The sequence below is a fragment of the Tubulanus polymorphus genome, chromosome 8 (genome assembly GCF_964204645.1).
Source record: "Tubulanus polymorphus chromosome 8, tnTubPoly1.2, whole genome shotgun sequence".
In the NCBI taxonomy this organism is placed as follows: Eukaryota; Metazoa; Nemertea; class Palaeonemertea; order Tubulaniformes; family Tubulanidae; genus Tubulanus; species Tubulanus polymorphus.
Window position 1 is genome coordinate 6,269,058 of NC_134032.1, and position 139,052 is coordinate 6,408,109.

A 139,052-nucleotide genomic window follows, 5' to 3' on the forward strand; every position below is an offset into this window, starting at 1 on the left:
TATTTAATGATTTTCTTATCTAGCATTCCATGCACAAGTAAGATTCCTTGAGTTCATTAATCGTGCTGAGTTCTACTATTTTTGGATCGCCAAAACATTCTTTAAAAATCAGAAGATTGGGGCCTGTTTTACTAACCCTTAGAGAAAATCCATCTCCTTAGTAGTCTTCATTCTTTTCTGGTCAAACTTCGCGGGAACGCTGGGTACCACCACGAACCACACCACCAATAATGATGTGATGTTGTGCACCGCGATTCATAAACTACTCATTGCATCAACGTATGGAATCATTATTGTAACGGTTTTTATGGCGTACGAAACATGACTATTCATCACGTTTTAGAAAATAATGTTGGCGTTTAGTGAGCAGTGGCAGCGTTACTTTGACCTGTGTGGAAATATTCATTAACGGTTTAAACGGCGTCAATTAAACCATCCATTGACTAATGATTATACGTTTCGAACGCATTTTTTATAGAACGGAAAACATCTGAATGTAACAGCCGATCGTCTGTACTTCGACGACCCGTACGGATGGGATATTTACGCCGCTAAAGTTTGGCTGGAATAAGACTTCCGTAGAACGGATGAAATTCACCCGATCGTCACCAAAGGAACGATCCACCACATAGGCGTTATCTAGGTCAGAGAATACCATCTGAAATACCAGAAACCGGGAAACGATGATAGATGGTATGATTTCACAGATGGGAACGGGAATCCCAAGGTAAAAGTGATCGAATCTTTATGGCTTTTCCGACCACATTTCCACCAATTTGTCTTCTTTCAGTGTATCCCATGCCGATTCTTGTTCGTCTGTCGGGGCCGCAATTTTGTGAATGCACATGATTTCTATCTTGGCGCTGATTAGCTGTTTTTGATTGGATTCGAAGCGATTCGTCGCTAGTAGCCACACACTACGCGATTTGCTGCCGATCCTCGGTGACCTTCGGCGATCTTGTCGCCGAATATCTAGCATGCCAGATACTGAGCGATCTTGTCGCCGGCGACGAATTGTCGGCTGACAATGGTTGCCAGTGACCGCACACTAGGCGACTTCTCGGCGATTTTGTCGCTTGCGACGAAAATTGCCGAGAAATCGCCTAGTGTGCGCCCGGCTTTTACAATGTCGGTTACAAACTTGGTTATCCAGACATCCGGTCGTCCGGCGGTCATCCAGTCGGCCGGCGGCCGTCCAATCATCCAGTCGGCCGGTTGTCCAGTCATCGAGTCCCTCAGTGATCCAGTCGGCCGGTCGTCCAGTCATCCAGCCGCCCAGTCATCAAGTCGGCCGGTCACCGATTCATCCAGTCACCTAGGGTTAAAACATTAAAAATGAACTAATTCTAACTTAAAACTTAATCGACAACAGTAGAACTGGGTCCAAGAGTTATAGCAGTTAGGGCAACCTCATCTAGTATTCAGACACGATCAACTCGGACTTTTGGCTTACCCTCCTATTAACCGTCTTCCAATCGTCTCTTTCTTAACCGCCCTAATTTTGACCATTAACTATGCCGACTGAGCGATCCGCCGGAGTTACTAAGATGTCATGATGATAACATAGCTTATTATTTACCTATGAACACTGAACTCTGCAAAATGATTATTTTGAGAGGAAAAAAGCCGAATCAACGATAGCGAAATTTTGGGAAAATGGCTTCTAAATTTTGCGCACCCGCCCACTATGGAATCGACTGCCCATAGTCAGTCATATTAGAACAAGCCTTACAGACAAACCTTTTAAAACTAATCTTAAAAGTTAAAAATCAACCTATTTGTCTTTATTGTTGTGCAAAGATTAGAGTTGATGTGTGATTATTTTTATCATTATGACAGCAGGAAATTCTGCCGAACGGAAAACCCTGACAATGCTTATATAGTGCGAAAATTCCAGCTATACGCTTTTAAGAAATAATACAAATCAATTCATATTTCACTTCAAATTTTCAGATATTCGCAGGTAACACCGGCACCGACGCACTTGGTGAAGTACGTCACAGAGTGCGTTTAACAGCGACGGCGCTACGGTTGGAAGCGACGAAGACAAAACGCTGCTGCTTCGTTCAGTTTACAAATCCGCCTCACGTCACCGGTACGAGACTCAAGGTCGAGGGCTGCTTCCAGAAATAGGAAATTGACGTTACATATACATGTCCCCGTTATGTATGGTGGCTGATTCGGGACATACTAAAAAAATTGTATGTACGGCTACAGCAACTACAGCAAGGAAATTTTCACATTGGCCCGTTTTTGGGTTTTCTCACGCGAGAAAACCAAAAGTCAAAAAACGGGCCACTGTGAAATGTTTTTAACGTCGCTCTACAAAAAACTTTTTTAGTATGGCCCGAATCAGCCACCATATGTTATGATATGATGTAATAAAGAATTGAAAAATATCAAATGAAACCGAAAAGTTGTGGCTAATTCTAGTAGATCTCTCACTTGCCAGGCGAGTGCTTTAACAATTTTAGCAATCGGGGCAACTGACAAATTCTAACTTTTCCTTTAATTCTTTAGTCCAGGCCAAGTCAGGTCCAGGGAATACGAAATGCAGACGAGGATTTAGCAGATAGTCCTCCACATTGTGTAGGCCTACTTACTCGAGAATGTTTCATAATTTTGGAAGGCTCTCAAATCTGCCCCCTGAACAGCCTCTGGAAAGCTATCCACAATGATCTCAAATTCACTGAACGATTTAAAACAATATTTACAATATCGCGTTTGGGTGCGAATAGTATTAGGTCACAGAAGGACATGTGGAAGGAAACCTGGCTTTAACTTCACTCAGTGGATCACTCGGCTCGTGCGTCGATGAAGAGCGCAGCTAGCTGCGTTAACTAATGTGAATTGCAGGACACATTGAACATCGACACCTTGAACGCACAGTCCTGGAAGTGGTTTTATCCACAGTGCTTTACCACGCCCTACCATCCTGGAGTACCTAACTGTGGGTAAAGGTTGCCACGACCGAATGCGTTTCGTCTAACTCGTTAGGGTAGTTTGTATCCTTCACTCTGATGTATTTCATATTCTTTCACCCGTTACAATAATGGGTATTACTTGTGACAAAGGTAGGAAAGAGGTAGAGACGGAGAAGGGAAAACTTCCGCCTATGTAGGTAGTTTTATCACAGTGCTCAACGGCGCTCTGCGATCCTTCTACCCATGTGCGGTACACTGATGACATTAAATGCTCTGCATACGCGCTCAATTTTCAGTTTTCATCAAATCTCTACCGGAAATCTACCAGTCTTGAATACTTAACTTGTCCTTTTCAATGTCCATGGATCCGTGGATCTGTTCCTAGATATGCCCTTCTATCATATTTGAAATATGAAATTGATTGATGGACAGGTCATTTATAAACGAAGCTGTCGTGTCAAGCCCCATGGGACTCTTATTAAGCGTTCCTAATAGATTCAAAATTAGGAGTAGAATAACGAAACCCTATCTTTTTCTCCTTAAGTGATATCTCTTCTGTGCATGTTTGCAGTCCCGACTTTACCATCGGAGTTACTAATAAGTAGCGCCACCTGGTGGATCCTCACTTTTTAGCCCACTTGGGACTTTAGTCCCAGCGGGCTATGCGTTCACTTTTCGTCCGTCCGTTCGTCCGTTTGGACGTCCGTCCGTCCGTCCGTAGACGGAATCCAGTTATTTTGGGAAGTTTTGAAGACGCTTCAATGTAATGTCTTGATATTTGAGTTACACATGTATCTACCCTAAACACATCTTTAGCCCAAAAACTGGCCTTCTCAGATTCAAGATGGCCGACTGGCAGCCATTGTTGTTTGCGCCAAAATCAGCACTTTTTATACGTTTTTGAACTTTTTGAGGGAAATTTTGAAGACGCTTTGATCAATTACCTTGATCTTTCGTATATATTTGAATCCCCCAGGGCCCATTAGCATAACAAAAAATTGGGTCGATCGGACTCAAGATGGCCGTCCTATGACCTTTTTAGTGCCCAAAATGTATCCATTTTGGCCCGAATTCTTTGGAAAGGGCTGTTTTATACCTGAGATAGGTATTTTTGATCAGCCAATTATGACGAAATTGGCAGCCATCTTGGTGTTATAGGTACTTATTCGTAGGTGGGAAAAAGTTTTTCGACATTATATTGATACCTAAGCATATTTTGTTACCGCAATGAATTAGAAAGTTGTAGATTATAAGGTGTTCTATGACTCCGAAGAGTTTCAAGGTCATTAGTGTTTGTATATGGCCACCAGGGGGCTTTGAATAATACGTTATCTTAGTATTTCTATATTATATTTGTACCAATGCATATTTTGTTACCACAATCAATTGGAAAGTTGTAGCTCATGACATCACCTATGATTGTGATCTGTTTTAAGGACATTAGTTATTCTATATGGTCACCAGGGGGCATTCAATAGTGGAATAACTTAGTATTTCCTTATTATATTGGTGCATAGGCATATTTTGTTAACAAGATCAATTGCAAAATTGTAGTTCATGGCATATTCTATGATTGTGGCGAGTTTCAAGGTCATTGGGTTTTGAATATGGTCACCAGGGGGCGTTGAATTGTAGAATAACTTAGTATTTCCATATTAAATTGGTAACGAGGCGTATTTTGTTATCACAATCAATTACAAAATCGTAGCATATGACATGTTCTATGATTGTGGTGAGTTTCAAGGTCATTGGTTTTTGTATACAGGGGGCGTTGAATATTGAAATTGTTAGATTGTTGAGCATTTGAAACCACTTCCCAAGTGGGCATGGTGTCCCTGGACCTCTAGTTTGAGTAATTAATAACTTCATTTACTGCGATTGTTTTTACATTATATATTCATACAATAGGTTATAATATGTACATGTAAATTCAAATCGTTACAATGACGTAGGTAAATATAAAATATAAGAACAAACCAGCGAGGACGATACAAAAAAGCTTGGTGCTTGTGTTTGCACCGCCCACCTGAGTTACAAAAGAAAAAAAAACAAAGAGAACATGATAAAGAAAAAGAAAAAACAAAGAGAATCTATGGGAAAAAAATATATCATGACAAAAAACTTAAAAATATCATTAACACATTGTGATTCTATAGCTTATAACAATGTTATCGAACAACATACATATACATACATATACATATACATACTTTCATACACATAAAGACATACATATACATGCACATACGCATATTACACACATATACATATACACACATATATACTTTTTGACGTGGAATCCGCAATTGCCACAGAAGTAGCAGTACACCATTGGGCGCGTACTAGGATAAAGCAAAAGGATTGTTTTACATAAAACACGTGTTCTTTAAAGCAGGGCTGGCGCGTTGTATTTGTTGAAGTGAAAATGTATATTCAATCGCACACAAGAGTCGTCGATCTCTATGCCGTAATCAAATAATAGTCATGAAGCTTCGAAGCTAATCGATAGCGAACATATGATCGTCGTATTGTTTCAATCAGCATCCATCTACAAAATACTTAAACCTAGCCTACCTCTGGCAGGTTTCGATTGGTTTCTACCGATTCTGGAATTCACTTTGAGCGCGTTTATTTCGACCAGTACGCTCTCCATTCCGCGATATCATCATCTGTAAACCTGAGGGCTGGTTTGTAATCTGGATAGTATTCCTCAACTGGGATAGGTCCAATCTTAACCTGCCTAAAAGCAAATGGATATCTAGGATTTTTCAGAAGATAATTTCGGCAATGAGGAAAAGACGCTTTTTGGTTATAACGGCTGTGTTGTTCTTGATGTCGTTTGGATTCTTTCGACTTACGACCAAGCGACCTATTTGGAATTTGGAGAAATTCCCAACAATAGCAAAAAGGTAAGTAAAATGGGGTCATCATTACTCCTAAGTCCCATTGCTCCGAAATCCCAATACTCCGAAGTCCCCATATTCCGAAAACCCAAAACAGATGAAATGTAGTTAAAGCTGATCCCATTACTCCGAAGTCGCATTATTCCGAGGTCCTAATACTCCGAACAATTAATTCGTTAGGGTCAATAAAGGACGACTGAACTTCGATAAATATGGATTTATTTCACAGTATATATAACAGAAATAGAGAGGAGAGAGCAGTAAAAAGCCGAGGCTTGTAAGAAACTGGCCCCTAAACCCATCCCGAAACCCAGTTTTCACAGCCATACAACAATCACACAACATATTCACACAACACAATCACATCGAAATCTCTCATACGTATAAATGCATGCAATATAAATTCGAATCCAAATAAAATTTAATCATACAGGTTCATTATTTCTAATAAGATGAAAGTAAGTAAAGTTTTGAATATTTTGACATATCAGATAATTTCAATATTTTCAGGGATTTAAACAGTAGAGATGTATGGTCAAAGTAGCCCTTTCTAGAAATAATTCTTACAATTTTCTTTTGTAGTAAAAACAAATTATTAAGATAGGTCTGGTAAGTGCTTGTCCAAATTAAGTTACAGTAATCAAGATATGGGCGAATCAAACTATAATATAGTTGTAACAATTGTTTTGAGGGAATAAAATATGAAATTCTTCGAATAATACCAAGGTTTTTTGAGATCTTGTTAGAAATGGTCATTATATGCTCCTTCCAGTTAAGATTTTCATCAATCTGAACACCTAAAAAATTTGTACTACAAACTCTTTCAATATAAATTCCACATATAGATATTTTCAATTCACTTTTCTTTTTTACTCGAATGAAAACCATATAATGAGTTTTTTTTCAAATTTAACGAAAGTCAATTAACTTTAAACCACATATCTAAATTTGATAATTCCCTGTTGACCAAAAATTCTAGAGATTTTAAATCTTTATGAGATATGAAGGCATAAGTATCATCTGCAAACATTATGAACTGAAATAATTTGAACTGTTGATACAGTCATTAATATATGAAAGAAAAAGTATGGGACCTAAAATCGAACCTTGCAGAACTCCACAGGTTAATTTTTGCGGAGGGGAAATATGAATCACAACTTGAAATCGTTTTTCAAGGTAGCTGGAAAAAAATTTTAGTACAACTCCGCGAAAGCCATAATCATTCAATTTAGCTAGGAGAATTTTATAATCTAAAGTATCAAATGCTCGTGAAAGGTCTAAGTAAATACCAATTGAGTGTTTGTTGTTATCCAAGTTATCGCTCATCTGGGTACCATCAGAAAAACAAATATTGAAAATATATGCGCTAGTGGACTAGAAATAGTATCAATTACGCTTTTCAATACTTTTTGGTTAATGTCATCAAAACCACAATTATTTTTCAATTTAAAGTTTCTGACTATTAATTCTATTTCGTGAGGTAGAATTGGATTTAGAAATAAATTATGATCAAGCTGAGGATTCATGAATTTTTCAAAACTTTCTGATTGATTGGGAAAACAATTAGGCTAGATTTGGTCCAACATTAACGAAATTGTCATTGAAAGATTTGGCAATTACATCGGGATCTGAAATAAGTTAATTATTGATTTTAAAATCATCTGGATATTTGTTCTTATCAGAATTTCTATTCAGTAATTCTTTTATAACTTTCCAAGTGTATAACTGTTATTACCGGCTCGATCAAATTTATGAATAAAATGATTTCTTTTTGCATGGATGATAAGCCTATCATAAAAATTTCTGAAGAAAGTGAAGCGTGCTTTTGATGATTGAGTTCGTTGAGTAACATAACGTTTATATAATTGTTCTTTGTTTCAGTGATTTCAACAATCCTCTAGTCATCCATGGATGCGAATCAGTTTTAAATTTAGAATATTTCTTTTTAACAATAGGTATACAGTCATCATATAGTTTCTTAAAAATACGAAAGAATTCTGAATATGCAACTGATGCATCAGTCAAGGACGTTATACAATGCCAGTCAGATATCAATAGTTTCCTTCTAAAATTATTACCATTTCTTGCACTTATTTCACGATAAGAAAAATATTTGGGGTTTACTTTATTATTAGCATTTCGTTCAAATTGAGCTAAGTTCAAACAAGTGAATATAGGAAAATGATCTTTTATGTTCCAAATAATAGCACCAGAACTTAGATTGTGGTTAAAGTAGGCATTTGTAAATATATTGTCAATAATAGTTGCTGAAGTATCAGTAACACGAGTAGGAACATCAATTAGGGGAATAAGAGAATATGACATCTTGGGAGTCAACAAATTTAGTAGTAGGTAAATGGGAAGATGAATGCGATAGATCAACATTAAAATCACCCATGATAAAATATCTCTTATTTCAAATGGGAAGAAGAATGCGATAGATCAATATTAAAATCACCCATGATAAAATATCTCTTATTTTTAGTGAGTTTTTAATAACAGTAAATCTAAATCTCTATTAAAATCGTTCAAACCACTACCTGTCCTATATACCACTCCAATACACATTATTAGATAGTTCAATAAAAAGATGTTCAAAACATCAAAAAGAAATATCATTCTTGATATATAGAGCCACCTCCTTTGTACTTTCTACTTAGGAATTTACTTGTAAAACCATCAATATCATACATGGATGAATTATCTTCTAAATCGGAGGTCCACGTTTCGGAAAAAACGATAATATCAAACTTACAAATGAAAGATTTGTAAGCGGTGTAAAAATGCTCAAAATTGTTGTTACAACTCCTCATATTTACATGGAGCAGAGAAAAATTATAACCAATTGGTATATTGTTCAATGAATTTACTTGATAATAATTACAATTATTATCAAACGCATTATTTTCCCCTAAATTCATTACCGACGAGATCAAATTAATCATATACGGTACTTATTTGAAATAATATTAACACTTTCTCGGTGTTGAAGTATAAAGCTATAGAAGCTGTAAACACAAAATATGAGAAGACTAATACATTTATAATATTTATGTATACCCATATATTCAAGGAAAAATTGATTAATTCTTACATTTACACTTATATGCTCATCCTTATGGGAAATTGTCCAAACATGCACAATAAAGGGAAAGTTTATAATGAAAAAAATATGCACAAGAATAAAACACCACAACATGGTGTTTGATAGATAATTGATATAATAATATAACTTATGTTAAGTATAGCCATATTACATCCTTACGAAATTATTCTAAATTGTAATAGTTAAATTAAATGTGCGGTAATAAGTTCACGAGGAATCTCATATACAAACATATATACAATTACATATATAATGAGAATTTGTGAATACAAAGTTTATATTGTTAATGGTTCGTAAAGTTGAAGGCGCTTTTTGTTACCATCCTTTGTCAACGCGATCACCTTACCATTCACTGTCCAGACATTTGTGTATAGGTCCGATTTAACCGCGCGATTTACGAGCATTACAATTTCACTGCATAAGTCCTCCTTGATCACTAACTTTGTTTTTTTTCCAATAATGTGCGCTTTTTGATAATAGAGTCCCTCACACCTCGGTTCACAAAACGAACTATTATGTCATCCGGGGTTTTTTCTCACCGTCAACAAATTTAGGGGCCCTACTACGCAGTCTATGGGACAGTTCAATATCATCATTAGAGATTTTATTTGGTGTTTCCAACGATGGTTTATTATTCAGTGTTTCGACAATTAAATTAGTACAATTCTCGCCCTGTTTCTCGGGTATTCCATAGACTACGTACTTAGTGATTCCTTCTCGAATATTGGTTATTTTCAATAACGTTTGAAGTCGTTCAAATGATTTTTGTTGCTCCATTTCACGTTTTAATTCAGCAACATCACGTGTGTGTTGGGACTTCAGATCTGTAATTTCTGTAAATTTGGCTTTATTCGATTGTTCCAGGTCATATAGTCTCTCTTCAGTACTATGCATCAAATAATGGATCATTTTAGTGTGACTATCGAGCCGTACATTTTAAGTATCCAATATGTCTTGTTTCATGTTAGCAAGGGAGTCAAAGTTTCCCGTCATGTCCCGCATCATATTGGACAGTTTAGAGGTACTCTCCGGTTCTAAATCTTCGAACGTTGAACTTCTTTCTTTTCGTTTTTAAGTTGAAGGAGCCCTCTTTGAGTGGCGAGAACCACTAGCACTCTCAATGTCGTGATTGAGATTATATGTTCCTTAAACGCGATTTTGGGATATGGGGACTTCGTAGTAATGAGTATGCCGTAAAATGCTATTATCTACAGTTGTATAGGTTTGATTTGGATCTGGATCCAGTTCCACAGTTGTGTGAGTTTTCATTTGACTGTGGATCCAGTTCGACATTTGACTCTGTATCCAGTTGGGATTTGACTAGGTAAACTCGTTTCAGTAAACGATGTTTTTCGTTGTTTTAGGTCTCATTGGATAAAACAATGCCGATATTCACCCACTCAAGAACAGACATTTTCAAAAGAGGTATAAGCTAAAGGATCCGGACCCATATCTCGCCCGTCAACAGATTAAGGGATCAATAAAGTATTTTGAATTTGAATATGTTGAATGTCGACAAAGGTATTGCATTGTATCGACTAGCAACCAGTACCAATATTTATGACGTAGTGCACATCCACTAAAAATTCATTAGTAAAATGACATGAAAATCATTAAATAAGAGACATGATACTTGATGTATATATCATAGAATAAACACCACAATTGTAATTCGTTACTTGGGAACGCCAAAATGCGTGGCTGCTTAACCCTAAAATGTCCTACATTCCTTTTTCAGACCCACGCCTTCCAATTTTCCTAGATCCCACCCATGTTCTACTATTCAAACATAATCATTTCTTACTCATAGGAAATCGAACGGTTGATCAGGAAACAGCAGGCGGAACGGAAAGCTAGATTGCTGGCCGCTTGCAGACGACAGGGCTTCCCGTTCCTGGAAAATAGATTGTTACACACGCGCGCCATGCTGGTCAACCGTAAATACAAATTCGTGTATTGCTACGCGCCGAAAGTAGCTAGCAGCACGCTTAGATTCGTAATGATGCAACTGAGACGACGCGAAGACCCTCATCAAAGCCACGTCGAAAGTATAGCTCATTTAAATCAAGGGGACGTCCGCAAAATTCTTACGGACTCGAGCTTCATTCGATTCATGTTCGTCAGGAATCCGTGGTCCAGACTTCTATCCGCTTTCAGAGACAAATTCTTGAACGTACACAACATGTCGAAGTTCCCGCAAATCTACTGGCCTATGTTGGACAAATATGTCGGTCTCAAAGTTTACGATTCGACCAAAAATGGTGGAGATACCCTCTACAGCGTGCCCGGTCGTAGGCATATCAATTTCGAGAATTTTCTGCGCTTCGTCACGGATGGAGTCTGGGACACGAATTTCAGCAACTTCTACAACGAGCATTGGGATTTATTCTATCGCTTGTGCCGCCCGTGCGACATGGGCTACGACTTCATCGGCAAATACGAAACGTTCGCACAAGATTATACGTATCTGATGCGCAAACTTGGCATACATAATTTAACGTACATGGCCCTGGCGAGGCCTCATACGTCGGAGGAGTATCTGAACAATTATTATCGCATGGTCGATCGTCAAGTAATCAACAAAGTTCGCGAATTTTATAAATGGGACTTCGAAATGTTCGGTTACGATGACTATGGAAATTGTACGGATTGACGCATCTTGAAGTGTCTAATCTTAGTCCCCAATTTGTATTTCTTATCTTATTGACTAAGTGTAAGTCATCATTCGGACGGAAGGCATCAACAATAACATGATGAACGTCACAGCATGAATGACTCAGTGGCTACAATTATGGGCGGCCATCCCCGCCAAACAGACGCTAAAGGATAAACCTATAACGTGAAGGATAAACCTATAACATGAAGTATAATGTAGTAACGTGAAGGATAAAATCATGACGTGAAGGATCAACTCATGTCATTAAGGATAAACCTGTTATGTCACCAGATGGCGTGCCAATCAATCAGAAATATGTTCAGTTGTGCGCACGCGTCATGACGTGTGAACTTTAATAAGTTTCAACGTACGGAATTAGGTTCGAATCCCGAAAATGATGAAGTGTCGCTGGTTTATTTTGTTTGCCGCATTATTTGTTTGCCGGTTTATTATCTCAAATAGGAAATAATAAACTTTGAAAGCCCCAGTATCTATAGTATGTGCTAATAGGTTCGAATCCTGAAATTGTGTATTTATTCATATATCGCGATATATTTCAAATTTTTAGCTTACTGCCGGCAAGATTTCAACCCGTTATCCCAAAAAATACAACAGATCATCTTAAGCAATTATTGACAAAAAAACGAAGAATGCCTGGTCCTGTTGCGTCCGCAGTTGTGAGCCAAATGAGCCAAATCAAAACTCGCATTTATGAATAATTTTTGTGATAAGAACCTAATAGCGCCAATGAAATAGACCAGCGACATTACGGTCATCAATTTGAAATAAGGATCAATATTGGGATTCGAACCTAATAAAAACTACAGTGACGCTCATGCTGGAGTCATTAAAGTTCACATGTCATGACGCCTGCGCACAACAAAATTTATTTCGACCGACCGGCACGCCATCTGGTGGCATTTTAGGTTTATCCTCGATGACGTGTGAGTTGATCCTTCACGTCATGACATTATCCTTCACGTAATGAGTTTATCCTTCACGTTATGAGTTCATCCTTCACGTTATGGGTTTATCCTTCACGTGATGACTTGAACGTCTGTTTGATGGGGATGGCCGCCCATATACGATGGCTAGTTTCACTGAACATCTACGATATGATGAAATTCGCCTCTTCTATCGACTGCTTTGATCAGCAGTTGAGCTCGATCGAGGACAAATTGGTTTTTCTTACCAACAAAACCAATAAAAAGACACGAGAAAAGATGAAAACTTCAGGAACGTCGCGTTTTCAAACGATCGTTTTTTATTTATAAATTATCTCATAATACATCAGTATACATATATACTTTATGTGCAGAATTTACAGAAAATAAGTGATTACCAGACTTTCGCGTTGACAGGTTTTTATACATTGCTCGTATAGGGCCTATGCAGTAAACTCCGCAGACTAAAATCAAGGCGAGGCCAACTCATCGGACCTTCGACTATTCCGTTAAATTCCGTTAAACTAAAGCTTGTTTTTGTCTCTTTTACCTAAAAAAAAATTCACTTGGTGCGAAAAATAAACGATCATGAACTGCCGCTCGAATTGTATTTCCTTTTGTGACGCGAATAAAAGAAGACAAAACGAACGTGAAAACATGCAAACATTCGATGATAGAAAAATCAATAAACTTGTTAACGGGCAACAGTCGGCTATTTAGGATCGCTAACCAAGCAGGAGATTGTGTACGTAAGCTCTCCATGAGCTATGTGTAGTCTACTAACGGTAGCCTACTGATCAAAGCACTAAACACATGCATGGTTACTATGTATTTGTGAAGAGATGTACATTGAGCAAACCTGGTGGTAGATGGGGGTGGTGGTAAATGGCAGGGCGGTATATGGGGGTTTACAGTACTTTCAACATATGCTAAGTTGAACGGATGAGAGGATTCGAGTAGTAAAGAGCATGGTTCCCATAGTTATATGAATTAAAAATTCCAAAGTTTTTCCCCAAGTATTACATGGATGATTTTTCAATTTTCCCAAATGGAAATAAACACATATTGTCATGCTACAGTCAACATTTTAGCGGTGACTAGTTGATAAATATGATTTTCAAGGGAAATTGCTGATGAAAGTTGCCCTTGGCAAATGCAATACGTGAAATGTAATGAATTTCCAAAATTTCCCGAATTGCTCTTTTTGAGGAACATTTTTCAAATTCCCAATATTTCCAAACTGGGAATTATTATTTTAAAATTCACAAGTTCATCCCAATTTCCCTGTTCTGTGGGAACTATGTGAGAGGAGACCTGTATAATTTTTGGCATGTACTCGGACTTTCGCGTAACTGTGGATACTTCCGAACCTATAGTTCCACTGTTCGAACTCCACAGTATATAAATAAAGGCACCAGTTTTGACTAACTCGAAATTATTTTCCGACTTCCAGATGTATTTTCCGATTATCAACTCGGACCAATTTTGCCACGGTCCCATTTTATCCTAGTTAGGCGAAGTTTACATGTATGCTTAAATGTAGGCCTTCTTAATGGTAAAAATTAGAACCCCAACAGCCACACGTAAATGACAAGTGCATGTATATGTGCGCACATGTACCGTACATGCAGGTAGGCCTAAATACATTGAAATTGCGTAATTGACAGGAAAGATGAAATTTTCATCATGAGTCGGGAGACACTAAGTACCTGGCAGGGGCAGATTTAAGGGGTGTGCGCATCCTCTTAATCCGCCCCTACATTCTTCCCCCTGAAGCTTATACACACTAGCTAAGTTGATAGGTCATTATCCTTCTTCGAACCTGATGGAATTTTGTGGCTAAGCTGTGCTCTATATTCGGGCAGAGTTTTCTTGCCGTGGTAGAGTCTCGTGATGCCCATGTCTTCAACACACCGATTAACTTAACATCACGCATGTTTGACATTATATTTACAAGTTCCATTACAATCATCACAATAATAATATTCTATTTACACAAATATTGCAGATCAAAAGAATCCAGTGACAGTCCAGTACCGTAGTAGGCTTAGACAGGTAGCAATCCGCTGCCTGTACAAACCCCTCTCAACCAGGAGCGGATCCATGGGGGCCAAAGCGGTCCACCCCCTATTTTTGCCAAGATATCACAACCTGGCTTGAAAAGTTACACATACACTGGCAACTCAGTGCCAGTCATTTTGTGCTAGTATCAATCTAGATATTTAGAAAATAATCCAATTTTCAAAATATTCTTGGGCCCCTAAATCCCCTTAAAGGAGCACAGAGCTCACATTCATGTAGCAAGACGTGCATGATGTGATGATTTTTAACCCCCATCCCCCTTTCAAAATTCTTGGATATGCCCCTGTGGACCCATCAGTTCCAGGATTAAGTTTGATCATTGACTCTAAAACGATTTTGTTTTAGAGTCTGTGGTCATCATTTGGATAGATCATGGAAACAAAGAGTCCATGGATAAATCAGCATTAAACATAATGATCACCCCAACTACGACTTTAGCCAGTTTCGCTGTATAGGCGTACATGCTCAAAATATGACCATATACCCCACTTAACCGAGAGTGTTAATAAGGTCTAAATTCATTGTTCCAAAGCAATGTCAACACAGTGACATTAAAACTACATTATTACTCCGTGACATATTGACTTAAAACATGGACCCCAAAATGATAAAACCATGTGAATGACGAATTGGAACTAACTGGATCCAATTCCACAAATGTGAGTTAGTCTACTCTGAAAATTTAGTCCATTTTCAGTGCGTCAAATATCAACTCACAACTGCGTAACCTGGATCCAGTTCCAGTCGTGAGTTAGAATAAACTCTGGACTCAGGATCTAGTTCAACAGTTGTTAAGAGTAACTCTAATCTAAAAACAATTCATAGTTCAAAATCCTGTTCAAAATTTGCCCACCACTTGTTTAGATGCAAGTGCAGCAACTTCAAGGTGGGCCTATGAACATATAGCACCCATATCACTCTTTTCTCTTCACTTCAGAAATAGTGCATAATTCAGAAGTTTAGACACACCCATCCACCATTATTCCTATTCTCGTAGTATTTGCTAACACTCCCACACACGTGAAAATCATATCTTATATGACACGAAAAAGTACATCTATTCAATAACATATCAATCTGTTAGCGTATATATTATAACTGTTATCATCATTATCAGTACAATAGCATACATGTACAAACTAGACATATTATCACATGAAATGAAAAGAAACTAGTATCATGAAGTCATACGTGCTGTCTTCTAATTAAATCTTATACAATCAAAAACCCAAAACAATCTACAGTCCTAATTTTGTCAGGTCATAATCTGATAAGTTGTTCTACCGAAGTTGTCATTGTTTTATGTCTTAATTTGCTGAAGTCGTTTCTATTTTTTGTGCCCTAACAGTTAATTTCTAATTCAATGTACTAAGAGTAAGTCTTTGGGAAAGTTATCACATAACAGAAGTCTCTTTTTTGAGTCCCAATTTGTATTTCCAATTAGATTTACTTAATGTAGGTCACTATTTGGAACAGCCGTCAACATAATGATTGAAATATATGTTTGACTGTTTTATTGCATTTGCATATACACTAGTGAATCAGCCCAAGAAGCAGATCGCGAGGGGCCAGAGCATGACCATTTTGAAAAAAGGCATTTACAAAGGGAAGATTGTCAATATTGATGATAATAATGTGGTGGAACCTCGTTACAGCAAATTCAGGAGACCAGAAAAACTTTTTCTTATAAATCTATCATAAGCTGAACCACATTACAACAATCTTCAGGAGACCAGAAAATTCTACGCCCTACGTTTGTATTGACAAGGTTTTTCTGACTTATCAAAACACAAACATTTTCACAAAATTTTGTTGTTGTCGCGGTAATTTTTAATGAGTCTAGCAGAAACGTAAAATTAAAATCATATTATTTGAAGAAAAATATCTTGAAAATTGAGATAAAATTGTATAATGCAAATTTAGATAACCATTCATTCAACCCTCACAATCACCTGACCTAAGTACAGCTCACATCCCCTGCATTTAATTCATGTATAATATGATACAACAATAAGTAATTGCAAACTATACAATCTTTGCCAGTCTCCATAGACAAGTGACTGTATAATTCAATCGAAGGATGAAACCCCACAATTATGAAGAGCAACCGAAAGTGTAGTGAAGTTTAGACTCAATTCTAGGAATCATTTCCAAAACTGGAAAATAGCTCACAGAATAAACATCAATGCCACTACTCTTAGTTTTTGAATATAGTTCATAGAATTGAGTAGAAACGTCACTAATTTCCAATTGAGTCGAAAAAGTCACAACTCCCTAAGTTTGGAAAATGGCTCTTAGAAATGGGTCTTAATGTCGCTAATCTCTTAGCTTCTCCTCATAATTGTTTGTTTTTTCTTCCATATCAAATCTTCGCACAGGCATAATTACCTGCCGCACACTTCAAACATTCAAAGTGTCCGTATTTGTCCACGCTCCAACGGTGAATGGATAATCATGAGTTGGTTTCATCCATGCACGCACGCACAAACACACACATGTAAGAAAACTACGTATAATTTACGAAGAATGCCGCAAACAAAAAGTCATCATTATTAGTGTTTCTTTATAGTAATGGTTGTTGCTGGGGCTGAGCCTGCTGGTGATAAAGTTGCTGGTGCTGATGTGGAGGCGGCAGCGAGTAGTTTAACACGCTATCCGACGTCGATCCAAGAGCCGATGGATACATGGCACCATTACTGGCCAGGCTGAAAAAACAAACAACGTCGAAATAAGATGCATCCTAGGTTCTTACATCACACATCCTCTCCATGAGAAGTCTTGATCCATGATTTCATCAATAATCAGTTTAATCAGTTTATTAAACATCAATTTGTTCGGTTAGAATTTTGCATTCAAAAAAAACGATTTTTCCTCAAGTTTTTTTTTCATTCATCAGCAATAGTGCTCTGAACATAATCTTCGTGTAATGTTGAAAAACCACTCAAATCAATATGAAATCACCTAAATCAATGACATTACTGCATACATCGTACCTATTACTATAATCCGACTGATTTACATTGAGACTAGACGTAGATGATACTTGCGGCATCTGACCTTGGTTTGGTGGTACCATTTGACCTTGAAACTGAGGCGGAGGCGCCATCTGTTCTTGGGGAATATGACCTTGAGGTGGTGGCACCGACCCCTGTTGAAAATGAATGATTTGTTTTTTGCGTAATGCATACATGTATATACAAACACAATATAAAGTACTACAACCTCCTTAATTTACTTGAAAAAAGGCTCCAATGTACAAGCATTTAATCCATTGTAGAACCTTTTTAATTCTTTCAGTGCTGACTTATTATTAATACCCGGAAATGCTGGAGATAGAAAATACCACCTCAGTGTGATGTTTAATGGGCACACTGCTTTATCGTGTCTACACCATGTTGCGGTGTATCGTTTGTTACGGGTACTAATGTTTCAAATGTTTGACAGGTGCTATATACTATCTTTCAATAGAGATAAAAATAGTTTCTAATAACGTCAATACACCACAATGTGAAATCTCAATCGACACGAAAATGAGAGCGTTAATCAATACAGGACCATGCAGTAGGATTAACTGAGTACATTTTACTTTGGAGCGCAAAAGTTCTGAGATTAGCAATAACGAATGTATTAACAGCTGATAAAGATGAAATCATGGTGCACTCAGTAGTAAGCATGTTCAACTTTGATGTAACATGGTAATGGGTTTCCTATGACTCACTCGCACATGGCAGAACAATGGTAAAGATAACAATTTTATTTGGATCTAGGGTCTAACTTCACCCGAATTTAAATCCCCCAAATCCCAGTAGATTCCAGATGTTGGCAGTAGATGGCGTGTACATGTGTGCGTGTACCGTGTTATCTGTTACTGCAGCGTTGCATGGAGTGTTTGACCCAATTTGCATTGCTTGATGAGATTTAATTAGAAAGGTCAATCAGGATTTATAAGGCTGACATTAAGGAGCTATGCATAATTTTCCAACCCATCTAGGATGGGTATTTTTGCTAGTTCTTGATGAAGTCACTGAGAAACCCCTTCTAAAAGGCTTTCCAAAAGATGCCCTTCAGAAGGGCTTTCCCTGTGATGCCATCATCAAGAAACAAGGTTAACCGTGGATTGGAAGAATGGGGAAAAATCCATTGTAATTTTTCTCCCAGTACTTCCAAACGGCTATTAAGAACTGATAAATGAAACTCTCCATCTAAATTCCCACACCCATCTCCCTTCTAATGAAAAAATCAAATAAGGAAACGCTGTTTATATAATTCATTCTGAAAATATTCTAGGCTATGTGAGTGTGAGTAGTTTCTTTAGAAGGGCTGATCACCACAGTGATATAGGTGCGCAATGTCAAGAGATATCAGGGGGGTTATAAGCGCACAGCGAGCGCCGAAGGCGCGAGCTGGAAGCTCCTTAAGTTAATCGTGCGTATGAGGCAAATTCAAATTTTCTATATTTCTCCATTTCTCCATACCGTCCTTCTCGAAAAGTGTAGTTTACATCCGGGACACATGGGCATTGGCTAAATCGCGGCGATGAAAATGACGGTCACGGACGGACTTCCGTCGAAACTTGCGGGCCGCGTCGCGCGGGTAGTTTAAATACGTGAATGAAGGATAACAAAACGATTTTGTGTAATTTTCAGAATATTTACAAAGAATATTCACGAAATATTGTCAAAGAAATGTCATTTTTAGTTCGTATTTCTCCGTAGAAACCGATTGGAAGACTGGATTCGAATCCCACAAAAAGCACAGTCCCTTAGCAACGGGTCGAATTTTTTTAGAATAACAAGAGCGCTGGTTTCACAGCATCACTAAGGGTCGAGTCCCGGAGAATAACGCGCGCGCGCGCGGTCCGTGGTTACAAAATGACCGTCCCGCTCCACACAAGTACTGAATAATTAACTCAGAATTTTGCCAATCCCTGGGAGTAAAATGCCGTGCGTTTTTTAACATATCGTATCTTTATGTGTTTTTTACTCCCGTTTTTCAAACGTTATTCCCCTTTTCCGTTTCGAGTAAAATTCGCTATAATCCGTACCGTATTTAAAATACCGTTGTTCCATTAATTCCGTACCCATGCAACCCGTTGTAATACTTAGGAACAAATCGTTAGTGTAAAACATATAAAACTATTGAAGCCATGAGATTTAATGTAGAAATCTGACGTTTTTAAACTACAGAAAAATTTATTTTCGTATAATCGATAAAACCATAGGCTCTCAATACGTAATCAACATTCCCAAACTCCCACGTTGTTTTTCGCAAAAAATGATTTCTTTCTTTTTTAATCTTCAAATTTCTTGTGTAAAACATATAAAACTGTTAAAGCCGTTCGTAGAACATATCTGACGATACAGGAAGATTTATTGTCGTAAAACAAACAAGGCTTTCAATTTGTAATCAACACTCCCAAAGCATGTTTTTTTTCGCAAAAATGAATTCCTTTTATACATGTATTTGATCACGGCGAATCTTCGCTCGCTTCGACATTTTGGGTGATTTTCTTTGGCCACGGCCCACGCCGAACACAGGTGCCCCCGCAAAACCTATTTTTTTACAATGCAGAATTCTATATAAGTTGCCGAAAGGGCACTCGCCTCTGTTTATTCATTAAAACTTAAGACTGGCTGTGCGCTTCACCAAGTTTCGACTTTGACATATTAATTATTATTTTAAGAATTCTCTAAATTTCTTCTTTGAGAAAAAAATCCATTTTTTCTTTCAATGAAATCACAAAAGAGCAACAAATTTTGGACAGACTGAGCAAGTAAGAAAGTTATCTTTTGTCACATTGCAAGCCGAACCACTGTAACCGACCATAAAAATGATGTGAATCAAGCATGCTTTACCATGGACAGATCCAAGTCCAGAGAGCTAAGATTTGCATTAACTGATTAAAAATTATTTGACCTCGGAGTTAACTCTAACTCATGGAACTGGATCCTGAGTCCAGAGAAAACTCTAATTCACAACTGGATTCTGAAGTATTCGAAATCCAGATTGAACTGATCCTGATCCATATTCGACTAAATCATAAACACAATTTTCATTTTGTTAAGCAACCCACAATTACCTGCATATGATGGTGGTGGTTCAATGACATCTGTCCGGGCATCGTCGGCTGTGGTTGACCTTGAACGTTTGGCATTTGATTTGCGGCAGATGTCATTGCCGCCGGGCCAGTTGCGATGTGATTCTGCGGTACGTACTGCAATGAATGGCTGCCATTCACGTAATTGTTGAAATCAGGCAAATACTGCTACGCGCGAAAAAAACAGCAAAGCGACGCAACGAAAGATGTAAAAAAAGAAAAGATAAATGGAAATGAGTTAGGATAAAAGCAGCAAAATAAGCAAAAAAGGAGAATGCAAAAAATAGATGAAACAAATAAGTAATAATGAATAACGATGAAGATAAATAACCAATAAGTAACTTGAAATACTTAATTGAAAGTCTTAGGTTCAACCGAAGTAACATACATATAACGTTTTCATTTATCTAATTGAACAGTGGAACTCCGTCCGTAGACAGCTTTTGCAATGGGCAATTCTATCATTGCCAAAAAGGGTACACTGATAGCTAACGTAGAGATTTATGCCATTTTAAACACTAATGAAACAAACTCATCACAGATAACTACATTGATCTTATTTCACTATAGCCATTGGCCGTTGGTTCTATACATGTACGACCTATGTAGTAGGGCGAAATGAAATTGAATACTGCACTGACGACAAAACTTTGTAAAGAGGCAGGACTCTGTTGCTGTATTTTAGAAAAAATCTGACTTTCAAAACTAGGGGTCCAGGGACACCATGCCCACTTGGGAAGTGGTTTCAAATGCTCAACAATCTAACAATTTCAACATTCAACGCCCCCTGGTGACCATTTACAAAAACCAATGACCTTGAAACTCACCACAATCATAGAACATGTCAGCAGCTACGATTTTGTAATTGATTGTGATAACAAAATATGCCTCGTTACCAATTTAATATGGAAATACTAAGTCATTCTACTATTCAACGCCCCCTGGTGACCATATTCAAAACCCAATGACCTCGAAACTCACCGCAATCATAGAACATGTCATGAACTACAACTTTGCAATTGAACATGGTAACAAAATATGCCTAGGTACCAATATAATAAGGAAATATTAAGTTATTCTACTATTCAACGCCCCCTGGTGACCATATAGAAAAACTTATGTCCTTAAAACTCGCAACAATCATAGATGATGTCATGAGCTACAACTTTCCAATTGATTGTGGTTATAAAATATGCATAGGTACGAATATAATAAAGAAATGCTAAGATATTGTATTATTCAACGCCCCCTGGTGGCCATATACGAAATCCAATTACCTTGAAACTCACCACAATCATAGAACACATTATGAGCTACAACTTTCTAATTGATTGTGGTAGCAAAATATGCTTAGGTATCAATATAATGTGGAAAAACTTTTTCCCACTTACGAATGAGTACTGGTGACACCAAGATGGCCGCCAATTGCGTCATAATTGGCTGATGAAAAATACATGTCTCAGGTATAAAACATCCCTTTCCAAAGAATACCCATCACAATTTGTAATGAGAAATGGCAAACCAGTAGGAATCTACAGGACTCAGAATTCGGGCCAAAATTAACATTTTTGGGCACTAAATAGGTCATAGGACGGCCATCTTGAGTCCGACCGACCCAATTTTTGTTATGTTGATGGGCCCTGGGGGGATTCACATATATCCGAAAGATCAAGGTAATTGATCGAAGCGTCTTCAAAATTTCCCTCAAAAAGTTAAAAAATGTGTAAAAAGTACTGATTTTGGCGAACAACAATGGCTGCCAGTCGGCCATCTTGATTCTGACAAGGCCAGTTTTTGGGCTGAAGATGTGCCTAGGGTAGATACATGTGTAACCCAAATATCAAGACGTTACCTTGAAGCGTCTTCAAAACTTCCCAAAATAACTGGATTCCGTCTACGGACGGACGGACGAACGGACGGACGACGGACGAAAAGTGAACGCAATAGCCCGCTGGGACTAAAGTCCCAAGTGGGCTAAAAAGGGCATTGCTAAAAAAAGCCTTTTGTTCGTACTCATCGGAAACTCATCGGAAATGAACTAATTCTAACACTTCAACTCACTCACATCCATGAAACTGAATCAAGATCCACAGTTATGAAGTTATGAGTTGTCTAAACTCTAAAGTTCATTTTCAGTGACTTAACTCTGAATCAAATCTAAACTAGGAACTGTAGAAGCAGATCCAAAATAAAGGATTTATAATACGGCACAGAGTGAAACAACAAAATTTTCTAGACAGCATTTATACGTACAGGAACTTGTTGCGGTAAAGATGGCGGCTGATGTTGTTGTACAGTGGTCGTAGGCGGCACCATTGATGACGGCGGATATTTCGATACCGGGGGCAATGATGCGTATCCGGGAAATTGTGGCAGTTCACGCATCAAACTGTGATACATCTGTAGTGCTTCGATCACTTTACCGTTAAGCTCCATCAGACTGTTGTGTTTGCGGTCGACATCCATCAGCTTCTGATCGATCAATGGCGCCATGCCTTTACATTGTTCTATTTCAGAAATAGGAAATAACCGCATTTAAGAAAATGATGTAATTATCATTCATTGGTTATCATTAAGTAACTATCAATATTATCATATTATCATTATTATCATCAAGATAATGCATAAAGAAAACATAATACATATATGATTCATTTGTTATTCAATTGTTATTATTGATTACCTCTATTCACTATTATGATTTGTCATTATTGTCATTATTACTATTATTATCAGGGACGTAATGATGACTCTACAATTGACTGCCGAAATAGTGAATTTGGTTTCTAGTAAGTGAGGATCCACCAGATGTCGGTACACCAGGTGCTAGTGTGCAGTAGGACATCAACTACTGCGGCAATAGAGGATTCTGCACATGACAAGCAAGAATAAACTAGGTGTCGCTAGTGTGCATGAGGAATATGATGCCAGATTTCTCAAATTCTACGAATGACAAATAAAAATCGCACCATATTTGAACCATCAAGATCGATCTGAGTTCATCACAGGCCCGTTGGGGGCAATTTTTGAATGCTGCGGCTAAATGCCGATTTTGGACATGTTCTAAATATTGGTGCCGCAAATTTACTTAATTTCTTCAAAAACGTGATATCCAAAGAAAAAAAGACATTCAGTAAATTATTGCTGCTTCCATTGCCGCTGCAGTCGATGCAGTTCCAACACCCTTACATCAAGAGATGTGATTCATCTAGTTTCTAATGTGGGAGGCTAAAAATCTCGATGAAATTTGATTGAAAATGAACTTAACCATCAGATTGTTCTATTGACATGCACACCATCTGGCAGCAGGATAGCTGGTACAGTACGCCATCAAGCGCAATAGCTGGGGCTGCATTGGGTTATCATTAAGCACAGATATCTATAGTATTCCTACCTTCTAGCGACAGCATTTCAGTTGTGTCCGGTCGATTTTCACCTGTAGGATCTGCATTTTGAATCAGTTCTAGGCATTGATCGATCTTCTCCTGAAAAATATATATAACCATTCATGAAACATTATTTTATTAAATTTCAACATTTTATCAACTATTGCACATGACCGGCAGAGCCGGGCAGCTTTAGGCAGGCCAATACTTTGGCTGATAATGACTTTTTTCTGAAGGTTATTCAAAAACAACATTATGATCCGCAAGATTCATAGACAAGAGCCTCAAGGGGCACTATGGCCAGCCTCTCATATTCATACTCACTTTTTCATAAATGATGCAATCTCTGGGTGGGTTATATTTGTCAAAATACACTCCCCATTCAATATAATTTACAAAGTACAATCGTGCTCATGGAAGTAACACAGACCGGAGGAACGAATACCTCAGATCAATCTTTTCCCCTTGTCTTCTTGAATTGTGTGCCAAATAAAATTAAATTTAATTTCATTTTGTTCAATAAATAATATTGGATTGGATTTGATATTTCATGTTTGGATAAAATTTGATTGAACTTGCAATTCGAGCACATGGCTAATAAGCATATCAAGGTCATCCATCTGATATGAGAAAAAGATATTTTTCCAGGCCCTTGAGGATGAATTTTTTTAAGTTCAAACTAGGGGTCCAGGGAGCGATATTTTTTTCACAAGATAGTTTCTTGTTTGCAGTGCGCATGCTCCCCATTCTGTTTGTAAACACAATCCACACGTGTGCACGCTATCAACCTACAATGCGTCAAATATACCCCCCAATCCGGGCACCTTTTCTACGATTTTTACATGATGAAAAATTTTGAAATTGACTTTCTGCCACCGCCTTTCATTCATATTTCAACTCTTTAAACTTTTGGAGGATATAATTAAAGAAATAGTCGTTAAGCTTTCAAATGATTGCACATGCGTGCTTGAAATTAAGCTTTCAAATGATTGCACATGCGTGCTTGAACTGGAAATTAGTATGATTGAAAATAAAGATCGGCGAAATCTAAATGATTCGACTTTCTTTCAAATAGGCCGCTGCATTGGATAGTGGTTTGGGAATAAACAGAATTTTTATGCATTAGTCCCCCTCAAAAATTGATCTCTAATTTCTAATTGGTTACACTCATCAACAAGTCTTTTCTGTGTAAGTTTAAAACATTGATTGAGTAGGAAAACGCTACACGTCCGGGTTCATAATAAGCAGGTTTTCCATCCCATAAGTAGTAGACTGTACATGCTCGTATGTCAGTGTGTTAACAGAGGTAAGTGTGTACACTTCTTTACATACGCGGGCACCGGACTACACTACAGTGACACAGTTCTCAGCGGTGTTCAATCAGCGATTCCACGTTTATTTGTCTACAAATACAGCAGAGCATGCGCACTGTGAACAAAATGGTGGAAACTCTTGTGAAAAAAAAAATCGCGTCCAGGGACACCATGCCCACTTGAGTGGTTTCAAATGCTCAGCAATAAATATTCAATATTCAACGCTCCCTGATGACCATATACAAAAACAAATGACCTTGAAACTCACCACAATCATAGAACATGTCAGCAGCTACGATTTTGAAATTGATTGTGATAACAAAATATACCTGGTACCAATATAATAAGAAAATACTAAGTTATTCAACCAATAGGGAGGAAAGTCACCAGAGAAGAAAAATCCAGAAAATGAAAAGTTACACACCTAAGCTACATCGCGAGCTTGGAAGGTGCGAAGCAGCCCCGGCGGGTTTGGTGTCCTCCCCCAAGAAAATTTTTTGAAATCAAAAGCAATTTCCGAGCACTTACAGCGATCTTGAACGATCACCATATATTGAAAAGTGGTACCGGAATACTATAGTCTCAAATAACCCCAGAGCCTTCAAAATGCAACTATAAAAAAAAAATCTCCCGAACTCCGTGAAAAAAAAACTAGGCACAAATCTTTCGCGCAGTTAATGCCTGCCACCATCGGATATGAGCAGGCCCAATGTCAACATGCTTCCCCCCGCCTTGTTGCATAATATAAGTACCCCCTAACATAAGTACTGTACATGTGTATGTACGTGAAACGTTGACATACATACCTCATCAATTTCAAGCACTTCAGGAGTTTCAATCGCTTTGACTTCGACTTGATCGTTAAATTGCACGGATTTCTTTTCAGTTTTAACTAGGAAAACAAACATTACCATTATTCATACTACAAAATCTTTTATCAAAATGCATTTCAAAAAACAAACATTATGATTATTCATCCTACAAAATCTTTTATCAAAATGCATTTCAAAATGATGGAGATGATAATATCCCACGACACAAAAGAAATAACTTGCCACTGGCAAAGTCGTTTACCATTCTAACCGGGAGTGCATAAAGTATGCATCTCTTAGCTCCTTAGTTAGGAACCAGTCTTTTGGTAAAAAGACTATTGATTATCAGTGCATTTCAACAGCTGTTAGTTCTAAATATTTCCCTCCTACTGCAAAATATTCTGCAAAACTGTCTATCTACTGTCTATCTAGGTTTTTGAGGCATACCAATTCTATCATAGAGAATTCCATTTTGGGCTACTGATTTTTTTACCAACATTTATTTAGTATCACAATGATCTATGTTGGGCGAAAATCTTTAAGCTGGCTATTAATTCAAAAAGTAGCACATTTCAACCCACATTTCTGTGAAAACTTAGCACAAGTCAGGGTCTTGATAAATTTTTCACGAAAAGCACTCCTAGGTTTACTACAAAAACCATGTTGGGGTCAAAATCTGAGGCTAGAAAATCAGCTTATTAGCATGGAATTACAGTATATTAGTTGGACTTACCTTCTGGTTCAACGGTGAGATCCGCTGTCACAAAATTAGCCGGGAACAAACCCTCACCGCGATGATTACTTCCTTTCCACCAGTTCGGATCACTAGAAAAATCAATGGCAAAACTTTTAAATCTGAGCACTCTTTATATTCCTAATATTCAATTAAATAAGTGTAAGCGGTCATTTAAAAGTCATCACATTACTGAAAAGTCTTCTCCCTTTTTAAGTCCCAATTCATAATTCCAATTCAATTTACTAAGCGCTTAGGCGTCATTCGGATAATTCATCTCATTGTTGAAGTTGTCTCCTTTTCTTAGACTCAATTTGTATTTACAATTCTTCATTTTCATCGATATGAAAATCCTCCCAGCTCCAACGACGTAAGCCATTTTCACTGAACTACAAGCTACTTTAGTCAATAACTTACCTGTCGTCTAAGATAAAGACGATTTCACCGGCTTTGAATGTTAATTCATTATCCTCAGCTGCCTCGAAATCATACAGAGCGCGAACCTGCAACACAAGTTTTATGATTAGATAAGTACCACCAGTCACCTGACAAGCACCCAAATATATCTGCAATTCCCTGACTGTTGAATATATCCATAAGCACCCTGGAAATATAGATTAGCCTCACAGCTCATTTCAAGTATTGAGATGGACTTAAATTCATGCCCTGCACCCAGTTCCACAGTTGTGAGTTAGAGTTAACTCTTCAGTTAAAACTAGTTCATTTTCAATTAGTTTACTCTGAGTTAAATCTTAACTCAGAAGTGTGGAACTGGCTCCTGATGATTTCAAAATGATGAAAACAGCCAGGAGTGGCTCTGAGGTAGGCGGGCTATGAAAACTACACTGTTGATTTCAATAGCCAAGTAACTGCAAATTCAATTCAAGAAAAAACCCACAATATGAAGAAAAACTAAGTAGACTTCATTCTACAAGCCATTTTCAAAATTAAAAGAGTAGTGACATTTAAACTGTAGTGATGTTAAGAGTTCTATGAGCCATTTTCTATGAGCCATTTTCTAAGAAAGTAGTAACGTAAGACTAATTCTATGAACCGTTTCCAAAACAAAGAGAGTAGTGATGTTAAGACTCAATTCTATGATACATTTTCAACAAGCAGCCTATCGGCTGAGATAGCTACACTGTGTTTTGTTTACGTCATCATTCTTCATTTATCTAAATGCCCTAGTCACAGCGGAGCTAAGAGTAGTGACATTTAGACTAATTCTATGTGCCATTTTCAATACTAAGAGACTAGTGACATTTTGACTCAATTCTATGAGCCGTTTTCAAAGCTGAGAGAGTAGCAACATTCAGACTCAATTGAAAACACCAACCTTTCGGAGTTCCTTATTAATGCTCGGTGATGGCGCCCTAGCGGTAGGGTACAAACTGCCGCCGGATGTTTTCGATTTTGTTTTTTCGGCTTCCTCCAATGACAGTGCAATTGCTGAAATTTAACACATGAAACAGCATAAATTAAAGCCTATGCAGGCGCGGATCCAGAGGGGGGTTTCAGGGGTCGTGACCCTCCCACCCCTGCTCAGCTACCAAAAAATTCTTAAATGGTTTTCTTGAAGGAATGTACGCAAGACAAAGTGGGCGGACAGTACCGCATAATCGGTACTATATCATCTTATGTTTTGCCAAACAATATGGCGTATTGGCCCTCTATCATTAGAGATTTCAGTCGGCAGATTAACATTAACATTTTTATGAACCCCCTCCTGAAAAAAATCCTGCATCCACACCTGCTATGTATACAGTAAAACTTGTGCCTAAGTGACCAGGACCATTCATTCAATGACTTTCAAGGACTTTTTTGACTCCGTTTCCAGAGCTAGTTTAACTAGATAATCATCAGACTAGTTTACTTGAGTAGATCTATCAATACCATGATCAGATAGGGCCTATACCATAGATTAAGTGACCAAAATAGTTTGCATGGACAAGCAATGTCATCCAAGGATCATGGCAAGGATTTCAGTATTTTAGAGCCCATTCCATGATAAGGCATCTCAAGGCCTTGAATAGACCTATTCCTATTTCAAAACTTTTGAGGACCTTTAATGAGTGCTATGGACCCTGCCAGTGAACACTCCTAGTTTTGAGCAAAATGTTGCCGTTAGTTTTTGCTTCACATCATTCGGATCTTGTTTTCCCAAAACTAAACCCGATTGGATTATTCATTTGACCCCAAGATGGGACCATGGCTTTTGAAGTGTTGCCCGCATACAGTAAGCAGCCCGCAGGACTCGAATCCCCTTGTCAACCAGCACTGAAAGTGAATGTTAAGCTACTGAAAGCTACTGAGGCCACATTCAACAATTGGCATATCAATTGGCAAATTTATTCACTAAATTCTCAATACCAGTACATGTACATGTTAATGTACCGATCAAAATGAGTTAATTGTCTCTACGTTCTACTCAGGCTTACTTCACTTAAACAATTCAGATTATATGATTTACCAGGGTCCCTATCAGATTGGTCAATCCTGGATATAAGGAATTTTAAAGGATAAAATTTCATATTTCAAGGAAGCGCCTGCACTATTTTCATATTCCAATTACAGTGGACTCCTCCTAAATTGGTACAGCTTATCTTGGTAAACTGTTAATTTGGTGGTTTTGTAAGCACAATTTTATCCTTTTCACTTCAAAACTTGGTTTCTAATTCTGTAACTGCATGATAGGGCAAAAATCCTGGTCCCAACTGTAGTCGTTATAGCCTGTACAACTGCAAACTAGACAATATTTCCAAATTGCCTATTTCTCAAAATTGAAGCAGTTTTAGAGGAGTTTTGCTCAAATTAAAGGAGTTTCAAGCACAAAAGCATCATGGAGTCATTACCACTCTGTTCACTCGTGTGTAGGCTAATTAATAATTACGTTATTTTTGCTTCGCATATGACTCAATAAATTTTACCTTTAACCAGATCTTCCTCTTCCTTATGATTGGCCTCGAGTTTGCGAGCAGTTGTAGCCGCTTTGATTGGATCGGGCGGTGGAAACGTGACGCCTTCTTTCAACAAACTCTGATACAAAGTCGGGATCAAACTGCAGAGAAGGAAGGCAGAAAAATAATCTTATTAATCGCCGCGGCAGCAAGAAAATTCTCGAGCAGTCTGAGCGATGATAGTTTGTGATAACATGAATTGGGGTTAAGGAAAAGTTTTAACATTGTGTTCACACGGGACAAAAGATAACCTTGACGGGATCAATTCTGCGCCAAGCACTCTCCAAGGCACGTGATTATTAAGAGGCAATCAGCTCCTTGACAAGCAGAGTTCAGGACCCATGTTAATGGGAGGTAATTGACTCCGTGGCAAGCAGGGACTGGGGCATGTGATATTCAGAGGTAATCAGCTCTGTGTCATACAACATCGACTGTAGGCATGTAATTTCAGCTCAATTTCCTATCGCTGGTTCTACCCCGCAGTACGACGTATAATTGAACCAACCCATACTGCATCTATCTTCTACCTGACAGCACAGTGTGTCCTTATAATTGTTAATTAGTCTAGTCAAGCGGACATTTTTATGTAAGAACTCAATTTGTCTCGAAAGGTGATTCAGGGCCGCAGCACGATACCCATTTGGTTCAGGTATCTCTTGACTAACCTCAACGCCGAGTCGTCTTTGAATTCATTTTCTGCCCATTTTTTCACCAAAGCTTTTAATTTATCAACAACTTTCGAATGTGCCTGAAGAATTAATATGTGTAAACATTAGATGTCATATCAATGTTGTGTAGGCCGATTTTTCAACTTTCAGGATTCAAAGGGCTGATTTAATTAACATGATAGCATATATTCATAAATAATTCAAATTACAATAAATTGTTATAAAATTCATTGATTATCATACAAATCATAATTTCAAATATAGCTGCAAGCAGCGATAACGGGTTCCTGCCTTTCTGGATAGAATGTCGTTCAGGGATGCGAGCAAAGATTTCACCCGAAATCAGTTCGTTACATTCCGTTTTTTGAAAGAGTGCCACCTAGGGGTCAACTCACAACATGGATATGTTGACCCACATGTGCTACTATGCGCATGTACTACTACGCGCAAAGTACTAATGTGCCAGGTTTTGGGGGAAATAACATCGAGAAGAACGAAGCTACGGTGTTTTTACCATTCCCTAGTGATAGTTTAAGCGCATATTCGGTTATTATTAGTTTCGAAAAAAGTCGACTAGATAAGAAAACCGAATTTGGCCCAAAGCACAAATTTGGCCTATAGGGTAAACTATGCAGGAGGGAAGGCCTTATAGTGTTACTATTAGTAGAGGAGTGACAAGTCAGTCTGACAAGTCAAGCGATCAGATGGGGACTACAATTCACATATGAAATTGACGTCCAATAACCATTATAAAAACATAATCAGGAACGGTACCATCACTCCCCATTACTGACTGTCACTGGTCTCTGGCTAGCAATCATTCTTTATCGGTGCAGTGGGTAGGTATTTTCAACTCACTTTGTTTGTTCTTCTATGACATTACCATCGCCGCTGCGTCACGATGTGATGTACATGTACAAGGGACCTCCAATTTGCAATGTATGTCATGTCTACGAGCAATTATCTGAACTTTTCTGATGTATAAACTGACTTTAGACCGTTTAATATCGACGATAACAAGGTATCACCGACGCTGACATTTTCTGACGCTAACTAGTATGACCCGCCTTTTGGACCGGACCAATTCAATTCAATTAAGAAAACGCGTACCGGCACAATAAGTAAATTAACCGCTGGTGATTTTTCGAAGTATTGATATCCACGAAGAAAACTATACTATTATAGAATGTTTAAAAGGAACTGCTTTTAATAACAGTATGAATAAACTTATAATCACAAAATATAGCTGCATAGCAGCAATAACGGGTTTTCTGTACAGTCTTGAATCCTGTTCAACGGTGGATTTCGACAAAGCATTTGATAAGGTTCAACATCAGCCATTACTAAACAGGCTATTAGAAAACGGTTTCAATGATAGGTCACTCAAATGGCTCAGCAGTTATCTCTGAACGAAAACTTGTAGCCGAAATCAACGGAATCTTGGAATAAGTCAGTCCAACTAGTGGAGTCACGCAAAGTAGTATCCTAAGTCGTCTTCTATTTAATGTCCTGACATACACAGTAATCCAAAATATACCAGACCGAGTAAATTTCCAAAACGACCTTAACACGCCGTTCGAACAAAAAACTTAATATTCCGACAAGAAAATCTTGTTCGAATGAAAACAATTCTATTTGATCGAACAATAAGCTTTTTGTTTGAACCAAAACTTTTCTTCATTCTGACAAAAATGTGTTCGAATAAAAAGCTATATTATTGTTGAAATGAAGAACTTTTTGTCCCGGCAAAGAAATTTGGTTGAGCGAAAACAACTTTTTTGGAACAAATGTTTGAATGAAAACAATTATGTTCGATTGAACGAAATACTTAATACTTTTGGTTCGGAGAAAAAACTTTTTACAATATACTTGTTCGAACGAAAAACTTAATGTTTTTGACGAGAAAATTCTGTTCAAATTAAAACGATTCTGTTCGATCGAATGATTGTTCGAACGAAAAACCTTTCGTTTGGACAAAAAAAAGTTTGTTCAACTTTGTTCTAACGATTTTTTCAAATTGGTTCAATCGAACAGAATATTATTGATTCGAACGAAATATATTTTGTTCCGACGAAAGGATTTTCAAGCGAAAGGTCTTATGAACGAAAAAAAGATATTTCTAGGGCTCTGCAGTAACTTAAAGCTGGACGTAGGTCGGCCTTGCGACGCGATGCGATCCTCGCGTTGCATCGCAAGTTTCACTGCAAGTCGGTTGCGATACGATTGTCAGCGACTGTGTGCGACTAGTTTCTGCCAGTCGCAAGAGCGCGTAGGTCGGTTGTGACAGCCGTGTCGCGTCGCAGAAAGTAGAACACGTGCGACTCCTTGTGACTGGCGTTGCTGACAGTCGCAACCCGTCGCAAGGGAGCGTAGGTCGATGATTAGTTGCGACACAATCGTCACTGGCGGTCGCAGTGAATGGCGTCGCAGTGAGTCACAAGCCATCGCAAAGCCGACCTACGTCCGGCTTAAGTCATTAGCAATTAATGAAATACCTGTTTCATTCATGAAGAAAAAACTCAAATGAAAAGTCTGGCTTATAAAGCTGTCTGCTCAGACGAAATTTTCAAAAAAACTCTTCATTTTTGCCAATGAAATTGATAATTGTGATTGATCGTTGCAAGTCAGAACCAGTTAATCACTAATTAACATGCATTTTAATAAATCTGATTCCTCCTTTACAGTGAACTTAGCTTTAACCTAGTAGAGGCTACTAGCCTATGTAGGCCTATATATATGCGTAGGCCTAACATCCGGACAGATTGGTCGTAGGCCTATTGAATAACAACCCTCCTAAATATCGTAAATTTTGTTTTGAAGTTCAATCCAATGAGTCCGTTAATAAACGCAACAATTATACTGTGTTTGTTTGAGACAGTAAAGGTCAGTTCCGGTAGGCCTAAGCCTTAAGGTCGCGTAAAACTCGATAAAATCTTCAAGCGACACAGCGAACGATCTTTCCCCCACAGCGATCGCTTACTCCTAATTTCAAGTGTGAGTCCAGCATACGGATAGGAGTATGTTATATACTTGTATTTAGTAAATACCTTGTTCATTTGACAATGATCGGTATGTACTGTAGGAAATATAGAGTATTGATGGTATTGATATAGAGGTTGAAGCCCGCGGCTGAATAAAGTAATATATTCTTTTATTTTGATACCTCGTCGACATAACAGCTTTTCTCCGCTATATCTCTTCGGCGTGTTTAGTTTAGGCCTACGATTCCCCGGTACACTAAAGATTTATCTTAGTAAATACACGGTTAATTCGGTAAAGAAAAAAAGGTATTGTTAAACTAACTCCTTGAAACCCGCAGCCAAATCACTGGTAGTAATAAATTAATTTGTACTCGATTTGATTCTCATGATGAGGAGAAACTTGCAGCTGTTCCCCGGAACGACGATGTAGTAACACACGTCGATTCGTCGACGTTTACGGCTCGACAGTGCTTTTAAAATCTAAAGTAGTAAATTTCCAGTGTATCGGTAATATGATTTGAGGAAAATGGGCTATTGTTAAAATCACTGTTTGAAGACCGCAGCTGAATGTGAAGTCTGCAGCAATAAATTAGTTCATTTATACTTGAATTGATAATCGAAGTGACAATCGGCCTGCGGGTTGATTTCGGAATGACGACTCGAAAAACATGTCGCCCCATTGAATGGGGCTAAATTTTCGATGTTTACGGCCTGACAGTGCTTTTGTAACGATGAAAAAAACACGCAGAGTATTTGTAGATCTCAGTGAGCTGAACGATATCATACGGATTGTATCGACAACAGCGGCAAGGTAACAAAGCCTTAGTTCTTTTAGTGAAAATAGTGTGACATAAAATAATAATAAGAAGAAACACGCGAATCTCAATAGGGTTTTCTGTGATGTAACAGAAAACCCTAAGTAAGTACATTTTTAACTTGTGAATGGTCGAACCCCAGTTATTCACAGTAACCTGTGGTTTGGATATTCTCGGAGCCTTCCTTCTTTATTTATTTATGAAATGACGTCACAAACTTACAGATTCGCGCCCGTATGCGCGCCATGATTGATGATTGCTATTTCCACCGGTGCTATCTTTAAGTAACTTCAAGTTTGAAATAGGAAGCACAGTACATCCATAGAAACCACGCGCAAAAAGAGACTGTTATGTTATTATCAGAGTTTACCATTTCGTTTCAAAGTTGTTAGTAGTCAAATCTAATAGAAGATGATTTTTATGTGACGAAATTCAGTGGAAAATATGTTAAAATAATAAGCAGCAGGAATCCAATAGGGTTTCTGCTGAGGCAGCAGAAACCCTAATAATTGATGGCATGTAAAACTCATGGTTCCCACAGTTAAATGAATTCAAAGTTCCCAAGTTTTTCCCAAGTATTTCATGGGTGATTCTTCAATTTTCACAAATGGAAATGAACACATATCATCAGCATCATGCAACAGTCAACATTTTAGTGGTGACAGGTTGATAAAGGTGATTTTCAAGGGAAATCGCCAAAGATAGTTGCCCTTGGCAAATGCAATACGTGAATGTAATGAATTTCCCAAATATTTCCCTGATTTGAGGAACATTTTTCAAATTCCCAAATATTTCCAAACCGGGAATTATTATTTCAAAATTCCCAGGTTTTTCCCAATTTCCCTGTTCTGTGGGAACCATGAAAACTACTACAACCGAAAGTGAGATATAACTTAACTAGTGACACTATCTGTATAATTTGTAACTTGAAAGTCATCCACTTTTCCCTGATTTCCACGGTAGTAGCCACCCTGTTATACCTCTGATCTTGAAATAGGGTAGATGAGATTATGCAATATGGAGATTAAAAGATTCGGCCAGGAACCAAAAATTAAGGAGTTCTAATGAGTTATCTAAGAGCAGTTAAAGGGGAAATGCAGTCAAAAAACTTTAATCGGCCACTCATTTCTACTCATGTTGTTGTTTAGCATAATACTAGTTGAAATTTCCAATTCTACCCAATTAACTCGTATACAATGATTTTCACACTGTTATCTATGGAACGCGATAAATGAAAAGAATATGAGCCCTGCACCAACATATGTTTTTTGCAACGTGATAGCGTCCCGACATAAGAATTTATATTTTTACAACGACGTAATACTTTAATGCATTTGCGACGACGTAAGTTTTTGTGACGACATAAGTTTTTTCGACAACGTTAGTTTTTGTGACGAAGTAAGTTTTAATTTAAATTCCAAAGAGGCTGTGAGGCATGTAAACATTGATGACTTAGTCCCGGCCAATCGCACACTCGAGGTTGTACACAAATAGAAGATACACTCATCGAAGATCTCAGTTGAAAATTGCAATTTAAATATTCCTGCTGGGCTGCCAGTGGGGTCTCTACTTTATCAACCCACGGTGAGACATATCCAAATAATTGCTGATGTGGCATTATGCTGCAGTTGTTACTGTTATTGGACTTCAAGTGATTAAAACACGATGAATAGTAAGACGTGGACCGCATTATTAAGTCACAGCCAAGAGAAAAACATCTGCTACGTGAAGAAAATGGCGTTAAAAAAGATTTTTCACTGCATTCCCCTTTAAGAAAAGTTTTCAAGGAGCAGCATTAGGGTTAATGCCAGAACGTACCTTGTGAAGCTGTGTTCGAACTTCGGATACGAAATCCCTCGAAGCGACTTCTAAGTAGAATGCGTGGCCACAATTATTCACACAAGCGTCCAAAAGCTGAAAACCAAAATAATTCAAATAAGTCACAACTTCATTAAAATTTGTAATGTGCCTCGGTACCTATTTAGTATGGTAGTACCCCGGTTAATGCTGATCAATTTAGAACCAATTAAATTAATCCTGTTAAACATCATATTACGCATACAATACATCTACCATCACCAACCAGTACTACCTATATCAGTTGATAGCCAAAACGTGCATTTTTAGAAACCAAGATAGCCACCGGTTAGCTTGATTGGAAGACATCATGAACTAGTTTGGTCATATGAGACCATTTTATTTCAAATTAGCATATAAACTAGGGGTCCAGGGACACCATGCCCACTTGGGAAGTGGTTTCAAATGCTCAACAATCTAACAATTTCAACATTCAACGCCCCCTGGTGACCATTTACAAAAACCAACGACCTTGAAACTCACCAAAATCATAGAACATGTCAGCAGCTACGATTTTGTAATTGATTGTGATAACAAAATATGCCTCGTTACCAATTTAATATGGAAATACTAAGTCATTCTACAATTCAACGCCCCCTGGTGACCATATTCAAAACCCAACGACCTCGAAACTCACCACAATCATAGAACATGTCATGAACTGCAACTTTGCAATTGATCATGGTAACAAAATATGCCTAGGTACCAATATAATAAGGAAATACTAAGTTATTCTACTATTCAACGCCCCCTGGTGACTATATAGAAAAACTTATGTCCTTAAAACTCACAACAATCATAGATGATGTCATGAGCTACAACTTTCCAATTGATTGTGGTTACAAAATATGCATAGGTACGAATATAATAAAGAAATGCTAAGATATTGTATTATTCAACGCCCCCTGGTGGCCATATACGAAATCCAATTACCTTGAAACTCACCACAATCATAGAACACGTTATGAGCTACATCTTTCTAATTGATTGTGGTAGCAAAAAACGCTTAGGTATCAATATAATGTGGAAAAACTTTTTCCCACTTACGAATGAGTACTGGTGACACCAAGATGGCCGCCAGTTGCGTCATAATTGGCTGATGAAAAATACCTGTCTGAGGTATAAAACATCCCTTTCCAAAGAATACCCATCACAAATTGCAATGAGAAATGGTAAACCAGTAGGAAGCTACAGGACTCAGAATTTGGGCAAAAATTAACATTTTTGGGCACTAAAAAGGTCATAGGACGGCCATCTTGAGTCCGACCAACCCAATTTTTGTTTCGTTGATGGGCCCTGGGGGGATTCACATATATCCGAAAGATCAAGGTAATTGATCGAAGCGTCTTCAAAAAATGCTGATTTTGGCGAACAACAATGGCTGCCAGTCAGCCATCTTGATTCTGACAGGGCCTGTTTTTGGGCTGAAGATGTGTCTAGGGTAGATACACGTGTAACCCAAATATCAAGACGTTACCTTGAAGCGTCTTCAAAACTTCCCAAAATAACTGGATTCCGTCTACGGACGGACGGACGGACGGACGACGGACGAAAAGTGAACGCAATAGCCCGCTGGGACTAAAGTCCCAAGTGGGCTAAAAATGAATTCTACATATTATATCAATTGATAGCCAAAATTTGCATTTTCAGAAATCAAGATGGCCACCAGGTGGCCACATAAGATGACATCATGACTTATTTTGGTCATACGATATTCATTTCACATTCTCATATGAAAGCTTTACATAGACTATTATACCGTTGGATAGCCAAATTGTGCACATGGCCACCAATCAGTCATAATGCATCCGATTACCACAAATATCAAAATCGTCCAATATTTTTTAGTCATACATAATATATCTGAATTTGAAGACGACTGGTCAAAAATTGTGGTCTGTAGAGTGTACACTAGAAATCTGATGCACACACGCCAGACCACCACTAAGACCCAGGAATACAACACAAGCCGAAGGGCCTTCGGCCAAGCTGGCTAAAAATGATAGTAATAAATTTGACATCAAACTTGGTAGATTAATTGAAAATGAGTTGGAAATTATTCTAATTTTGAGGGAATTCTGATACCTTTAGATGTAGTTGTGCTCTTAGAAAGAAGAAACTACCCTAAGTAGTCAGGTCTGCAAAAATGAGAGTTATTTATCAAAGATAGTACGTTTGTCCAAAACCTAGGCGTTATTCAGATGAAGAGAGAATATTGATATTTTTTATGGTTAGTTTGCTCTTAAGAGTCTAATCTACTCTCAAATCGTAGTCCGAATCAGGAGGCAATTCCTTCTAAAGCACTTAAAACATTTTCAAAAACCAACAGCTATGAAAAGGCAGATACTGATTTAACTTACGGTTAACGATTGCATGGCTACGTGAGGAACCTTGTGATTCATTCGCTTGATGATTGATTGCAAACAATCCTTTGGCCTGAAATAATATGCATAGTAAATAAAGCAACAAAGCAGCGACATTGGGCTTTTTCTTAAGTACAGCCGATTCAAGTTAACCAATGGACAACCGACTCGGTGATAATTAAAGCTTAATTGTCACTGTGTGATGAACCCACACTTCAGTATCCCTATAGTCCACAACCTTTTTTTAATTCTATTGAGGCTGTATGGAACAAGGGGGTTGAATAGTCATGGATTAGAATTAAACTAGTCTCAGACTAAATTAGTTATACTGCTAATCTAACAACTTTGCCACCACAAATATATAGTATTCATTGCCCGTGGAGCTAGCCAGCTTTTGTTCGAAATTGACCAATGAGCTATGAATAGGAATATTCGTAATACCTTTGGTGACAAAACAGGAAGTACGACTTTAGTAGCCAGCAGCGAAGGCCAGTCTAATGCAGCTGTCAACACACTGTCGGTACAAACCCCTCAGACATTCACCTTTTCCCAAAACATGTTCATCCAGGCTTTGCCACCGCCTGTGACAGTACCCCAGGGCCCAGTTTTATAGACTGGTATAAACGCGGGGGTTAACTCAATTGAATATGAATTAAGTTAATCCCTGGGTTAAAGTTAATACCAGTCTAAAAAACCGGCCCCAGACATTTTTCTTTAAAAATGAATTAGTGTGTCGTCATGTCTGAACCATCAATTCAAGACAGACATTCACCATTTGTGGAAACTGTGTTCGTCCAGACTTCGCCATTTAAAAAGTGACCGTGGGGGGTGGGTACACACAGCAGATTGACAGCTGCATAAGCTCGTTTTGGTTCCATAACCAATCACAAAACTTTAGACCAGTCTTAAGCTGTTCTTTGTTTTATAGGCCATCTAACAAGTTAAGACCAGTCCTAAGCTCATTTGGTTCTATATTTGGTTGTGTAACCAATCTGAAAACTTAAAACCAGTTTAAGCTCATTTTGCTTCCATAGCCAATTTAACAACTCAAAATCAGTTTTAAAGATTTAAACTTATTTTGATTCTACGTATAACCCATCTCACAACTTCAGACCACTCTGGCTCCTTTGAGGCAGGAATTTTGATACATACCCGTTGGGTGTCGATTGAATGCGGTCACATATATCCATTATCAGACCCCAATCTTCACTTGTGTTCATTTCGCTCGTTGCTTTTTCTTTAGGAAAACAAAAAGAAAAATCAGTATCATGAAGAGAATTTATTGAAAAATTGGGATTTGAACACAACACCTAGGCCAACTGCAAGCTAATGCTGCATTCTACCACAAAACCATTATGATCTGAAGTAAAACTAGGGGTCCAGGGACACCATGCCCAATTGGGAAGTGGTTTCAAATACTCAGCAATCTAACAATTTCAATATTCAACGCCCCCTGGTGACCATATACAAAACCAATGACCTTGAAACTAACCACAATTAAAGAACATGTCAGCAGCTATGATTTTGTAATTGAATGTGATAACAAAATATGCCTCGTTACCAATTTAATATAGAAATACTAAGTTATTCTACTATTCAACGCCCCCTGGTGACCATATTCAAAACCCAATGACCTTGAAACTCACCACAATCATTGAACATGTCATGAGCTACAACTTTGCAATTTGTCATGGTAACAAAATATGCCTAGGTACCAATATAATAAGGAAATACTAAGTTATTCTATTAATCAACGCCCCCTAGTGGCCATATAGAATAACTAATGTCCTTGAAACTCACCACAATCATAGACGATGTCATGTGCTACAACTTTGCAATTGATTGTGCTAACAAAATATGCATTGGTACAAATATAATATAGAAATACTAAGACATTGTATTATTCAACGCCCCCTGGTGGCAATATACAATAACCAATCACCTCGAAACTCACCACAATCATAGAACACGTTATAAGCTACAACTTTCTTATTCATCGTTGTAACAAAATATGCTTAGATATCAATATAATGTCGAAAAACTTTTTCCCACATACGAATGAGTACTGATGACACCAAGATGGCCACCAATTGCGTCATAATTGGCTGATCAAAAATACCTATCCCAGGTATAAAACATCCCTTTCCAAAGAATACCCATCAGCAATTGCAATGAGAAATGGCAGACCAGTAGGAAGCTACAGGACTCAGAATTCGGGCCAAAATTGACATTTTTGGGCACTTAAAAGGTCATAGGACGGCCATCTTGAGTCCGATCGACCCAATTTTTGTTATGCTGATAGGCCCTGGGGGAATTCAAGCATATACAAAAGATCAAGGTAATTGATTGAAGCGTCTTCAAAATTTCCCTCAAAAAGTTCAAAAACGTGTAAAAAGTGCTGACTGGCGATCAACATTGGCTGCCAGTCGGCCATCTTGATTCTGACTGGGCCAGTTTTTGGGCTGAAGATGTATGTAGGGTAGATACATGTGTAACCCGAATATCAAGACATTACATTGAAGCGTCTTCAAAGCTTCCCAAAATAACTGGATTCCGTCTATGGACGGACGGACGCTACGACGGACAAAAGGTGAACGCAATAGCCCACTGGGACTAAAGTCCCAAGTGGGCTGAAAACGTTTCGCTAAAAATCCTTGATCCAGTTCCCCAGTTGTGAGTTAGAGTTAATCCTGAGTTGAAATTAGTTCATTTTCAATGAGTTAACTATGAGTCGAATCTTAACTCAGAAATGTGGAACTGGCTCACTTAAATCTAACCATATGAATGCAGCTTTACCCTAAACAGGATTCCAGACTTATAGTAAGCTAAGACAAAATTTATTGGCAGGTGATATTTACTCCATGCAGAATTATTTCCTGCTAACGCTAGTAGAAATTGCAAATGCAACGTTCTACTTGGGCAATTTACATTGCGTATGCGCACTTAGAAAATTCAAGGAAAGTGTGGAGAACAAGAGAAAGATAAGAGGTTAGAGCACTATTCGAACCCGGGGCAGCACTTTTGCCGAAATGGGGGTCTTAGGCCTACCGTGCACTAGACCACCAAAAGGCTTGTGGCCTTGGTGGCCCACTGAATGATTTTCCAATACGGGATATCGACAAATTCAAGTTCTTGAATTACTCATTTGATGGCGCTAGTCAGAACAGGAAATTGGAACCTAAATCCGCCATGCTCTAGTTCATTTGCAATGAAAATCTCTCGCTTCAAGTTTTTAACGAGCGATATTTTACTTACTTTATATCGTCATGCATACTCCTTTAAATATGATATCCTACCGCTATTGGATATGATAAAACCTCACTGCAAAGGCTAGAAATCACTATAAGTGTCCTAAAATTATCAAAAAACATTTTGAAACGGCTGACGATGTAAAGACTGGTTGCCAGGTATCACATGGTGGCAGCACTTGAGGGCCCAATTTTGATTGTTGGTTCGAGTCCTGGGCTCGGTTTCACAAAAAAGTTAAACTCAAATTTTTGGTGTAATTGCCAATGGCTACTTCATGTTTTCAATGAGGACAACAATTCAAACTTAACCGTTTTAGGCTTAAACTTTTTCGTGAAACTGGGCCCTGGTACTTTTCATATTTTTATTATGAATCTACGAGTTTAGTCCTTCTAAAATCAATTTTATTTCATAATATTATTTCATATTTATCAGTGTAGCCTGCAAGAAATTTACCTTAAGAGTCTTAAACTCAACAACAAAGTGATGACACCCGGCACCAGTCATTACTTCCGTTAGCTGCTTCAAGCGTCATCGCTAAATTTGTGATTTTTGGTAGTTTTTTTACATTTCAGAAATTTTCTAGTGATCTTTAGCGTTCGAAGTGAGGTTTTATCGAATTCAACACATTGTCAGAGTATCATACTCAAAGGATTACGCGTGCCGTTGTATAGTAAATAAAATATCGCTAACCGAAAACTTGAAGCGAGAGATTTTTATTGCAAATGAACTAGAACATGGTGGATTTAGGTTCCAAGTTCCGGTTCTGACTAGCGCCATCAAACGAGTAATTCAAGAACTTGAATTTGTCGATATCCCGTATTATCACTCTCAACCCTACCGTAACTAGGGCTGTAAAACAGACCCTAACTCTAATCCTAACGCCTGGACCATCTAGACCCTAACCCTATAAAAACCCTAACGCGGAACCTAATACAATAATTTCACTGTTATCCAGAAGTTTATCTTATAATATACAGATGTCTGCAAAATAGTGTTAATTCAAACCATGCCGCTTTGGCTAAATTTCCACTTCCAAAATTTATTTCGAGCAAATTGGTCAATCAATGGGTTATGAAATCCTGAGTGATTGAAATGGGATTTTCAATGTGGTTATTTTGCCGGATCCGGTCACCGACTTCTGACCGATATTTTACCAGTTATCATCTCTAATTGGATGATTTACTCGGCGCAGAAAATTCAAGGAAAGTGCACGGAGAACAGAGTTTGAGAAAATAGAGCGGATAGAGCGAGACTCGAACCCCGGCCAGTAAATTCAGAGATGAGAATTCCCCGCGGATTTCAGTATTGAAAAATATCATCTTTCCAAATACTCCAAAAATGATGTAAAAGTATAGTTGATGATGATCTCACTCAACTGGTCCGGCGTGTTTGGTAATCGAGTGAACTATAAAAGCGTTCAGCGCCTTTTGTACTTATCGTCGCGTATTGCATTGCAACACTGATTTTGTATCTACTACGATGTGTATCCATTTATTCTATCGACCTTTTTTTAGTGAGCATTCATCGGTGCATTTTAAGGCTCGACCCGTAATACATGAGATGCTGATTGTTATAGAATGAGGATGTGCCACAATGGAAATAGCCATTACCTTCCAAAATATAGGCCTAATAGTCGTTCATGGGTTCAAGATCGCTCTAAGTGGACGGAAAACGCTTTAAATTTCTAAAATTTTCTTGGGGGAGGGCCCCCATACCCCCACAATTGAATATGAACTGCAAATTAATTCAAAACATCACAAAAATACCTGTGTTTATATAGTTTATTTAGCCGTTATAAAGTTCCGATAAACAATTGGCTGTTAAGCCATGGATCAGTATCAGGATCAGTATCGGTCGCGACGCTTTTCTGTAAAAAACAGGGGATGAAATGCCAGGCCTCGGCTGTACTAAAATTTTCAACCAGAAAGTTGGGACGATCACATGACATTCTGATGACGTCATCGTGTTTAAAACTTTAACATGAAAAGTTAACATATTCACAGACCGATATTCATTGTCAGATTTGAATCATATAAAATTAATAAATAACTTAAATAGAATAAATTATTATCAAATATATAATTCCTTGACAAAAATGCATTTGAATGTAAGTTATTCTCATATATTTTTCGTATTATAGTTTTCACCTTAGATGCTTCAGGTTCGCGTTCAGTCAGAGAAGCGTCAAGACAAGTGACTTGACTGTCCCAACTTTCTGGCTGGCATGACTTGAAAGGCATTTCATCCCTTGTAGTTTTATATAGTAAAGCGTCGCGACTGCCTGATACTGATCCTTAACAGCCAATTGTTTATAAGAGCTATATAGCAGATAAATAAACAATAAACACAACAAGGTATTTCTGACTCAGTGATATTTTGCAGTTTCTTTGCAGTTCATATTTAGCACCATTCTCGCGAGATTATCAACCACTCTGAAAAAAAATCCAAGCCCATGGCCAAACCCCTGTGGCAGTCATCGTTTATTTCGGGATCAGTGACAAAATGACTCGTCACGTCAAGTGACCAAAATAGGTCTCGCATACGATTTCATAACTAACAATCGCCGTCGCTTTAAAGTGAAATTCTGATGGAATGAACCAACCTAGAACCCTCAGATTTCACTGAGATACGCAGAGAACAGTTTATAAGAGGATAAGCTTACCGACATCGGCGTCGAACGGGGTCGTCGCGTTGAAAAGTGGCATTTTAAAACCTATTTGCTTAGTATTTTCACCGATTCATTAATGAAACCAGGAAGTAACTGTGTATTGCGCATGTACGGAAGTAAATTACGTCAAGTAATGTTTATAGGCGGCAGCACGTACCGGTACGGAAGAAACGGGTCGCTCCGACTATTGAACGACCTGCGGGTCGCTGTGTTTTGATTTTTTTGTTTATTGCGTCATTTAAATCTGTCACTAAACCCAATTGGATCGTTCATTTAACAGCAGTATTATGTACCGTGGAATGGATTTACTTAATCAAAAACTGAAAGAAAATTGCCCCCATCTACAAAGGGGCTCTTTGGTTTTGACCGTGTAGGCCTACTAAAATCATTAGCTTCGAATTTAGATATACGCCAGGCGGCATCGATCCAGCATTCAGTGACTACAGCACAGTGAAAAAAGGGCACCAACTTTGAAAAGGGCCTGTATTAATGGCCAGCGAGCGAGTTTGAGATTGAGTGCCAATCAATTTATTGGGTATCATGCCACTGAGTTTGACTTTGAGTGCCAATTAATTTATTGGTATCATGCCACTAAATTTGCCTCCACATTCAATTTGCTTGTGCCTTTTTAGGTTTTTGGCGAAGTTTGCCCTTTTTCGATTAGATTCATAGAGCCGGTACCGTATTATAGTTACCGGGGGTATATACAGGCGCGCGGATCCAGACTATCGCACGCAGCACGTGCGGTTTAAGTCGCAGTTTTCAAATGCCCTTGAAAAATTTTTGTTTCGGTTAAAAAGTAAATAAAAGGGCACATAATTTGTGCGCCATAAAGAATAATTGCCTTTCTGTACTAGGACTAAAGCAAAATGTGAATGAAAATGAATTGCCCAAAATCAAAAAAGGCAACCTAAGGCATTTTCCTTCACTCAAAAGGGCAATATTATAAAAGAGACATTATTGTAAATGAAAGTGCCGTGGAAAGTGTGCCGATGTTAAGAAGTGCCCTTTTTGTCTCAGTTTATATCATAAAAAGTTCTAAAGTCTGCCAATCTTTGCTCTTAATTCGCTGAGGGTCGCATCCCGTCTATGAAGGGTGGAACAAACTTCTTTCGAGGCCTGCCGTTTAAGGGTCTGTGTCTCCTCGTGGAGGCCAGATAACTGGATAACTCGATACAGTCCATACTAGAAATGATAAATAGTTCAAAACATGAGTTGGCTGCAACGACAAGACTAAATGGCGGGAATTTTATACATTCAGATACCACCCGAATCATGCATGGTGGGTGGTCCCAAGCATACCATCATGAGATGCAAGGGAGTCTGAAATCCTAGTCACCACCAGTTTCGAATGATGACATACCGTCTACTAAGAGTAAGAAAATATATACACGTTATATACAAGGGTATATCTATATATAGGATTTAACCCTTTAATTCAAGGTACAAGCCCATTTCCAACCAGTAGCCCTTCTTCACGTTAACCCGGGACCGAACTTCGCGACATTTCTGGTAATTTTGGATCAGTTGTACATCAAAAATTTTGCTCTGCTCTATCTTGTCCGAGGCGACTGGGGGTCCTATAGCTGTGTTTGGACCCACCAACGGGTCTGAGCCCATATTTTGGTTGGCTAGCGAATCATCATTGTTGACTGTACATGAATTTATGAACTGACTAGGGCGCCTGATCCCTACTCTGGGCCTGAGTCGTCTGTGCCCATCAGTGTTTAGCCTGCCTGTAATGTTCAAAGGCCCAGGCTCGGGGCGGTTTTGAGTAGGAGGCTCGCGATGGTTTTGGGTAAGGCTGTTACAAAAGGTTCTTGAATAACCGCCGTTGTTTCGGGCTTTGCCCGTGTACAGACACAGTCTTCATCTTCCTCCCCCTCGTCGTTGTTGAGAGTTGGTCGCTCCTCGGGTTCGGTCATTTTAACCGGTTCCTGTCTAGGTTTTTTATGACCTATGGTCACGGTCTCACTAGACAGGAAGCACGGTTTCATATCATTGAAGTGCACAACCTGCTTTCTCTTCACCGCCCTCGGATTGGCGCCTGGTTCCAAGACAACCCTGTAATTCACCTCCGATAGTCTGTCGGTCACGACGTAAGGCCCTTTTCATTTCCGGTGGAACTTAGATGCCTCGTCCTTTTTCAAAAAGCGGCTCATCAGTCACACGCGATCTCCGACCTTGTAACCCCTGCGCTTTGCGAAACGGTCATAGTCAATTTTCTGACGCCTTTGTGCCATCACTAGTCGATCAAGAAGGCAATACCATACTTAGTCAGTCCTTAGTTGGTGGTCCTCGGACAAGCATACGCTGATGTCGATTGGTAGTGACATTTGCTCGGCGTGCATCAAGTAATACGGCGTTTCAAGAGTGGAGTGCAGGACGCTTGAACGAAATGCCATCAAACACGCAGGGAGTTCTTCGTCCCAGTTCGTTCCACATTCATTGACGGCCGTGGTCAGCTTGGCTTTCAGGGACTTATTGAAATGTTCCATCTGCCCATTTCCCATAGGATGGTAGGCAGTGGTTCTGGTCTTTTCAATAGCCAAGATCCTACACATCTCCATGAAGACTTTCGACTCAAAGTTAGCACCTTTGTCCGAGTGGATGGATTCAGGGCAGCCATAACGGATGACCCACTCGTTCACAAGGACACGTGCCACCACGGAGGCCTTTTCCGTGCGAATTGGTCATGCTTCGGGTCACTTAGTGAATGCATCTTGAGCGACTAGAATGTAGACGTTGCCGCGGCGGGTTCTCGGTAGTGGGCCCACGATGTCTACATGTACACGCTGGAAGCGTCGCCCTACATCATTGGGGCTTTTGGTAGTTTGGACGGGGGGCAAGTTTTGCAGCCCTGGACAAAATCCCTGACCCTAGCTAAGAGGCCCAATACCCAGAATCTTTCCCTAATTTTACACTCTGTCCTTTGGTACCAAAATGTTTCCTCGCAAATCCCTGCTGTGTGACTATGGTTCCATCAGTCAGTGAAATGGGTAGTACCACTCTGTCTCGTTGAGGTAGCCGCCGGAAGTGGTTTAAGCACACCGCTGTAGCTGTTTCCTGTCCTTGATCCCATCTCCGGCCAAAAACTCCCTAATTTCTAATATTTAGGGGTAATTTACTTGTGCCTCGATTATATTGTCCCTGGACATATAACGGGGTACGCAGTCAAATCGCCTTGATGTTTCGCAGTCACCTGGTGTATAGTTGGACCAGTGTCACCACAAGTTGAGCAGTCCCCATGTTTCCTCTGTCTCTTAGGGATGCGAGACAGGGCGTCTGCATTCAAATGCTTGCTTCCAGCTCGATGTTCGATCACGAAATCATATTCCGACAGACGTTCAAGCCACTTGACCCTCAGGGTTTTGAAGGCTTGTAGCCACTTGAGTGCTGCGTGGTCTGTGCGAACTTTGAACATCCTGCCTATTAAAAATGGTGGCAGAAGTGATCGATCATGTCAACCAAGACCAACATTCCGCGCCTGGTGGCGCCTGGTGGCGCAGTAGTTCTCCTCTCCACCTTTCAGTGTGCGGCTACTGTACTCGATCACTCTCTCAGAACCATCCCGTTGTAACTGTGACAGCACCCCTCCGAAATCCGGGAATGCCAGGATAGGGGAGCTGGTCAGTTTTTCTTTCAGTTCGTCAAACGCTAGTTGTTGTTTGGGCGTCCGGACGAATGGTTCGTTTATCCTTGTAAGACGGTGTAGCGGGGCTGTCATTTCGGCGGAATCCTTGATGAATTGCGAGTTATATGTCACGAGACCAAGGAAGAGCTACGCAATTCGGTAACTGACGTTGGGGTCGGCCAATCTCTGACTCTATCGCATTTGGCACGGGCGGTATCGACACCGGCCTCGCTTACTACATGCCCCATAAACTTGAGGCGCCGTTGGAAAAGCGAGCATTTCCTCGGTTTGAGCTTGAGACCGGCTTTCTGGAATCAACGAAATACCTCTTCAGGTAACCGCGTCAGATGGGTTGGTAAATCATGACTAAACACCACCACATCATCCAGGTAGATAAGGTATGTTTTCCACGCAACATCGTCCAGTACCATCACCATCAGTCTGCTGAATGATGCCGGGCATTACAGACCCCAAACGGCATGACATTCCATTCAAACAGATGGTTTTCAGTCGTGAACGCAGTCTTATGCTTATCTGATTCCTTTATCGGGCCCTGCCAGTATCCGCTGGTCAAATCAAGGGACGAGAACCAGGTCGCGCCTAATAAGGCCTCAAGGGTCTATCCTACCTAACGGGTGAGCGTCTTTGACTGTTGCGTCATTGAGTCGGCAGTAATCGCGGCATAAGCTAACGGAACCATCGGCATTTTTCGCTAGAACTATTGGGCTTGACCACGGGCAGGTGGGTGGCCGGATCAATAGTCTGATTTTTTGAACACCCTGCAAGCATTCACGCGTTTGGAACAACAGAAAAAAATTAACAGCCTAGATGCCGCAATTGTTGACCGATTCATCAGGGGAAAACAGCTTAGAGACTGCTACAGTTGATCAATTTTCTACACTTTGTAAACATTGTCTCTTATATCATTCTTATAGATATGATTGTGGCCTCGATATTTCTAACGCATTTACCAAAAACCCTGTAACTGGCGGTGAATTTCAGGGTGGCGGCATTTGAGGCTTTGCCTCATTCTAGTTGATTTTTATGTAACTAAAGGAGATACGATTTGGTACTATTAGTATGATTAGTCAGTATAACATAGTCGAAAAATAAAGACACTTATTTACAAGGTACACATTTTATATATCGCTCTCCATATAATTTCTAAATAATTTATTCTAATTGCCAAGGGAACGATAGTTGAATTCAACGTCCCTATAAAACCAGGTCCAATAAGCCTACTGGCGCGCACGATGCGATTTTAAGTCGCTGGTTGCGGCGACCGGTTCTGCAAGCAACCGTTGAGCAATCGATCGGCGTCTCTCGTGTGCTATCACTGGAGATGGAGAGGCGATTATCTTTCTTTAAACGAATTGACACCAACCACATCATCTTTAGCTCAAATTATTACGACCTCCACCAAGAGGATTATAATTTGTGAGGGTTATTAATGAGAGTTGACTTTTTATGTAGGCCTTAGCTAAATTTTGTCCAAAATAACAATAGTTATGAACGGGTTGTTTTCAAATTTTCTCTATCAGCAAGTGCCCAGGATACATTGAGGGTGGCAATCAGAGTGATGGTTATTCATATGGTCATCTTATCTTCTTCCTCGCTGTACAACCTCACCGTAACCCTCACAAATAACGTTTTCGGTGTTGGTACTTCGGAGTATGAGGACTTGGAAGTATTGAGACTAAATTTAACAACAATTGCGGAGTAACGGGACTTCGGAGTAATGAGACGACCCCGTTTAACCAACCATATTTCACCAGTATCGAGCTATTTCTTCTTGACTAACATAACAGCTGTCTTCACAGCAATAGATAAAATATAGAGTAAACTTATGAATATAATGTACGCACACATAGAGGCAGTTTCAACTAGTTTTTAATTATCTTGGCAAATGCACAATAAGATGGCGCGAAAGATTGTGAGGCATCGATGAACCAAATAAAGTAAATTTAACACGCATAAAACGCCTTTACAATAAAATTGAGCCAAAACTATGAAACTGAATTATGTATTTCGAAATAAGCATACGTAACTTGACATAGCTTATCATTTAACCTCTAAAACATTTCCAGTAACTGGTTAATCACATTGGTTACCAAATTCGAGCGGTACAGTTTTCCATATGTGGCGAAATACACCCGGAAGTGTCGTGACAAAAACATTCCAAAACACACGAAGTGCCGTTTTGAACGTAACTGTGCCATTTTTGAAATCACTGCTCGACATAAATCGACGACGAAAGTCCACAGTACTGCTTTAAAGCAGTGTATACAATAAAAATTACTTTAAAAGATGTTCAAACTTTACTCATATCCGCGCATCATCGTAGAATCCTCACTTGCCATAGTAAAAGAAGTTAGTAAAAGTGGTGCCGGTATCCAATAACGTCACTGTTATTTTTGACAGGTAAATAGGCTACGTCGCGAATGATAAGAAAACGAGTTACGTGGTTCGAGCTTGTTATCAGACTTTATAAGTTCAATCGATCGATAAGGAAATCAAAATGGCAGTAGCTGGTCACAATATCTAAGTATACACGTCTATATATTGAAAACGAAATAAGAATCGAAAGCAGATATTCTGAAGTTTCTCTGATGGATTTACAAATAGTGTTTGGTCATTTTTAGAAAATGAAAATTTGCTTTAAACTCGTGTTTTCGTTGTATTTCATGTTGGGCTCGTCACACGGTAAGAATGCGCGCAGATTGCGACGAAGTACACATGACGCTACACTCTTTTCGCAGTGGTTGTCATGATAATCCAGTACTACAATATTCAATCCTTCATTCAGTAATGTAGAACTGGTATTCTATATTATCATTATCATGGCTGTAATAAGATCGGCGTGTGTGTACATGCCGCTGGCGACAACTTTGAATAAAGAAACTCATTATATGGAAAATCGTACTATAAACGTGTTTATGTAGGCTAGTTTAGAAATGAGTCGGAGATCGTAAATTTTTACATCGTATAATTGTGAGTTTCGTGTTATCGTGATTGTACTAAGCAAACATTTTTATAGGAAAATTCTATAAGAAAAGCTGGGATTCTTAAACTCATCGTATTACTGAGGTTTTCGTTGTAAGCCGAATCGTACTAACGAGGTTCGACTGTATAGATACATTTTAATCCTCAATTTAAGTAACCCCAATCCCTATTCATTCAGTTGCCCCTACATGAACCCAGCAAACCTGGCGGGAACGATGCAGGGAATAAAACTTCTTAGTTTAGTGCGCCTCTTATTAACACAGCACACCCACCGGCAGTGATACAGTGGTTAAAGATTTGAAATCGGAGACCAAAATATTTCCAAAATATTTCAGATAAATGGCACGAATTTAGAAAGCTTTTTGTGTTAGTTGAGGCAGATAATTGAAAATTTCGTAATACATGTAAGTCATTTTTGCAGCGTCGATACCCAAAGATAATCACATCTATTGGCAATGTGATTTTGAAAATATGATAGGCTGGCCTCTCACCACCGGTTGCAATATTGAAAGGATGATTGGGGCTAAAGTGGTAGAGGCGGGTTCTTTTGACGACTACCCCATAATTGATTCGAGCAATAGCCGTAAGTAGATTTTAGTACTTTATCAACGTATTTTTTCAATATACGAGTTTTTAAAAGACAATTGATAATAATCGAATATCATCATTCCTTGGAACCTCGGTATAACGACCGATACCGATTAATCAGTTAGGCCTATTATTTCAAACCTTGAAATTCGTCTAGAATTTTTGATTCATACTGGATATAATGAACTATCGTTTAGGTTACACCAAAAGAAAAGCCCAGTTTCTAGTGCCCGACCGACCCGATATTTCGTCATTTCAACTAGCCTAGCTATTGCAACATTTTGGATGAAATAACTTTTTTTCAGAAATATATACATGTACATGTATATGTGGCCGACTGCAAAGCTCTTCATTCTCGAAATATCATTTTCTTTCTACCTAACCAAAGCGCGATGTCAACACTGAGATCGACATCATAGATACCGGTATATTCTACCAATTGGATTCAACAATATGACGATGGAAATGGTACGGCTGTGCTTGATGGCGACCTTCGATTGAACAATTCCTTGACCGCCGTGCTAATTAACACTAAACTGGAAATTTGGTCCTGTAGAAAATTATTTACGGAGACCTACTCACCGTCATAAAAATATTCGAATTTTTTTTTCTATAAGAAGAAAAACTGCCAACCTACCTACTTTATTATTTATATGACTGAATTAATTAAAGCCCACATGGACTGTTACAAAAAATGCTTTGCACAATTACGACAAAAACGGTTATTTACACTGTGGAATCTTATATAAGCGGACTATGTTAAGAAATTATGTTCAAGTGTCAGAAAAGTGGGGGAGGGGGATTATTTTGTCCAATAATCTAGATTTTATTTATCACTTAAGAAAACTAGGGTCGGTCGGTGGGACAAAGGCCTGTGAATTTTTTGTGCTAAAAAGTCGAAATTATGGCTGGATTTTTTGTCTCTTACATCTGACAGGATTTTCGTTTATTTTTACGCAAGCATATTTCGAGTCATCGATCTATGTTAAGGATGAACAGTGTATCTTTTTAAGAAAGCATCAATTTATTTTGACCTAAAACCTTTATAATTGTTGGAAATGTCATAGAACACACCACACGCGAAACGCGAAACACGGTTTACCCACTGTTTTTGGTCTCCCCTCAGAAGTTTGATATTGAATTATACAATTTTTTGACCCATAATGTAACATATTCTGTTGTAATGAGTTGCGAAATATCTATCATGACATGCTCTTGAATAGGTTCCGATGATTATTGAGAGTGTCTAATTGTCATGCATTCCAACAAGTGGGGATAGTGTCCCTGGACCCGGTTTACGTATAACGGTTACATCTTAATCAGGTATTTTTCAGCCAGCGGTTCGTTCCTGGTGTTCAATTACCCGTACAGCAGTGTTCACTTCAGCGGACTCGCGATGACGTACGCACCCACCTGTCTTGTCTTTTCGTACAACATCTACGGATTGCAGGTTTACAATGCGCCGCAGATGAAGGTCACTGCCGCTGGACAGAATTCGCTTGGTCCGACTACAATGTTGACTTCTGTAGGCGGCGCTGGTGATATCACTTCTGGTATGTGGGTGCAGAGAAGAGTAGAACTACCATTCAGCAACATTCGCGATGACTTTACGGTAATCATGCTATACAAAACCTTGGCCAGTCAATTTATTCACTACCTTCAAAACTACCGTGGCAATGAAGGGATTCCAATTGTGGCAAGCGAAAATTTGGCAGGGGTCACTATAGTGTCATATTCAACACTGGTCGGTGTTCACAGCTCTGCGGTTCAATGGTGAATGGAGAGCAACAGAAAACAAACTTGGTCCTCGCCACCAAACCATAGCTTACATCACCAGCTCGTACCACAGCATACCAGTGGGAATAGTAGTAAACAGGTCTAACCGCGTTCACACTGAATCATAATTTCTCTCAAATCAATTTTTTGTTGAGGAAAGCTTTTACCAATAAGTCGAATAATGATTATGGTGTATTGCGGTGGTTCCTGATACGTATTTATATATATGATGGATTAGCTGATTTCATCGTCACCTCGTATGCAAATTCTACCTTCAGTTGGGGTTTGAAGTGCAGTGGCTGCAGCACCAATCGAACCGAGGGAGTGGTGTGGTGGCCATAGATGATGTATACCTTAAACTTGGATACTGCAATAGCCGACGACCAGGTAAGTTAGTTCAAATGACCTGAATTTGTCAAACCCGTCACACATGCTCATCATAGCAGATACCAACGTTTTTATGATTTATTTAAATCTGAATTCAAATTATCATATCATCTTTGCGTCTCAAATAACTTTTAGATGAGATCTGCTCTAGTCAAATTAAGAACTAGTACATCTCATTATCTACCGTACTACGTAGCCGAAAAAGGCTGTCACCGCTCTATAAAACCAGAAAACCGCCTCAGTACGTTATGTAATTTAATGGGGTACCCGCAGTGCTACTTTGGCAATCGATAATTCCACCTATGGCAGGCGAGGCTCCACTAGGTTTGCTAGTGGATAGTTGGTCACTCAGCGTTCGATTTCCACTACATATCAATTAAATCTAAATGAAATAAAAACCGTTCTCTTTAGAGACCGAATCTACAGGACGGTTTGACGGGTAGACAACATACACTCCAGTTAAATGATGACTGCACAGGACGTTGTCAGGTAGACACCCTACAAACCAGTTACCCGATGTAGATGATGACTGCATAGGGCGGTCGACAGGTAGACACCCTACACACCGGTTAGGTGATGACTTAACTGGGCGGTTGACATAGACATATAGGCAGAAATATGCACCTGTAAAGTGAACTGTACATGACGGTTCACTGTTGACGGTAGGCCCTGCACGCCAGTTAGGTTCCGCGTGACCGCATATACTAATAATCTTTTCTTCTGTTTCGAGGAAGTCTTTTACCTAATCAATTATTCCCAGGAATCAATTAATATTATATTCTATTATACTAACTAGCAGGAAACTCGTCCTCGACAGGTTCGTTAATATTTTAACGATAGTTCATGTTCCACAGAGGGACAATCTCCCAACTGCCAATGGTATAAATCACTAATTCCCACACATCTTCTACACACATCTTCCAAATGGTAGCAATGGACGATGATGTTTTTATTATGGACTTTCGCTTTAGCGAAGTCCATTTTGCTATTGCACATGAAACTTTCTTCCTTCAGCTCAAAATAACCTCCGAACAAGGCTTAGTTTCTTTTTGGAACTCTCCAAACATTCAATGCAGTAATTAAAATCTCGAACCATATTGAATGAATGCGTTAACTAATTATCAATTTAGTTTTATATTGGAACAGGGCCGGCGGAAGGATAAACACATTGGTCAGGCCACTTCTGCCAGAGTGTGGAGGTACTTGCGAGCGCGAAGCACTGATGGGGAGTGGGAGTCCTCTTTTTTTCAAAAGTTTTCGAAATGGGATGGCATGAGATTGAAATAAATCCCCTTCATCGGGACAAAATTCACGGCAAGATGATATTAGTTTTTATGCAAACTTTTGTATGATTATTGGCATTATTACGTCAAGAAGTGAAACATGATCGGCAAAGTTTTAGTCCGGCCAAGGCTGCCGCCCCGGTTCCGCCGGCCATGTGGAACTACATTTCGTTTCGGAAGAATACGTCATGCGCCGTCACGTATATGCGTGCTCCACACATGTGCGCATCACAGACTCGCAGTGTGGTGTATTGATTTGTGCATGTATATGAAAAGTGCGCTCGCGTGATGTCCTAGTTAAAGTTTTCTTGGAAACTGCAAATGATTCGCTCCACTGCCAGGGTTCGTCGCATGCTGTGAAAGCAGTGAATTGAAGACTCCTGCCGTGAAAAGCAGCAGTGAATTTTATAGGACAGTGAATTTGGGAAAGGGGGCAGTGAATCTTGCTAGAAACCTTCCCAAGGATATTGAGAACCAAAGATTTGTCATCAACATTAAACAATCCATTTATCACCGTGATGTGTCCTAAAAATCTTCCAACCAATTTATATATTTATCTAGATATACTTAGATCATAATTGAATGTAATATATACATGAGTGCCTTTTTTGTGTTTCGAAATGTCAATATCATTCAAATCATCCACAACTTAATAATACGCAATGGATTTATGAAAAACATTGATAGCATTAAAAGGGGTGGAATAGCTGTCATACTCAGTTCTGGGTAACAGATTGACATGCTGCCTCCTCTACTCATAGTTAACTCTAGCTGTAGTCGACCCTCAGCCAGACATTGGTCGAATAACGCAATGTAACTCTACACACGCACTAATGCCGCATACTGGAGTAGCGCCACTGGTGGCTGATTGGGGCCGAAATATGAAACTCGTTCTCTAGCAATTTCTTTTTTAGATGTACGCTTTTCGTTTCAATTCAACGTTAATACGTACTGCCATTAAAATCAGTCTACTGGTATTAACGTAGCGTAAAAATGAAAAGCGTAAAACGCAAAAGAATTGGAGATCGAGTCTCATTTCTATAGTGTCCGAGCTATTCTACTTTTAGCTACAAACAGTACTTTTAGTCATAAAGTACTCAAAATTTATTCTATCATAATTAGTTTTGTCTATTTCGCAGGAGCGGGTGATGACGGATTTTCAAGTGGCGAGGGTTCGTTCATGTTTTCAGCAGCGATTATCAGCGTTTGTGTTGTAGTTATAACTATAATCTGCATAGTGGGAATTATATATCGGCGCTGTCACCGCCTACGAGGCCAATGTCGGCGTGCACCACGCGGCCTCGAGCGCAGAAACGCTCTTTACGAAACCGGCGGACTTGAAACGGTCAGCGGGTATTTGAATAGCGAATATAGCTATGACGACGATGACGTCGCAGATCCGGTCACCAATAGCCGCCAATCGCGATCGCCGTCTGGTAGTCTGCCGCCCAGTTATGATACTGCTATGGAACAGACGACAGCTGAATGCGGTCATAGCCCTCCGCCTAGATACAGCTTCATCATGGACGGCCATATATAGAGGTCTTACAGGCATATTCGTGCTTTCACAACGCGACTACCCATTTGGTGGTCAGATGCAATATAAGTGATTCAGACATTTGAACCTTGAATTGTACGTAAATCCCCTGATTATCTTGTGTTGTTACGTGCGGCAAGTCCCAAACACTGACAGGAAACAATAAGCTATAATGTCACGAGCCACACCCTCTGTGAAGTGTTCAAACATAAGATTTTGACTGGCTTAGTTATAACTTAAAATATATTAAGAAAAAAGAAGAAAACAATCGTTAGAATATTTAAAGCTTGTCAAATTTATACAATTTCAAAAAGCTATATTTGTAAAAATGCAACCTGCACAAGCGCGTCTATATGGTGGCTGATAAGGGCCAAATGCATGAATCTTTACACGACCTCGATTATAGAAAAACGCAAAACGAAACCTGCAAACTACCGCGCAAAAACAAACTTTTGGTTTTTGCTAGGGCGCAAAAACGAAATATTATAGCGCAAAAACGAAAATATTAGTTTATGCTCTATGATTTTTCGTTTTTGCCCCATATATCCGTTTTTGCACCCTAGCAAAAAAGAACTTTCGTTTTTGCTCTATTGAATTATTTACATATGACCTCGATTATCGAAAAATGCAAAACGAAAATCCATAGAGCAAAAAACAAAAGTTCGTTTTTGCTATGGCACAAAAACGAATTTTACCGCGCAAAAACGAAAAATCATGGAGCAAAAACGAAAAGTAATGGAGCAAAAACGAATATTTTCGTTTTTGCGCTATAATATTTCGTTTTTGCACGTTAAGATTCGTTTTTGCGGGGTAGCAAAAACGAAAGTTTGTTTTTGCTAGGGCATTTTTATTAACGAATTTAATTAAACGAATTTTATGGCGCAAAAACGAAAAATAATAGAGTAAAAACAAGGGACGACGTCTTCAGTGGACACCGGATTAATTAAGATTAAGATAACGACGCCGCTTAAGAAATACAGTGGTGCGGAATGACATCAATATTAACTTGTATAATCAATATTAACTCATAAATGAAATTCTGCGTAATTCTATCACCATTATACTCGAAATATGACGGAGAAACCGACGCACGATGACATCAATAACCAAATTGGCCGGAATTACTTCAAAATGGCGCTGACACCTTAAACCGCTCCAACCATGATTACTTTATTATTACATATATACTTAACGTTTACGTTACGTTTGTTTTATTCATTTTTGCTTTAGTCGTTCGGATCTTTGGTTTTCCAAAAAAGAGTTAACCGAACATATTAGATCATTCATTTATCCTAGTGCACGACAGTACCACGGCCTTTGAAGCGTTTCCCGCACACAGTAAGCAGCCAACAGGATTCGAACCCGCATCACTCGGTAGGTTTATTCTGAGAAATATTGAACAAACGCACAATTTTTTGGTGGTTCTTTTGTCCGGGACTTTGTCGGCCTGGTGCCAGTGTTGCTTGTGCTGATAACTTGGTCAACGTTAGGACAGTTCAGTCATAGTCGTAGGCTGTATAGTATGGTTTTTCTCAAGAAAGGGGCGTGCGAGTTCATGACCAAAAATATTCATGACTATCTATGCCTAAAGGGCAGAATTATTTTTCCAAAAATTCCAATCTATATTACCAAAAATGTTCTAAGAAGGGCCAGGCACGACAAAATGATTGTCAAATATTCAAGAATGGGTACGTTCACATTGCCAAAAACCAAAAATAGTCAGAATTAATTTCCAAAAACTCCAAAGAGGTAAGGGTCCTGCTATAAAGAACGAAACGACGAAATAGGTAACGAAACGAAACGAAACAAAATGCGCAAAAGTTCAAGCTCGTTATAACACCAACCACGGGAAGTTTGGCGGTACATGTAGATATTCTTTTGAAAGTATTCAAGTCTATTCTCTTAAACTTTGGAGGGTTTTAAAAGTACCCCACAATTCAAGTCTATTCTCTTAAACTTTGGAGGGTTTTAAAAGTACCCCACAATTAGTGGAAACAATTGCAGAATGTTCTCAAAACCAAATGAATACGCTGCACCATTCCCACGAACTCAGACGCGGTGAAGCATGGTGAAACGATACTCATCCTACACGTCGATCATTTTACCGCTAAGCAACGTAGTGACAAGCAATTTGAAAAAAAAACATTCGTGGTTGCGAATCCCTTGCATATGACGTATCGATTATTAACATAACAGATGGGAAACGTCAATGGCAGTACGGCGAGAGTTTTATTCTAAGAGATAGGAATGGTGGTTTAATTGGCGTTCTGGCCGAGGGTGAGAGGTGTATAGCTATTCACATACACGACTGATACCAAATGAACAATGCCCAAGGATCAAATTATTTACCAAAAGATCTTTTGGTCAAGAGACGGTCGCAAAGTATACATAATAAAAAATCTATCGGAATCTGTAGCGTGTGATCCTTTCCTCCATCGTGGATCAAACAACACGATTCGCTCAGCAACGTGAAAGTGGCCCGAACAGCGTATTTTCTAAAATGAGGATTTCCAGGAAACGAATAAAGAATATTTCGAATAAAGAAGCCAAAACACTCAAGCATACTTTAATTCTCTAATCCGTAATTCATTTATCCGTCACTTCAAGTAATATCTGAGCATGCGCAGATCATTCTCCCCGAGCAGGGATTCGAGCCCGAGTATCACTAGACTCGACCACGACACTAAGACCATGATGGACAGCACTAGCGCCAGGCTCTTGTACAACATCACCAAGTGCTGTTCATCCGCCTTCCTTCCAGCTGTAGCCTTCAATGAGTTTACTCTCTTGGTAGCTCTGAGGATTATTTGGTTGACGTGCTACGTATGTGATATTCAGCTGGTGATCAAAGAATACACTCAAATCCCGGAGGGAGTCTTGATAATGGGATTGCAGTGTGAGCATATGTAGGCGACATGACTTCATTGGGCGGCCTCAAACATGTCTCACCATTGTAGCTCATGCCCTTCTCAATACAGTAGTAGAACACAATTTCCTTGGGGTGTATTCTCCAGAAGGACGTGGGTTGACATGGCTCTTTCATTAAACCGGCAGGCAGCTCGGGTTAACGGGAGTGTGTATATTTCGACCAGCACTGGTGATCGGGGATCCTTGAGAGAAGCCAGTGTTGAGGTCTACCCAATCAGATCTCCACGTTTTCATCATACATCTCCTACTACTCAGGACTACCATTCCCCAAGAGCGATTATCATGGTAATGATCTAGAAATAGTGGTTTTTGATTTCGTAAATTGAGTTCCTTATTCATTTGATCAGTTGTTTTGATTTTATGCATATTTGTAGCGCCCTTTACAAACCCACCAGTCACATCTGCCGGAAACAAAAGGGGGTTTGATTTTGAAATCGAAATTCCAAGTACAGATGTATATAGTTGGATGATCACTTGAATGTAAGTTTTAATTCAAGTACCTAGTTGATAATTGAACATGATTTTACAACGAATATGCCATGATTTTCGAATCGCCGGGTCGTGTGATGTTATCAGGATTAAATCCCTGCCAAGACACTGTTTTGAAAACTGTTAAGACAAATATTACTTCATAGGTTAAGAAGTATGATATGAGCTTTCTCTACTAATGCATAGTAGCTTCATCAGGTAAATGAGTTAAAAGGTAGTACTGTGTAGGTTAACTAGATTTCAAAAGAAATCATGAGCTTTTGCTACTAGTTACGTAGCTTCATTGGGTAAGGAGTAGCTTCATCAGGTAAATGAGGAGGAGAAACAATAGTATTTATTAAGAGTGACTATGCACTACAGTGTTCCCCACAATAGGATTTAGAGGGGAGATCACTCCTTTCATTTTTACATCCACCTCTCTGAAAATCAACCACCCCTTATAATATCCGCTACCACTAGTATATAGCAACCAAAATTAAGCTAAAGTTTCTGTATGTTAAGGAGATTGGAAGCCTTGCTACTTCAGCAGCCACAATGCCATACACTTAACGCCAGGTTTACATGACTCGTCTACAACTATCAACTGCATTCAACTATGCATAGAGATGAACTCGGGTAAAGCGCGCATATATATGCATTGTACACATTTATTTCATTACATAATTATTTACACAATATCATATATGTATATACATTTAATGATTAAAATTTTTATCCATTATTTTGTGTGAAGAGGTCAACTTGAGTTGATAAAATGATGTGCGTTTATATCGTATGAAGTAAATCACAGAATTAACAGCGTTTATCTAACACTTAACGAATTTGGAAATAATTATCAGGAAAAGAAGACTAAAGTCTTATTTGGTTCTATACTCACTGGAACTTCATTAAAAACATCATCATATCATCAAACTAAAATTTATGCTTACAAAGCTCAGTAAGAACATATCGGACAAATTGTTTTCTCGATAATTAAAGAAAACATTTTTATCCTGGGTGGCTATAAAACCCAAAGCACCCGATGCAGGGAAACACTGACCAGCCTAAGCTCATTTTGGTTACATACCCAATCTAACAACTAAAGCCCAGTCCAAGACCATTTTAGTTGATGCCGATGGGCCCTTGGGGGATTCAAATATATACGAAAGATCAAGGTAATTGATCAAATCGTCTTAAAATTTCCCTCAAAAAGAAGAGCTTGTCACGTCCCAAAAGGGCAATTTAATACCTAACAAAGGGCCATGGGTCTAGTAGGATCTACTCTGCTCATTAAGAATCGATTTGTTCTTAGATTGTGAAGATAAAGATGATGGTATACTGTAAAGATCTTGGTGCACTGGGTAGTATCAAAGCATGTTCAACTTTGAAGATATACATGGCAATGGGTTTTGCGCATGACTCACTAGCACATAACAGAACAATCAATAATATTTTCTTATGTGTGTCCTTAATGATGGTGTCACTGGGAAAAACCTTTGGTGTCCAACATTGAACTTGGATACTAAAGGGCTTTGCCAGTGATGTCATTATCAAGAAACAAGGTCAAGCACCCATAAGTAGAATGGAGAAAAATTCATTGAAATTTTGCACATTTTCTTCCAGTACTTCCAAACGGCTTAGAGCTGATGAACCAAACAAAACTTATGTTGACAAAATAAATAGGGGCGCTCAAAAATGTTGTTGCACTTTTGCAAGTCTCACAAGTCCCCCTGATTTAGTTGATAAGATGAAGAAAAAGAGCAACGATTGATTTATAGTAATCAGTACAAGTCGCGATTACACAACACAATTATGATTATCTATGCGTCTACATGCAGAGTATTTCTACGGTATTGGCAATCATGAAATGATGTATCTATCAACAAGGTACCGGCAGCACACAACAGGTGACAATACACTCTGGGCGAAGTTTCATTTATAGTGGACTCTTAGCGAACAAAGTGAAACCGAATGTCTGTAAGTCCGAACAATCATTCGTAAATATTGAGCCGGTCACTGTAGTTTGGACCTTGTTTCAAGATGGCCCATGGTGTGAAATGCGTTAAGACTGAACTACAATGGGTTGATTATCAGCTCCAACCTCTAGTCGACTAACTGTGAAAACAGAAGTATGCAAGGGTGTTGTAGCCCGGCAGTTAAATGGTCGCCATGTAGGCAAGGGGTCGGTAGTTTGAATCTCGGATCTTAAAGGAAGTGAATACTGAATGAAATTTGAACTGGATTTTTAGCCCCCCAAATCAAAGTCATTGAATATAAGATGTAAGATGACTCTCACTCAATGTATGGTATAGATTTCACTGAAAATTGATTTATATGAACTTACTTATCAGAAAATTCTAATTGATACCCAAAAGTGCAAGAGATAATTTAAAAATTCGAAACGGGCATACCCCCATAGTATTTCACTAATGTTTGACAGCTAATGCCATTTTTCAAAAGGGATACAAACTATTTATTAATAACATCAATATAATGCGATGCCTTTTACTACAGTAAAGTCTGGTGCGGAGTAGATGCACAGAAAGGGTTAATTGAAATAGAGACGAAATTGAAGCGCAGTAACCGAGTAACTAGCAAAACCTCACCTCCCACAGGAACAGTGCCGGTACCTCATTTAAACAAGTTCACTGTACAATTCTACATTGCAGTACCATGAGACAGCTTGTAGCCTAGTTTAAAATTTACACATACAAAAAAGACAACAAAATACAATTTCTTGATCAATTATTGCATATACTGGATAAAAGCGGGGTCAGATTGACGAAAGCAAAAATCTTTTGCATTTTTTTCACATCCTTACAATAAGCTTTTCACCAGGATTTTTCACAATCTTTTTTTTATACAAACATTTTCCAATTGCTCGCATATTTTCATATCTCGATACAATAACATAAGGGGTTACTGATCACAATCTGAACAGATAATCTTTAACACAACTTGTGCATAAATTCTGAGCTCTGTTGGATATGCAATAATGAGACAGGGATAGAAATATTCTGACGAGACACTTTTCTCAAAATATTTCTTACATTTCTTCTTACATTTCAAGATTTTTCAAATCACTTTTCAAAATTTGTCATGAATTTTCGCATTTTTCGCGGCAATCTGACCCCTACACATTTAATTACATGGTTTATTCATGACTCTAAAATCATGACTCTAAAACCACAAGTTTTCGAGTCCATGGATTTAAGATTTAAAATGATTTTGATGATCACTTTTCAACGGTAAAAATGCCTCCTCCTCGAGGAGGTCTATTTCTTCGTCGGTGTCTTGAGGCGCGTCATTTTTGTCGTTGCTCCAGATCTTGACAATGTTCTGTTGTTCTTCGATAGAAATACCGAAGCCTCCACTTGCGTATCCGGAGCCGATGACAGCACCACCAGACGACGGCGACTCGTCGATGATAACGTCACTGCCAGCAGATGGCGTTGATGTTCGTTTGTCCGTTGTCATTGTTTTCTTATCCGGCCGATGATTAAATCTGCTTTGGTCGATTTTTCCATTTTTCCGTTCGTAAAGTTTCCCTACAGAAATACAACAAAAACATGCTACATTTCATTCTTCATTTAACGATTTGAAAAAGCTAGATCATTATTTCATTGACTACAAGCCACAAACAAATTAGGGTTAGTCCAATTTCCTAGAGGTGGGCCCAATGTTGCCCCAAGGTGCATGCGCCGATCTGCTAGACTTCTGAGTAAATCACCACCAAAAAATGAGTGATTCGAATAGGAGAGCTTTGCAGGTACTCTAACCACCTAAGGCCACAATTCAACTTTGCTACTATACATAGCCTAACAAATCATAACGCATAATCATACCCTAACTCTTACTCTTTGGACCCTAAATCCGGTTGAAAAAGCCACCATTTTGATTTGTTAAATGAGCCCTGACTTCTCAGACCCACATCTAGGAAATAGGAATATAGCCATAAATTATCTGAAAACCAGATTATGTTTGGCTACCGATACTTCTGTTTGGGAACAACAACTTCTGGTCGACACTAGACTACTAAAATAGATTAGACAAAAAAAATATTGGGATAAAAACATTTGCAATTCAAAAGCCAAGGGGCGTTATCTTAGAGGTGATTTCATTGCTCCAGACCACTGCTCAGAAAGCAGGCTTTAGTGTGACTTTTTTACACGCAGTCACAAGTGATTGACATTCTGACTATCAATAACACACAGAAGAAAACAACAACAAACTAGGGGACACCATGCCCACTTGGGAAGTGGTTCCAAATGCTCAACAATCTAACAATTTCAATATTCAACACCCCCTGGTGACCATATACAGAATCCAATGACCTTGAAACTCACCACAATCATAGAACATGTCAGCAGCTACGATTTTGTAATTGATTGTGATAACAAAATATGCCTCGTTACCACTTTAATATGGAAATACTAACTTATTCTACTATTCAACGCACCGTGGTGACCATATAGAATAACTAATGGCCTTAAAACTTGCCACAATCATAGATGATGTCATGAGCTACAACTTTGCAATTGATTGAACTTTGCAAAATATGCATTCATACGAATATAATATAGAAATACTAAGATATTGCATTATTCAACGCCCCCTGGTGGCCATATACAAAAACCAATGAACTTGAAACTCACTACAATCATAGAACACGTTATGTGCTACAACTTTCTAAATGATTGTGGTAACAAAGTACGCTTAGGTATCAATATAATGTGGAAAAACTTTTTCCCACTTACGAATGAGTACTGCTGACACCAAGATGGCCGCCAATTGCGTCATAATTGGCAGATGAAAAATTACAATTTATGGAACTAAAATTTGTATTTCCAAGTAGTACTTACCCTTTCCTATGGTTTTTGCCAATATTTTCTAAATTTGGATTGATCGCCAATGGTTTTTCTATACGACCCGGCCCTGCGGTATTGCATTTAGCCACCGGTGAAATCCGCTATCTTTTTACGTCATAGCAGACCAAAAAAAAAACAGCTATGCGGGGCAGGTGGGCGGGATTCCCACCATAGGAAAGGGTAAGTACTACTCGGAAATACAAATTTTAGTTCCAAAAATTGTAATATTTCCGTCGAGTACTGTACCCTTTCCTATGGTTTTTGCTAGACTAGCCTAGCACAAGGATGGTGGGAAAGGTAGATAGAAAAACCACCGCTCAAACGCAAGGTAAGAGAGCACTTACCCAAGCACGGAATGGAGCACTGTAGCACAGGGAAGACCGGTTGGCCACAGTGAGTCCATCCAGCTCAGGGGCCCCCCCAGAATTTTGCGAAATTAATACTTGCAGATATGAGCCCAAACTATGTACAAGGATACACCCCCGTGATCCTGATAATGCAACATAAATATTCTACACTAAAGGGTCCGATCGGAAAGAACGGACACCTTGAGCCATGACAACAGGGCCAAGTGAAGCTAATGAGCCTAACTGGCCTGAAACATCCCGTAAATAAAATGACGTGAATGTCGATGGAGAATTCCAAAAGGCGGCCCGACAGACTTCCTCCAACGGAGCACCCGAAAAGGCTGCGCAGGAAGTAGCCATAGACCTCGCTTGATGAGAAACCACTCCCTCCGAGGAAAGATTCTCCTTCAATAAAATGTCCTTGATCAGTGAAGAGACCCATCGGGCCACTGTGTCCCCCGAAATATCACCCTTTAGGTGATCCAGCAGCGGAATAAATAACCGCTCCCGTGAACCCCTCCGTGAAGCAGAGCGATCTAAATAGAAACACAATGCCCGCACAGGACATAAAGTCCTGTCCGGGATGCCCGGTTCCACTCAATGTTTTAGGGCTTCAATTCGCCATTGACGCCCAACCGAGCCTGGTCGTTGGTTCTTTGCCAAAAATTCCAAAGCAGGCCGCAGCGAAACAAATTCCTTCGCTGGCCCAAAGACAATATGACCTTGTCGGACTGAAAGCGCATGAATCTCAGAGCGACGGGCCGAGCAAGCCAAGAATAGCAAAAATACAGTCTTTTTTGACAAGTTTGCAAATGACGCTGCCGAAAGAGGTTCAAATGGAGCCTCCATTAACTTCTTCAAAATTACAGACAGATCCCATGGTGGAACTGTCCTTGGTACCCGATGCCGGGAAATAGAAAACCCTGCAACCAGCTGGGATATCCGATGATCCCCTGCTACATTTGGCCATCCAGAAGCACGCAATGTATGAGAAATCGCGGAGCGGTAACCTTTAATAGTTATGACCTGCAAACCTTTTACTACAAATAGGTGCAGTAAAAAATCTGCCAATTGAGCTACAGAGGGTGAGCATGGATCAATTTCCCCTGCAGCACACCAATCCGCAAAATGACTCCATTTGGCATCGTAAATGGTACTTGTTGATGGCCGCTTAGATCCTGCGATAAAGGAGGCAGCCTGTTCTGAAAAGCCTGAAGCTGACAAGGATCGCTGGACAATGGCCAGGCGAGCAGATTTAACCACTAGCTGTTTGGATGATGCCGAAAGTTCCCCTGAGACAGAAGCGATGGGAAATTCGGAAGAATCCTGGGGTTGTCGCACAGTAGGTTGAGAAGTGGTAGGAACCATTTCTGAGCCGGCCAACATGGTGCTACCAGAACTATGTTGCAATTGACTGATCTCTCTATTTGATCCAGTAAGCGCGGCAGGACTGGTGTGGGCGGGAACGCATACGCATGCATCCCCGACCAGTCCAGAGAGAAGGCATCGACCCCCCACGCTTCCGCGTCTGGAAACAGGGACACTAACAGAGGACACCTCCGATTGAACCGGGTGGCAAACAGATCCAGCAGCGGATTGCCAAACATGCCCCGAACCCGATCGGCTACTTCTTGTTGGAGAACCCATTCTGTCGCAATAGCCTGACCTCGACGAGACAGAGCATCGGCCATCACGTTCCTTTTCCCTGCTAAATGTGCCACAGTCAGGGACACGCCCTTTGTCTGGCACCAGAATTTTGGCCGACAGACCTGTGAGGGTTTCTGAGTGAGTGCCCCCTTGGTTCTGAAGGTAAGCCCTCACTGTTGAATTGTCTGTGGCTAACCAAACGTGGTGGCCCTCCACTCTCCTGTGAAAGAACTTCAGGGCCTTTCACATGGCCAGCATTTCTAGGAAATTTATGTGGTTGGTGGCCTCGTAGCGAGACCATCTCCCGGCTTTGACTCGGTTCTCCAGATGTGCCCCCCATCCTTGGTGACTGGCATCCGTGAATACACGAACTGGAGCCTCTAACGGGGCTAGTGACACCCCGAGCCGAAGATTCGTAGTTGCCGCCCACAACTGAAGATCCGGACTTAGATCGGTTGGAGGTACGGGAATCTAGGTCTCCCAGTTGCCCTTCAACTGAGACCAGAAGACCTTCCAATATTGTTGCAAGCGCCTGCTTCTGAGGCAGCCTAAGGGCACCACCAGACCCATGGAGCTGATGGAGCCTAGAAGCCGTGACCAGTAACGAGCTGTTTTGGGGTTGTTGACACTCCCGCTACAGCTTCTTGAAGTTTGGCTACTCGAACCATAGACGGAAAGACTTTGCCGATTCGGAGATCGAAGTCCATTCCGAGATAAGTGAACTGTTGGGCCGGCGTCAACTGAGATTTTTCCCTGTTTACGCGGAACCCGCGACTATTAACCAGTCGTCGAGGTAAACAGTCGAACACCCCTTGACTGAAGTACCTTCTGAACTGACTTGACCAACTTGGTGAAAACCCACGGGGCCGTACTGAGGCCAAATGGAAGAGACCTGAATTGGAACTGGCGGCCTTTCCACTTTATCCTGAGAAATCGCCGAGATTTTGGGTGAATTGGAACCTGAAAGTAAGCATCTTTCAGGTCCAATGAAGCCGCCCATTGACCCGGACGGAGCCCTTGAATCACGTCCTTGGGCTTGGTCATCTGGAACCTTGGAATGTCTAGGTGCCGATTGAGGGATGACAGATCTATCACTGTCCGTTGACCCCCTGTGGCCTTTGGTACCATGAATATTCGAGAAAACCAGCCGGGAGAAGTTTCGTTGCAAACTGGTTCTATCGCTCCCTTCTCGGCCAATTCCTTGAGAGCCGGAGAGATTAAGGCCTCCTGACCTGGTTTTGGCCGCATGTCGGGAGGTGACCTCATCAGGCGCGGTCGCCTTAGGAAACGGAGACGGAAGCCACGAGAGACGACCCGGGAGGGCCAACCGTCTCCAAAAAGGTCGGACCAGTGGGTCGCTGCCTGCTGCAGACAACCTCCCACTGGTCCCAAGAATTCATTTCGAGTTTTTCCGAACGGAAGAGCCCCTTTTTGGAGCCTTCCCCTTGCCTCGATACGAACCAGAACTGTTACGACCGGACGAGGCTTGACACGATTGTTGAAGTTGCGCGCTAGTTCTCCAACCGGCATCCGAAGCCGCCTGAGAAAGCGCTGAAGTTTGAGATGGTCCTGTTTGCGTCCGTGCCGAACCTTGCGCCGCCGGCGTCGGACCAGAACGCTTTTTCCACGGAGTTCGGGGGTTGGACTTGGCCTGAACCTCCCGAATCTTCCTCAGCTCTGCGGAAACCGGAGCGCACCAACCGGAGAAGAGACGTGAAGACGTCCCCAATGGGGCTCTCAGCAAAGCATTGTACACCATATCCGGTAGACGAGCTTTGGAACTGGAGTCCATCACTGACTGACGGGAGGCTAACACAAGATTAGCCCGACCCCGAACCGACAACGGAATTACATGCGAAACAGACGAAGCCAAAGATTGGATAATCCGGTCCATTCCCTCCAGTTTTAGGGCAACTGACTCTGGGTCGGAGCCCACATGAACAGGGGCGTGAGTTTCGCGAAGCTCACCCGTCAACACCTTAAGTGCCATATCTTGAAACGAACCAACCCTGGTAAGATTGTCCAGGATTGACGTCATGGCCACCAAACCGGACTTAGGCAAACGCATACCCGACTGTGCTGTAACAGTATCTGGGCTGATCAAAGTATAATCAGCATCCAGGCAGTTATGACTGTGATCAATTTCCCAGATTTCATACCCCGTTCTGGAGGGGGAAATGAAAATGTTCCAGGCCGACATTCACCCCATAATTGCGTATCCAATCGAGCCCATTCTCTCGAAACCGCTGACGATTCCCGTAAAACGTTAAGATCGGAGTCCGGAGGGCGATAAGCTTCCATTGACTCACCGACCAGAGGAGCTGCTGTGGGCTTAGCGCGAGTTGCCCTGTGCTTGACAAAGAACTCACTTATCATCGCTCTAAATGGCATGTCCCCCGCTGGTTGGATAAAACTGAACGGGACGGAGATATATTGCGAGCCAGGGAAGCCCCCATCGTCTGGGGCAACCCACAATTGCTCGCGACAGGAACGACCCCAGAAGGAATTGCCGCTTCTGGGACCGGATCCTCATTGAAATCGGACCCTACCGCAGCATCCAGGAATTCAGAGTCAGAATTCCGAAGAACTGAGTGGGCTGGCGAACTTCTAACCGGACAATCAGGAATAGGCTTACCTGTTGTAGAGGTTGCAGCGACTTGTTGCGACGAAGATAACAAGTTTAAAATTTTCTCTTCAAACACATGGAAATCCTTCAGGTATTTTCAGGTATTTTCCAGTATCCCGACGATCATGCCGACTTCGGTGACGGTCCCTCGAACGGGATCGAGACCTACTAGAAGAATCGCCTTCATCGCTAACCGACGTCAACGAACGATGAGAAGTCCGACGGCGAAACTTCCGACAATAACGATCGTAGTCCCTCTCGCGATCAAACCTTGATCTGCGAGGAGATCTTGCTCGTTTATTACGCTCACGGCGTCTAAATCTAGTGAAGAGCAAGCTCTATCCCCGGAGCGACCATCAGAATCAGACGATGATGAACGTACCGGATGTTTTGAACCGGACGTCTAGACCGGACCGGTGCCCGAACCGGACCGATGCCCGACCCGGACCGGACTGGTACCGACCGAACCGGTGCGGGCCGTTCGCGACTACCGCGGCGTGCGCTCGATTCCGAACATGTAGTCTGAACCGGCCGAACCGGTGAACGACCAGAGACCGGTGAATGACCGGAGACCGGTGCCGGTGAACCAGCGTTCCTCCCCAGTGAACGGAGTTGGGAAGCCGATCGTACCTGAACGACCGGCGACCGCTCCGCTTTACGATGAGAAACAGTATTAGAAACGTCCGTTGGCACGTCGGCCGAAACCGACGAATCCCTGCTAACTCGACGACGATCTCTTAGTTTAAGAGCCTTATCGGCCCGAAGCCAAAGGTCCTCGGACCACACCTCGCAAATCTTGCAAGGATTGCTCCTTGCACATATTTGACCGGATTTGCGCCTGCACGACGCACACGAATCGTGGTTGTCCCAGGCGCCAAACAAATGCCCGCATCCCTCCCCGCCACGATGTTGACCCTTAGGCAGGAGGGGGTGGCATAATTATCCTGTTACAAATCAAAACAATTCAATTCAATCAAATTATATTTGTAAATAAAATTCTTACAGAAAAATAGAAACCAGGGATAACCCCCAAACCGAACGGACTCACCGTTATGAGAGTGAAAACTCCCTAATATCCTAATTCCCAGATTTTTACGGCGAAAAAATCCAACGCGTTCTACTGTGAGAACGCCGAGAAAAAAGATGGCGGATTTCGCCGGTGGCTAAATGCAATACCGCAGGGCCGGGTCGTATAGAAAAACCATTGGCGATCAATCCAAATTTAGAAAATATTGGCAAAAACCATAGGAAAGGGTACAGCACTCGACGGAAATATACCTGTCTCAGGTATAAAACATCCCTTTCCAAAGAATACCCATCACAAATTGCAGTGAGAAATGATAAACCAGTAGGAAGCTACAGGAATCAGAATTTGGGCCAAAATTAACATTTTTGGGCACTAAAAAGGTCATAGGACGGCCATCTTGAGTCCGATCGATCCAATTTTTGTTATGCTGATGGGCCCTGGGGGAATTCACATATATCCGAAAGATCAAGGTAATTGATCAAAGCGTCTTCAAAATTTCCCTCAAAAAGTTCAAAAATGTGTAAAAAGTGCTGATTTTGGCGAACAACAATGGCTGCCAGTCGGCCATCTTGAATCTGACAGGGCCAGTTTTTGGGCTGAAGATGTGTCTAGGGTAGATACATGTGTAACCCAAATATCAAGACATTACCTTGAAGCGTCTTCAAAACTTCCCAAAATAACTGGATTCCGTCTACGTACGGACGAACGGACGGACGGACGACGAAGGACGAAAAGTGAACGTAATAGCCCGCTGGGACTTAAGTCCCAAGTGGGCTAAAAACAGGTAAAAATGTAATTCTAGTCTAGAAAACTGGCACTCGAACTAAAACAACCACGCATTGTTTTGTTTCTACGTAAGTCGACTAACTGAGTAGGCATTTACTATTTCAAACCAATACTGAAAGCCTAGTGCAAAAAGCAATATTGTCCTGAAACATGAAACAGATATCATGTTTAAGCGTTTTTATGATTCGGTTCGCATAGCCAAACAAGAACCACGGATAAAAACCTGTGAAGAGAAAAACCCAGTGAAGAGAACTGAAGTAATTATATCGCACAATCTCAAAATGGTAGTGATTTTTATCAGTCATATGATCGGTTAGTTTAGCTGTCACTTACTGATTGCGGGATGTTGGCGTTTGTTGTTTAGCTACTCTTGCACATTGTATTCAAACCAATAGTTTCATGTCCCACAAAACAGAACCGACTGTTTTCTTGTAACAAAGCAATGCAGTCATGAAACATATCAGAAAAACACTTCTATTTTATGTTTTTGTCTTGATGTGGCAGTTTAAGTAAAGCGTGTTTCATGTTTCATAGCACACGGTATTGAAACAAGCCAAAAGAGCATTTCTGTTTCATTTTTTTTGTGTTCATGTCTAGCTTCATTCGCGCAAGGCTTATAATGATGATAAGCGTGAATACATTATTTTCATGGAACAATGAGACTTTTCAACACTAATAGGAATTCAGATTTAGATATTGACTTTTTCGTGAAACAAAACAAACCGGAAAAGTAAAATTAAAAGGCACAACAAATGACAACAGAAAACACACATCAAAAAAAGATGAGGCAAAATAGACCTCCGCAGAAAATATGGCTGTCTCTGTATCTTCCAGTGACATCATTGCCTGCATAGGCTTCAATTAGTGTCTACTGCAGCGGCTAGTGTCTAAATCAAATGATGTCTTAAGAGGAATCAACAGCCGCGATCACACGGAGGCGATTTGGCCCGGGTTTGCCCTGGATCTGACCAAAGTTATATCAAATTTGGCCTGTGCCTAATTACAGGGGTGGATTAAGGGGTGGTCTCAGGTGCCTTGCCTTCTTAAAGAAGTTTCCATGAAAATTAACACTTATCTATAAAATTGCATATTTTCGTATGTATATCTTTTAGATACTGTTAAAATCAATCCCGGCATATTTTGCCCTGGCCAAAATGCTTGTGTGATTGCGGCCTAACACGCTTGCTGCCAGCTACAAATGTATACTTCCGGTTGTATCACTAGTGCCACAACAAATATATTTGCAGCTGATTCTTCACTGATACATATTTGCACACTCGCACACGGGAATGATACAGTTCCTGATTGGCTGGCAAAGTGAACAACATCAGCTTTGTTCTCAATGCTCATTGGTCAATTTCGAGCAAAGACTGACGTCGAACAGCTCCAGTGCCAACTTACGAGTATATTTTTGCGGCAATTGGCGGTGGCTCCATATTATCAAGCTGGCAGCGAATGTGTTAGAACTATGTACAGAGACTAAACATTGGTTCTCGACTGGGTCTACAGCAAAGCGTTGATGATCAGCGTACTTTGATTTGATAAATATAGCGCTACAGCTTGCTGTTAGTTTATTCAAGAGAAGAAAGAGATTTTGGCGTGAGTTTGGACGCTACCTCCTCCCGTAGGTGACTTTATATCCGATTCCTCGTTTTCGATACCATTTATGACCTAGATAAGAACGTAAATATATTCATCAACAATTAAGATAATGTCAAACAGAATGGATTCAGCGAAAAGAACTTAAGCTTTTCCGTTCTGACCAAATTATACCAACCGTAAAGTGTTGGAGATATTTTTAAAATTCTATAAAAATTTTACCAGGGTTTCCGTGATGGTAAAGGAAAAATGTTTGTTAGTCATCATCGGGGAAAACATTATACAAGCCTGTATCTACGTATTGCCAAGACGAACACCGTAGAAGTGAAGCCCAAAGTTTTGAGGATTTATAAAGTCACTGGATTCACTGTCTATTAGCTCTAAATCAACGTCTCCTAACTCATCAATAGCAAAGATTTATAATAAAACTTGATCTGTGTTCATGATTTTATCTTATTTATTTCGAAAAAATGACGAATTTTGACTCAAAATTGCTCAAAAACAATGAATTGCAACTATCAAAGTTTTTTCGGCGCATAATCGACAGAAACGCCATCTACCGACTAGTGAAGTGCTATGATGAAAACATTTAGCTGAAACGATGATAATCTACAAATTTCGCAGCGCACGCAAGGGCTCGACCAACGGTCGAGCCTGAACGTAAAGCCAATGTTTTTCCGTCTTGACCTACGGTCGAGCATGAACTTAAAAGGGTTAATGTCAGAGGAATAAGGAAATATTGATTATTGAAATTTCTTTTATCAAATTTTTGTATCGCACATTATTGATGTCATACCACACATTATAAAGAAATGTACGTAAGTGATCTCACTCCTGGGAATAGATTGATATCACTTTATTCAATGCCGTTATGTTGAAGATACTGCCTATTAATTGAGAACACTGGAGCATTTAATTCTTCCAATACTTCCAGATTTTAGATCGCATTTACAACAAAATATACAAGCTCGGCCAAGCCGGAAAGAAAAATAAACGATTTAAAACACCTACCATCGCGGCCTCTAGTGCGCACTGTACATTCACGGGCCCCTTTACACCGCTGCAGTTTATGTAACATTTCTGCCATCTGATGGATGATTCCGTAATCAAGATCTAGTATGGCATTTCGCAACTGAAAAATTAATGGCTAATTAATCACGTGTAGATTAAACAAGAAAAATTAATTAATTCAGGCTTTTCAGGGCACAAAGAATCTCTGTAATTAAACGTGCACCAAATCTGATGCAGCCCTGTAAATCATATCTAATTTTCTCTCAGCACCGCCAGATAATTTTCTAGTTGAATTGGAAAAAAAAAATGTAATCATAGGTGGCGATGATAAAAAAATGAATATAGCTAGAATATACGAAGCAGCAATAACAGATTTTCTGCAATAATTACTCCATTACTTGGAAGCAATAAATCGTTATTGAATTGATTAGTCCAAATCGTAGCCTGGTCCTATTGTGGAATGACATTGGTGCTGTCATAACTGCAAGACAGTGCTTTTATAAAGTTGATGCGTCGAAATACAGAATTACAGAGTATTTTTTAGCTGATCTTGCGGATAAGCTTTTTGATATTAGGGTTCTCTGTCAAATGGTTGGAAAACAAGAATAATGGTCGAAATACCATTGCCCAACGGGAGACTAAGAACATAGCATTGTCTGTTCTAGTGCAGACTAATTAGAAACCGAAAGTGCTGGAGATAATTTGAACATTCAATGAGTTTCCACCCCGTTGAATAAAGGACATACCGACTTAGTGCATCTGCACCGCTGCACGGTGTATCATAAGTTATAAAAATTTCACTACCCGGTTTGTTTGACAGGTGCGACCATCTTTCAATAGAGATCAATACTAGTTACTTATACAGACGGACGCAGGGCGCCAAAGTCGCCCGGAGGACGTCCTTTGGTAAACACGTATATGTGGTTACTATGAAGTGTCTTTTTAACCGAATCTGACTTACTGACAAAGTCAGAAAACAAGGTGCCCATGGGCACTTTTAGATTCAGCGCAGAAGTTAGTGAATTGAAGGAGTTACTCATATTCACCATACTAGACCATACATTGAGTAAATACTGCAAACTACGCCGCGCATCGACATGCAATTTTCAGCACAGTAAATGAAAAATCATAGTCAATTTTATTTCTTCTTTTGTAGTTTTCTCATTGAAGAATTTTATATGTTGTATCATTGATGTATAAAAAGCCTACTTGTAAATTCGACAATGTTGTACAATTCCGCTCGTGTTGTTTACGTAAGTAGATCATGATGACGTCACACTACATCGCTAAAAATCCCCAAAAACGGCATAAAATTGTCAATATACCCAATTTAGGCTTCATCAATATCCTTCAAAAGCAGTTGCCACTTAGCTGCCATTATAACAGCCAACTCAATGCAGACCTTAGCCCGTGAATCATTTCACACTCGGAGGAGATAGCGGTCAACACGAATTCAATACTCCGTTTTATACTAATAGATTCAGCTGCGCTGAATCTAAAGATGACGTCACTTGATGTCCGGTGTGAAGTTCAAGGGGAAATCGGAAGTAGAATTACGTCACGCTAAAATCCGGCTGCCCATATACTAAATTACGGCAACTTCTGGATCGGGTGATTTCAGAAATTATTCATTTTGTGAAATTTCGACCAAGATTGGGTTGTTGAATAGTTTAACAATGAACCCCATTGATCGAACGAGTTGAAAATAGCTGAAATTCCCTCAGCAACGGGGCGTATTCATAATAACAAACGCGCCAGGCCCGGCCGGTTCAGCATCACGCAGGTTCGAATCCCGAAGAATAACGCCTTTGCGCGCGCAGTCAATCCCAGCCGCAGCACTGAAATACGTTTATTTTATAACATTTAATGAAACTGCGGTGAAAGACGCGTTAAAGTCGACGGATTTGCTTAAAATTTCATGGCATCGTGTCGGATCGGCACAGTCTCGAGTGCGAGCACTGAACAGCAACATCGCATTCAGTAAAACCTTAGTCTTCGCCCCTTCTTTTGCCAAATAAGGATTTCGGTACCGCTGGCCACATGTGCACTGCTTATTTTGAACCATAGATTCTCGTACTCAATATTCCGGAGGATAAGAAACAAATGAATATTTATTGCAAGAGAAATCAATTTTTGTACAGACATTTGTATTTCATTTCCTTCCGGCAGAAAATAATTTTCCGATTGATACGTTTCAACGCGTATTCCATTTTTTTCTCTTAGAGAAGGTATAATTAAGAAATGCGTTGTAATTATTGCTCTCCACCCAGCCCTTAACCCTGGCATTAGTTTTCAATTTTCCAAGTTTTAACTTAGAACAGATTAAATTAAATGCTTTGGGCCCTCCACAGTACAATTGCAATATTGGAGTTGATTTTCTTTCCAGTTTCATTGACAACATTTAATGCGTTCGTTACTAAGTTGAGTGTTTTCGTTACACTCTCCGTACATGAATGAAATGAGGTGGTTTTTGAATCGCTGATTTCTTTGACCATATTACATATTACTAGTACACTGCGACGCGAAAAGTTCATCACGCATTTATGCACCACACTGCGGTGTAGACGCACTGAAAGGATTAAATCATATGACACTTGTCCCTAGTACGTACCTGGAACGGGTCATTGTTCAGATCATAAAAACTGAGGAATCCAGAAATGTATTCGCAGTAGAGGAAATTATGCGTTTCATTGATCGTACGTAGACACCAGTACGTGTTGTTGTTCGAATTCGGACAGAAACAAAATGGACCCACTGAAATTCAAATAACAAACATTTTGACAATTGTTATGAAGTAACATTGAATATAGCTACAAAGCAGCGATCTAAGGTATTTGAAGAACCAGGACTGAACAGCTAAATGGAAGCTTAGAATTATCTTCTTTTGAATGAATGTTTCATTTCATTCAAGGGCTAATCTATCGATCAATCAAGAAAGAATTTCAATTTAAAAAAATTTCGGAGCAATTAAAAAAATATCACGTTCATCCCCGTAAAGCACCTCCTAGGACACAAATCAGAAAACGACTCTAAATTTTTGAAGGCCCAGATCGAGAAGCTAGATCAACAATTAGTGATAGAAAATTGTCGACAAATAACAGAGTTACTTGAGATTTTACTGGGGGTGAATTCAAATTCAACTGATGTATTTTTGGGACACTAGTACAATATGCATACGCACATAAATCATTAATTAACAATAAGCTTCTACTAAGCTTCATACATGTATAAAAATTCCCAGGAAAATATCCCCAAGTCACTCTTACATTTATCTGGTACATCACTAGATAAGTCTTCAAGAAAGAGAAGAAATATTACTGAAGATTGATTCAGGATGAGCAACTGAGGTCAAAGAATGCCTTATACATGTGCATAGCTGCATTGTTACGATGTCACAGAAGAAAGTCAGTTGGATTACTGAAGTATAAAGGGACTGACAAGACAGGGTGCTTGACATGGCATAAGCGATGTAGAACCAGCATTATACATCGGTCATCGAAATGGTACCACCCTAGAGACAGGATCCCCGTGACAATGCAACCTTGCACTGGTTCGACTCATATAAGCATACTTATAGCCTAACCGCTATAGGCGTGCTCAATAACTTTATTTTCCCTCAAATGACAACACAATTTTACCAACAAAAGTATATAGAAAAATAGAATACAAAGATACTGTCATAGTGGAATATTTTGGGAATCAACTGAATAATAAAGATGCACTTACAAGTCCAATGCGGAGCCGTTTTCCAATGACTATTGTCCATACGTTGACACTGTAGACCGGGACGGTAACACATCGGATCTTTACGAGGTGTAGCTATATGAAACAAGTGCAACCAATTGATACAATCAGGAAAAAGAAATTTTTAAGATGTTCAAATTTCCAAATGTTAATGAAAATGTCTGGGGCCAAAACTTCCGTGATGCACAAACTTCTATCATAAACTCCACAGGGTTCTTACAGATCAGGAAATCCTAAATTCCCTGAGTCTTGACCAAAAAAATCCCCGATCAAATTATGCATTAAGATAACCGCAGTAGGGGTTGTTATCCGCTGTTTCTTATCAAGAGGTACTTCGTGCCACTCACTAAGAACCCTGAATGCAAACTTACGTTGTCCGGTATGCGGATTTCTTTTGTGGCACTTCTCGATCAGAGGGTTGCATGTTTTTCCTTTGTGTCGACGCCTCTGTCGTTTTTTCTCGTTTTTCCACTGGCGCCGCTGTTTCCGGCGCTGGTGCCGTTCTTCGAGTCGGGCCAGACGCTGTTTTGTTCTAAAAAAATAAATCATATAATAAAGTTGCATTATGACAGTATCTAGAATGGTACAAATTGAATAGTCCGTTCCAATTGAGAACGGACCAGGCCTTCACACTAGCGGAAAGTCTGTTCACAGTGACCAAAAAGAAATTTGATGTATGAATAGAAGAAACTTTGCTTTAAATGCATGTCAATGAGTGTTGCTTGCAGCTAGCTGGACCAGTGATTACTGCTGATTTAACAAAAACTAAATTTCTTAAAATGGGCTTGCTGACAATCTTGAAATTTGCGACTTTAATAGATTTTTTTATTGGTCCAATATCTTAATAGTCACAATCTATAATTCCTGGAAGTTTCATGTTTGTAGCCAAAATAGTCAAGGCTCTAGTAGGACAGAAAACACAAGGTTCAGAGGAATTCATGAAACTAGAGGCCCAAGGGACACTACGGCCAGCCTCTCGGCTTTTAATAGATTATGGCAAATGATGCAATCTATGGGTTAGATTTGTCAAAATACACTCCTGCTCTACGGAAACGTCCTGTGAGGTCAAGGGTAACAGCTTTAGCTTAGTGGGTTCATTTGTCACTTAGTAAGCGTAAATCTATTCAAATGTTAAAAATGCGATTTACACACGGGCAGTTTGGTGGGGGCGTTTACCATGGAGTTTCCTTCATCTCCAAAGAACAGGTGGGGGCGTAAACAGTAGGGGGGGGGGGGCGCTTGCCCGGGAGAAGACGGTACATTATGAAATGATCATATCGGTACTTTATATATTTGTTTCTACCTATAGTTCTGTTATCTTGGGCCTCCGTGGGAAGAAGAAATGTTCAGTACGTGATTAAGGACCCCAGTATCCTCGGGCACAGGTCAAGTCGGTCCCGAGATCCCATATGGTCTCAATGGGCACAGGTGATCACACCACATAATAGGCCATTTAAAAATGCACCTTCTCAATTCACGTACAATGAACTAATAAGTCAGAAGTTCTATGTTTAAAAATCACCCATGGTTTCCACGGGCTATCCACTGGAATTTATGAATATATATGTCAATGTATGCAGCAGACTGCCATTTATACCAGAGTTGATTGCCTCAGATAATCGTGTGCCCTGGACTCTGTTTACGTGAAGACGATTGCCTCAGATAATTACGTGCCCCGTCTGGCGATATATGACACATTTTTTTACTCCTATTCATCGTGATGATAACCCATCTCCGCACCGTCTGCCCCGGAATTCGTGTACCTCGGATTGAGAATCCATTAGACATCAAGTGGAAGCATTAGAAGCATAAGAGGCAAGTAGAGTGTATTGCATATATGCTATATACGTGAATTCAAAGTTTACAATGGTTAGCGTCGCGTAGATTATTCAGCTCAATCATGAGAAAAGAAAAATTCAAAAGTGCATGCCATAAAATTACAATATTGATATATCAATGACTAAGGTCAAATTGGGTGCAGCTTTCATATTGGAATCCATGACATGCCGTTTTGAATTTGAGAATACTCACAAAATTTGTGACCTAAACTATTGTGAACTAAGCCGGGGCTGAGTTTCATCTGTTTTGAGGTACCGGCACCACTACTGTGGCAAGCAAGGATCCACCAGGTGTCGCTAGTGGCTATTCGATTGCTCGCTTCAATTTCTTCTACATTTCAATTAGATGTGAATCAACTGTTCTGATTAGTAAATCAATTCACAGTGAAATCATTACCAAACACTGGGCAAGAAAGTCAATCTTACATCTTTTCGATGACTTCAATAATATTCATATTCAGGAGCCTAAAAATCCAATTGTTTCGACAGTGACATGAATTTGAAGTTCCCAAGTATTTCACGGGGCGATTTTTCAATTTTTCTAAATGGAAATAAACATATACTAATGTACCATCATACTACAGGCGGCAACATTTTAGCGCTGACTGGTTGATAAAGGCGATTTCAAATTTGATGAAACATTGATGAAGAAAGTTTCCTTCAGGCAAGCAACTGACATCTCAGAAGCTCCATAGTGTAAAATGAATTTCTCAAATATTTCCCATATTACAGCAAAATCTCCCGAATGTCCAAATATTTCCAAACAGGGAAATATGATTTTGGAAATTACCAAATTTTTTTGCGATTTCTTAGCAGGAACTTGGTTTAAAATTCATAAAAAATGAACATATTTTTGCTACATATAACCAAGTGCATTGTCACGCCATCTAGTGTGTACATCCAGTACCTCATTGAAAAGTTAACCCATTAGCACTCAGGAATTTCACTGTGCAGTCTATTACTCCTCAGAAAATTCAAGGTAAAGTCCACATTCATCATGATACAGAATAGCTAATTTCCAGTTGATATTGATTAACAAGTTTGTGTTATTTCGTTGCAATAAGTCAAGGCTTCAGGGATGAAAACAGAGGCGTTTAAAAAACGCGGAAAAATTTGAAACAAAGTATTAGAGGCTAACTAACAGCCGTGAGCACCGAAGGTGCAAGCCACTAGAAGGGGGTTTGGGGAACCTCCCCCAGGAAAATTTTGAAATTTCAAGGAGTTTTTGGCGCATCTGAGGCCCATTTTCCAATGACAAAATAAGACTGCTGCCACGCGTTTGATCTTTCGTTGTTTATGTCTTGAGTACATGAAACGGATGGCTCCGACGATATCCAAATCACTAGAACATGTTCATATCTAAATGAACTTGTCAATAAATAAGAGTCGCAAGAGGAGCCCCTATCTACAACTTTCCAATCTATATCTCAAGTCAAGCGTATTGCACCTGAATTAAAACAATGACTACTTTTATTGAGCACGTAGGCTATGCTTTGTTGGATGAATTGAAGCGCGCAACCGCAGATTCTAAATATAGATTTCCCGCGCAGCGCTATTGCATGTATATTATTGATCTGCACAGTGGTTCTAGACAACAGCAGTGTTTCGCGACGATGTTGTAAAAAAAGATTTCAGAGATCGTAGCACCGGTTTTATGAGACGCTTTTACGGTCTGTTCTTTAAGTACGCTACGATCTAACATCAACTTTTCCCAAAGACCCTACCCCCCCTATCATTTTCTCAACGGATCTACATCGATCTCAAGAATGATAAAAATGGACCTCCAACCGTCGAAATCCGCGGAAGATTTTCATCCCTGAGTCTTTCATGCGATACAAGATTTGATTAGGTGGACCACCAAAATCATGACCTTTTGCTGCTGGGACTAAAGTCCTATGCGGCCTTAAAAGAGTTAGGTGGAATTGGGCGGCTTGAGTGCTAATGGGTTAAGGCAAAGCGATGAAAAGCAGTTGGATTTTGCTGCTGCTGCTACGTATGAAGTGATCAAGACAAACCTAAGAAACGGCGTAATCTGATTCCGTTCTAACAATTTGTTCATTCGCATCGTTAACTTGTGGTGTCGTCGCAGCCAACTGTACAAAAACATGCGTTTTATTATGGCAATCAAACACCAGGGGTTGCTGTCACTCAAAAATTGGATGTAGTTAACTGGCAAACAAATACCATAGTTACGTATAATGCATTTTCGATAATCACTTGGGCATCTATCCATTAGATAACTTGTTAGCAAGTGCAGTTCCTTTACTGCTCAGAAAACCCAATTTTGCTGCTTTATCAGTGTTAATTCATGGTCAGTTGGTCAAAAGGGGATTAAGTTAACTGATGGATAAAAGTCACAATTGAAATTGCATTCTTACCATGATGTTTGTCCAACTTGTAACTCTAACCAAAGTTTGAGTGACCCAGACCAGACTACCTGATATCTCTATATAAATTGTAGTAGTTTCACCAAAAAATGAGAGTAATTCGACATTGAAAAAGTGGTTTCATCATAAAAATGAACTAGAAATAATTCTGATTTTGAGTATTTTGATAATTTTGGGAGTAGTTGAGCTCTTAAATAGAGTAGAAGCTAGCAGTCAAATAAAACGTCCCAATTCCTGTAAAACTGAAGATGAACCAAGAAGTCCCGCAATAACATATTATACGATAAAACTTATCATAACGATACCACAACGCTTCAGCTGTGTCTCCAGTACACCTTGTTGTTTTTATTGCTAGTTCTGTTTATTTCAACGCATCATACACACGATTGGAACGCGTTCTAAAACCATAACAATGATGTACGGTAGCGTTAAATTTCATTCCAAAAAATTTTCCGTTTTAAACGTAAACGAAACAGAAAATAATTCTAAGCTGTACCCGTAGATTCTGTTAAATGTCCTGTAAGTTTACATTTTTTACTTCTGTTTTTGGACAATCCACCTGATGATGGCTGTTACATGGATGAAAACGGCCCATATTGAAAAAGTCGGAAAATATTTTCAAAAGAAAAGAATTTTTTTGGGAACAAAAATCAGTAACTTTTAGCCAAACTAGGGGTCCAGGGATACCATGCCCACTTGGGAAGTGGTTTCAAATGCGCAACAATCTAACAATTTCAATATTCAATGCCCCCTGGTGACCATTTACAAAAAGCAATGACCTTGAAACTCACCACAATCATAGTACATGTCAGCAGCTACGATTTTGTAATTTATTGTGATAACAAAATATGCCTCGTTACCAATTTAATATGGAAATACTAAGTCATTCTACTATTCAACGCCCCCTGGTGACCTTATTCAAAACCCAATGACCTCGAAACTCACCACAATCATAGAAAATGTCATGAACTACAACTTTGCAATTGATCATGGTAACAAAATATGCCTAGGTACCAATAAAATAAGGAAATACTTCATAAGTTATTCTACTATTCAACGCCCTGTCATGAGCTACAACTTTCCAATTGATTGTGGTTACAAAGTATGCATAGGTACGAATATAATAAAGAAATGCTAAGATATTGTATTATTCAACGCCCCCTGGTGGCCATATACGAAATCCAATTACCTTGAAACTCACCACAATCATAGAACAGGTTATGAGCTACAACTTTCTATTCGATTGTGGTAGCAAAATACGCTTAGGTATCAATATAATGTGGAAAAAACTTTTTCCCACTTACGAATGAGTACTGGTGACACCAAGATGGCCGCCAATTGCGTCATAATTGGCTGATGAAAAATACCTGTCTCAGGTATAAAACATCCCTTTCCAAAGAATACCCATCACAAATTGTAATGAGAAATGGCAAACCAGTAGGAAGCTACAGGACTCAGAATTGGGGCCAAAATTAACATTTTTGGGCACTAAAAAGGTCATAGGACGGCCATCTTGAGTCCGACCGACCCAATTTTTGTTATGTTGATGGGCCCTGGGGGGATTCACATATATCCGAAAGATCAAGGTAATTGATCGAAGCGTCTTCAAAATTTCCCTCAAAAAGTTCAAAAATGTGTAAAAAGTGCTGATTTTGGCGAACAACAATGGCTGCCAGTCGGCCATCTTGATTCTGACAGGGCCAGTTTTTGGGCTGAAGATGTGTCTTGGGTAGATACATGTGTAACCCAAATATCAAGACGTTACCTTGAAGCGTCTTCAAAACTTCCCAAAATAACTGGATTCCGTCTACGGACGGACGGACGGACGGACGACAAGTGAACGCAATAGCCCGCTGGGACTAAAGTCCCAAGTGGGCTAAAAACTTACTCACTTTTGGTCAAAATGTTAATAGTTTGGGCCTAAATTAGAGCCGCTTCTTGAATGAGACGCCATATTGGTTTCTCCGACTCCACAGTTGTGCTAACAACTGCCAAAAACCGTCTTAAAGAGCACTCCTAACTACGGAGCGCTCCGATGCGACGCCCGCGATTGAGGTGATTAAAGCGATTGAGGTGATTTACACTGTTCTCAGGAATAAAGAAAATGTTAGAAAAGGTCGGAAATCTGTTTATGGTCGGAAGATTTTCATCCCTGCTGTTAGTCAACAGCTGAAACGTGGTTTCTTTCGTATGAAATTCCATTGTAAGATATCTTAATTCATCTAGAGTAGAAGATACTTCCAAGTATTTTGATGTTTTTGGGAGTAGATGACCTCTTAAAAAGAGTAGCAAAAATAATCTCTCAAATATTGGTCTTAGAGGTCTGGAGCTGCAGCCCCTGAGAGGAGGATATAACATATAGCTCTACAGAACCTCTCTCCAATATCACAGAAAAACATACGGAACACTAAATGGAACATACACAAACACATACGTAACACTAAACATTAATAATACCTACCGACGGTTATCTTCCGTAATACGATTATCGATAACGTCGCAATTACAGTTTTCATCTTCGCTAGCCTCTAACAACTTATCCTCATCATCATCATCATCATTATCCGTGCCGCCACCACCACCGGTGACCTCTGGTGGCAACAATTCCAACCCGGTCACCTCAGCTACAATCGTGTTCTTCTGCATGATTTCCGTGTCGGTGATCGCAGTCTCTGCAGAGTTTGCCTCTTCAAATTCCTCGTTACTTTTCTCCTCGCTAAATGGACCATCAGGTATTATTTCAACCGTTGTGTCAGCATCTAAATTAAATAGACGATAAGCATATTGCAATTTGAAACTTGGGGTCCACGGACACTTTTTTGCTTCAGATGTGTTTATGGTAGATACATGTATAAACGAAATATTAAGACAATATATAAAAGCAAGGCAAACACTTCCTAAAATAACAGGATTCTGTCTACATACGAATGACAGATGAAAAGTGAATGCAATAGCCAGCTGGGATGAAACTGTCAAGAGAACAAATCTTTTGATCATCGTTTTTCCTTAACAAAACATCTATACAATCTATGAATCTTCATGTCTTTAAGTATCCCAAGAGTTTTTTCATTCATATTGACTCACTTGAATAATAGCAAGGATGGTGAATACCTCCTACCTTCTTCATCTGTGTTAATCACTGATTCTAGTGGGTTTTTCCGTACTGATGACGGTGGTTCGAGGTGTTGCTTGGGTGAAGCATCACTGGTTGGCATCGCAGTAGGTACTGCAGTAGTAGTAGATTCTCTTATAAACGGACGTTGTCTTTTCAGATGTCGCCGTATGTCCTGATTATGGTAGAAAAATTAAGGGTTGAAAGTGTGCACACAATTGCGTAATGTAAGGTCAAAGATGTGTGCACAATTGTATACTGAAAGTGTGCACATAGTTCCATACTGAAAGTTTGCATACAACTGCATACAAAAAGGTTTGGAAATCTGCACATACCAGGCCTATAGCGTGTGGGGCGAGCGAGTTACAACAAACCATCCAAAATCCCAAAAGGGTCAGCATTTAAAAAATGAATTTTAAGACACTGAATAAAATCCTCTGTACTCCCAGTCCAATAAGTCTATATGTACTTGTGACACTCTGTAGGAAGCCTTGAATTGTGAGTGAATTTGTCGTCACAACGCAACATTTTTACCTTTGAGCGCCGTTTAAAAATGGTCCAACCAAAATGTGTTTTTAAGGAAAATGGACTGCCCATAAAATCAATCATGCTACGGGGCCAGCATAACCACTTTCAGAAAGTGGAAGTCCTCGCTAGATACTTCAATGTTGCTAAACATGTTTCTTACACTTACCTTCAAACTATCGAGACGTTTTTTATATTGTTCGATGATCGCGCTGAGCTCTTGTTTATGAGATTTCCACGAGTCAATGTCGTTATATACGTCCTCTTGACAGACAACTGAATTGTTTGCTGTTACCTGACATTTTTTCAATATATGAGCATCATCTGCAAAAATGCCAAAGCAAAAATGATTTTATCAGCTTTTAGTGATATATCAAAATTTCAGGATGAAAAGAACACACTTTGTACGGTTTTAATTGACAGGAACAGGCTTATTTTCAACCCTTAGGCCTAACTTGCGACTGTAGTCAACACATTGGGGAACTACCGTAGGCGACTGTTGTCGACAGCCCGACCTATCTCGCATTTAAAGTTTGTTTTTAAGTCACAAGCGCCTCGAAGCGCGTTGAGCCCTAGTTCTTAACGCACCCAAACTGCTGATACTCGAGAATCCAAACCCGGAAGTAATTTCACATTCTGATACATGTATTTTAAAGAATTTTGACCTAAAAAATGCCCCGTAAATTTGATATTTTGATGAAGATTAAAACATTTAGACTGTAATAAGAAGCATAATAAAGGTTTTAACGATGGATAAAGTAATTTACGGTGTCTTTATTTATGAATATCGACAATGTAACACGAAATTGTGAGTATTCTGACTTTCTAGGGTCTTTTTGCGCTGGACACCCAAAAATGACCCCACCCAGTGGACCCCCCTCTTTCAAAAATCGGAACTTCAATCTTTCAGCACCATTCCATGGCTGTGACAATAAACCACCGCTTCGTGAAGTATCAATGCCCTTTATATAATAGTTTGGAAGTTTTGAGGATTAAATGAGGTTATTTCATTCAGATGCAAATCATCTGGCACATACAGAACATTTAAGCTGCCAGCAGTTAAGGTTAAAGTATGTATGGCTTACACCTTTAAAGCATCATCCTCCCCACTCCTCCCTCTCTTAGCTCATTATAGCCAAGCTTTGTTCTCCTTTTTTGGAAATTGTTGTTGCCAATTAACCCACTGAGATGCAAGAAAATCCACTCAGAAGATGTAGGTTGCACCAACAGCTCCAGTGATCATTGCTAGGCTTTAATACCATTCTGAATTCATTTTGGTTCAAAAGCCTATCTGTCCCAACATCTTCCGGAGTTGAGAGATAATCTTTCAGGAAATTAATTGATGAAAACTTACCTCTGGAATAAAGAGCGCGATCAGCATCGTGAAGTGTGACTCCCCACGACCCTGTGTTCACCGTCCATGGTAGCGACCTCTTCTGACGCATTGTTCGGCTGCTATCTGTATCAAGACTTGTTGTCGAGTCGAAACGTTTTCCCTTAACACTACTGGAACCTGATCGAAATTCAGTAATGTCTTATTTAGATTTGGACTTTGTTTTCAATGCTTAAACTATTAACTATCATGTCAGTTCCAAAGTAGCAACACAGTTTGAATTGTCACTTATCAGTATTCAGTTAATGACTGGTTTTTAGTTTATACTTTTAATACATGTAATCATTCTAAGATAATACAGGTTTAATACAGATCTAGCAGGCCTAAATTTCCCATATATTTCTTCAATATTTCTAGGATATCTTTATGATAATTTTGGGATATTTCTTTTATATTTCTTTGATGTTTTCAGGTTATGCCTATGATATTTCTATCATATTTATGAGATATTTTAAGAATAATACAACTCTTCTTGTATTCAGGATATTTCTCAAGAGTTTTTCTAATGTTTCCAGAATATTCTAGGATAGTTTTCTTACCGAATTGTAGATGTCCTTTACGCAGACGTCGTTTTGATCGTCTGGTCGACACGCCGTTCTTCCTGCAACGACATCGACGATTCACCCCGCTACCAATAGGGGGCAGTGATGTATCTGTGGCAGTGAATCGATTATTGCGACACTTAGCGATGTACAAATGACCGTCTTTATCCTCGTTGCAAAACCATTTCTATAGATGTAAAATTATTCTACCTGATTAAAACAAAAAAGCCAAACACCGTATTGAATTCATTCAAGAGGAATGAAACTAATCATTTATAACGGCTCTGCTCTCTATAAAACCCCATCAGACTCAGAGCCCGTGCTGTAAAGATAATACGAAATCCCTACAAACTAAGAATCTACGGTACTAAAGAGTCTAAAGTTTTCCTTTGAGCTAGTAGTTAATTCGATATTTAAGCGAACAGTCATCTTCAGGAATACTGATGTTATAACACAATTACTATTGCAACCATATGCATAATTGATAACCACATCTAAAAGGTTTTTTGACGCCTTATAAAACGTTACCATTATGAAACCTAAACAATGTTAACCATTCAGCGTCATTTTACAAACGACAACCGTAAATCGATGTGCAAAAGGTCACAGGTCTATGTGTACACATACGAGCTATTTGGCAAAATATTATTGCGGAGATGTAGAATGGCTTTCTGTGATTATATAATGACCTCTATTTGAACATCAAAATGTTATATTGCATTGAATATCACGAGAAGACATATTGTAATAGCAAAGGATGTATGATTATATCAGAAACGGCAGGCATATACAGAAATAAGTAAATCGGATTATTCGGTTAAATGGCGGATGTATACACGATTTGGAAGTCTGATATAAAAGTCAGACCCTGACATGGGGATGCTGGTGGAATGACAAAGCTATCTACGATCTGTGTAGGGCCGGCGTGAATTTCATCGGCGGCTACAAGCGGTCAATATAAATACGTGTAAACATATAATTTCAATATTCAAATGTTTTGGAGAATATGTTCGATATTAGGGGTATGCAGTTTTCAGGAGATTAGCAATTTATAATAGCATAGCTGTCATATACGGCTCCGCGTCCACTGATGGCATGTGTATTAGGTGACAATTCAATTCAATTCTTTATTGATCCTTATTACATTGAAATTTCGGGATAAAATTCCCAAATTCAATAAAGTTACAAATTTTAAAATAAGACAAGAGGCCCATGGGTCTTGAAGCATTGGTAGATTATACTGGGTATTAAGTGGTTATAATGTTTTACATCTGCCGGCAAATCTTCTATGACGATGTTGATTGGGAGGACCACAGACTTAAAGGTCTATTTGTCTAGTACGATTTTATTCCTGAAAATGAATTTATTTTCTTCCGAACGATTTAGCCTAGGCTATTTGTACTGTTAAACCTCATTAATGCGATTCTGTTAAAAAGACGAAACTAGTTTATTCTGATGTTTTCCATCATGTCCCAGCCAAGATATTTATATCAATCAAGATTTGGATACAAAAACCCATTTTTACGCATGAACTGTTAGGCCCCACTGAATAATGAAAACAAAAACAGAACTATTTTTCTGAATGCAATTGCAAGACCCTCTGATCTTAGAGCTCCAAGCTCTGATGCATGTACGCATGCAAAACGTCGCAGAGAGCGATGCCGGCGTTGGTGTCACTGAGGCCGGGTGATGATTGTTTGTTTGTCTTTTTGTTTGTTTGGCTTTACGTACGTCGTTTGGATCTTGGTTTCCCAAGACTATTCCTATTGGATTGTTCATTTAACTTCACGACGGTACGGCCTTTGAAGTGTTGCCCGAACACTGTTCGCAGCCAGCAGGACTCGAACCCACTTGTCACTCAGCATTGATAGTGGATTCAACAGCATCACGCCTTTCTCACTGAGCTACCGAGCTCGATTCAATTCCAACTAGGGGTCCAGGGACACCATGCCCACTTGGGAAGTGGTTTCAAATGCTCAACAATCTAACAATTTCAATATTCAACGCCCTCTGGTGACCATATACAAAAACCAATGACCTTGAAACTCAATACAATCGTAAAACATGTCAGCAGCTACGATTTTGTAATTGATTGTGATAACAAAAAATGCCTCGTTACCAATTTAATATGGAAATACTAAGTTATTCTACTATTCAACGCCCCCTGGTGACCATATTCAAAACCCAATGACCTCGAAACTCACCACAATCATAGAACATGTCATGAACTACAACTTTGCAATAGATCATGGTAACAAAATATGCCTAGGTACCAATGTAATAAGGAAATACCAGGTTATTCTACTATTCAACGCCCCCTGGTGACCATATAGAATAACTAATTTCCTTAAAACTCACCGCAATCATAGATGATGTCATGAGCTACAACTTTGCATTTGATTGCGGTAACAAAATATGTATTGGTACAAATATAATATAGAAATACTAAGATATTGTATTATTCAACGCCCCCTGGTGGCCATATACAAAAACCAATGAACTTGAAACTCACCACAATCATAGTACACGTTATACGCTACAACTTTCTAATTCATTGTTGTAACAAAATATGCTTAGGTATCAATATAATGTCGAAAAACTTTTTCCCACCTAAGAATGAATACTAATGACACCAAGATGGCTGCCAATTGCGTCATAATTGGCGGATCAAAAATACCTGTCTCAGGTATAAAACATCCCTTTACAAAGAATACCCATCACAAATTGCAATGAAAAATGGCAAGCCAGTAGGAAGCTACAAGACCTAGAATTCTGGCCAAAATTGACATTTTTGGGCACTAAATAGGTCATAGGACGGCCATCTTGAGTCAGATGGACCCAAATTTTCTTATGCTGATGGGCCCTTGGTAGATTCAAATAAAATCGAAACATCAAGGTAATTGATCAAAGCGTCTTCAAAATTTCCCTCGTAAACCTCGAAAATGTGTAGAAAGTGCTGATTTTGGCGAACAACAATGGCTGCCAGTCGGCCATCTTGATTCTGACAGGGCCAGTTTTTGGGCCAGTTACCTTGAAGCGTCTTCAAAACTTCCCAAAATAACTGGATTTCGTCTACGGACGGACGACGGACGAAAAGTGAACGCAATAGCCCGCTGGGACTAAAGTCCCAAGTGGGCTAAAAAACTACAGCAGCGGCAAATAACCATCGCAATATTGCAATTTACGACAAACAACGCGTAAATTCAATCACTGCAGTTTAACGCATCGAAAAGATAATAAAAGGTATTTTTTCCCGGCGCGCATTACAAAGCCGAGTGCGTAAGAGGGTGCTACCGCCTTATGAGTGCGCAGCAGGCGGGTAGGGTGTCCTAAAGTGAAAACTTATATTAGAATATAGCCGAATCGAATTTTACAATGTCAGTCAACTGATTGATGATACGACATGGTTGTTCTCGGCGTACTTAACAATGATATTTTCCTCCAATAAACAACTCTGGTAAAATTGAATAAAATGATCTATCTTTATTGGTGATATCGTATCATGGTGGTAGCCTACCGTTTACCGTTTGATGTTTCGTGTCATCATGAAATGGTTTTAACTTTAGTAAAGGCGTTCCCGCCCGATCACATACGGGTTTCAGTCACGAGTAGGCTGCCATTCCACTGCTCTAGAAATACGTATTCTGACGCTGAAAATGAATCCCAAATAATCCCATGGATACTGAAAGTTGGAATAACCGTGATATCCAAACGCTGTGATATTTATAAACCGGAGGTACATAATTTTATGTTTTTCAATTCAGAAGAGGCTGTTCCCCATTCTTTACTGCCAATATCAATGCAGACATATCGCTACGCGATTGTTTAACCCGCTCTCATCTACCAGATAATGAACGAGAAAAATGCGATCGAATAATTTTTTGGACCATTAAATCAGAAATCTGGCGACGCTATGTTGTGGGGAATAATTGAAACATTTTTTTTAGTCATTTTCAGCTGTTTCTAATGTTTTACGTGAACAGAGTGACAATTTGAAGTTACTATGAAAATGAGAAGAGTCGGCGCTATTTTTTCGTACTACTATTTTCGATCAATTTTACTAGCATTGGCATGATGTCATAGACGTCAACCAATGCTAAAAATACAAAATACAAGACACACGAGTAATTCATACAGAATAACATAAATAAGTTATTTAAATCACAATGTCTACTTCAACCCAGACTCAAGTCTAGGATATCGAGTGACAACCAAACCGGGCCTCGGGGACCGGGCCGGCTGGCTACACGATATGCTCAAAGTCATGATGAAGCAGGCATCAGAAGAGCTCTTTCTTCAACCATGAAGGCAATGAAGTTGTAGACCAGCTTAGAGGCAAAAGTGAATCGAAGTCGGTCGCAAGTTGACAATTTTTTTTTTTAATTAGACCAGTCGAAGACCTGTATCATCTACCCAATCGCCAAACCTCATAACTCCCCAAATTTCTTAAAACTTCGATTTCAAATATGCAATTCCACATTAGCTTATCCCAGAAATTCTACATTTTTTTCGCAGGCGTCAAATAATTTATTAAAATTAATTTTCTTGTTAAGGTTTCCATAACTTCTGTAACTTTCAAGACTTAACTTCATACACTTAAAAGAGATATTTCACACTTTCTCAAGGTATACCGGTATTGCTACTTTAGTTGAATTCAACACTATTAATGTGTTAAGTGATACATATTTTTTTAGGAACATTTTTTGAATGACATTTGCATAATTTAAGTTAAACATACCTAATTTCTCATTTCTACAGAACTTAAAAGTTGATCCGGCCGGCCGCCTATATACCCTGTACATTAAAATTTATAATTCTCCCTATTAACTCATAAATAACAATTTTAATACTGTTATCAGCAGAATTCATGGCAGCCACCATATTTTATATGAGAGCCACCATATTTTACCTCAGAAGTGGTGCCTGGCCCATCACACACATGAGTGTAGAAACATTCATCAAAGATCTCAGTAAAAAACTCCTGCTAGGCTGCCAGTGGGGTCTCAGCATTTATTTATCCGCCCACTGTGTGAAGCACATCAAGATGATTGTTGATGCAGCATTATGCTGCATTTTAGAACTGTTGCTGGACTTCAAATGATGAATACAGCAATAACACGTATCTGAGAGGGCCGGACTACATCACAGCTGATAGCCCAGGTTGCACATAACGTTTTCACAACGTTATGCATGTCAGCCTGAAGTTGTTGATTTAACGTTAGCAGCAAAACGTCTTAACGTTTTATCGACGTAACATATTATAGGAATTAAAACATTTATGAATTCAGTGATTTAAGAGAAATTTATCTCGTCAATTATTAATTTCTAATTACTGAATCGGAAAATTGTAGGAAAATATTGAAATATTATTCTGTAAAACTGGCATTCGAAACGCATCATCGTGAATTTTACTTTCAACAGCAACAGCTACTGAGTAGTGCGAAATAGTGTTGACCGCGCATCTCTTTGTCTGGATACAATCAGCGTTATTACAAAAGCGAGTTTTCAAGAAGTTTTCACGTTCAAGATCCTATTGTGTTAGGCCTATCATCGTCGACGAACTTCATATTCTTTTGAGGTATTGTGTGTTCATTCACATATTGTTATTAACTGGGCCTTACGGTAATATCTACGCTCATAACCGACCGACCGACCGCCCGCACAATTCAATTCAATTTCTTCTTTATTGTAACTTTGATGTTTCACATAATCATTTTCCCAATGTTATTGTAAAATACGAAACGAGTATGTCCATTCTCTAATTTTACCCTTGAGCCTGGTGAGCATGAAGCCCAGAGTTTATGCTAAAACGAACAACTACTAATGAACAATTGTTTTTATTTTACAGAAAGCAGCCCTAGCACCAGTCGAAACTGCTGATGAATTTTGATGCCGCCATTTTATGTACTTATTTGTTTAATTAAAGTATTTAATATTTGAAATTTTTCCGTTTTGAAGAGCTTTTTGGTCTTTTTCTGACGTTGGTACTATGTTGAGAAATCGTTATTTATTAACGTTAGCCGAATGTTGGGAGAAAACATTGTGCCAACCAAAATACGACTGAACAGAATAACGTTGTCCTGACGTTGTCGCAACATTGTTTGACAACGTTGTTTGACAACGTTGTTTGACAACGTTGGAATGTTGAAAATATAACTTTGTCTCAGTGTTTATACGTGATTGTGCAACCTACGAGAAAGCATCTCCTACATGGGGAAATTGGTGGCAGCCAGGAACTCTACTAACGCCATCTGGTACAATGCGTGCACAATTATCAAGTAGCGAAAGGGTTAACTGATTAAAAATTCAATGCAGTTTAAAAAGTATCCGGCTGATTAGGGGGAACAAGGTATCAAATTTCTGAAACCTTAACCATGTTATCATCTTGCGATGGCAGTATGAAATGTACAGGGTTCGCATTGCTTTGGATATTGGTGAACATTATGTATATTGCTATAAAGGATACAAACCTGGCCTATTTTACACGGTAGCTGATAGTCTGGTTTTAAACATTGCTCTTTGATACGAAGCTCTTTCGGTGACAGTAGATTATTCTTCGCAGCCTCGACGCGTTCGCGCCACATTATTTTCTTGAACGTTATTTTTCTGGAATGAAATTGAAGCAAGAATGGCACATTTTTCGATTTCTTTACCAGCCATATAAACAGTTTAAAACTATTACTGGTATCTATAAACAAGTGACTGTCTATAATTCAAATGATGAAAAAACCATAATTACGAAGCAGAGATTAAGACTCAATTTTATGAGTTATGTTCAATTTCAAAACTATGAGTAGAGATGTTTAGACACACTGCAATTCTATGAGCCATTTTCTTGAGGAGTAATGACGTTATGAATCAATTCTATCAGCCAAAAACTTAGTGAGTAGTGATTGTAGTGTTTGTAGTTATTATTCGGTTTCTGTCTGTAGTTAGCATAGCGGAAAATGGGCTGACTTGTGTCACTGAGAAATGCTTGGTTGAATTAACTTATAGTTATTTCTAAACCTGTCTTTATCAATAGATTTGGCCAACTCAGGATACTACAGTGATGTTTCGACTCAATTCTGAGCTATTCTCCTGATAATGGACCATAGAATTAAGTCTAAACGTCACTACTCTCTTAGTTTTGAAGTATTATCATTTCAGCTGAACCTACCCTCTCTCTATCAGGAATGTGTCCCTCCATGCTTTCTTTCTGCTGATTAAGCCTTTGTAATTACTGCAATGTGAATTAACATTAGAACATCATAACAGAAGGATACATAGCTAGGTTAATTCAACAGTCCGTTCTAACATCTGAATGAAAAGGGCCAATCATCAAAGATAGGGGGTAGTGACCGAATGGGGTACAAAGAACCCCCACGGACTAACGTTCCTGAATACATTTGTATGCATTCCGGAAAATCCAAAACTTGATGAATCATCATCAGAGAAACAGTAATGAAAACCATAATAATATTGTATCATTACTAGGGTCTTTTGCTTACTTTCATCATTAGGCATGATTTTTTTAATGCTGTAACCGTTACATTAATGTTTATACACATTGATAATTATTACGCGTTATCTAAGGGGTTCTGTGTTAGATGATGTGCACTATCAATATTGGGAATTCAAAATAACAATCACATTTGTCAATTTTGGCATTCATTTTGTAATCAAACATATTTCATGACTCTCATTTTCTATGTGATAAATTTCCACCTCTTTTTGATAACTATTTTTTGAGAGTATTTGTGCTACATCATCAATATATCGGGGCTAGACTGGTTGCCGGTCAATTCAATTCAATTATTGGTACACTCAAACTCAAAGTAACTTTATATATCCTAAATATTATTTGATTTATATATAATTCATTGTTGAAAATATAATACAATATATGCGTTAGTTTTCTTCAAGGCATCCATGTGTGGATTGAGACGCTAGCACTGTAGGCACGTGCTATCATCGTGAAAATTTTATGCCCTCTTAAGTATTTGTTCCTGGAAATATACTTTCAAATTAGTTTTTTTGTCCATAAGTTTTATTTTGATGATGATATTTAGATTTGTCTCAAAACTTAAGTTCTCGAAATTTAGATTCATAAATCAAAGATATTAACAATTGCCGGAATGTTCAAGATCTTCTAAACCAAGATTTCATCAGTCCATCTCGTATTTACTTGTTCGGATCTTTAGCATATTCCAGTAAAGGAAGAATTGATCGACCATCCATGTGCTCAGGTACTGGTACTCCTGCTATATCCAGTAGCGTTGGTGCTACGTCAAGATTTATCACTATATTCGGAATTCTAAAAGCAAAGAAAGCACGAATAAACGTAACAAGGCATGTGTTCTTCCGAAATGTAGTTCCAAAAAAAAAACAAATGAATAACTAAATCAACAAATAAGCAATGCATTTCGATAAAATTCAATAGGGTTAGAGATTTTATTATGCATTGAATGTGTTGAAAGTTCCGAAGAGAAACTTAAGTGAAATTCCTTAAGTAAATAATCCAGTAAACAACAGGCTTGAGGGAAACACAACAACAGAAGACAGAAACACGTTTCCCAGCGATTCTACGTGTTGTGTGAGTTTAGTTGAAATGAGAAAACTGGTGATGAAACATGTTTGATTCCATGTTTCTATGTTTCCTTGTATCGTGGTCTTTAACACGCCTATTTCAAAAGTTAAATTCATCCTTGAAATATAAATCCACAGTATTTTCACAGACACTTCCGTCAGGCGCGTCTAGTGATTCTATCGTTATACTGACTTACCGAATTCCGTGGGGAATTCCCGGACCGCGGATGAGAAATGGCACACGTACATCGAACTCGTACGGCATTGCTTTACCCTTCAACAATCCGAACTGTCCGAGATGGTAACCGTGATCAGACGTGTAGATTATATATGTGTTGCGCAATTCACCGAGATTCTTCAATTCGTAATAAACCTACAGTAGAATGGAACAATAAACAGTAAACCCTCTCTAAAACAAACACAATTGATCGACAAAAACTGCCGGGGGCCAGTCGCAATGAGAGCATAGATTAAAGACCAGCTCAAGATGAACTTACACCCATAGCTACTCTACCAACTTAAAACCAGTCTCAGCTCACTTTGATACTACAACCAGTCAAACAGCTAAAGACTAGTCTAAACTCACTTAGGCCAATGACCATGCAGTCCATGGGGTACAAGCTTCACATCCATGATTCAAGACAAGTGTTTTGAAGCTGTTCACAGACTGAACCTTAAAGGCTGGCTTATGTCAACAAGCAACGCGACGCCTACCGACGCAACTGGGTTTATCGCCGATTAGCTGCAACTAGCGGCCTACGAGAGGCCGCCAGGCTTGCGACGGCAACACGACGCCTACCGACTCGTCGCAAGCCGTATCCGGCTAGTTGCCCATGTTCTACTCCGGCCTACGGTAGGCAGACAGTTGCTTTCGATCGCAACCGACATAAGCTGATCTGCGACGCGACGGAACTCAACTATAGAACCAGTCCAAGGGTATCCAAAATTCCCTCATTTTTCCCTGATTTTCCCTCACCCTTGACCAAAGCTCCCTGATTAGATAACCTAGTTCTCAGTGGGGGCTAGCACTTTTGCCTCTCCAATGATTCTAGTCCCAAGGAAATTTTTGTGAATCTGAGTAAAAAACTTTCAAAATACCTCACAAATCTTACGAATGACCGCCCTCCCCAATATAAGCTGGCTGGCTGGTTAGCAAATGTTACCTTTTCGACGGCATCATCGACCGATTGTAGAGTTTGTAAACGTTTTGTTTGTAAAATATCTGTAAACGCGATTTCTATCGGCTGCATTTTACCCATCTGCTGTAACAACCATTGTTTGTCGGGGTTAGGCGCATAGTTCCAACTTACTGTTCTAAAATAACAATAGTAATATTAATGATAGCAACAATAATATACATTTATAGATCACATTACACTAACTCTTAGGCCAGTTTACAATCATAGATTATTCCATTAAATTCGTCCCGCATGTGATGAAGATCTACACATTTTTTGCAGAAATACAGAATATTGTAAAATAAAACGCCGTTAAAAAGTAACTTTTGACCTTAAAGGCTAAGGCTCCATGGGGCTATCACATTATCATCGATATATCGTTTCATATTTTCATTTTGCAGGTACCTGTGAGCGGAATTATTCTTAAACATGTGTTGATACTGCGGCGCACTATCTTCAGGGCCGTGTGGAGCTGGCGTCGACAAAACCATCGCTACTGGCCTAAAAATAAAGAGCAAAAGTTGTTGGCACATTTCCTACCTCCCCGTGGTCATATGGTGCTGCCCCCAGTTGCTATGAGGCATCTTGTAGTTGATAATGGTCCTCTAATACCTCGTCGGCCATTGTCTTTAACAAGTGCATAGATTATGTGCTCAGCGGTATCCGACATGAAAACGGTATCAAAATATTTTGACAAGACCCCCTTCTTGAAATGCATCTTCACATGAATTTTCACAGATATTTTGAAACCTTTTCAGTGCTGACCAATCAATACCCCAAAGTGCTGGAGATAATTTGAAAACTCCCAGCTCAGTGCGATTTTTATCGGACTTACCAGTGTGTCTACACCGCAGTGCAGTGGATTGTTAATTACAAAAATTCTACAATGGTTGTAGAGAAGCTGTGTTGACCTAGTGTTGAATCAGTTAAATGCACTAGTGTGTAGAAACTTTTTTTGCATTCATTTTCACAATTCATGATCGAAAAAATGTTTTTGACGCGGCATACCTATTCGGGAAATACTGCTTCGACTGTTTGAGGAACGTTACGCTGTCATTCGCGATCAAATCCGTCAAATAATCCTGATAATAATTATCGCCGTGTTTGACCTTCTGTCCGTTGAAGTTGAGGGTGTAGTTGTAGAATCGCGAATTGCGCACGAGTCCGACCCATTCGCGCCAGCCCGGCGGTATATATGATCCGTTATACTGGTTCAAATACTTGCCAAAATATCCTACAATGATAACCAAAATTGGTATCAGCGTTACGCATATACATTTATAACCACTCGCCAAGTGGGCAAGTTCTATCGGTCTACCCATGGACTCAGAGTCCATGGTGAATTGGTTAATTGGCTTTATTTCTATGTAAGAGGCCTGGGTTCGAACTGGGATAGGTGCGCGTTATTTCACTGTCCTTAATCATTACATCAAGACAACTGCCCCTTCCCCTATTTTTCTTTTTTTAATGGCATGCATTAAATTTTTGATTTTAGTAACACCACTTAACCCTTTCAGTGCTGACTAATCAATACCCTATAGTGCTGGAGGTAATTTGAAAAAATCCTTGTGTGTTGAATAACGGGAATACCACTATAGTGGGTATACACCGCGCCGCGGTATATCATTAGTTATTAATATTTCACTATGTTTATTAATATTTCACTACTTTTAGGTGCTGCCATCTTTCAATAGAGATAAAAACTTATTACTAATTACGTCAATACACCGCAATGCGGTGTACTAGCAAAATCCATCACCGATTCATAAACCGCATTGCGGTGAAGACGCACTGAAAGGGTTAAATACTAACAACTTATTCTGATTCTGCGGTTGCGATTTTGAAAATGACTCAATCATCAAAACATAGGAAATGAAGTCATTTATTTAAACTGGCACTGTAGAACTTGATCCTGATGGATTTATAAATGAGTTCATTGTAGGATTGAATCCTTTACTAAGGTTGACAGAGATAAAAGAGTGAGAATCATTTGGATAAATCATCACATGACTGAAGTTGATATTTTTGAATCTGAATTTGTATTTCTAATTGACTATTAGTAAGTCATCATTTGGATGAGTCATCATATCACTGAAGCGATCTCTATTTTTGAGTCCCAATTTGATTTGTGTTGGTACACTTACCTGTGCGGTATCCTGCGTTACTCAGATATGTGCCGAAGTTCTTCGTCTCATACTGTTGCTGCCACTGTATCGATGAACAGTTGTCGTTGTTTGTGTATGTGTTGTGGTTGTGAACGTACATGCCGGTGAGGAACGAGCTGCGCGATGGGCAGCACATTGGCGTCGTGACGAATGAATTCGTGAATGTGGCCCCTCCCTGGCGTAAAATACGCAGAGTTTTCGGCATGTAGTTCAACGAGCCTGAAAATAATTCGAAACTGAGTAGTTGCCACTTTTTCTAAACAGTGGTTAGAAAATTTAATGAAGATTAACCATAAATAAGCCAGCCTTTTTACAGTTTCCAGGCGCCATTTTTTGGGTACCCGCTAGGTCCGGATTGTTAAATTTTGTGTCCCTACTTTTTCCGTTTGATTTTCTTATTTCATTCATTCCTCTAGGTTTGAACGAAGTAAAAATATCGATGACAGCTGATAATTAACTTTTTTTATGATATTACTCATTCATAAATTTAATGCAACAATGTGCGCTGGAGAAGTAGTTATAAACATTGATATCTTCTTCCTGATAATTCAACTAGAATTATTGCTCATCTCAAGTTCGTAACTACAACAAATTTTTATCTACTTTCAAATTCTCAGGATCAAAAGGCATCTGTGGTCTTATGTGCTTTTTACCATTTTCAATTATCTTTATTAGTTTTTTAGTAATTGCGAAAAGTAACTTCGAAAACACGTTTTCTCCACAAGGTTCACAACAACAAAGATTGTCATTTTGTCCTACGTGTTTTAATCGATTCCAAAACGACACGTACGGGTATACGATCGCAAATGTGAAAATCAGTTGTTACGTGGCACACGATATGAGGCCCGCAGTCTCAATGCTGCGTTTATTGCAGTCACAAATTCACATGGCTACATGTGAAAATGGGCTAATACAGACCTTGTATGATCGAAACTGACTTAAAATTCGTGGCGAATCTCATAACAACTATCATACACATGAGATCAATTTTGACGAAAAGTAAACGAATGTTAAAAGTTCCGCAATACGCAATATATGCTAATATATTCAAAAGTTCCAATCTTTCCAACACAATTGATTAAGACTTTTCAAATTCAATTGGAAACACCTTCCAGCTCGTGTCACGATCAGTAAAAATCTGTGGGTAATATTTGTCAAAATACCCTCCCAGCTCAGGGGATACCTATAATTTAAACAGTACAATCGTGTTATTATAAGTGAGCACACACAGGGAGTTGGCAGAAACAAATACTTCAGATCAATCCTTTCCCTTGGTCTTATTGACTTGATGAGGAATAGAATTAAATTGGATTTTCTGAAATTTGCTAAATAAAACAAAATCAAAGTGAGTTTGACGTTTTATTTGTTCAATTAGGTAAAATGAATTGGATTTGATATCTTTTGCAGAAAAAATGTGATTGAATTTGCAGTTTGAGCACATGGCTAATTAGCATATCAAGGTCATCCATGCGATTTGAGAAAAAGCTATCTTCCCGAACTTTGCATAATTGTCATCAATATTTTCTGCAGTGCAAATAGAAATAGTCCTCCCAAAAACCGAATCAACTAAACATTTCATAGAAATCGATTTGAAAAACAATCTTAAATTTTATGATAAAACCCGGAAGTAAAACAGTAGACGTTACCGCGGGTTCACGTGAACACCTGCTGAATTCTGCTGCTAAGCCAATCGAAGAGGAGTCTTTGCTTTCTGATTGGCTTTTTAAAACCAATATTTTTGCTTTCAGATTTTCGCGAAAAAGGTCATAAAAATCTTAACCAGGCCCTTTTTCAAAATTCAGCTTCATGGGATTTGTAGAATGGATAACGCTTTAACGAATGATTTGTATGAGTATATGCTCAGTTGCACAGTCAAATCGCAGCTCTGGAAACCATGACATTTAAATTCACTGCATTTGTATAGTAATAGGTTCAGCCTATAGGCTGGACTAATAATTATGAATAAATTCTTCATCTCACCGAGCTCCGAATCCTGGTCGTCGGTCAGGATGATCACGATATTCGGTTTTTTGCTGCGTTTCAAGTTTTTACGACTAGACTTTTTAGACCATCGCGCCCGCAACTCGTCCTCCGTACGGATTCCGTCGTTGTTATTCTCCGCAACGACGCGTTCGGTCGGATCAACGGACGAGGCGGCCTCGTTTCCAGTCACCGTTGCGATTATCGCAGTCATGGAAATGACGACAACAATGACCATGTCCCATCGAATGAGCATAGTGGCTGTTAATAGAGGGCACTGCACAAACACACACACTGGTGATGTCACCGCGTCAAGTTTACAACAGTCATCTGCTCTACAAAATATAACACAAATTCACATTAGCTTTACAAACAATTGATAATTGATTTTGATAAAACAGAAATCCGGCTAAAAGATTAAAAACATTATCCATCGAGAATTAATCCTTTCAGCGCGGTGCATAAGGCTTTGATGGACTTTGCCAGTACACCTCATCATAGTGTATAGATGTTATTGGTCATAAGTTTTCATCTCTTTTAAAAGATGGCAGCACCTTTCAAAGTGAAATATTAGTAACTTGACACGCTATAGGCCTAGTGGTATGCCCATTATTCGACACACTGGGATGGAATTTTTGAAAATTTCAAAATTATCTCCAGCACTTTCAGATTAGTCAGCACTGAAAGGGTTTAACCAAATAATTCACCAGAGGTTAAAAACATTTGCAATGCTGCCAACCTTGATTTTATCTTTTGCTGAGCACATTTCCAAGTTAATCAGTATTTTGCAAAAATTTTCCAGTAGACCCAAATTTTCAAACCAGAAGATTAAAAGTCTGTAGGCCTATTAGGGTGAATTACATAGAACATAAGTTTTCTTTCACAAACTCTGACACTGTACTAGTCCCCATCTTCACTTAGATAAGATGGCGCACTAGTATAGCATCAAAGACACTAGATGAAGATGGGCGGTTGCCATGGGGATACACGAACTAATGAATGTCAACCAGACCAAAATCCCAATCAGACTTATAATTATGATTGAGACGAGATTAAGAAAAAACTTAACATAATTTATCTAGAGAATTTACCGATCACTGCCATCTTGATAATACGGCAATACATTCGTAGCGGTAGCGGGATGGTGCCGCTACGAATGTATTCATAGTTGACCAAGAGCTGTAACACAGTCAGCCTTTGCTCAAAATTGACTGATAAGCATTGAGAACGAAGCTGAGTTTGTTCCATTGCTATTTTAGTCAAAAAGGAACTGTGTCATTCCCATGTGCCAGAATGCAAATATCGAACAGTGAATAGGAAGTATCAATATATCGTAAGGGTGACAGAACTGGAAGTATGAGTATATCTGTAGCCGGCAGCGAATGTGTTGATCAGTAACATTTTAATTTTTTTCAGTACTCCTCCCTGGTGAAAAATCTGTAACAATTTACTAAACACAGAACGCCGTATCTCCACAAGATTTTATGGAAAAATGAGACCGGAAAAATGAGAATAGTTGGCAGCTCTATGTATTGGAAATAAACCGATTTCTACCTTCAGAGTAAAAGTTATTGCGACAGCTATGGAATTGACTGTTCTCAATTCTTCTCACTGGGCAAAACATTTAAAATGAATGACCGTTAATCTTAACTTAGAAGACAAATCTAATCAACAACTGGGTCTTGAACCAGCAACACGGTCGGCTTAGATTAAGACCAGTCTAAGACCATCTAACAATCTAAATTGGTCAGACTAAATGCATTTGGTTCGATAGCTGATCTGCGTAATAACTTAAGACCAGTTGAAACTCATTTAGGTTCAATAACCAATGTAACAACTTAAGACCAGTATAAGTTCATTTAAGAATTAACACGGCCTTGTTTCATGTTTCAGAGTAATGCACGCACCGTCACTAAACAAGCAAGAAAGCATTTCTGTGCACATATCTTGCTAGTACACGCCAGGCTTTACTAGGAGATTGATTGAAAAAAGGACAACTGATTTTTTACTGTATGAAACCCACAACGGCTGGTAGGCCTATGTAATTTCATGTGCAGAATTTTTTTCTTAATTTTCCAAGAATCTTACAAGACCACCCAGACCACCCGCGCAACAACGCATTATCGTTTTTAACATCAGGGAACAGAATGCCTCTTTTATAATTCCATTGAAATTTCCACCTAGATATGAAATACCGATTAGCCATTGTAAGCACGTATAGGCCTAATTCTAAAGTGAAAAAAGTATACTCATAAAGCATGCACGAGATGCCTGAAATGCCTAAAAATAAATGTACTTATAATTAAGTGTTTGGTACTGGAAAAAATGTTCGCCATGAATAGGTGTTCATTATGGCATTGAACTCAAATCAAATTTATTTGAGATCTATGATTATGGAGAGGCTCAAGTTAAGATGAGATTATTTCATAACTCTCCTACCATTTCCATGGTAGACCAATGTGGAACGAAAAAAATCATTCCCTTTCAGAATATCTTCAGCGAAAAATTAATTAATTTTTTTGTAACAACGTTTTTTAAGGTAAATGCATGGCATTCCCAATTTCCCAAATATCCAATGAAGTAAGAAGATTAGTATCATACATTATCATTCAGCAGAATTACCTGGTAATTCATCACGAACGGTAAAAAATTATAACGAACTCGTTCATAATGAAAACCGTGACAGCAAAAGCATATCGATTGACGACTTTTGACAGTGCAGACATGTCTGGAACATAACCAGAAAAAGAAAAATAACTCCAAAGTTTATTAACGTTTTTGAGGATTGACACAATAGAGCAATAGAGCAGGGCTACCAACATCTGAAAAGTGCTCAGTAATAAATTGAATTTTTTTCAGTAACATTTCATTGAAATATGAAAGAAAATGTTCATAACATTGGTAACATCTTTCATATTTCTGTTTGCATCAAACAAATTTAATCAGTATTTCTCATTATAAAAGATTATCAGGAACAGTTGGCAGCTCTGCTAGAGATTAATAGCCTATCTTGAATTGACCGGCAACCAGACTAGCCCCCCCACCCCAATATCGACGACGTAGAGCATATCCACTCAAAAATTCATTGTTTTCCATTTGTCATTTGACTGAGCTGTCCGCCTATACTTTGTACATTTCTTTTTTTTTAAATCATGATCAAGCAAACAATAACAGACCCGTCAGTTAGGGCCTTGTACTGATGACACATTTTATTGTAGTTTACAATTTGACCCAGCCCCATTAGGAGAAACAAGGTATTTAACAGAACATAAGTCATGAAATATGTTTGATTACAACCTCAAAAGTCACAATTGTTATTGTTACTTTGAAACGCCAATATTGATGCTGTACGGCACATCCATTCACACAGAACCCCTTATATATAGCATTAAGGTATCGATGTATAAAAACATTATTGAAACGGTTTACGGCATCACAAAATTGTTCACTGTGGACAGGTGTTCATTGTGTAGAAAGGTTCTCATTACTTGAAAACGGTCTGAAAAATCTTGGTACCAAGGAAAAAGCTTTTGGTGACGAAGAGGTGTTCATACCTCATGTTTTAAGTAATTACTCACCCATTCATTGAAGTGAATATTCACACAATACTCAGTATTATTTAGTCAACTCATGTTCATAGTGGCAAGGCTGTTAGAATATTCAATACAGCAACTTTGAAGAACACTTTTTTCACTGCCTGTATCGTTTCCTTACTGATCCACAAAAATATTCAAAAACCAATTACATAACATGTTTCATATGCCGCAAAATCAGGTTGGTTCTTAAAAGTCATTGGCACGTTAATCATTCCAATTTCTATTTCAGTTAAATCATGGGCTCTAAAACGAAATTAAAAAGAGTCCATGGTTTGATACGATCCCGAAAAGCCATAAAAAGAAGGCATAACAGCTTTCAATAAGCATTACTCCAGTGATCTATGACGTTGTTTGATTCACTCAACTGCCTAGTTACAATGTTGAAAAAATAGATCTCTACGTTCCATCAACTGTATCATCTCTCATCTATAATTTCTAAAATGGCATCCTTGGATAACTACATAAACTGAGACGAACCTTATGTGAATGTTGAGGATTGTTATGCACAACGACTGTAGGCCTATAGTACAGCCTCTGCAGTAGAAGCCTAGAGTATAGCCGCGTTCACTTGGGGGCGATTTGGTCTGGCCCAAGATTTCTTCATTACCCAGGGTTTGTGTTGGAGTAAGCTATGGCAGGATGCAACCCTGGCCTGATGTTTTTCTAGGTAAGTGGCCACCTTGTGTTTAATGCCGCGTTCACACGACAGCTAGTTAAACAGGTCTAAATGGGCACGTACCTGGTCCGGTCTAAATCTAGACCGGAACAAGTTTTGATGAGTGTTCACACAGCGTTTTGACACGATAAAATCGCTTGTCGCCGGGCCTACAAGATGTCGCCATCTGCTAAATAATTAACTGGGCCTGGATGAAGTCTTGCTTCCAGATTCCAAGTAGAGCAAGACATTCTTCATTTGACCAATTCGACATTTAGACATTTTTGCGAATTCGCTTTTAATGTCGTTTAAACACGATTCAAAACACGGAAGTAAAACAGATGATGATCGCGACACACGAATATGAATATTTGTTACACTCCAAACATTTCCATGGTATAGGGAGGAAAAAGTAGTAGGCCAACTTAAAAATAATTACATAAACGGTAATAAAAGCATTTAAAACTTAAATATAGCTGTAAAGCAGCGATAACGGGTTTTCTGCTGTCTTAGAATCCTGTTCAACGGTGGATTTTGACAAAGCATTTGATAAGGCACAACATCAGCCATTACTAAACAGTCTATTGGGAACAGTATCAATGATAGGTCGCCCAAATGGCTCAGCTGTTCTCTGAACGAAAACTTGTAGCCGAAATCAACGGAACGCCTCATCTTGGAAAAAGGCGGTCTAACTAGTGGAGTCAGGCAAGGTGGTATCACTAAGTCGCCTTCTGTTTAATGTCCTGACAAATAACATACACAGTAATCCAAAATATACCAGACCGAGTAAATTTCCAAAACGACCATAACACGCCGTTCGCCAAAAAATGTTCCGACAAAATCATGTCCCAATTGAAAAGAATTCTGTTTGATGGAACAATACGCTTTTTGTTTGAACAAAAACTTTTCTTCATTCTGACAGAAAATGTGTTCGAATAAAAAGCTATGTCATTGTTGAAATGAAAAACTTTCTGTTCCAGTAAAACAATTTTTTTCGAACGAATGTTTGAATGAAAACAATTCTGTTCGATTGAACGAAATACTTTATACTTTTGATTCGCAGATAAAACTTTTTACAATATACTTGTTCGAACGAAAAACTTAATGTTTTGACAAGAAAATTCTGTTCAAACTAAAACGATTCTGTTCAATCGAACGATTGTTCGAACGAAAAACCTTTCGTTTGGAAAAAAAAAGTTTTTCAACTTTGTTCCAATGATTTTTTCAAATTGGTTCAATCGAACAGATTTTTATTAGTTCGAACGAAATAAATTCTGTTCCGACGAAAGAATTTTCAAGCGAAAGGTCTTTTGAACGAAAAAAAAGATATTTCTGGGGTAACTTTCTGGGGTCTCCGCAGTAACTTAAAGCCGGACGTAGGTCGGCCTTGCGACGCGATGCTATCATTGCGTTGCATCGCAAGTTTTGGTGCAAGTCGGTTGCGTTACGATTGTCAGCAACTGTTTGCGACTAGTTTCTGCGAGTCGCAAGAGCGTGTAGGTCGGTTGTGACAGTCGTGTCGCGTCGCAGAATGTAGAACATGTGCGACTCCTTGTGACTGGCGTTGCTGACAGTCGCCACCCGTCGCAAGGGAACGTAAGTCGATGAGTCGTTGCGACACAATCGTCACTGGCGGTTGCAGTGAATGGCGTCGCAGTGAGTCACAAGCCGCCGAAAAACGACCTAAAACGTCATTAGCAATTAATGAAATACCAGTTTCATATATCATGAAAAAACTCAAATGAAAAGTCTGGCTTATAAAGCTGTCTGCTCAGACGAAATTTTCAAAAAAAGCTTCACTTTGCCAATAAAATTGATAATTGTTATTGATCGTTGCTGGTCAGAACCAGTTAATCACTAATTAACATGGATTTTAATAAATCTGATTCCTCCTTTACAGTGAACTTAGCTTTAACCTAGTAGAGGCTACTAAGCCTATGTAGGCCTATGTATATGCCTAGGCCAAACATCCGGACAGATTGGTCGTAGGCCTATTGAATAACAAGTAGGAAATATAGAGTATTGATAAATGGTTGAAGCCTGCGGCCAAATTAAGTAATATATTCTTTTATTTTGATACCTCGTCGACACAACAGCTTTTCTCCGCTATATCTCTTCGGCGTGTTTAGTTTAGGCCTACGACTCCCCGGTACACCAAAGATATATCTTACTAAATACACGGTTAATTTGGTAAAGAAAAATAGGTATTGTTAAACTAACTCCTTGAAACCCGCAGCCAAATCACTGGTAGTAATAAATTAATTTGTACTCGATTTGATTCTCATGATGAGGAGAAACTCGCAGCTGATCCCCGGAACGACGATGAAGAGACATGTCGATTCGTCGATGTTTACGGCTCGACGGTGCTTTCAAGATCTAAAGTAGTCAATTTCCTGTGTATCGGTAATATGATTTGATGAGGAAAAAGGGCTATTGTTAAAATTAGTTTTTAAAAACCGCGACTGAATGTGAAATCTTTGGGTAATAAATTTGTTAATTTATGCTTGAATTGATAATCGACGTGACAAGAAACATGCGGTAGATTTCGGAAAGACGACTCTATGAATGGGGCTCAATTTTCGATGTTTACGGCCCGACAGTGCTTTTGTAACGATGATTCGTGAAAAAACACGCAATGTATTTGTAGATCTCAGTGAGCTGAACGATACCATACGCATTGTATCGACAACAGCAGCAAGGTTACAAAGCCTTTGTTTTTTAGTGAAAATAGTGTGACATAAAATAATAATAATAAGAAACACGCGAATCTCAATAGGGTTTTCTGTGATGTAACAGAAAACCCTGATATACTGGACTCACAGAGGTCGCGATATCTACCACAGAGATTCAGAAAACGGGCTATCAACAAATTCAAGTTCTGGAATTACTCGTTTGATGGCGCTAGTCAGAACCGGAAATTGGAACCTAAATCCGCCATGTTTCAGTTCATTTGCAATAAAAATCTCTCGCTTCAAGTTTTTAATGAGCGTTTTTTTTACTATGTATCATCATGACTAATCCTTGAAATATGATATCCTACTGCTACGTTTGATACGATAAAACCTCACTACAAAGGCTAAAAATCACTATAAATGTCCTAATATTATCAAAAAACTTTTTGCGAGAGCTGACGATGTTAAGACTGGTTGCCAGGTATCACATGGTGGCAGCATGTCGGTTTGAGTCCTGGTACTTTTCATTCTTTTCTTATGGATCTACGATTGTATTCCTAAAATCAATTTCAATTCTTAATATCATTTTATATTTATCAGTGTAGCCAGCAATTAATTCATCTTAGAGTCTTAAACTCAGCAACAAAGTGATGACACCAGGCACCAGTCTTTACTTCCGTTAGCTGCTTCGAGTGTTATCGCTAAATTTGTGATTCTTGGTAATTTTTTTACATTTTTGGTGATCTTTAGCATTTGAAATGAGGTTTTATTGAATCCAACACATTGTCAGGATATCATATTTAAGGATTACGCGTGATGATGTATAGTAAGTAAAATATTGCTAAATGAACTAGAACATGGCAGATTTAGGTTCCAATTTCCGGTTGTGACTAGCGCCATCAAACAAGTAATTCCAGAACTCGAATTTGTCGATATCCCGTATTACGGTTTAGACCGGACCTGGTACCAGTTTCTGTCCACACACATAGATTAAGACTGATCCTGAATTTTGACCGGGCCTGGTTCGCTCTTTTAGACCGGTCTAAACTAGACAGGTCTAATTTGTAATGGTATTTTTTCAAAATTGGACCAGACCAAATTAAAACCAGTCCAAATTCCGTAGTGTGAACGCGCCATAGGAGATATTTGAATAATAGAGTGACATCCATATAGGCCTATTTCGTATTTTCATGAATACAGGTGCACCGTTTAAAATGCTGGTTTCCACTAAAAGTCAAGGCATCAGTTTGACATACACGTGATTAACGCCTAGTTTAAAAGCTTTTCTTTTTCCAGTTCATTTCTCCGAAACATTTACGCTCTACGACTTAAAAACTTTCGACATCATACAAACGTCTGGAAGACAGATTATTTTCAGGAAGTTATTAGCGGAGGAATTTTTCACGAACCTCGACAACACGTCAGTGCAGAGCTTGGTTCTGACGGAAAAACATTTCAATGGGTTCAAAGCTAAAAGGTTCTCAACAGCGATTGCTCATCCAAAATTCAACGCCGCTTTGAATCCATTTTCAAGGCAATTTCAACTGTGAAATATAATGAATTCTGAAGGACAGGGTTCCACGGTTCCTAAACTAAACAATCTACGAAATTCCCAAATTTCTTTAAGTTGACCTTTCTTATAAATTTTCGATACCCGCAACTTAACTTCAAAATTCTTCAACCTTCCAGACTTCAAGAGAATTTCGACTCCAATGCAAGAAGTTCGCCAGAGCCAAGAAAATGACTGAATCGATACAGACTACTTCAAAGTGGAGCTTGATTAATGTACAGATTCAGGCCCCATAGCTAGCCCTATCCATGTGGGGGATGAGATTTCATTTCTATGAAAGCGGAACTTTTATGAGGTACACACGCAATGGCACAATTACCGATATATTCCGGAAGATGACTATTAGGATATATTCAAAACTTCGAATAAAAGAGCTCAACGATACATTTAAGACGCTTTTTATTCAGTGTACAGGGATTTTCTACTATCTTCACAACATGGACTCAAGAGTGATTCATCAATGGTTATAATGAGGACGACATTCAGTATTCGTGAAGATTACTTTTGGAGTCGACACGTTGAATCAACTATTAGCCCTAGGAATCATTTCAGACTCATTTTTCTTTCATAGTGTAGGATTTTCTGTATCATAGTAGACCTAATTTTTAAATAGTTTTATGACTATTTTTAGTTTATAACGCAGACAACTCAAGAGCGTGTTTCATCAAGATTATTCACATTTCACTTTTTACTCGAAATATTTCATACAGTGAGATCTGACTGACTGGTATTACAGGTAGGCTACCTGCAGTTCGGTATGAGGCTTTACCCCACTGAGGTTTCCAATAACCTGATCAGTATCATCAATCAGTAAAACGTCAATCTTTTAGGTAATCATGTCAGCGCTTTACTTCAACATCCACAGGGATCAGTGCTAACAAGCTTAAATCAGACCCCAGCTGTGAAACTTCACTAACACCAATTTGTAACTGTAGCAAATAAGCCTTACGGAAATAGGCTTGAACATTTTAATGTCCGGATTAGACAAAAAGTAACTAAAGAAATTCTAAAACACGATTATTCTAAAGAAGAAAAGATTAAGAAAGGCCTGAAGGTCTATAAAAGAACAGGGGAAAATGAAAATAGAAAATGCTTCATTCTTCGAGTATTCTCGCAGAGTCTCAGTAAGACTATAGATAAGCTGAAACAGGGAAGCTTTATTTCCCTATTCCAACGACAATGAAAAGTGAAAATTGCTCTCTCTTAATTACAATGACAATGATAGAAACGAATGAAAATAACTTTTTTAAACGAATAGCTCAAAAATTAAGACGAAAATTTCAAGAGAAAGGGCATTCTTTGTTTGTAAACCAAAGTATGGAAAATGAAAAAATTTGGCAGAATTCAGTGAGCACGACCCTTACATCAAGTAATCTCAAAAACAAGTGATTTTAAAGACAAAAGGCCTGACTTATCTTTATAACCAAGGAACACTTTTCTGGCGTGATTTTCACCTTTGAGTGCACATGAAATTTGAGTCAAATTCAACACAGAACTCATAAAACATGCTAAAACAGGGTAAAGCCAATGTGTAAACCATGACACATGCTTTCAAAACTCCTACTAGTAAGCCCATTTGTAAATAGGCTATAGCACAGTAAAGTATGAATCTAAATGAAAAAGGGATCGTTTTTCATTTGAGTCAGGTTATATTCAATTTGTGAAGCATTCACGCCAACGTTGGATCCAGACCACAGAGCAAGTAGTACGGTCGAGATAACGTTGTTCTTTCATCGGTCTCAAAAATGTCTCTAGAATTTGAAGCACATTTAAAAGCGTTTCCAATAAGTAAATCTTAAGGAAACAGAATTCTGTACTATGGTCAGAAGTCACCCTGGTCCACCCCGATGAATGGTGCATTACCAACACTGGGCATTTTTACCATTCTTAAAACCCTGCCACGAGTTGCACAGGCAAGACTTGAGTGGCTGGTATTATAGGCTGGTCCAACGTTTTTAGATTGGTTATAGAACTTAAAGGTGATCTTAGACTATAGTTATCAAACTGGCTGTAGGATAGGCTACAATTTAAGACGGATCTAAATCTAAGCAATGACATTGCTGCAACTGACCCCAATGAATTCATCAACAAAGACAGCAGGGCAGACCAAAGTCCTGAATTGACATTTATAAGGGCATTCTTGATCGATGAAAAGCCATTTAGAAGTCAGCATTCTTGAATAGGCTAGATGTATTTGATAACATTTCCAAGTCGAAAACTTATCCTATCAACAATGTGACCGAAGTTTAGGCCTATAGGATTCCAAACAATAAGACCTAAGTTAAAGAGTTTATTCAGAAAAGGGGAACTGAAAACATTTGAAGGTATTGTACATGACTCCTAGATCCACGCCTGCAACAATTGAAAACCATTTCCGATGGAAAAACAATTTTCGTATTTTTTCTTCCCCTGTTTTTCTTGGGAACACAAAAAAATGTGCATGACTTTTTATATGTATATGTATATCTGATTACGCAAAAGGCTTTAATAGAATTATACTTTGTCAATAAAGAATTTCACCTGCAGACTTTAAGGGCTCTTCAGACGTCATCCTGAAGTACCAACTCAAACCCGATCCTATAGTACTGAAATGCTCAACCTAAAAGCGGAAAGCATTTTAAAGGTTCCGACAGTGGTTCAATACTTCAGAGCCTTTTTACCGAAAAAATAAGACATTTAATTTGAAATTGCACTTCAAAATTTTCAGGTGAAGAAAACTTACATGCAAAAGATTATAAAGAAGGTCCCTCGGGTTTCTGGTGCGAACTTGAACAAAAATATGACTGAAATTTCTGAGAATGATGAAAAAGTTAAATGTTATACAAAGTAGGGACACCTTTTGTGGCCAGATTCACGAAAAAGAATACCTTGAGCTTTATAGACTGGTATTAACTTGATATCGAGGTTGTTTCTTATTAAGAGGTTTCTTGTGTCACTTCTCACCACCAAGAACAAGGTGCCAAAAATTCAAATTCTGTGAATGAGACTCTTGTCAAGATGTTAGTTGCGCCACTAGTCAACAGTAACAACAAGACACCAAAACTTCAAATTCCCTGATTAAATTGTAAGATATCATCAGTGGGGGTTGTTTCTTTTCAAGAGGTTGCTTCTGCCACTTGTCACCAGCACGAACAAGACACCACAGGTTCCAATTTTCCTGATTTCCCTTGATCTGTAAGAACTCAGTTGACTTTTACATCAACACCTATACCCATGAAAAACATCACAATAAACTATATAGGACTATTATTAACATGAGGAAAACGACCAAAAAAATGTAGAAAATAACAACAATGATCTTCAACCTTATAGAATAATTTACTTTCAAAATCGTGATGTATTAAATTAGGCAGCCAACAAAATTTTCCCCAATCAGTCACCTCCCGGATCAGGCTGGTTGGAAGATTGTTTGAGTGAACCGGAACCGTAATTTCAAATTATGTACTTCGATTCAATAAAAAAATGCTATAATTTCTTCCGCCGATGACGCAACTATATCTGTACTTCGACTTCTGATTTCGACTTCTGACAACAAACAAGTCAAATCAAACGAAATCTACTAACTGAATAAAAAATAGGGTCAATCCCTACTTTAAGATCAAGAACTCAACACATTTTTAAGCAACTTTCGCAATTTTTCCAAATGTTTCACATCAATCTGATTCTGAGCATGTTCTTCAGTTATTGAGCAGAGCCCCTTAGACATAGAAGCATCAACTCTAAAAGGGCGGTCAGCATTAATCCCCACACTACCCACCAAACCTGCATTGTAGGGCTTAATAATAATATGAACACTGGTTAGATTGGTCTTGATTGCCACTCAGAATTGAATACATCTATAACAGCTGGTCAGCGAATAAGATGATTATTAAAGCAATCTGCTGAATGCAATTTTCCGAGCGGCAGATTTATGACAAAATTGATGACAACAGACCATGAAAAACTAACCACAGACGCCACTAGCAATATTTCTGATAACGCATCATGATTAATTCAATCATGATTTTTTAATGTAAAACGCAGGGTACGTATCGATGAGCACACATGGAGTTCCTTGATTATCAGTGATCTAAATCTCCAACTTCCCTGATCCACACTCGACAATAACTGAATGATTGTACTTAAGAAGAACATTTTCAGTGGTGTGGGCATTTGGTTATCGGTTGTAACTAACATAGTTCGAGGTTGCATCTACGCTGCAACAGTGAGACCTATTCTTTGGTAAGATGCCCAATTTAGGGTGGTTCGGGTGACCTCCCCAGGAAAATTTTGAAGAAAATTCTTATTTTCTAAGACCCGCACTTATGCTACAATATAGGCCTAACCACTATTGTCGGAAATGATAAATTCTACGAAGTTAATCTTTAGAAATATTGTGTTCTCGCGAATGATAAGATATGGATTGCTTGAGTTTGAAGTGGCTGAATAGACTAAGACAAACACCACTATCACAGTCAATAAATTGTACGTACTTAAAATCCTCAAGTCAACACTAAGAGTAGTAATAATATAACAATAAGCACAATCGCCCAGCTCGAAGAACTACCGGTACTATTTAAAGCGGCCTTCAATAGTTTCATGTACATTGATTGACGATTAGGCTACTTTGAGTTCATTTTTACACGCATGCTTACGATAAAATCATTAAAATATGGAGGGTGCATTTATCGCATAAAAAACAGCAATGAAAGATGCAATTTCCCACTGAGAGGATCAGTGTCAAATTTTTGTTATTTTTGTTTTTTCATATTTCCTGACTTGACAAAGGGGCAGCAATCTCAATTGAAAGGCTGGGGTCAGGACAAATGAAAATATCCCCTCAGATCAACAACCACCATATTTTTATATGTGAGGCCATGAGCGCAGCAATTCCAGCCAATGACAGACCGCATATACATAGTACGAATTATGACCCCTGTGTCATTAGTAATCAGTCATTAACTTTCAAATTCAAGCAGTTCGAAACGTAAACCAAACCTACAGCATAGCAAATGAATGGACCGGGATCTAGAAATGAAATTGGTAGGATTATGGTGTGAGCTGCCGATATGATGTGATCTTATATCTTCTTATATGATGTCGCTAGCAGATTGTATTCAAAAAAGAATCAGAAAGATAAAGATCTTTAAGAAATAGCTTTTCTACTAGAAATATATTTTCCTATGATTCAAATCTATTCTCAAAATGCTTATCACGTGACCATTTGAGCAATTGCAGTTGCTAATAATCGTAACCGACATAAGCATGGAAGCAACTTGGCGGATCTTGTATCCCGCTAGTCGGCCTCAGTTGCTGGGAATCGGAGCACAGTCAACATAAGCTGGACTGCGAACGCATTAACCCATTAGGCTATTTGAAATCTCCCTGATGACGACGATTAGGTTGAATAAACCACTAGCTCAAAGGAAACATTTCCCACTCCATTTTTTCCTTTCCTTAGTGTGGGATCGTGACAGCACGGACTCGGAGAGTTTTTCATCAATGGTTTCTAAAAAGCATGCTTTTATTACAAACCCAGACTGCCGACGAAAAAGACAACTGGCAGAATACCACAACGCAGAATTCTTCAACTCAACCAGACAAACGTCTGCGATATTTTCATTCATGAACTCACGTCTACCAAACATTACCAAATCATAACACCGACAATAAGGGAACAATAAGTGTTTACATTTCCTCGTAATCAACCTGTTATTAAAGTATGCATGAGTCGCGGCCCTAGTCGTTATAGGCAATAGAATTAACGTCGCCTTACTCCAACATGGCCGATTTTTTACTGTGGCTAACTTTGACAACAACTATAAATCATTTTTCTGACTTCCTAACATATTTTCCGACTCCTAAGCTCACCTCGGGCCAATTTGCCACCGGTCCGAGTTAAGCAACCTTTACTGTAGGCCTATAGGCCTAATCAGAAATACAACACGTGATAAAGAGGATTAGTATTTTCTATGTAATGCCGATTCAGTGACATACAGAGTGCCTCATGTGGGGAACACAGAAAAACTAGCGGCAGTAACAATTTGAAACAAACATTCTTAATGACGCAACATTTCCTTAGAGAGCTTTTGGGTGGGGGTTGAAAATATACCTTCAGTATGAAAACGGATAGACATAGTGGCATTCCTATGTTTGTGCTAAAAAGTAATTTGTTTCAGAAGTGTCAACATCGATGACCCAAAAAATCTAATCAATATTTTTCTCTATTGCCTAATTTATGAAAACAATTACCATACATAATTACGTCGGTCTATAGACAGGTACACAGCCTAGATACTACAACACCCCTCCGGCGCTGACCATGACATAAATTATGAAATATGATTGAGAAATCTGATTGAATTTGAAATTTGCCAAAACTGACTATAGGCCTACAAATTATACAAATTCCGACTAAAAAATAGAGATGACTTACAGTAATGTGATGATTCCCAAATGACAGCTTGTATATTTAGTAAATTGAATTACAAGTTGTGACTCAAAATTAAAGATGACTTCAGTCAACTTGGGCCTAGACCTATACAAATAACTGATGACTTACACTTAGGCCTACGTCGTAAATTTAACTGCATACGAATTGGGACTCAAAGATTAGAAGGCCTCATGGAGTTTGACTTGGAGGCTGATTTATTTGCAATAAGCGAGCTGTGCAGCCGGTGTAGATGACTTGTCAATCATCCAAACACAAAAATACAATTTTCACAAAGATTAATAGATCTTCAGTTGCCCGGTAGGTCGTCCGGAGAAAGACTGGAAATAATTTTTACCCCCCACAGAAACTGATTCTGAATGACAACAAGTAGGCCTATTCAACGGTCTATTGACGGCAAAACAAAATAACCATTTTCAAAATACCATATCTGACATTTCCAAATGATAGGAGGTCTTCCATGCAGAGGTATGCAGCCTTTGAAATAGACCTAATGACTCACAAAATATTGTCACCAATCAACAAAGCTATCTTCAGGGTTTCAAGTGGTAAGGCCAGGGTAAAAAGAAGTACTAAGAAGGACTTTTCGGCAATTTAAGTCCCAAGAGAGGGACCTTTGGACTCGGAAAGAAGTTCTTTCCAGTAAAGTGAGGGCCCTTTTTGCAATGCCTTCAGCGGAATACTAATAGTCATGTAGACCAGTCATACATTTTCTTGTTATTCAATCTCACTGACAATTAACATGCCTGAGTAATAAAATACTTCAACAGTTGAATTCGCGACAAAATTGCGTGCAAAAGATTAAATTTGGAAGGACTTTTATCAAAAGCAAGAACTTAGAATCAAAAAGAAGGACAAAAATATGGTGTCTGTCCAAACTTCTTCCAAAAGAAGGACAAAGAAGGACTTGGAAGGACCGCTGGAAACCCTGTATCTTGTCACTTGGTAAAAGTTTTTAAAAACCCTTAGGGCCTACTGGATTCAGATCCACAGTTCTAGATTCAGTTCTACTAGTTTCAGAATCTAGTCCAACAGTACTGGACCAAGATCCTCAGTTCATTCATCGGTTCTTGACCCAGTTCCACAATTCTGGACCAAGTCAGGGGCCGATCCGGGAAAATTGGAAGATCCAAGGTACAGAAAGGAAAAGGCATTTCTTGGATAAAGCGGTAATGTCGAAGGCCACTAGCAGGCCACCCTCAGTGTTAAGATATTTTTGTAAAATACATCCTAAAAGTTTAAAAGATACAGATTCTGAGAGTATTAGTGTCAAACTTGCTGATTTTAAGCTTGCCAACCTGACTTTACGAACAGGGCAACCTCAGTGGGAAAGCAGGGGTCCGGACCCCTGAGACCACCCAAAAAATCTGCCCCTGCCCAGTTCCACACTTCTGGAACACTTAGGCTTAGTCTTTACTGAGCTAGGCGACCTGATGTCCTCTCGACTCAAGTGAAGTTGAAATAGACATAGGCCTATAGGTCTACGGTAATCTAATTGCTCAAAATTCCCAGAATTTAAGTTCCAGGGGTTATATTCGAGCTCAGGCTATATTATACCACAGGGGCTGGTAAACTAGCTTGGATTTTTATTTCCGGGTTGATGATATCTCGCGAGAATGGCTCTAAATTTAAATTGCAAATTAATTTGAAATATCACAGCAATATCTTGCATTGATTGTTTATTTATCCACTAGGCCTATCAAGTTCCGATAAACAATTGGTCGTTAAGGATCATTATCAGGCGGTCACAAGGCCTTACTATATAAAAATAACAAGGGATAAAATGGCCTCGCTGTTTGCTGTTGACCATATTTCAATTTCAATTTATTGTAAGGGTTAAATTAAATTAAAGAAAGGGTTAAATTATTTTTGTTTTGCGATTTTTTGTTGTTTTTCATTCATTAATTTAACAACATCGTTATTGAAATTGTACTCACAATTCTTCAATCAAATCAACACACATCATTTGCTTAAAAACTAAGTTTAATTACGCGCGTAGGCCTATAGACACTAATCATCATCCTTCACGATTCATGAATAAATCAACACACACATCACTTTAGAAATATATAGATAAGATTATTTACACGATAATGAGAATAGGCCTAAGAAACTCACTAAGTTATAAAATAAAGCCCGCAGGATTGCAGCCGCATTTTTGTGCGGCCATGGCTGCATTTCATACCAGTGGCCTTGGCCAGCTTTCATACCCTACCTATAAACAATACATAGGCCTAGGCCTATAGGCCTAGAGTTGTTTTTTTGTTGTGTTGGGGCCCGCGACTATATAGTCTAGTACCTAGCCATTGTTCCTCAAACAATCCTCTAGGGCCAAAGAGCACATGTAAGGTATTTTGGTCCCTCATTTTGAGGGACGAGGCTATGAGCGTCTACTTCACCCCTTAAAACACTCAACTTACCTCAAACTGACTGTTCTGTATTCAGATGGAAGTTAACTTTTGTTTGAGCATAAATTTGTAATCCTAAGCTTTTGACGATCATAGTAGGCCTAACTCAAAACTTTTAGACTAGTCGCCTCAAAAGATAGTTAGTTGAAGTGAAGCAACAAAACAAATATGGCGGCTTTTCGTGTTGCACGATGGCAGGGTAAATTACAGATTCGGACTTTAACTTGGACTGACATTGATGCTAATGCAGATATTATCCTTGCTTCAAATTCTTAAGGTAGGCCTAGAATTCGCCAAAATCAATGCATTTTATCAACTAAAAATGACATTTAAAGTAATTTTAGAGAGACAAATTGAATTTTTACATTTTATTAATCTAGTCCGTATTGGAAATCCCGATTGTGACAATCAATTCAAATCAAATCAATAAATTCTCTGGTTCCCGATTTAAATCATCAAAAATAATAGGGCTATAATAAAACATGTTTTCAAAGTCAACAAGGTAACTGATTAATTTATTTGAGTACAAAGGTTTGATTTGACACTGAAATCAGTTGTTACATTGCAAAAAACAGGAGATAACCTCTTGACAATTTGGCGTCTGACGTTGAAGGAACCGTCGTAACAAGGACTGGTATTCAGACTAGCGACTATACTACTTTACCGGTACACTTCGTCCTCACAAACTGACTCTTCGTCATGATTGTCATGTGTGTAGCGTTTAACTACACAAATTCGGTCATAGGCCTACTTAGTTAGTTACCTAATCGTTGGTGGTAAGCTTTTTATAATCGGATGAGCTTATACCAACATAAAGGGATGACAAGGGCCAAAACACGGTTGAAAAAAGTAACACTTCAAAAATATACTTTATATTCACTTCAGTCCACAATTAATGGCTTAATTCACAAACTAACACAGGTACCTTTCGAAATAATCCAATTTTATGTATGTTTCGAGTGATTAATTAACATAATTTTGAGAAATTAATTAATTTCTCCACAAATTTCGCCATTGGCCGCCATTTCTCTGTATTGCACATGTGGCATGAAAAGACAAGGGGACCTACAAGGATTTATATAAAACTCCAAGACGAAACGACAATTTTAATTATTGATGGTTTTCCAACTTATATTTCAAAACTTCGTGTTTTCTATAATAAATAATGAAATAATAAATTCTGGAAAAAGAAAAATGTGAATAAGTGTTGATTTCTTAATTTTTTTCAATTTCGTTGTTTCGCCTCGTTAGTTTGTGCTGTTGTCCTGGCCTCAGTCCACAGGTGCCAGCACCTCCAGTAATTTTCAAAATGGCAGCTGTTGACTCGACGGAAATTAACTCTCACTTTACGGCCGATTTGCACATGGATTAAGATCGTCAGGTGAGGTGTTATAGGTATCAGACAAACTACGAATCTGTTGTGCGTCGATTACAACAAAAATTAGACGGATATCTTAAGAGACAATGAAATGCCAGGCAAATTACTCGTCAGTCAAATTGGCTGACGAAGATTGCATACAAAAATGTCCTTCCCATTCCTGAAAGTGGTTTGTGAAAATATCCGATCATGAAACTAAACCACAGTCACAGACAGGTTACTGACTCAGGCCTACTGTGTATGTACTGAGTTGATGACTCTTCTGTTAGTTAGGCTAATTATGACTTAGGCTAGAAGAGTCATCGACTGCTGTCTGTCCGGTCCACAAAAAAACTGAAATCAATTTTTTAATCCTTTTAAAATTGCTTTTTAGCATGTTTATTTTTTTGCGCATTTTTTGTTTTATTTGATTCAGATTAAGTCGTGTCGTGACACTCTGACAGTACCGTGCGAACTCAAAACGGTCTCATCGCCTAGTACACATCCAGAAAATAAGTTACCCGAACTCGAACATACCTATTTAGTGCCTACTTACATCGAATTAAGCGTCGTTTATTCCGAATTTAATCCGTACTCTGCAGCCTACTCCGCGATCGATCAGCTGTGGGCAGGTGAGTGAGTAGTGGAGTGAATTCAACAAACGGGCGTTTCATGAAGAGTTTGTGACCACTGTTTTAGAATCACCGCAAAACGCAAACTTCTCCAATTCAATTCAAACATTATTGAGCATCAATTTTGATTGAGAAGTGAAAATCTAAATTGCTATAGGCCTAATCGTAATCATCAGCCTTTTTCCACAATACAATTCTTTGCGTTTTTTGCTTCTTTTTTGCCTCTCACCCTTTGTATATTCTTGTTATTTTTCTTTCATGAACTTGGACTTATGTTTGAGGCGACGGCCCGTCTTGCGTAGCTTCGTTAATTATGCGCCATGCGTGACCAGGTGCGTGGATGCAAACGCGATAGTGGGCAGTTGCCAGTTGGTACGATTTGGTTGGGTAGGCCCGCATAGATTCTATTTGCGTTTTGTACTAATTAGTACGCAATGGTCGTAGTTTGGATATTAAATTTCATCTGAAAATGTTGCTGTTCAGCATTTTCCAACATAGTAGAACGATCCTATTAATTATGATGGTGCGCGAAGAAGGCGGGCTCCTCCATTCCTTTGATGTGGTAAAACGTTTGTGTAGTCAGTTCATTTGGGAAGTCATGGCAACTCATACTCATCTGTACCTTTAGCCTATTTGGTAAATTTTTGGGGGTCAGCTAATGCGCCAATTGGACTTGACAACGTAGCAAAAGGCTTGTGCCACAAGTGCTACTTTTTGTAGTCCCAAGTTTTATAACATTTTAATACAGTTTATATTAATCATATTTTATTTTATGATATCGTACAGTATAAAGTCCTTTATTAAGCCCGGCGGTGCACACGTGTACAATTTTTGCCGAGTAACGAGACGAGTTACTATAAGTAATAGGGATAATAGGCTTTCAGGTTAAAGGTTGAACGGGCGGGTGAGTAAAAAATGAAAAACATAAAAATAATAACAATAGCGAAACTCATAAAAATGAAAAATAAATTCTCACACGCTCGAATTTATTTTTCATTTTTATGAGTTTCACTCCTAATTCAAGTAGAAATTGTTATTATTTTCATGTTTTTCATTTTTTACTCACCCGCCCGTTCAACCTTTAACCTGAAAGCCTATTATCCCTATTACTCTTAAAATATTCATATAAATGAATAAAATATAAATCATTGAACTTCTAAAATCAATTTTAATAATTTAAAAAATTACTACTTAGTTATGACTGAATTACAAAAATGGGTTGGATATGCTTCATTTCAATTAGGATCGGTTATGACATTAATTTCTACTGGCGTCATAACATTTTCGAACATCAAGCCTATGGAATGTAAATCAGGCAAGAACGAAACAGATGTACTACAACCAAACGTCGAAACAGAAAATGAATCAGAACAAAAATTAACTAAGATAAATGAGTGATGGAGTTAAGAAAAAGGCTAGATCCGAGAAACAAATTAAATGGGCAAGAGAATTAGGAAAAAGATCTTCAGAATCAAAAAAAGCTAAGAAAATGAAATTAACTGATATAAATGAATCACAGACTTTATCTGATATTGATTCAAATAATAATCCATCTAATTCTTCTAATGCTGGAAGTAATTATAAATTATATATTACAATTGGATTAGTAACAGTTATTATATTATCCGGTGTAATATATAAATCAAAATTCAAATCTGATGATAAAGATGATTCCAATGATAATCGGAAACCTATCATACCAGAAAATAAGTCAAATCATAAAGTCATTGAAACTAAATCTAAATTATTATTAATGGATTAAAATAGAATGAAAAAAGAACAATATTTAAGAGATTTATATTATAACCCAGAAAGTGAAGTATCATATTCTAACGTTTCAGAATTATGGAATAAAATTAAATCTGATAATGGCAATGGTGCCGTACGGCACCCACACGGTGACATAAAATATAGTGAATTAAAATCATGGTTACAAAATCAACCAACATATCAAATCCACAAGAAAATGGATAAAACTTATTTAACAAGAAAAGTTATGGTTTCATATATCGATCAACAATGGCAAGCAGATTTAATTGACATGAAGAACTTAGAGGAATACAACAAAGGATATTTCTGGATACTGAATGTTATAGACATATTCAGTCGATACGCATGGTCAATTCCAATCAAAAATAAAACTGGAATAGAAGTTACAAATGCTTTTAAATCTATATTTAAAGAAGCTATTCCAGATAAGATACAATTTGATGAAGGTAAGGAATTTTATAACAAACATTTTAAAAAACTATTATCTGATAACGATGTAGATTATTTTTCAACACACTCAGATAAAAAAGCATCTATTATAGAAAGATTTAATAAAACATTGAAAACTAGAATGTGGAAATATTTTACTGCTAATGAAACATATAAATATATCAATGTGTTAGATGATTTAGTGAAAGGTTATAATAATTCTAAACATAGTTCTATGAATATGAAACCTATACAAGCTAGAAAAGAAGATAATTCAGAAATAGTTTGGAATAATTTATATGGCGCGTTTGTTGCACATGATTTCGGAGAACCTAAATTCAAAATAGGACAACACGTAAGAATATCTAAATATAGAAAAACCTTTTATAAAGGTTATACCCCAAATTTTACAGAAGAAATATTCAAGATTAAAAAGATAATATTAACTAAACCTTTTGTTTATAAATTAGAAGATTTAAAAGATGAAGAAATATTAGGTTATTTCTATGAACAAGAATTATCACTTGTACCAAATCCAGATGAAATAGAATACAAAATAGAAAAAGTATTGAAAACAAAAACTCTTAAAGGAAAAAAGTATTCTTTGGTGAAATATAAAGGATATGATGATAAATTTAATGAATGGATTTTATCTAGTAAAATTAAAAGAATAAATGAATAAAGATTTATTTATATTTGAACCGCATAATATGTTAATAACTGGAGTAACCAATTGTGGTAAAACACATTTCATATTAGACTTGTTAGAAACTATTTATAAGAATCATTTTGATAATATAATATTATTCTGTCCTACTTATGAAATGAATAAAACATATAATAGAGATATAGTTAAGATGAAAAAGTTTATTATATTAAATCCTAAAACAGTAAAAGAAAATTTAGATAATTGTATTAAAATAGCAATTGATACTTATAAAGGATCAAATACATTATTCATTATAGATGATTGCGCAAATTTACATGATTCAAAAGTTAGAGAAAGTGAGTTATGTTATCTAGCTTTCTCCGGGAGACATTTTGGGATAACAACTTGGGTTTTAAAGCAAAAATATAATTCAATTGTTAAAGACTTTAGAGAAAACATTAGATTTCTAGTTTTATTTTATAACAAAAATAAAAAAATCTATGCAACAATCATTGGAAGAAAATCAAATTATACCTACTGAATTACACGATGAATATATAAATAAATTAAAGAATAATAAAGGTTCAAAATTATTACTGAGACTACAATTTCCCTATGAATATAAATTTATAAAATAAAATTTATAATTTGGAATATTATAGAAACTAATTTATATATCTATGTACTAGACGTACGAGTAAGAAAGTAAGATTCTTGCCAAGAAAGTAAGAAAGTAAGAATCTTGGTAAGAATTCTTACGTACGTCTAGTATATAGATATATAAATTAGTTTTATAATAATTATTCTAAATTTAAATTATAAAAATTATATGTTTTCTCTTAATAAAAATAAAAATAGATTATATTATAACTATTTCTATACTTAGATTAATAATTTTATGTTTTTAATTTTTATGAAAACTAAATTATATATCTATGTACTAGACGTACGAGTAAGAAAGTAAGATTCTTGCCAAGAAAGTAAGATTTCTTGGATTCTTGGATTCTTACCAAGATTCTTACGTACGTCTAGTATAAAGTTATATAAATTAGTTTTATAATAATTATTCTAATTTTGTTTCTAATATATTTATAAAATCATCTCTGTTTATATCTAATTCACTAAAAGTCTTAGGTAGATTTATTAATTTTAATTGAGCCATCTTAACATAATTATTAGTAGGTATATTAGCTTTTTCTCTTAATTTTTCTAAGTATTCATCAAAATCATCATAATCAAAATCAAAATGATATCCAAAATTAGTTATCAGATAATTTAAATCTATTTTTCTTAAATATAATAATTTATATATTTGTTTAGGATTATTTTCTGCATAGGCTAATAATTTATCAAATAACAACTTATAGAATATATAATATTGGTTAGTTTTAGGATTGAAATATTTGATATATTTCTCTGGGTTATTTAACAATGGTATCATACTCACCATTTTATAAACATTAATTAGATGTAACTTTGATTTATAATGAGTATTTTCATCAACAGGTTCAATTTTCTTATTACAATATTGACACATTTTATTTCTTTCTATTTCTTCTAATTTCTTTTCATTTTCGATATGCGCTTGAGATTTTTTATGCTTAGAAAAATTACTTTTAGAAATATCTAAATTACAAATGTTACAATGTTTTTTAGAATCATCAATTGTTTCATTATCATTAGTTTCAATTGTATCAACATTATCTGTTATATTCTCTATGGTATCATTTGTTTCAATTGTATTAACATTATCTGTTATATTATCTATAGTATCATTTGTTTTGAATTGTATTAACATTATCTATGATATTATCTATTATATTATTATCAGATATATTATTATCATTATTATTCTTTTCTTTTTCTATATGTTTATTTGATTTCTTATGTGATGTCCAATTTTTATATGATATATATTTCTTACATACATCACAATATTTTTCATTTGTCTTTTTGGTTTTGATATCAGGTTCAATCTTATCATTATTAGATGTAGTAGGTATTACTGTAGTAGGTATTACTGTAGTAGGTATTACATTATTATCAATTACATTACTTAATTTATCAACAACTTCACTTTTATTATTATCGATTTCTATTAGTTTAGTTTTATAAATTTTGAAAATAGGATCAAATATCAAAGCTATATTACAAGGTATTACATAATATAAACCATCATTATTTTCATGTGTATCGATGTATGGAATATGTTTATATACTTTACCACCTTCCATTTGATATAAGATTTTTTATTAAAGTTAAAATTTTAATACATAACACTATCTAATTGTGAATTTACAATATTTAATTGCGCGTCAGATATAATATAAATGTGCATTTTAAAATTTTTGATTCCTTTATTTTTTGTCATGAATAATTGTATTCCATCTTTAGTGTTCTGTAGTTTTTTTCCAGAACCATGTAATGAATTATCCTCTGTTGTTCTAAAATCTAACCATAATGCATATTTATTACCGGTATAATAATCAATTTGATTAATGTTACAATTTTCAAATGATTTTACTTTTTCATTCATAAAATGTTTTCTAATTTCTGGCCATTGATCAATCATTCTCATTCCTTGACAAAATATTTTATTTGCTATTCCTTCGATAGTTATTTCTACTTTTGTTATTTCAGGATTATAATAATTATCAACATTTATTGCGCCATTAGTATATGTTGCAATGGTAAAAAATATTAATATGCCTTTAATAGATCTTCTTGGGAAGTTAATATTCTCATTAATTATTTCATCATTTGCATTAATAGTTACGGTTTTAAATTTATCAATATAATCATATAATAATGAAAATCCTTGATTGTATTTAGTTTGAATTATACTTGAAATATTTTCATCAGTTACTGTGTCATATTCTAAACATATATTTGATAATTTATAACTCATATCTTTAACAACGCTAGATAATACAATTTCATTTACAGGAGCAAAAGTTATCTCAAATATAACGTCTTCTTGAATTGCGTATTTATATAAAGGTGCATTATTATTTATCAATTCAAAGTTTAATGGAATTTTATATTTGCTTCCATATATACTGTTTATCAATTTATCTACAGCATTAGTTAATATTGCGCTATTAGCTTCTGATCTTAATTTATTTTGGTTTTCTGATTGGATTCCTTGAAATATCATATTATTTCTATTTTCTTTAGTTAACCATAAATCTTTATAATGCATAAATAAATTATAATCATCCAATGAGAAAACTGTTTCTGGACCAATCTTTATTGTTAACTTTTTAATCAAATATCTTCCAACATTATCAACAACATAATTATTATTATTACCGATTACTTTTATATCGGCCGATAAATAAATACTATTTGGAACATAAAAAGTATTTTTTGTTAATCTAGGAATTCTAACATATAAAGTTTCATCGGGATTAATATTTGAAGGGTTATGAGTAATTATACGATGTGATCTTTCTGCTTTAATAGCATTAGATATTCTATGATTCTTAGAAGGATTGATATAACTCCCACTCATTTATTTAACAAAAAATTAATTATTTATTTTTTGATATCATGTTTACTAATCCAAAAATAATAGCACTTACAACAGTTATTAAAAATAAAATAATATGTTCAGCAGCAAAGTTAATAATGTTTCCTGCAGATTTCAATATAAAACCAACAATTGAAGTAATAACTCCAGGTAAAGCTGCAGCAGATTTTTTAGATAGTTCCCATAAATATTTTGCTAATTTCTTTAAACCATCTTTAACTTTATCTTGTATAGAATGATCACCTGGGGGTTTATCTGGTTTATTGGGAGTGGGAGTAGGAGTAGATTTTAAAGCATTTGATATAGCTAAACCAATTGTTGTGAATAACATAGTTACAGCTGTTAGAATTGAAAGAACTGTTATTCCTTCTAATTTAAATAATAACTTTATTCTATCTTTCAATGATATTTTAGAATCTGGTTTTATCAACAAATCTTTAAAAATAACTTTTAATCTATTAATATTATAATCATATGATTTTAATAATAATTTAATTTCTTCTTTTTGTAATTCTATGTTATATTCTAAATCATCAATTTCTTTTTCTAAATATGCATTTCTTTTTTTAAATTCAATTTCTTCAATAACTTTATTATCTCTATCTAATTTTAATTGTTCTATTTCTTTATTTTTATCAGTTAATTCTTTTTCTAAAGTTCTAATTTTAAAATCTCTTATACTTTTATCATGCGCAATTTTATCAGATGCATTTCTTATACTAATAATTTCTCTAATTGCTTTATCAGAAAATATATCTAAATCTTCTAATTCTTGATCTGTTGCATCAAGTAATCCATTCGGTAAAAGTTTTTCAATTGGAACTTTATTTGATTTAAGTTTACTATTTTTGGAAGTTTTATTCTGTTCAGAAGTTGTTTCTGTTTCTGATTTCTTTTTGATTATTTCAAATAATTCATTAATTCTTTGTTTAAATACTTCTCTATTTTTATTCATTTCTGTTTGTGTTAAATCTTCTACTATATAATTAATATTACTTATTCTCTTAATTCTATCTGGATCTAATTTTCTCAAAGTTAATTTTGTTATTATTTTTTTTTTTATAAGTGATATCAATATAATAATCACCTTTCAAACGATAATAACATTTACCATTATCTAAAAATTTTAATTGATCTGCTAAAGGTCCAACGTCTTCATCATTTATGTTAAGTTTAGAATTTTCAATTAAATCTTCTAATTTAGCTATTTCGTTTAAATTATCTAAATCTTGTTTTACTAAATATGGGTCTAAATTTTCAGGATATAATTTTGATTCTGCATTTTTAATATAATCATGCATATTTAAATTATTATTATATTCTGGCTCATTACCGTCATTATCAATATTAGTTTCTGCATCATTATAATCATCATCAATATATCCTTCATTATTAATTCCCATGCCTTCCATTTCATAATCTTCTCCACCTTCTACATCCATTTACATAATAAAAAAATTAAAATTTAAAATATAATATTCCTCCGATTACAATTCCTATACAAGTTATAGCTAATTTAGTATTTTCATGGGATTTATTATCATCATTTAGTTTAATTATATCATGTTGAATAATATCAGTTTTAATATCACCGTGTGGGTGCCGTAAGGCACCATTTTCTGTAGTATTATAATCTTTTATTTTAGAATCATTATTTAATTTAATATTCTTAGTTTTAGTTTCAGTTGATTGAATGTGTTTTTTATTTTTTTCACCTTCCATTAATTTTGGAGCAGTAATAATCTTTTTATTTATATCATTCAATCCAAAAGAATTATTTATTGTTGCAGTTTTAATTAGATTATTATAACCAATTATGTTTCCCATCTTTAATACTAAATCATTAGAAATAATTAATAGATTAGGGCCTATACAATAATTAAGCCTTACATGAGATTTATCTAGATAATTTTGATATCTTATAATGTTTTCTGGAGTCGATCTATTTTTATCATTATGAATTGAATCTTCAAATAAAACTTTAAATTGTTTCTGTGTATCAAATGATGTATTCAAATTTCCAATTATTGGTGATCTTGTTTCAACTTGCGCACCTAAAATACATATCAAATAAGTTCTAATAGATTGATTTATTCTTTGTATACCTGATTTAGTAAAACCTTCACTATTTTCTAAAATAAAATAAACCCAACCATTATTGTTTTCTTGTTTTAAATTATCATAAAATTTCGGTAATTTATTGAAATTTAATGTTTCTAAATCCTTAGTTTCTATTTTACCATAACCTAATTTATTATTATAAATATTATAAAAGCTATTGTAAATATTATAAAATCTATTAAAAGATGGTATGGGAAGTGCGCAATATGCTGCAACATTTTCAGGGCAAGGAAGTGATCTTATTGTTCCAATTTTTGTTCTAAAATCAGAATTATTTATATCTATATTAAATTCATTGCAAATTTTATAAAACTTTGATAAATTAATATTATTATCTAATTCTTTAAAATATCTTGATCCTGGTAAAGCGCACTCTAATTCATTTAATATTATTCTGATTTGAAAGTATGTATGAAATCTAAATAAACTTTGAATTAGTTTATATTTAGAATTATTCAAATGATCATTCCAACTTATTCCACATCCTGTTGTTGCACAATAAACAGCAAAATTTAATTGGTTCTGCCAATACTTCATATTAGATTTTAATAACCATTGTTTTTCATCTTTCAATTTTTTAAAATTAATTAAATATACATGAAATATATTTTCCATCTTTGCATTAAAATTATTAGTTTCAGTAACATAAATTTCTAAATTAGTTAATGAATCTAAAACTTCATTTCTATATGTAATATCTTTATTAAAATCTATTGCTGGAATATTATATTTAATTGATTTATTATATTGGAAAGCTTTTGAAAAACTATCTACCATTTATTCAATAAAAAAATTAATAATTTATTAATTCTTTTAATAATTTATCTTGTTCTATGACCATTTAAACTTATGATATAATCTAGTGTGTTCTTTAATTTATTAATTTCTTTTATATTAGTTTTAATTTTTTCTTTATTACTTTTTATATTTAATTTTGAACTTATACCGGTTAAAACACTTGAACTTAATCCTAACACACCAATTGATATAGCTAAAGGTGTTAATGGGCTGAATATCTTTGTTAATATAATCCATATAGTTTTGCCTCTTTTCTCTATATTCTTCTGCAGCTTTATTATATTTCTTTAACGCTAAGTTATGTCTTCTTTGTTCTCCTAATGAACTATTTTTATCAATATGTTTAAATAAATATCCACCACCAGTAAATGCTAAAGCGTTAACAATTGCCGATCCTATAATAGTTATAATTGCAGAAGCCATTTATTTAGTAAAAAAATTATGCATTTATATGGGAGGAATATATTTTTGTTTTTCCAAATAATCAATAGTTAAATTAGATAAAGTAACTGCTAATGTTAATTTTAAAATATCATTCATATCAAATCTATCAACATTAACACTTCCCATTTTGAATACTTTTTTTAATACCATTGAATAACCAACAGTTCCAACTGATAGTAATGCGCCATTATATAATCCAGTTATTATCCACTTATTATCACTCATTTATTTATCAAAAAAATTACTATCATCAAAATATTTAGTTATCTTAGTGATGATTAATTCGACATTTATTTCATTACTACTTTTATGATTATCATATATTTTGGATAATATGTTTTTGATACCTTCAATAATTCCATCTTCATTTAATTCATAATATTCTAAAGGTGATTTAATTAAATCAATTACTTTTTCTATATTATAATTTTCTTTATCAATCATTGATGCATTGTTAAATGATTTACTTTTTATATCAGTAATTACATCATTTAGTTTAATTCTCATTTCTTTACCATGTTTAAAATCAAACCCAAAACATATACTCGGTCCAACAGTTATATTCATTTATATAGTGAAAAAAATTACTCTCTACATCTTACAACTAATTCATAAATTACGGGGAAATTATTTAAATCAATTAAGTATCCATTATGATTTCTAATTTCTAATCTAAAATTATTAAAACGAGGAATGCATGGTTTGAAATCACATTCTGTTAAATTATAATTTATTTGCGTTCCAAATTCTTTAACATTACCTTTTACTCTAATTCTTTAATTCTTTAACTACTACCTAATTTGTGCCAGGCTTTTCTATTAATTTCTTGTGCTAATGTATCTAAATTATATAACCCCGGTTTTAAGTATATATAGACCCATTCATTTTTATTTTTATTAAAAACTAAAAAGGCTCTATGTTCAATAGTTTTATTCGATATATTGTAAAAAGAATTACATAAACTTATATTTACTAATTTTAAATCAACACAATTCTTAAATTCTCTATCTAATTGTACTAATAAATTATGTGATTTATAATTTGTAAGTTTTCTAGAATCTACAAATATTCTGTATTCTTTTAATTCTACCATTTATTTTACATATTTAATTCGAAATCTATTTCATGGTGCCCTTTTTCATTCTTACCTTTGTATACGAAATAGAAATCTCCAGAACATAATTCTTCTAAATCTTCACTTGATAATCTATGAAATCTATCCGGTAAATATGTTCTGAATTGATATGTATTTCCTTTTAATCCTTCATATTTAAAGTGTATAACTAATTTATCTCCATAGTTATTAGTAACTGTAACAATATTTGTAATTAGATATTTCTTATGGATTATTAATTCTGTTAACTTTTTGAATTTATAATCTACAGATTTTACATTTGTGATATCTTTAATTCTATCTAGAAATAATTTGTTGTTCTCACTGTGCGCTTGTTTACTCTCCATTTTAATAACATATTTTTATCAAAATTTGATTAACACGTTAGAATTCTTTTCATTATCTCGTTCTCTTTTGTTTCTTCTCTTTTAAATCTTAAGTATTCATCTAAATTACAACCATAAGCAACTGTATGAATTCCATCATCTAAAATATATCTTTTATCATCAAATGGGTTTAGACTTACCTTTTCAATTTCTTCAACATATTGTTCATGATCTTCAGATCTTAAACTTCTCATCTTATGTTTTCTAACTTCTTCATTGAATATACAATTGATGTAATCTTTGAAATGAATATTCTTTTCTACTACACTTTTGGTTATTCCTTTTAACTTTTTAGCTTCATGTTCTTTAGTTTTATATGAATACATTTTAGATCTAATACCAATGAATTCAATCATTTCTTCACCACCTAATTCATCTTTGAATTTACCAGGAACTTTTTTATTATCATTGCTAAACAATTCATGATTTTTAGGATAGTTACTAAAATCAAAATGATGTTTTAATGTTTTTAAATCATCTGTTATGTTATCAGTTTTTATCTTTAATATGTAAGAATCTGTATTTTTTATGATTAATGGAAATCCACAATTAAATGTACCATCTTCAGTTGTTAAATCATAAACACATTCTGTAGGATTGGATATTTCTAATAAATCAGTAGCTTCTTCAGTTAGTTCATTTTCTACATGCGTTAATTGAAATACATTTAGTTTATCTTTTCTAATATTAACTAACATATTAAATCCTAATGAATTGCATAATATATTTAATCCTGATATAGCAACTTTTCCTTTTTGTGTCAAAGATATAGTTTTATGTTTTGTATAGTTTTTTGAACCATCTGCAGCATAAAATCCAATGAAGAACCATTTTCTTAAATCATATTTTGCATTTAATACATAATCTGGAACTATCTTTTCTTTTGTTGAAGTATTACGTTTCACTATTGCATGAATATAGAATTCATCATTATATTTAATTGCAAAATCTTTAGTATTATTTACATGTATTCTATAAACTGCTGATGATTTCATAACATCCATGATTCTAAATGTTTTATGTGAATAAACTTCTTCACAGTATTTCTTAATTCTTTCTAATAATTTCAAATCTTGATTGCATAAATACCAACAATATTTAGTTCCACTAACATATTTATACACACCTGCTGAACCATCTCCCATAAAAAATCCTTTGATAAAATATTCTTTTTCTTCCAATGTTTCGGGTTCTATATTATAAATATTATCAATTATTTTATCAAATGACATATGATTCATTCTTGGGTAAAATCTGTTGTGTAATAATTCATCTCCAATTTTTATATCAGTTGGTTTTATTTCATCACCATTTTGTTTAATTAAACTATGATCTTCAGTAACATCAACAAATCCTAATTTAGTTCTAACTCTATAGATTTTCTTATTCGTTTTATGTCTAATTATATTCTTTAATTTCGCCCATCCATTTTTTGTCCAAACATCCATTAATCCATTTATTTGTATTAATTCTTTTTCACCATACGAAATATAAAGTTCATTTTGTTTTGGAATTATTTCTGAAATTCTTCTAATTAACATTTGATTATTATATTTTAAAAATATTGGGGTGTCAGCTGTTACAGAATCAAAATATGATATTTCTATATGTTTTTCTCCAAAAAGTGGTTGTAATACATTATAATAGAATTCATACATTAGTAATTTTGATAATTCTAAAACTGAAGCGCCAACATAGATTGGTTTATTAAATTTATTGATGTTCTTCTCATCTTAACTGCAGCTAAATTTTCATCAAATATTCTGTTACCAATGAACTTAGGATATGATTATAAATGCCTTATCCTTTTACCATTACTGACTAACTCAATATCATTTCTATTTCTAATATTTTCACAAGTCTTACCATAGAATGCATTATTCATTAACTTGAAGAAATCTTTCTCGAAATCAGTTTTAGCTTTAGTTCTCTGTTTGGTGTTAAAATCTATATATTTTTCTAACCACTTAGATTGACTAAATGAAATATATCTATGTACTTTTTTTAGAATCATTCCTTGATTCAAATAAAACTTTAACATTCTATAATGTACTACATAATTATATTTATCTTCTTGAGTTACCATTAACTTTTCTGTATGAATATGATTTTCAGGTTTAATTCTTTTTTGATAACTTGATAATTCTTCATGAGTTACAGTTTTATGTTCGGGGCAGTAAGCTAGATTTCTAGATTTAAATTTAATATGTTCAGGATATTCTAAATCTACAACAAAGAAGTAACCAGTATCTGAATCATCTGCAATATCTAGAATTCTTTTCTTCCAATCAAATTTATCATCATTTTCATTCTGTAAAACTTCACTTATTTCAAATACTCCATAAGGTTGTGGTTCCATCATTGCCCAACCATACAAATTATTTGCATCTATATATAATAACTTATATCCGGGGTTATCATTTACATTGAAATATCTATCACCTAATACACCTGAAACTCCTCCTCTTATAGATTTTTCAAATAATAATAATTGATCTATATTTGTTAACAAATCCATTTTTATATCTGTAAATTTCAATCAACAATCCCATGTTAATCCTGGTGATGAATAACAATGACAAGGATCAATATTAAAATATTTTAGGTTTACATCTCTAAACCTTTCGAATATATCGGTTAATAATAATACATCTGATTTTAGATATAAATCTACTAATTGCCCATGATTTTCTATTTTGAAATGATTCCAAATATTCAATGTTCTATTATAGACTTCATCTTTAACATATTCGTTTTTTAATTCATCATAGAATTGTTCTTTCAATAATTCAGTTATTTTAAAATCATTATGATTTTTATAGAAAGAATATGGAATTGCGCCTTTATATCTCATTAATTTAAAATCATCAATATTTGGGTAATATTCTTTTAATATCTTTAATTCATCATCAACTAATGATTTTGATAAGTTATCTAATGAACGATTTAAAAATCTATATGAATCTATAAATCTTAAACACCCAAATTGGAATGATATATAATTCTCAGATGTTTTAGCTAACATTCTAAATTTATAAGTTGGTATTTTATCTTTTGATCTATTTGAATTTAATATTTCTATTTCATTATTGATTTCTTCTATTTTATAGCATAACTGTTTGATGAATAAATGTGCATCATATCCTGATAGATTATGAAATATAACTGCTACAAAATTAATTTTCTTAGCTTGTAAGTTACAATTCTCATGTGCAGCGCCTCTAAACTTTCCATTCAAATGATCATGGTCTCTTACTTTTTTATCTTTATAATTAAATATCTTTTCACAATAATAACATTTACCTGCAAACGCAAATTCTTCTTTATCTTCTTCTGTCATAATTATTTCTTTATTTGTATTCAATAATTTACTAAATCTTATTTCATATTCAATTAATAAGTCACAAAAATGATTGATAACATTTTCATTTCTATAATTATAATATTCACTTTCAATTAGTTCTGGATAATCAGATTTAATATATGACCCGAAAGCCGCAGCTGATTGATGAATCTTTTTAATAGTATTTGTTTTTGGTGGTTCATCTGAAAAATCATTTTCATTAGAATTTAATTTCTTTCTTTTATAATATATTTCTTTTCTATCTTGATCAGTTAATTCTTTATTTAATGATTCAAAATCTCCATATATTACAAATGGTACTTTATTTTTGTAATCATATTTTTTGAATTCTAATATTTTATCTTTTTCATTTGGTAAATCTAATTTACAATAATCATGATTTTCACATAATTGTTTATGATTTAATAACGTACTTTCATTACTGAATCTATGTAAACATTTTCTACATAGATATATCTTATTATGGTGATCACTTTCTGTTCTAAAAAATAAATCTATTTGTTTAATCCACATATAATGATTCTCATAATATAATATATCTATAACATCGTTTGAATCATAATCTTTTGATAGATATAAAGGTTCTAATGTATAATGTTTTATATTGTTACCTTTTGTATTTGGTAATTTGATTAAATCAAATACATTTATTTTTATATTATTATCTCTTTCTATTTTTGGGATGTTTTTAATTATAACAGGATACTTATCTATCTTATAATTATTTTCAAATAGTTTATAATTTGTTAATCTATAAGTATGTTTATTATAATCTTCAACTGAGTGTAAGCAACTTATTATAGCCCATAGAAAACATTTATCATCTTCATTTTGTACATTTATTACAGCATTAGTTTTAAATGGTAGTTTAATATAACTTGTTCCATTTATACTATCATCTTTATAATAAGATAAATTATTTTCATCAATTGGTATCGATTTAGTTAACTTATTATTTTTTGTGTTATAAACATGTAAAGTCATAAATATTATCTCATCAAATATTAAACCAGATCCTTCAAAATATTTCTCTTCTATTTTAGTTTTTACTTCATTATAACATTTATCTAATTTATCATCTATATGTTGTTTAGATATAATATGTTGTGAATGAGAATGGTTTATCTTCAGATTTTATAAACTTTACTTTAACTGATATACTAATTTTAGGATATTCAACATCAGTAATTATTTTTATAATATTTTTCATATTTTCTAAATGTTTTTTATTTTCTTCTAATGTTTTTCCTTTATGAAATTTAAACTCGATAGCTGCTGGACCAATATCACTTTTAAATGCTTTGGTTATCTCTATATCTTTTTTATTATCTAATGAATTAATATATTTTCTTACATCTTCCATGTATGATCTTTTATTGTTTAATTTATTTTTTATGCTTTTAATTGTCTTCTGTTTCTTATCATTATCTTTATCAAAATAATCTTCACCTAAAATATCATTATTCTTATTTCTAATATGACTTATAGATTTTAAATGTTCTTTATAATATCTTTTATCACTGAATGATTGATTACATGTATCACATTTGTATGTTTCTTTTTCATTCTTTAATTCATCTAATTTAGATTCTAATTTATCATCTTTATTTTCTAGTTTCAATTTATTCTCTAAATGTGTTTTAGTTTTATTGTGTCTTGCTTTTTGGGATTTATCTATATTGATTTTACATGTTGGACAGTAGTACTTATTTGCTTCCATTTTAATACTAAATTTTTTATTAAAATTGATTTTAGAAGTTCAATGATTTATATTTTATTCATATATATGATTATTTTAAGAGTAATAGGGGTAATGGGCTTTCAAGCTAAAGGTTGAACGGGCGGGTGAGTAAAAAATGAATAACATGAAAATAATAACAATTTCTACTTGAATTAGGAGTGAAACTCATAAAAATGAAAAATAAATTCGAGCGTGCGAGAATTTATTTTTCATTTTTATGAGTTTCACTCCTAATTCAAGTAGAAATTGTTATTATTTTTATGTTTTTCATTTTTTACGAGCTCGACCGTTCGACCTTTGGCCTGAAAGCCTATTATCCCTATTACTACTATAGGTTTTTATTTGACGTACCTTACGAGCTTTCGCTTCTAATATAGATACTTCATCAGGTGAATAGTGCATGAGACTCATTCACCTGATTGAGTGAATGAGACTCATTCACCTGATGAACGAGCTTCTATACATTAGAAGCGAAAGCTCGTGCGTCAAATAAATAGTTAACCTATAGGCCTATAGTACTACCCGTCTCGTTACTCATTTTAAACAAGGTTAACACGGCTACCGTACTCTACGAATTTTTGCCGAGTAGTCGCCGGCATGAGTGGTTAGAATGGGAGGAATGCGCTCTTTTAGTTGAGTTACATGTACGGTAACTTGTAACATGATATATGATGGCGACCAATTTAGCAACTGTTGAGCTATCAATCGCTTATAATGTCGTCCGTGTGCTACAACTGCGGGGCCCGGGAGACGGACAAGCGATAATATCTTTCCTGGCAAACGCCTAGTGACTTTTCAAGATGGCCACGCTTACAGCTTCGACTGTGCCGTTGGAGGTCCACGCGATAATTATTCGCTCTCTCATTGGCTAGTTGATGAGTCGTTTGTCGCTCGTCTCCAGCTCTCCCGCACACGGGAAACTCCCTCGGTGAGCAATTTCTCGGCGACGAGCAATTTTCCGTCGCCCAATATCAAACATGTTTGATATTGGTCAATAGGCCTATCAAACATGTCTGATATTGGGCGACACGGAGCTATCATTTCGACGAGCAATCGCTGCCTCCCGTTGCCGCAGACGAGTGATTTTTATCGACGCTGAGCAAATCGTTATTAAATACCGGTATGATATTCTCATTGAATTTGAGTTAGTGCAAATTTGCTCTCTGAAAAAATGTCGGCGTTAAGTGAGCAGTGACATTGGAAAGAATGCCGGACGGGCTTTGACCAGGGCCGTCACGGATCTAGGGGGTGTGTTGTGCTAGAGCACCCCCATTTGGAAATTATTCACTTTCAGTTTGTTCATCGCTACATTTCAAAGACCTGTTATATTTCAAACATACAAGATGACCAAGAAATGCCTAAAACACAGAATTAAAAAACAGAATTGCGAAAATTAGGCCTAAAACAAATCTTTCAAAATTTTCTATGGGGAATGACTAGAATGGAGCACCCCCACTTTGAAAATCCTAGAACCGCCCCTGTTTACGGTAGGCTCTAGACCTACTATGTTATAATTTATTCAGGAAATCAAGTAGAAAAAATGATCTAATTTCTTTGTTAATTCATCCAATTTTACATCACTTTAGGAGTCAATCCGTTTTTTGAAAATGTTGATTGACATTTGAAATAAACTAGGCCTAAATCACTAATTCCTGCCAAAATAGACCGATGAATTGAAACTGTGGGACAGCTTTCTGTGACTAAAAAAAGCAAAAATAAATTGTAATATTAATAATACCGGTCCGGTAATAATAAACATATCACATTTTATTCTTCTTAAAAAATTATTTCTCCATTAATTTTTATCAGTCATTTTCATTACAAAATGATAATTTATACAAAAAATATATGGTACCATCAATATACATCCATTGTATTAATATAAATATTATATCCTTATTTCTGTTTCGTGATAATTAATTA

General features: G+C 37.3%; 4 protein-coding genes and 1 pseudogene across 17 annotated transcripts; 3 read left to right on the forward strand and 2 right to left on the reverse strand.

The window, feature by feature from the left end:
* The first annotated feature begins 2,779 nt into the window (after positions 1 to 2,779).
* On the forward strand, positions 2,780 to 2,918 carry LOC141910422 (5.8S ribosomal RNA; annotated as a pseudogene).
* Positions 2,919 to 9,882: 6,964 nt separating this feature from the next.
* LOC141910301 (carbohydrate sulfotransferase 11-like) lies at positions 9,883 to 11,586 on the forward strand. Its single transcript, XM_074801034.1, has 2 exons — positions 9,883 to 9,954; positions 10,744 to 11,586. The coding sequence occupies exons 1-2, from the start codon at positions 9,883 to 9,885 to the stop codon at positions 11,584 to 11,586; spliced, it is 915 nt and encodes a 304-aa protein (XP_074657135.1).
* A 1,250-nt stretch (positions 11,587 to 12,836) lies between these two features.
* On the reverse strand, positions 12,837 to 44,596 carry LOC141909587 (signal transducing adapter molecule 2-like). Of its 4 annotated transcripts, none has more exons than XM_074800055.1 (15): positions 44,509 to 44,596; positions 39,750 to 39,834; positions 38,595 to 38,670; positions 36,196 to 36,291; positions 30,579 to 30,661; positions 29,884 to 30,014; positions 28,293 to 28,405; positions 27,374 to 27,459; positions 26,957 to 27,048; positions 26,218 to 26,303; positions 24,107 to 24,197; positions 22,966 to 23,219; positions 20,695 to 20,829; positions 17,609 to 17,763; positions 12,837 to 17,320 (listed from the first exon to the last, which is right to left on the reverse strand). In XM_074800055.1, exons 1-15 carry the CDS (start codon positions 44,549 to 44,551, stop codon positions 17,179 to 17,181), a joined length of 1,668 nt encoding a protein of 555 aa, XP_074656156.1. In that variant the 5' UTR covers positions 44,552 to 44,596; the 3' UTR covers positions 12,837 to 17,178. The 4 variants fall into 4 exon arrangements, with proteins under 4 accessions (XP_074656156.1, XP_074656155.1, XP_074656154.1 ...); XM_074800054.1 differs by having other exon boundaries at positions 20,695 to 20,877; XM_074800053.1 differs by having other exon boundaries at positions 20,695 to 20,880.
* Positions 44,597 to 50,645: 6,049 nt separating this feature from the next.
* LOC141909874 (uncharacterized) lies at positions 50,646 to 57,884 on the forward strand. The gene is made up of 6 exons (XM_074800539.1): positions 50,646 to 50,693; positions 50,791 to 50,851; positions 51,573 to 51,734; positions 53,074 to 53,351; positions 53,794 to 53,902; positions 56,325 to 57,884. The coding sequence occupies exons 2-6, from the start codon at positions 50,794 to 50,796 to the stop codon at positions 56,723 to 56,725; spliced, it is 1,008 nt and encodes a 335-aa protein (XP_074656640.1). The 5' UTR covers positions 50,646 to 50,693; positions 50,791 to 50,793; the 3' UTR covers positions 56,726 to 57,884.
* A 2,750-nt stretch (positions 57,885 to 60,634) lies between these two features.
* On the reverse strand, positions 60,635 to 120,776 carry LOC141909598 (extracellular sulfatase Sulf-2-like). 11 transcript variants are annotated; one of them, XM_074800094.1, is made up of 25 exons: positions 118,805 to 118,929; positions 112,822 to 113,159; positions 112,677 to 112,746; positions 112,475 to 112,553; positions 101,462 to 101,791; positions 99,461 to 99,700; positions 98,325 to 98,550; positions 97,722 to 97,817; positions 97,302 to 97,452; positions 96,336 to 96,511; positions 95,738 to 95,866; positions 94,730 to 94,792; positions 94,041 to 94,176; positions 87,568 to 87,757; positions 86,990 to 87,148; positions 85,805 to 85,959; positions 85,117 to 85,285; positions 84,460 to 84,757; positions 81,627 to 81,704; positions 78,145 to 78,305; positions 77,756 to 77,848; positions 76,641 to 76,783; positions 74,030 to 74,150; positions 73,036 to 73,090; positions 63,480 to 63,666 (listed from the first exon to the last, which is right to left on the reverse strand). In XM_074800094.1, exons 4-25 carry the CDS (start codon positions 112,503 to 112,505, stop codon positions 63,618 to 63,620), a joined length of 3,249 nt encoding a protein of 1,082 aa, XP_074656195.1. In that variant the 5' UTR covers positions 112,506 to 112,553; positions 112,677 to 112,746; positions 112,822 to 113,159; positions 118,805 to 118,929; the 3' UTR covers positions 63,480 to 63,617. The 11 variants fall into 11 exon arrangements, 10 of the variants coding, with proteins under 10 accessions (XP_074656188.1, XP_074656187.1, XP_074656186.1 ...); XR_012619761.1 differs by having other exon boundaries at positions 63,537 to 63,666; positions 72,952 to 73,090; XM_074800087.1 differs by lacking the exons at positions 73,036 to 73,090; positions 118,805 to 118,929 and adding an exon at positions 120,706 to 120,774 and having other exon boundaries at positions 60,635 to 63,666.
* Positions 120,777 to 139,052: the final 18,276 nt, after the last annotated feature.

Coding starts and splice junctions, on each gene's coding strand:
- LOC141910301 (XM_074801034.1), top strand. CDS start 9,883: ATGTCTTGTTTCATGTTAGCAAGGGAGTCAAAGTTTCCCGTCATGTCC. Junction 9,955..10,743: donor TCATATTGGACAGTTTAGAG/GTACTCTCCGGT, acceptor TCTTACTCATAG/GAAATCGAACGGTTGATCAG.
- LOC141909587 (XM_074800053.1), bottom strand. CDS start 44,551: ATGCCACTTTTCAACGCGACGACCCCGTTCGACGCCGATGTCG. Junction 39,835..44,508: donor CCCGTTCGACGCCGATGTCG/GTAAGCTTATCC, acceptor GTTTTCCTAAAG/AAAAAGCAACGAGCGAAATG. Junction 17,321..17,608: donor CAGTCGGATTATAGTAATAG/GTACGATGTATG, acceptor TTGTTTTTTCAG/CCTGGCCAGTAATGGTGCCA.
- LOC141909598 (XM_074800087.1), bottom strand. CDS start 112,505: ATGACGTCTGAAGAGCCCTTAAAGTCTGCAG. Junction 87,758..94,040: donor TACCGTGTAAAATAGGCCAG/GTTTGTATCCTT, acceptor TTACATCTATAG/AAATGGTTTTGCAACGAGGA. Junction 84,758..85,116: donor GATTAACACAGATGAAGAAG/GTAGGAGGTATT, acceptor TATTTAATTTAG/ATGCTGACACAACGGTTGAA.
- LOC141909874 (XM_074800539.1), top strand. CDS start 50,794: ATGAAAATTTGCTTTAAACTCGTGTTTTCGTTGTATTTCATGTTGGGC. Junction 50,852..51,572: donor CATGTTGGGCTCGTCACACG/GTAAGAATGCGC, acceptor TCATTTTTGCAG/CGTCGATACCCAAAGATAAT. Junction 53,352..53,793: donor ACATTCGCGATGACTTTACG/GTAATCATGCTA, acceptor TTCTACCTTCAG/TTGGGGTTTGAAGTGCAGTG.